General features: G+C 36.5%; 1 protein-coding gene across 1 annotated transcript; it reads right to left on the reverse strand.

Moving 5' to 3' along the window:
* Window positions 1-31,868: 31,868 nt before the first annotated feature.
* On the reverse strand, window positions 31,869-105,792 carry LOC113075936 (fibrinogen C domain-containing protein 1-like). Its single transcript, XM_026248590.1, has 7 exons — window positions 104,806-105,792; window positions 81,102-81,581; window positions 69,484-69,643; window positions 68,666-68,802; window positions 51,899-51,995; window positions 38,056-38,235; window positions 31,869-34,451 (listed from the first exon to the last, which is right to left on the reverse strand). The coding sequence occupies exons 1-7, from the start codon at window positions 104,875-104,877 to the stop codon at window positions 34,183-34,185; spliced, it is 1,395 nt and encodes a 464-aa protein (XP_026104375.1). The 5' UTR covers window positions 104,878-105,792; the 3' UTR covers window positions 31,869-34,182.
* Between the last annotated feature and the right edge of the window lie 38,387 nt (window positions 105,793-144,179).

Here is a 144,179-nt window from a genome sequence, read left to right on the forward strand (position 1 = left end):
CATCATTGTTTGTAATAAGACCAATGACTGTGGTGTCTTCTGCAAATTTTATGATGACGTTGTTAGGATGGGTAACAATGTGAAGAGAGTATCAGCATTGGGCTGAGTACACAGCCCTGGGGTGTGTTCATTATGATTGTGCTGGAGAAGTGTTTTCCAAGGAGGATATATTGAGGTCTACTGGTGAGGAAGCTCAGTATCCAGTTACACAGTGCAGAAGTAGGACCAGGTTAAGCAGCTTGTTTATGAGTTTTGAGGGGATGCTAGTTTTGAATGCTGATCTGTAATCAATGAAAAGCAGTCTGGCATAGCTGTCTTTATTTTCCAGGTGAGTTCGAATTTTGTGAAGGGCAAATGAAATGGTATCCTCTGTTGATCTATTAGTCCTGTACACAAACTGTAATGGGTCCAGGGTGGCTGGTATAACGCTGAGAATGTGTTTCTTGATGAGCCTCTCAAAACCACTTCACGAGAATCGTTGTGTGAGAGCCACTGGTCTGTAATAATTAAGGCTTGAAACTGTGGCTTTTTATTAGAACAGGGGGACTGTAGCCAAAGATTGAAGATGTCAGTGGTTCTGCTGGTCAACTCAGAAGCACATAGCCTGAGAATGCATACTGGGATGTGACCTGGACCAGCTGCCTTATGTGAACCTTTGTGGGGATAAGCGTCAGTGCCCATTCCCCGTCATCAGGAGTCACTTCCAGTGTTGTCCAGGGCTCTGTGTTCAGGGCTTTAAAACGTGCATACAAGAGGATAAGCTCATCGGGCAGAGATGTGTTTTCCATGTTTTCCTTGAGGCATGTGCAGTATAGTAAGTTTCCAGTCTCTGAAAATGCTTCTTGACCCTTTGGAGGCTTCATAGTCCCCAGATTTCAATGGCATGGAGCGAGCACTGGACTGTAACATATCTGTGCAGTAACACATGGTTTTTGATTTGGATATATGCAAATGGTCCTTTGTGCTATTATTTTGTCTATGCATGTGCTGATGTGCGCTGTAACATATGCGTTGTATAGTTGCTGTTCTGAATACATCACAGTCAGTACATGCAAAACAGTATTTCAGTGTTTATTGAGCTGTCTCAGACCACATTAGTGGTGTAGTGTGTTATTTTCTCTGTAGAATGAAAAAGAACAGATAATTGTTAATAGCAGCGACTCAATAACTGTTAATGGTCTCCTACTGACTGTCTTCACTACCTCTTAGAACATCCAGCAGGTTAGAATTTATTAGTGGCAGTCAGTGGTCCATGCTCTCACACCCTTTTGGCACTGGCCAGTGAGCTCCTTCTCACCTCTGATTTGCACTGAAAAACTGACAAGCCATTTTTCTTCTTCAAACCCAAAGGCACATACTACAAATACAACCGCAAGCCAGAATGCAATGCATGGTGATTGTAAAACCAAGAGTTTGGCTAAACTTAATGAATAATAAAATAAGAAAGTAACAGTCAGTGTTTACTAAAAGAATGTTTTTTTTTTTTCTCTCACAGAAGCTGACAAGTGCATATATTTTCTACGGCAATCCCTGAAGGAACACATACACATCTCACACATTCACAGGAAAAAAAAGCACTCCACAAACTGTGTCCTAATTCAGTCTATGACAACTGTTTTCGTTTACACAGTACTCCCGCTCTTATTTCAGTGAGCTTCAAGCTGATTTGCTGACACAATCGGGTGGTGCAATACTTGACAGGGAAATTTCAGAGGCAGTCGTTTAATTTGTCACCCTTCCTCAATGCTTAATCGGTAAGTGTGACAGACCCACAGACAGAGGAGGGAAAGATTCCAGCTGGTTTGACATTACCCTACCGTTATCAAGTCAGTCAGTGTGAAAATTTTACAATGTAATCTTAGTCACAATGTTGAATTGAATTGAGAATCTATAAAATGCATGCATAAAAACAAACTATTCAAAATAGAACTAATCCAAACACATGATGATTACAATTCTCTTACATTATCCTGTCATGTACACAATATAACTCTAATGCAATAGATGATAGATAGATAGATAGATAGATAGATAGATAGATAGATAGATAGATAGATAGATAGATAGATAGATAGATAGATAGATAGATAGATAGATAGATAGATAGATAGATAGATAGATAAGGTCACATGTCCAAAACATTCTCTATAAGTTAAGGAGCTACTTTCCTCGAGGCTATTTATCCAGAGCAAACTGATCAATAAGAGACACAAGCTAAAACAGCTGTTTGTTTGTGAAAGTGGAACAAAGCAAATACACATAAGCTGGTAAAGCTCAGCAATGGACAAACTGGACCATGACCACAACCATTTCTGGTGAGGAAGGGTAATATTGATTTTCACTTCCCCATTTTCTGCTTAATTTTTGGTTGAATTAGTTTAAGTGCCTTTTGTTTCCTTCTCTACATAGCATACATGTCCTTGTTAGCTGCTGACAGATTTTATACCTTTATTTGCATTCTAAAATCTTTATTTCAGTAGTGTTGTGAAATGCTACTTTTAAATGCAATGTGTTATATAATTGTGTTAGTGTCAATACAAAAATTATCCATTGTGTTGCATTGGTACGGTTAAGGAAAGTAATGCATTTAACAGTCCACCCCCCCCTCCCCCGCCACCCAGGATTTTAGATATTTTATTCATTTTAGGGGCCTAACAATTATGGAATATTACAGTCTTCTTTATCTATTTCTTTTTAATTTTACATTTTTCTCTGCAACTTTAAAAATCCTAAAACTTTATTTTCAGTTCTAAATAAATACATAAATACATAAATATGTGGGGTTGGTGTGAACTATTCCTTTAAAATGAAAAATTAACTTGTAAATGATTATCTCCAAATGGAAGGCTAATTTTAAACAGATGTGTGTGCCTGTTTGTAGAACAGTGTAAAGCAACATGAAAGCTGAGGAATAATAGGATCAAAACTTGACGTAGGCCAGACTGAAAAAAAAAAAAAACCTGTTATCTGTTATGAGGACATTGAGCCACACACTATTGTTCTTGTCAATCTCTATCCACTGTCTGAGTAAGTGTCCTCTCTTCTCCTCTCCCTCTGAACACTACAGTCCATTTCCAGTGGAATTTAAGTCTCTTTGCATAATTGCATAATTAGTTCAATTAACTATGTCTCCATACATCTCAGCTGCTCCTGCTCGAATACAGTTCTGAAGTTAAAAAGTAATTATGAGATGTGGGACTCAATCAAATCTCCGACTGGTATATTTAATCACTGTGGTAATGATTGTTAATGACTTTGCTGATGGATTCATTGAGAGATGTGGGAGGTTTAAGCGCAGTGTTGTTCAGGCATTCCAAACACACACTTATCTACCACCTTTTTTATTTTTGCATATATATATATATATATATATATATATATATATATATATATATATATATATATATATATATATATATATATATATATATATATATTTTTTTTTTTTTTTTTTTTTTTCTCTCTTTTGATGGATGTTGTTTTTCTTTCTCTGTACAGCTCAGTGCAATATTTCATTTCCTAGGTCTCCTTTAGTGTAAATATAAAAATGTACATCTGTGCGAGAAAATGTATATCTATGTTTACATAATATCACTGGATGCCAGTTTTATCCTCCAAAATGCTGCTTGGGGACTACAAACAAAAATGCAGAATGCTTCCCACTCTTAGTAAAGACAAGTGTGTGTGTGAGGGTGCATCCAAAATCCCATTTTCTTAATTCCAGTGGTGTATTGCCGGCTGACAAGCTTTATTAAAACCCCTCGGCAGAGGCACACAATCACCACACATACTCGTCTCGAACTAAAGTAAACCTTCTGTTATACATAAGAACACAGTGTGCATGTATTTGCATGTACAATAAAGAAGTTTTCTTTTCTTAGCACTGTGTGGTGTATTTGCTATGTCTTGTTGGTCACTGCAGGGGTCAAAGGAAGAAAAAGGTAGATGATGCTAATGACGATAAAGATAAACAACATGTACGTGTGCATGAATGTGATTGCGTGAGCTGCATCTTTAACTAGAGCACAGACATGGGAGAATTATTTAGCAACCAATGCAGCATTAAAATTAAGGATAGGCTGCTGTGTGCTCTTATCTCCATTCAGATGGCCAGACGGATGCAGGACTTCACTGAACAATGCACTACATGTGCCTAACCGTGAACTTTATTGTGTTCAGAGAAATTATTCAAAACTGTTTCAAGTTTGATTCAGGCAATTTCATCTCTGGCACAGTCTGACGCATGTCTGAAGGGCAAGTCCCTGAATTGGTAGGCCTGTTGCTTTTGTGGTTAACCCTGTGTGTACCATATTGATAGCCTTAGGGATCCTATTGGACACGGTATATTCAAATCTTATTAAGATGACTATTTTATGACTATGACTATTTTCAATTATTATGAATTTGAATGAGAAATGGAAAATCTAGAGTAGAGTTTATTAGTCATATATATATATATATATATATATATATATATATATATATATATATATATATATATATATATATTAAAATACTTGATCAAAGCCACACATTTCTTAAAAATAGTGGAAAACTAGAATATGAATGTTAGCCTAGGAAACAGCAACAACAGGTTGGGTAAGCTGTATCATTTAGATTTTTACTTTGTATGTATATATGTATATGTGTGTATGTAAATATGTATTTGATTGATTGATTAATTGAGCACAAATTAATTAAAACATAATGGAATACTGGGACATGAATATTAGTAAATAATCGAGTAAACCATCATTTTTTTGCCTGTTTAACTACAAATTAATTTGAAAAAAAGTGGCATATTTGTATGTATTCATTTATTTATGAATTGTTAATCTATTTCTAGCTGATCTACATTATTAATTGTTTAATGTTATGCATTTTAATTAAGATCTTATGGATGTTTTTCTCATGTAAAGCATGCATGTCTTTTGCGCATTAAATTTTCTTAAGGGGGGTGGATTGATGACTGTTTGACACATGTAAAATTAGTACATTTCATTCATTATTATTAATGGTTCTCTGTTATTAAAAACTAAATAAAGATAAAAAAAAAATAGCAGTAAACTGTCAGAACCATAGTCTTAGAGCTCTGACATATGGTGTGTCCAAGTCCCGGATCGGAATCTTTCATTATCCTGCTCCTGTCCCCTCTTGCATTGCTTCCTGTCCTGTTTGTCTAATACTGTCCTGCCAAAATAAAAGTATTAAATACCAAAAATATACCTTGAAAAATGACTGGCGAGTCAGGAAATCAGAACTCTTTCTGAAGTATTCCAGAAAATAAATCTGTTTGTGCTGCATTTGTTGAGCCACAAATAAACAGCCTCCAGGTCTCAAACAATTACAATTATATGTGGGGAATTTGGCCCTCTCGAATAGAACATAAACTCCCTGAAATTACAGGCTGATTTATCCAATAACAATGTCAAACGATAGACATACACGCATCACAACAGTCTATCTGTCATCTTTCAATAAGTCATTTCCACCATAGTGCCATGTCCACTATGAAGCACATCATAATTTCAAACGTTTCATAGTTCAAGACTGAAAGTCTAGGTATGGGAGAAGGCTACATAATACATGATACACATTATGAAAAGTAGCCAAAGATAAATGATATGACCTTCACATAAAAAATAACTTTTGAAATATGTTTAAATAAAAACCGACCCCTGAGACATAAGAAATAGTTTGATTGCACTGAAAATGTTCTATCACGTTTGTCATGCTTTACCATCCGGTCACATTGAAAACAGACTATTTGGGGAAAACAATGTAAGTGCTTCTGACTATCAACTGTGAAAATAACTTGACTTCACGGACCACTAGACAGGACACCTTCTAAAAATCACAGAACAACTCAATGATGGTCTTCACAAACTCACAGCATATCTATTCTAACACATTTTACTTAACATTGCTTCCAATATTATAATAATTGGTATTAGTAAAATATCAAGCCTATCTATAAAGCTTTTCTGTCACATGTCCTCTTGAACACTTTTATGTAGCCTGGTTTTAGGACAGACTCACTGTTAATATGATTAGCAGCACTATATGTGTTCCTGTGGCTCAGATGTAGAGCATTGCATTAGCAGGGCAAAAGGTCATGGGTTCATTTCCCAGGGAACACACATACTGATAAAAAACAATAAATAATGTGTAGCCTGAATGCACTGTAAGTAGCTTTGGATAAAAGTGTCTGCTAAATGCATAAATGTAAATGCTTATAAAATCTGTTTGCGACGGCAATAAATCCAGTCTCAGATGTGGTCCTCTAGCTTTCCATTTGATTATAATAGTCATATTTGGTCACAATATTATTTAAGGTGCAGAATAATCACATTAACTGGGTATGAAAAACATCAAGAAGAAGGATTTTCTGCTCATACTGTAGTAAAAACATCTCTGCTAGCCTAATGTGATTTATAAATATCAGCTATTTCCAAGGGTACACATTTAATAAATAATAAACACACAATATTATGCACACAATGGTAATTAGCAAAGAATATCCTGGAAGTATAAGACAGAAAATTGATTGACATATAAAAGGAGTGTTAAAACATAATCTGAAGAAAAATGGCTAACTAATACAAAAACAAAAGCGTTCATGGGGCTCAACGGATTTGATTATGGAACTGAACTAATGAAATTAAAGGATTAGTTCAAAAAAGAAATTCCTGATAATTTACTGATACTCATGTCATCTAAGATATTGTATATTCTATCTTCACTCGATAAGAAATTAAGATTTTTGAGGAAAACATTATTTTGTCTACTTCAATGGGAGCCAACAGGCTGAAGGTCCAAATCGCATTTGCAATGCAGCTTCAAAGGGCTCTACACAATCCCTGCCAAGGAATAATGTGAAACTAAGTGAAATGATTGCTTATTTTCTAATAATAATAATAATAATAATAATAATAATAATTTAAATACTTGTATATAAATATATCATGTTGCACTAGCTCGACTTCACACATTACACAGTCATATTGGAAAGGTCATGCGTGATGTAGGCGTGATGTAAGTGTTTACAAAGTGTTTACAAAGCGAACATGCAAAGAAAGTCAAATGCCTTTTACAAAAAAAGGTAAAACAACAATGTCTGATGATTTTGGAGGAGAAAACAAAATTGAGAACATAAACTGTATTTTGGATCTTCCACCCGTTGGCCTCCATTGAAGTTCACTATATGGAGAAAAACCCTGGAATGTTTTCAACAAAAACCTTAATATCTTTTCGACTGAAGAAAGAAAGACACAAACATCTTGGATGACATTGGGGTGAGTAAACAATCAGAACATTTTTATTGAAACTAAAAATACAGCATGAATAGAACAGATAATCACACACATAGACAAATGCACCTGTGCACAATAACTTTGAATTTGCAGAACAAAGTGTCTCAGTCTTTCAAAGCTTCTTTGCTTCTGAATTGAGGCTGAGATGTTTTGCCTGAAATTCGTTCATGCTCCGCTTCAGTTTATTAACCCCATGCAACCCCCTCTTTTTTCTTATTTTTTCCCCCCATCTAACTCTGTTTGTCATGCCTGCTTAATTCAAACCCAATCAGTTTGCATAAACTTCAGCCTGAATTCTATTTAACCTTCTGCAAAAGTGACACTGGGTAAAAGGGTAATGCAGAAAGAAAAAAAAAGAACTGTGTACAAGGCATAGTTCTGAAGGAGACCGGCAGGCAGGTGCACTCACTTGTGTAATTTTGTCACATATTCGCTACAAGAGAAATGGGTGAGGGTTAGGCTCTTGAAGGAAGAACCATGTGTTCATGAAATGCTTTTTGTGATGCTTTTGTGTGTGAAGAGCAGCATAGAAATTTCCCATCATTCTCTCTGTGTATTAGCAGTATTTTTCCATCAGCTCTGCAGAGCCACTTTGGGGGGCGGAGGGGGATACTGCCTTTCATTCATCAGCAACCATTTCAATGTGATCGCCAAAAGCCTCCCAAAAGTGTGTACTTTCAGTTTATTATTTCTGTCCAAAACAAACAAAAACTGCAAAATCTTTTGCCAGGGTTCCTCCACAGCCAGATACAAAATATTATTTGCTACAATAACTCAGCTTATCAGTTTTTACTTGATGTATTGTATTTATATAGACCATGGACTATATGGAATATTTAGTTAATGTGTTCATTGTGTATCCCTCTAAAGCTCAGACTGCCTGTGGTTATGCTGATGTTTATTACAGACTGATGTGATGGAGGAGGCACTGCTAGTCATTTGCTATTCCTCTCTCCACACCATCCTATACTCTCATTAAAACCACAACTGTTGTTCACCACATTTGCATAAGATATGAAAACAAGCTAACATAAAGAACAAACAAATAAATAAATAAATAACAAATGAATGAATGTGACCTTGGTGAGCATAACAGGCTTACACACACTTAAACGCTTGTGCACATATATTACAAGGCTAAAGGACTTCGCTTTTGTCATCTTTTCTTTTGTATCAAAGGCCAGTGTGGTTTACTGATAGTAAATCAAGCTTCGTAACAACACACACAGCAGTCCTGATTTCTAGTGCTGACTGACTCAGCATGAATAAAGAGCTTCATGAAAATGTCTCCATAATTACCCCCTCTCTCTCCAGGTGTCCTTTTCCATTCATCTGTGTGTGTGTGTGTGTGTGTGAGTGTTGTTTCCCCCCATCCATTTTAATTCTTCCTGTAGTGTAGAAACGACTCTATTTCCATGTTCATCTAAAAGCGCTGAACGCATGGGGTCCAAAAGTCAAATACAACTATGAAAAGAACTCATGCTTTGCATTTTTTTTTTCTATTTTGTTTGGTAACACTTTAGAATAAGGTTCCATTAGTTAATGTTAGTTAATGTATTAATTAACATGAACAAACAATGAATAATACATTTATTACTGTATTTATTCATCTTCGTTAATGTTAGTTAATGAAAATACAGTTATTCATTGTTAGTTAATGGTAATTCACAGTGCATTAACTAATGTGAACAAGCACAACTTTTGATTTAAATAATGCATTAGTAAATGTTGAAATTAACATGAACTAAGACTTATAAATGCTGTAGAAGGATTGTTCTTGCTTAGTTCATGTTAACGAAAGTAGTTAACTAACATTAACTAATGGAACCTTATTCTAAAGTGTTACCAATTGTTTTCTTAAACATTATGTTATCCACATAACAATTTAAGTAAAAGGAGAACTGAAATATGAACACTAACACATACAATCACATTTGGGTTGTTTCTTATTTTTGTCTCTGGTGAGGACACGCATACATTATTGTCAGAAATAAAGTATGGAAATTACCACAATAAAAGTCGTGAAGAAATACATAATGCCATAGACTAACATTTTTCAGTTGAATATCTGAGAGAGTGCTGTCTGACACACACACACACACACACACACTCAGAGAGAGAGAGAGAGAGAGAGAGGGAGGGAGGGAGATATTTGATATTTTACAAACATTTCTTACGATAAACCAGTTATCTCAAAAAAATAAAAAATAAATAAATAAATAAATAAATAAAGTAATCCAATTAAATCAACATGTTATTAAAATTGAATTAATCCTCTATAACAGAGCAAAGTGCATTTTTGTAGTATCAAATACTGGATATTTTTTCTAGATCATCCATCAAATTATAGTAATTAAATTATATTATTAAACAAGCCTTTAACATTTTAACAAAAATGAAAACTACATCATCATCTGTAGATCCCTATTTTGTCTACTCATATACACAGCAATCTTACACTAAACAAATTAAAAATATTCTCCAGCATGGAAAACAGAGGCAAGAGATGGCAACAATCCATAAAACAATGAAAAACTGTCTCACACAGAGTACAGAAATTTCAGTTATGATTAACATCAGAGTTTAAAACAGTAATAAAAGCATTAAAAGCCACAGCTGCATGTAAAACCCTCCACTGCAACCTTCTTAAACAACATAGTTTGTACAATACTCTCCATTCAGGCCCAACACTACCAACCAGACTTAAGCGAGCCCTCCAAATAGTGTCAATTTTATCATTTAATTTGTCTCTGTGTAGAACTTTAACAAATAAAGTGTACAACAATTTCTTATCAGCATCATGTACAGACACAAGGAACCAGTCTTTTCTGAAAGTAGTCCTGTACAATCCTTAAAATCAGTGAGAAACCTCATGGAAGGAAAAAGATCATTATTATTGAGTTAAACAGAACTGTTAATACAGATGCAGCAACTCTCAAGTTACTGAGTAATAATGTTATTAATGTTATAAATAATTACATGAGTGGAGTATACCTTTAAATGAGAGGCAAGGAGCATTGTCCATGTTTGCACCTGTAAACTGAATTACATGTCCCAAAGTCACAACAAAACTTCTTGAGTAGACAGGACCCAATTGACAGGTTGTCCTCAAACGAGTCCCATGTACGACTGGCTCTTGAACCAACCAGTACATTAAGTCACGATATTCCATCCTCTCCTGTTTGAACAAATTCCACACTTAGACCAATGTGTGATAAATGGCTGACAGTCCATTAGAGTTAAATTGTTTGAAGTCTATTAAGAAGAAAAGTTCCGCTCAGTCCCAGTCCACCCAACTAATTCATAATGCATCCTAACGGTCTCCACACCAGGTCTGCAGAACCACAAAGAAACCTCGGTATGAACTGGAATTGAAGAGTTGCTCCTCTATTACACTGGATCAAACATGGTCCTCCTTTCATCCCTACACTCTTACGCATCCAGTGTAATCGGTCCCAAAAAATATCAACAAAAAGCACCTGAACCTTTGACAACAATTCCAGTGGAGGATCAACACATATTAGGCTGTGCCATAAAATAGATGACATCTAAAAATCGCATTCCGGTGGGGTAAAATACACATTTATGGTGGGATGCCCCTGGTAAAATTCAGATTTTAGGGGCTAAATATCATGTTATTGGGGTCGCCTAAACCCGCGGTCATGAAAAACAACCCGCAGCAGCAGTGTTAAAGTATAGGGAAAACTGTGGAATTGGCAACACTGAGTTCTGCACTCTTTTGGGAGCAGCAAAGGGGTCAAACACAAAAAACTGTGCGTTTTGGCTCATACCATAACAGTGGCAATTACAACAAGCTATAAAAATTATAGCAACATTTGTTAGCCCAGTAATATCTTGCTGACTATCAATCCGAAAACTAAATCATAAAGCATATGCTGATAACTTTAAAAGTGTATTACACCCTGGTATGTTCAGACCTTGAAAGTAAGATCTAAGCTTATGTAATAACAGTTCAAAAGCAAAAGAGAATATAACACAGCAGACAGGGCGCAACCCTGACTGACTCCTCGTTGGACCTCTCTGAATCTCACAATACACTTACTGTATACACCAAAAAGCTTTCTGTAATTTCTAATAAGTCTCAAATAAGAAAATTATTATCAGAAATTATCCTTCCAGAGATGCAGTAAGTCTGATTAGGATGAAGAGTTTATGATCAGTGTAAGGTAAAGACATTGTTCTCCAGTTTTTTAAAGTTGTAAGTCATCTTTTTTTATTTTTATTTTTTTTTTTGCCAGTAATGTAAGAACAACCCCTATTGCTTACATGTACGTTTATGCATTTAGCAGACACTTTTATCCAAAGTGACTTGTATATATATATCATTTTTTTTCTTTACCAGTATCTATGCTTATGGCTTATGCAGTATGCTTAAAGGTAGACATTCTTTATCATAACTATCATTCAATACTGTCAAAAAATCTTCCCCAATTACAGGGCAAAAGGATTTATAAAAATCGATAGGCAGTCCATCTAGGAATTTTTCTGTTCTGCATACTCTGTAGAGCTGCATAAAATGCTATATTAAAATGGCAAAAGGCACTACTAGGCTTAAAAAAAAAAAAAAGATTACCACAAAAGAGTAGTCAGAAAAGCTTACTTGACTAATTTTTTTTTTTCTATTATTATTTTTTTAAATATATTGACATGATTTTTAAAGCAATAAAAGTCATCAAGTCTGGCCATTGACAATATATTCTTCACAATTATTCCAGGTGTACTGACTTTGATTAACATGAAAAACTGTCCACAAATCACATAAATCATGAGTCTTTATGAAATGAATCATACAAGTGTGAGAAGCAGGATGAGGCTCCATAGGATTTCTCTCAAATCTACTACTGTATCTTCTATGCAGTTCCAATCCCCACCAATAAACAAAAACTAATTATCTTTACAATCTCTAATAGCAGCCTCTAAAAAACAACAAACAAAATAAAAAAATAAAAAAAACATTCACTTTCTTCTAGCTGTTTCTTTGACCGATAAATCTCTTGATCAGTAAAAACTGATCTCTCTTGCACTTTCAGGATCTTTCTGAAAGTTATTGAACAAATAGTTGAAGATCAGGAAACACACTCTCAGTTTTTACATTCCTGGCTCATTTGGTACTTTTAAGAATGTTCTTGATGCTCAACACAGAGTAACCACTTATTATTTTTTTTTTTTCAAGGACCAGGACTGTGTGGAGGCTAAATAATCCTCATGAGAGTCCATCCCACCATGACTATGAGACTGAAAACACATCTCTACTTTTTCTTTTTTTTTATCCTTATATGGAAGAATTATTATCTATAAGCACTCACTTTCTTCATCCAAAGAACATCCAACATATTTTATTTCCATGCTGGTGCTTGCCTCTTCCTCAGTATTAGTGATTGTATGTTGACTGTTCTCATTAGAGCTATCTTTGTTTTCCTGCTTCAACATTTATTTTAGTTCAACCTCTGAGCTCTATTTTGTTGTTTCTACATTGTTCTCTGAGAATCAGTTGATTCATTCTGTTTATGACCCTGAGATTTGTTTAAATCATTTTGGTTTTGTCTCTGAGATTCATTTGATCGACTAATTGTTAATTCCGGATGCAAATATGTGAGTGTTTCCAGTGGTAGGATAAAATCACATATCCAAGAATAACAAAAACTGGTTTAATCAAGACTGCCTGGCAATTCGCAAACACCTCAGAAGTTTTTCAAACCAGAAACATAGAGATCCAAATAATACCGATAATTTCCTTCTTTACTGTGAAACAGTACAAACAAACACTCAGGACCAAAAAACAAAAACCCAAAAACCAACTGACAATGAATGAGAAGTCAATCAATGGAGACCAATTTTAGGACAACTGGAAAAACCTGAAAAAAAAAAAGAATATGAATTTTGAATATTGACTATTCAAAATGGACAAATACTGGAAGCCCATTTCCAGACAATATTTAATAAAGTAGAAACAGACACAAACTGTTAACAAAATCCAATAACTAAACAATTGTAAACACAAGAACTTGCATTTAAAGGGATCATATGATGCAATTTTCAAAGTTTCCCTTCTTTTTGGAGTGTTACAAGCTCTTGGTGCATCAAGAAGGTCTGTAACGTTTCAAAGACTAAAGTCTCAAATCCAAAGAGATATTCTTTTAAAACGGCTCATTCTAACATGCCTCTACATCACTACTTGGGAAGATTTGCATAATGCCACCCAGATGTTCATGCAAAGAAAGAAGGCATACCTTTTATTCTCATTGTAGTATTGCTGTTGCCGTGTGAAAGTGAAACTACTTTGTTTGGCCTTCCAAAAGAGGATGATATCCACTTTGTCATGCCTGGAGCTGATCCGTGCTGGTCGCTGAGGAAATACATCAACTTTGCACTGTGGTTCGCCGGATTGGCTTTCACCGTGGATGGAGCAGAGTCCAGCCCTGGGTCGGCACATATTGTTGCCGTAAGCCCAACAGACGCTCCTTTCGTAGAATCCACCTGCCTAGCTGTCTCAAGCCCGCCTGCTTTTGCTCACTCAAGGCAGCCTCTGCTCACTCTAGGCCATGGCTCAATCTAGGCCTCTGGCCTCCATTCACTCAAGGCCGCGGTGTGTGACGCTTTTTTGTTGAGAAAGCAAAACTACTTTGTTTGACCTTCCAGAAGAAAATCATATCACGTTTATAATGGGTTTATATCTCATCACTCCGGCAGGACAAAGCATCACAATATGTTAAGGGGCGTAACATTTCCTTCACACGCTTGAGATATTCAGCCAATCACAACGTACTAGATCGCTAGCCAATCAGAGTACACCTTGCTTTTCAGACCGAAAAGCTTTGTAAAAATCTAAGCGTTTCAGAAGGCAGGACATAGAGAAGAAACAATAATGTAAGGGGAAGTCGTGGCCTAATGGTTAGAGGGTCTGACTGGCAATCGAAAGGTTGTGAGTTCGAGTCTTGGGCCGGCAGGAATTGTAGGTGGGGGGAGTGCATGTACAGTTCTCTCTCCACCTTCAATACCACGACTTAGGTGCCCTTGAGCAAGGCACCGCACCCCCAACTGAAATATGGCTGCCCACTGCTCTGTGTGCGTGTTTGTGTGCATGTGCGCTTTGGATGGGTTAAATGCAGTGCACAAATTCTGAGTATGGGTCACCATATTTGGCTGAATGTCACGTCACTTTCACATGTAGCCTACAGTATGTGGAAAATAATGTGTTTTTTTAACCTTCTTTCATTACACCAAATACAGCAAATAATGTTTAACTTTTTATAACTATTCAATGTGGTTTTGAGTGCAGGTCACTTCCCTGACATCTGGAATCAAGGCTTGATAACACCCATTTTTAAAGATGGAGATGCATTTATAGATGGAGATAAATGGGAAAGTTATTCTGTGGTATAAAAGTGTTATAAACTGTGGTATAAAAGACACAGGAAAACATGGCTGATATCAGAAGAGAGGTTTTGTCCACACTAGCACCAAAACAAAATCAAGACAGAGCCACATTTTCTCACAGAATGCACTACTCCTTTTCTGCACTGTTTTGATTGTATGCATTGCTTTGGCAATAACAATTAACTAATATTTGCCATGCCAATAAAGCACTGTGACGAGTGGGGAGAGGCAGAGAGCCGTGTGAACGGAGCAAGGCCGGTGGAGTGATTGCGAAATGAGCAACACCTGCTCCACTCGTCACAAGCACCTAAACTGTGAAACTGTGACATGTGTGTGTGTGTGTGTGTGTGAGAGTGAGAGAGAGAGAGAGAGAGAGAGAGAGAGAGAGAGAGAGAATAAATAGCCGACTCTGTTATTCCGGAGGCAAAAAATATTTGCATCCAGCAAACTTCGCAACAAGGTTAGAGTCACATAGCAGGCATTCATTCTTATCATCACAGTATGTGTGTGTAGGATTGCCTTTTACTATACTGTATAACAGTTAGTTCTGCTCCTCTTATTTGATAGGCTGAAGAGACTGACATAACTGGGTCCCTGTATCAATACACTTGTCTATTTGCTGAAAACATACAGTTTGTCTGGCCATTTTAGGCCATGCTACATTGTAGCTGCTAGTTAAAACACTGAAACTGTTATTATTCTGGAAATTAGCTGTTGTTTTGTCTGTATTTTAAGTGTTTTACTTAAAAAAAAAACTGTTGAAATGCTGTAGCACTGAATGTATCTGTTAATAAATGCACAACTGTTGCTTTAATTTCTGGTAGCCTTATAAATTATGCATACAGTACATGGTTTTACAAATTGCTGGGTTGGGAAAGAATGGGCTAAACTACTTATGTTCTGCTCTGTGTCAGCTATTTTAGGTGGGTGATCCATATGGAGAAGATGTTATCTCCATCCATAGAGTTCCATGTGAACTGTCACTCAGTATTTTTATGTGCACAATGTGACCACATTGTCATGCTTAATGGCATAAATGATTAAACAGATTTAACTTTAAATCCAAAAAAAAAAAAAAAAAAATCTTTCTAAAATTACTTACAATTTGTGTTATGTTTCAAGCTCACAAAGACTCACTTAGAGTGTTTGTAGATGTTAATGAGAGTGTGTTCTCCATAGGGGATGCTTATAAATGTGTGTGTTAGGATGAGAAGACTAAAGGGAGTCTGCATAAATAATAATAATAAGAAGAAATTACATTTTCTGTAGTATTTTATAAAAAACCACACAGTGATGTGTTTCTTCTGTACCAGTTGATAGTTAATTCATCATGGGCCCTACATTAATAATGCATTATGTAATTAATGCATTATTGAAATGCAGTATCCATAGGCACAGATTTGAGAGTGGATGGCGTAAACATATTAGGGCAAAGAGAATGAATTCAACATTAGCTGCATGTAAAGTGGTTCTTGCCTGTTAAATGCTTTGTATGGCTTTGATGGTAGTGATTTTGAACTTGATCCGAGCAGGGATGGAAGCCAGTGCAGGGAGTGGAGCTCAGGTGCTACGTGTATCCATGGATTTTGAATATCTGCCAGTTAGCTGGTGTCCGGATCAGCTGCAGAGGCTTGACTGCATATGCTAAGAGTCTGTCTAGGAGTGAGTAACAGCAAAATCCCTTTAAAGCAAGTCAGCTCATCAGGCAGCCACATTTTTAATAGTAATACAGCTGCTATCTACTTGAAAGAAGAAATAATTAATCTCATAAGCCCTTCCAATACATTTTTCAATAAACAGTCACAATTTTTTTTTTGCATACAAACACATATGCATATATATGTACACACCGAGCAACCCACCCACCACAAACATACTCATGCAAGGCAAGAACAACATATATGTTTAAACTGATTGTATTGCTTCCCATTTTTGCCAGGACATTCTGGTGAAAGATATTTTTTAATCTCAGAGAGGCTATCCTGGTTAAACAAAGGTTAAATAAATAAATAAATAAATAATGTACACACACATACATGTACATATATGTACGCACACCCATATATGTATATAAATTAGAATGTCATGGAAAAATCATCAAATCATCCAAATCATCACAATTAAAAGAACCAAAGACTTAAACTACTTCAGTCTGTGTGCTTTGAATTTATTTAATATACGAGTGTAACGATAAAAACTCCATATTCATCGGGAAGAAGGAGGCGGGAACCGGCGCACAATCAAAACATAATTTTAATATTCAAAATAAATACAAAACGTCGCACCAGCCCCTCACGGCCGACTGGTGCGCATAAATAAAAAGCACACACATTAAAATAATGTCCCAGGCCTGGTCCTCTCTCGTCCTTCACGGTCGTCACTCCAGTTTTATATCCTTCCATCTCCTACGTGGGACTCGATACTAGCGGTGGGGCTCAGGTGTAGCTCATCTCAAATCACTACACCTGGCCTCACTCCTCGTTCCCACGCCTCTCGGCCCCGCCCCACTCGCCACAACGAGTTTCACAATTTAAGTTGAATTACTGAAATAAATGACCTTTGCCATGACATTCTAATTTACAGAGAAGCACCTGTATATGCACACACACACATATTTGTACATATATAGTATACAGTATGTACACACACACACACCGACCTACGTACATATGCACATACACACAAATTAATACTTTTATTCAGCAAGGAAGCATTAAACTGAAAAAAAGTGAGTAAAATAGAAAATGGTTATTTAAATTGTAATAATAGTTCACAGTGACAGTGGTTTTAAGTTATTTTTTTATTTTTATTTTTTTTATCAAATAAATGGAGCCTTGGTGAGCATAAGAGACTTCTTTCAAAAATATAATGAAATATAAATCACTAGCTATTTATAATTTGATAGTTCTAGTTATTTAGCTTGTAGTGAAACTAAGCAGTGCAACCTGTCTGATCTTTGTAGACATTACAAAGTGCAACCAATTTTTTAGCTTCATAAGTCAACATCTTGCAGTTTACAAATGCACAAGCACCTCACACATCGTCTTCATTCGAGGAACTCTGCTGATTTAACATAGAGCCTCATAAACCGAATCCCATGTGTTTTTGAGAGCCTAAAGTTCTGCAAACAACATTAACACTTAGCAAACCTATAAGAAAAATATCATCCTCTCTAACACACACTTCAGTCAATAGCTCCGGGTCTACAGAGACCAGAAACTCATTTTGCCTCGAAGTGACTCAGGCGTCAACATCAATAATCATTTTCTTAATAAATAATGAAAGCATTTTGATTCCGTTTTTGAAGACATATAATCTCAAACACATGGACTCTTTGGTCTTTCTGACGCACAAAAGCACCTTTGCTGATATGGGAAATTAAGCCTGTCCCGATAGACATTGTTGGTTTAACCCGTGTTGATGGGATACCGTTAGTTCTGAATTTCTTTATTAACTCACTTATTCAGTCTCCTGCTTCCATCTATCCTTTGACTCCTTCTTTGTTTCTTTGTTCTGACTACTAGTGCATCCATTTTAAATCCATCTTTTTTTCTTTTAGTTAATGAGGATGATGGGACACAAAAGCTGATATTTAGTTTCAGCTGTTATTGTCCGTACAAAATCAATGGGGTCAAAAAGACATTTTCTACAAACCCGATTCCAAAAAAGGTTGGGACACTGTACAAATTGTCAATAAAAACAGAATGCAATGATGTGGAAGTTTCAAATTTCAATATTTTATTCAGAATACAACAAACGTTTAAACTGAGAAAATGTATAATTAAGGGGAAAATAAGTTTGATTTTAAATTTCATGGCATCAACACATCTCAAAAAAGTTTGGATAAGGCCATGATTTTTGGGTGAATAATCGCTTTAACATTTTATGTGATCACAAGTGCCCTTATGCATCATTAGTGCATATTTTCCACAACATGCTGCTTATTTACTGAAAGGAGACGCAAATGACTGAATGAGAGTATCATGATGATATGATCAAAACCTGACAACAATAAATCAAATGTAACACATCAGCGAGGCAAAGCACCCATACTAGCATTATACACTTACAAGCACACAAAGATGGATGAATAGGCACTCTCACCTTTCCACTTTGTTATCACTCACTTTCAGTGTTTAGCTACTGCTGCTGTGCTGTTCACGTGGCAGATTCGCTTCACTCTTCAGTTCTTCCTCTACCAGCTGTGAAAAGCCTACATTGTTCCAGCACTTTAGCTCATGTCCTTCAGGACTTCAGAAACTGACATTCGTAACAGATCGGTTGAGATTTAGACCTTTAATGAGTGTGATACCGAGGGATGGAAGGCATCAAACAGGGCAGAAAGAATAAAAGAGCAATTAGCCCACTATTTAGTCATTTCGCTGATTATTATAACCATAGCAACATTTATAACCCATGGCATCTTCAGGCTTTTATTTCTGATAGGGTACAATCAATAAGCTGACTAACCCACCATAAGTGCACTAATGACACTAGTTACTTCATAGTAAGCAAAATATAAACATGGATTAAGTATTGAAAACATCAACATTGGCTAAAGGTGGTTTAAATTATCTCATAACTCATGAACAAATGTATTCCAAAAACCAGAAAGGAAATATACTGAACATTGTCAAAGACAAATCATTAAAAACACTTAATTCTTTTTTATTTATTTTATTTTATGAAATCACAGTGACTCACCAATGAAGTTCGCTTGAAAAGAAATTGCAGTTGATTGTTCATTTGTTCATCAAATGGTAAATGGTCTCACACATATTCACGGTCACACACTGGATTTGATTCTGTCACTTGGTTTATCAGTCAGTGACATAATCATAGACAATCTCCTGGTAACTGATCACAATCCTGTTTTATATACTGTCTTCCTCCATGTCAACCGAAGAAAATCTGTGCCACTAATAGACTGGTTCAGTCAAATAAAAGTGGATTTTAGCAAAACTTAATGGAATCTTTGCAGAATGTAAAAACTGACCTCTTATCAGCAGAACTTAGTATGGAGAAGACGATTCATATTTTTTATTCTGTCTGTTTGGACATTTTAGACCATATAAAGCTTAAACCAAACCTATAGAAAACAAATGAATGAAGATAATCATCTTTATGTTTTTATTTAACACTCCTACAGTTACACTGAACTCATTTCAATACTTGTTCGAAAGTTAAAAATTAGAATTTTATTCATTCTGATTCTGATTCTGCTTATTGATTTCAATTCTTATTGATTCCCATTTTAGATTCCAAAGTTGTAAAAAAAATGAAGTAAAAATTTTTGACCTGTGTGACCATTTAACCTACTTATTGATCATTTGTTTGCAAAAATATGCATTTATATGCAGTGTTTTGACAATAAAATATTGTTCAAATTGATATACTTCCTTAACCAGTTTTTAGCAGCAATTTACCAGTAGGCCTGAGTAGTAAGAATTTTTATTTATGGTAATAGCAGTCATTTTTGATGGATATATTAGCCTATCATTTGTATTGCCATAGTTTGACTACAAATATTAAACTATAGTTATTATAATTAAACTGTTAAAATGTTAAATTTGTGGTTACTGTAGTTTTACTAAATTTTACTACTTTATTAATAGCATAATTATGGTTACTATAGTGAAAGAATAGAAAATATGTGAAAACTGTGATTTTACCGCAAACTTAAGCTAGTTACTATAGTAAACACATGGTTAATTTTCCATAAAGCATTAATTAGTTAACACACACACATATATTACGAGTTCACACAGAATAAAAACTATACATTTTCTTTGTCATGTAGATCAAGGTGTAGGTAACTTTTATTTAAAAATCTTAATATACGATCTTTGATCGTAGCGCTCAGCCTACGTAAGGCCTCACATACAGTTGTCTCTTTAATAAAGTGGTGAACACACAGATCTCACCACACTATAAATATGTGCCTTTTACATCTTTTATTATTTTATTTGCCTTTTTAGAGCACACTGTGCAGTAGTGCAAATGTTTAGTTTAGCGGGGAAGGTCCCTAGGTTGCCAGATTTGTATAAAAAAATCAGCCAAACATCCATTCAAAGCCACACAGAAAACTGTAGGCTTCGAAATACTGTTGAGACTTGGCAACACTGGAAGTTCCTGGCAGATCGCAGGCTGGATTTTTGCCGAACAAAAGGTATCAGAGGTTCAAAATAATATACAGCAGTGTGCATATGTTCCCCTGAATGCACCTGAAACTTTGGTTATGCTATCTGAACTTGAGCCTCTCTCTCTCTCCGATTTTGAATTACATTGTTTTTAAGATGAAGCCTGACATTTTTTTTGCCAATGGATATTGATAATGTGATGATACTTTTGCTTTTAGATCTTATGGCAGCGTTTGATACAGCTGAATGCTATATTTTTATCTATACTTTTCAAACATGAGCCAACATCTCTGGACATGCCTTAAATTGGATTAAGCTGTACCTTTTAAGTAGATGTTTTGCTGTTTGTATGGGTGTGTGTACATCAGCTTCAGCATATTTATCATGTGGCATTCTGCAAGGTTCTGTTTTAGCACCGCTTTTCTTTTCACTTTATATGATCCACCTAGGTCTGATTTTAAATAAATACATATTCAAAAACATAACTTATTATCTTGGGTCCTTCTGAACCTGGTGTCACAGTTTAAATTAAGCTGGGTCCTCCTTTGAGCCCCTTCAGGAAACATCAGGTAAAAAATCTGGGTGTGATTTGTGATAGTGCTCTAAAATTTGATAAATAGATAAATGATATCATCAGAATGAGCTTTATCAAATTGAGGTTGATCTCTAAGGTTAAGCCTTTTTTATCCCAGAAATATTCGGAAAAGGTTATTCATGCGTTTATCTTTTTGAAACTAGATTAATGTAACTTGTTATATTATGGTGTAAAAAAAAAAAAAAAAAAAAAAAAGTAGATAGATTGCTAATAGTCCAAAATGCGGCTGCAAGAAAGCTAGGCAATTGTAAATTAGATCATATCACCCAGGAGTTAAGTTATTGCATTGGTTGCCTGTTGCTTTTAGGATTAATTTTAAAATCCTATCACTTGTTTTTAAACCTCTACATGGTATAGCTACATTGTGTATTGTGGATCTAATTCAGGAACAAAAGCCAACAAGATATTTACCATCTGTGACAGAAACTTAGTTGTCCCTCAGTTGAAAATGAAATCTAGAGTGGATCGAGTTTTAGCAGTGACCACCCCTAAACTATGGAACAGCTTGCCACTCTATATTAAAGAGGTACTGATGCTATGTGAGTTTAAAAGCCATTTGAAATCATAAACATTTGAAAACATAGATTGTTTTTTTAGATTTTGTCCTTATTTAGGAAACATTTAGATTATTTATTTTTGTAGTAGATATTTTGTTATGGGTTTTAAATGTTTAAATGTTATTGTTTGTACAGCACTATGGTCAACTTATGTTGCTTTACTCAGTGCTTGAGAAATAAATTGAATTTGTGGTTTTCCTATTGAGATCTGGCAGTTCATGCATGACTTCATTTTCATTTGAATTCATAGTGAGGGCCTTAAACCCCTCTTTTCCCGTGGTATTTTATTTCAACATTTTTTAAATAACTTTGACCATGTTTACATGTGCAGGACAATTACAATATGAAGCTGAATTTGGCCATATTTGATCAGTGTCAAGCACATATTTTAAATAAATGCATCCTTGGTGAGCAGAAGATATTTTTTCAAATACATTTTAAAAATCTTACTGATCCCCAACTTTTGAATATAGTATATACTGTATTTATAGATTGCTGATATTATTTGTTCAAACTGTTAATCATAAGCATCTGCTGTAGAAATGCCACTACTTATTATAAATTCAGTCTTTCTGAATTCATCCGGTGTTAAGTGTCCTTCTCATGGCCATGAAATGGGTTTGAACCCACAACCTTTCAATAACCAGCCCAGTTTACCAGGCTACCACAGCCCAATATTAATAATAATAATTGTGTGAGCTATTAGCAAAAATATGCTTTTCAAATGTATGTAATCCTACATTTGGTCTGTGTGTCACTCATCCGCTTATTAACAGGTCTGCATATTTTCACAGTCAAGAGTCACACAGCGAATGTTCAGCTAATGACAGAAAAGCACATCAGTGGGGCGATGAAACAAAAGGAAGAGAAAGGACTGGAATAAGTTGTGATGGACACATTCCTCTCGTTAAAAAAAAAACGAAGTGAGTGCAGGCAAGACAGAGAGATGGGATTGTGACAGAGGAGATGAAGAGGGGATGTCACCCCAGGAACATCAAACCCAGTCATGACAGCAGGAGATGGATGCTCAGATAGAAGTCATGTCACATGCACACACACAAATGTATATACAATTCTCTTTTCCTCTAAAAAGTGCCAGGAAGGTGAAGTTTCAGACATCTTTAAGTGAGCTGTTATACTCTGACAGTGGTACCTGCTGCGGCAGATGATCACACAACCACATTTGAGGCAACATGCAGGTAAATCTTTAGTGATTTCAATTACTGTAATTAATTTGTGTGAACATAATACATAATTAAACTGCTTTTGTTTTATTCAGTGTTTTTGCCAAACACATATATTTTAACGGAGTCAATGTTTTGTCATATCAATTAATATTAGCCAATTTTACTTTACAATGGCATCTGCTTTGAAAAAAAAAGTGCAAATTTAAACCAAATATTGAAACATTCAAATATATGTTACAACATCAAATGTATTAAACTGTACAATAAACTGCCTTACAAAGGTAAAACACAATAACTAAACCTCACACTATTTTTTTTTCTCTAAATCTGATAATATTTAAAGGGATAATCCATATAAAAATGACAATTCTATCATCATTTACTCACCCTCTTATTACATTCACTGACAGTCCTCCTGGAGGCAACCTGAGGTTAAGTGCTTTGTTAAGGGCACAATGTTAAATGCTCATGGACTACTCCCTGTGGATCAAATCAGAAGTCTTTTGCTTACCAGTCCTTTAACCATCAAATAACGCCATGTGTGTTGTTTTGTCACTCACTGAAATACACACATACCATAAACATCTTAGGATAACTTTTTCAATATCAGTGTCTCACTGCAGGGCTGTTGTTGGGATAGTTCTGGTCCACTGAGGCATAAAAGGGTTAAAGATGGACTAGACTGCTCACTGAAGTGGTAATGACAGCTTTGGTTCTTTGCACAAGCATCAGAGCTGCCAGGGGTTGGCAACGCTCTAAATAGCAAGAAATACATGCAGTCGTTGATGCTGAGAATAAACAGTCTAGCAATTACAATCAGCGTGATTACATATAATATAGATATATGCTCACACACACAAAAAAATAAAAAAATAAATAAATAAATTAAATTAAATTAATTAATTAAGAAACTATTAATTCATTTTAGTCTTCTTCCCAGTTTCACTGTCAATCTAGTTTCCCCCCCTTAATGACATCATCCTCCACAAAGTGACAAACAACAACAACACATACAAAGCAATTGCACCTAATCTGTATTCTCTTTTCATGTCCAAAATGTCCTGCAGGAATGGTACAGTACACCACAGCCGGGCTGGCACTAAGATGTCAGTCTTGCATAGCCAGACATTTAAACTTTAACAGCAAAGGTCTGACCACACAGCAGCTTATTCTAGCCAACAACCCCCTTTAGAGAGGAAGAAACCAGCTGACTTTAAAGAAACCAACAACAACTTATTTAAGGGTTAAATAAATGAAATGTCCACAGACTGAAGTAGTTTAAGTCTTTGGTTCTTTTAATTGTGATGATTTTGGCTCACATTTAACAAAAACCCACCAATTCACCATCTCAACAAATTAGAATACATCATAAGACCAAAAAAAAAAAAAAAACTTCTGGAAGGTATGTTCATTTACTGTACATGTACGGAATACTTGGTAGGGGCTCCTTTTTCTTTTATTAATGCCTAATTTCAGCGTGGCATGGAGGTGGTCAGTTTGTGCCACTACTGAGGTGGCCTGGAAACCCAGGTTTCTTTGACAGTGGCCTTCAGATCATCTGCATTGTTTGGTCTTTTGTTTCTCATTTTCCTTTTGAAAATACCCCATAGAGAATCTCTGGTTCAGGTATGGTGAGTTTGCTGGTCAGTCAAGCACACCAACACCATGGTCATTCAACCAACTTTTGATACTTTTGGCAGTGTGGGCAGGCACCAAATCCTGCTGGAAAATAAAATCAGCATCTTCAAAAAGCTGAGTAGCAGAAGGAAGCATGAAATGCTCCAAAATTTATTGGTAAACGGGTGCAGTGACTTTGGTTTTCAAAAAACACAATGGACCAACAACAGCAAATTACACCCCAAATCATCACACACTGTGGAAACTTAACACTGGACTTTAAGCAACTTGAGCTTTGAGTTTATCTACCCTTCCTCCAGAGTCTAGGACCTTGGTTTCCAAATTAAATACAAAACTTGCTCTCATCTGAAAAGAGGACTTTGGACCAATGGGCAACAGCCAGTTCTTCTTCTCCACTTAACCCAGGTAAGATGCCTCTGAAGTTGTCTGTGGTTCAGCAAATTCCTTGACACATCTGTGTCTCAGTGTCTCAGTGCATTCCTTGTGAAGTTCACTCAAATTCTTGAATGGATTTTGCCTGACAATCCTCATAAGGCTGCGGTTCTTTTGGTTGGTTGTGCATCTTTTTCTTCCACACTTTTTCCTTCCACTCAAATTTCTGTTAACATGCTTGGATACAGCACTCTGTGAACAGCCAGCTTCTTTGGCAATGAATATCTTCTGGACAACTGTCAGATCAGCAGTCTTCCCCATGATTGTGTAGCCTAGTGAACCAAACTGAGAGACAATTTTTAGTTCAAGGAACAATTCAGTGAAAACAGTTTTGCTGCTTACTATTTACGTGGAAACTACAAAAATTTTAAAGAAGTTTAAAGAAACTAAAGTATTCATTTGAAAAATACATTTTATGTCACTTCTGTATTAGTATTAGTATTAACATTTTGACTATTCAATCTAATTGTGATCATTTAAACATTATTCTCTGGGTAAATTTTTGTAATAACTAGATTTTAAATGGCGTACATATCTGAAATGAATAAAAACATCCAGAAGATTTATTGTTGCTGTACAGTGGTCTTAATCACACTATTAATTCTGAAATACCTGGAAACATGTCCCAAGGTTATGGATGTAACCCTAGTTCCTCGAAGGAATGAGACCCTGCGTCAAATGCTTTGGGTAATGCCTTTGGTGAGCCCGACTCTGAATATTGTGTGCAATCTGTCCAATGGAAGGGCGTTACGTCATGGACGGGGTGACATAATGGCCAGGAAGCTATAAAAGCACATGCCACTCAGCTGGCTTCAGCATCGAGTAGGCAAGAAAGCGCCGGCAGGGGTGCCAGGAGTATGGCGATACGATGCAGCCTCTCGTTCCTTCGAGGATCTAGGCTTGCATTCGTAACCTTGGGACGTTCCTCTTTAGGAACTCCAGCTGTGTTGACTTTTTGGGGAACGATGTGCCCACACTGCCAGACTTCCAAATCCCTGCCAAGTGTGTATCCGAAGAGCACAGCTAAGGTGAGAGAAAGAAGTGCCAGGAGTGGCTCGCATATCTATATCGTAAAATCTGACGAAAGTGGAGGCATGGACCGTCTCGCAGAGTTGCAGATGTCCAGTAGGGACACACCAGTACAGTTTAAAGGGTCAGATGTCTATCTGAAATATCTTGAATTGGCTCGAATGGAGCTTACACAGAGCCTCTGAATCCACAACCAAGTCCCAGGGGGGAAACGGGACTGTACTAGAGGGCTCAGCCTCAATGCACCATGGAGGAAATGTGTAACTACAGTATCGGGTGTCTACCCACTGATTGATCACCGGAAGGGACATGGTAAGCCTTTAAGGTGGAGTGGGTTAACCCTGCAGAGGGCCTGGCTTGTAGAAACTCCAGAACTGTACCAACTGGGCAGTTAACAGGGTCAAGCTGGTGTTTTCTGCATCATGAGGTGAAGAGTTTCCACCTCAGGGTGTACAGTTTCCTCAATGAGGGAGCTTTGGATTAGAGGAGGGTCTCAACAACCCTGGTTGAGAGACTGGATGGACAGACCCCCTCCCGGTGTACTCTCACCAGAACTCCCCGGAGCAGAGTGATAGAGGGAAAGGCATACAGACGAAGCCTCAGCCAGGTCTGTACCATAGTGTCCAGTCCCAGAGGAGCTGGATGAACTAGAGAGAACCAGAGGGGACATTGCGATATTTCTTGAGTCGCAAAGAGGTCCAAAAACTCTCCATATCTGCTTCACCACCTCGGGGTGAAGCCCCCCCCCCAACACATGGTGACCTCTCAGGTCTGGGAGAAAATATTTCAATGCTCAATACACAGCTAGCATCTGTAGACAACTGGTATGCCATGTCAGATGGCGACCGCTCCACAAACCGCAGGTAGGGTGGCCACTCATGACCACCCCAACCGGTGAGGGATGCATCTGTCGCTAGCATTACATTTCAACAAAGAGCTCCCAGCACCGGGCACTGATTCGAGAACCAAGGTTTCTTCCACATGTCTAAGGCATCGCCGCGTGACCTTGATAGTTCAAAGTGGGTTCCTCCTTGGGGAAAAATTCCTTGGTCTTAGCCACCACATGTACAGCAGGTCAAAAGGTCTCACGTGAATCGATCCAGATGCCCTGCATATGCAAAGGAACCAGAGATGCATCTACACATTTTGCTGGAAACCACTGCGCCCTGAAACTCTGGCAGGGTTGGCAGAACGAACTCCATAGGGCATTGAGGTAAGATGGGCACGCCCTCTTCAGTCATGCATGCGTGAGGAATTCTTGGCCGAGGACTTCCCAGCCTGTTTGTACGTGGAGGGGGTTGCTCCCGCTCAGCAGTCCCTCCAGTTCATCTAACATCTCAAAGTTAGAAAAATACCATTATATTCCTCAGAATTAAATGCAGCTAAACAACCAGACAAGTATACGCAGTCTGGCGTGGAATGATATTTTGAACTTCTCATAGTCAGATGAATGCCTCACTTAATTCATCATTATTAAATGGAGCTTAAACAACCAGACAAGTGGTCGGGTGTGGAAAGATTGATGTAATACTCGCGTTGCCTCTGCAGCGCGCGAGTAGCTTACTCACACAAACAATATGAATCTCCTTTGAGATTAAATGACTGCTGCAGCTAGTTCACAGTCAGAGGAGGAATAACCGCAGCGCAGCCTTCTGAGCCCCGAGGGTAAGCTCTAGATCTAGGGAACACGGGTGGAGATAGGAAGAACCATCTCCAACCCATCCGCCAGAAATGCGCCACACTGCTCATTAATGCTGCCCATATAATGTTTAGGCATAATATTGTTTGTTGTATACTGGTGCTTATGCAACTTTATGTTTCTGCAACTGCAAGCTCATCGACGCCCTCATTGTCAATCTCCTCGGAGAAAGAAAGGCAGAGCGTCGAGCCATATCCTGTGGGGGAAGAACCGCAGCTCGGCCTCCCAACCCAGCAATCGGGCAGATCTGATGGGTGAGGTAGGAGATAGGGACATGCCTGTTTCCATTCCCTCCAGCAGATCTATCTGCGAACCCAACGAATGCAGGCGCCACTCCACCTGGACTAAAACTGGACTGGTATCGCGAAGAACGCTGGCGAAGGCTCACATCTCAAAGAGAGCCCTCCGGGATCGAAGCGTCCGCATGTGATATCATACACAGCGCGCTTTGATCCCGGCAGACCACGCACAGACTGTGTGGGTCCCTGTCTCTGATATTTAGCTTTGAGAGCAGGGAGGAACTCACAATCTGAAACGCAGTATGGATTCACCCTCCAGATGCCTAGTCTTAGCTTTGCTCTTTGACAAACTATAGCTACTTAAAGGAGCTAATAGTGACAAACAACAATAAATAAGACTGACAAGACAGAATGGCATGCACACAAGAGCGCTTGCTGAAAGACAAGAAGCTGATGCAAATAAAACAAGACAATTAGACAGCTGCAGCTCATCCAGAAAGCTGCTGCCAGGATTCTGACTTGAACCAGAAAATTTGAGCATATCACACCAGTCCTCAGGTCCTAACACTGGCTTCCAGTTACATTTAGGATTGATTTTAAATTACTTTTACTCGTCTTTAAATCATTCAATTGCCAAGGACTGAAATATATTGCAGATTCGTTCACTGACTATAAACCTAAGAGAGCACTCAGATCATGGATTGAGTCAGTTGGAAATACCAAGGGTTCACACAAAACAAAGGGAGTCCGCATTTAGTTACTATGGAACCAGTTTCCAGAAGAGATCACATGTGCTAAAACACTATTTAAATCTAGACTCAAAATCCATTTGTTTAGCTGTGCATTTATTGAATGAGCACTGTGCGATGTCCGAACCGATTGCACTGTGTTTTACGTATTCACTGTATTTTATTTTTTATTTTTAACTTTTTAAAATTAATTTGAAATAAGTAAATTTTTAAATAATTTCCAAAGTTTTAAAATTGCTTGTTTTTATTTTTTATAATTTTCTTCATGACTATCTTACTTTTGTTTATGTTAAGCACTTTGAATTACCATTGTGTACGAAATGTGCAATATAAATAAACTTGCTTTGCCTTGCCTTGCCTGGAAGCCAGCTGTGTGGCATGAGCTTTTATAGCTTCCTGGTCATTACGTCACCCCACCCATGACGTCACGCCCTTCCATTGGACAGATTGCACACAATATTCAGAGTCGGTCTCGCTAAAGTCTCGACAAAGCTCGACGAAGTGTTTAGAGAGTAAAAGGAAAGGAAAGTAGGTTAAACTGCATTTGAATTGGGTTATTAGAAATGTAACTATGCATTTATCATGCTAATTTTTATTGAAAAAATGCAAATAAATGAATATAACTAAACTCTTTCATGAATATTCACCATTATTTCTGAGCTTTCTTCTCAAGGTTTTCAAGATTTTGGCAAATGCCACAGTTTTACAGATCTTTAGATTCACCAAATGGTTATCTAATCTAACTTTTTTTCTTCTCCCTGGAAATGAGAATCTGTCAAAGTGAGAAAAAAAGTAAGTTTGAGAGGGAGGGAAAGAGAGGTTAATACATAAAATGCGCGCGCACACACACACACACACACAAATCCTTTTCGATGTTCTTCACCATGATTGACTTAATTTACCTCTGCCACAGAGACAGCCAGCAGGTAAATTCAGAGTGAAAGAAACTGACACTCAATCTAAAATAATGTAATAATAACAAATCTGTCTCTTCCTCACTCCCTCTACACGGTAGTATTGATTGTTATGCTAATGTGGGTTCCATGCACAGGCGTTGGGTCTGCAAGACAAAAAAGGAGCTACCATGGTAATAAAATCGCTTTAATTTTCTTTTGACATTTCCCTTGCTCTCATCATCCCAACAGCAAAATCACAGATACACATGCTATAGTGAGGCAGCAATCAGACGAGAGCCTTTACACCCTCAACCTACAAAACTGGAGTTTCATTATAACAAAACTGGATTCAGTGTGAACATGAAAAGGTCATGATACTGAAACAACGAGACTCTCGATAATTATTTTAATTATTATTTTTTATTATTTTAATTATTTAATATTTTATTATAAGGACATAGAAGAGCATTAGTGTGAAATTGTTTGATATGTTCAAGTTCTCAAGTTTTTTCAGTTTTGAATGATACATCTATTCCTTTATGAAAGCAGGATCACAACAAAACTTCTGGTCTGTCAAGGAGAAAGCATGCATATCTGAAAAGAATAAAGAACACTGTTGTCTTGTTCTTGTGATTTTGACATGTGGCTCGTACAGTTAACACACCGTTCCTCACCTATCATTCCACACAAATTTCACTCACTACTTCACTGTACAACCACTTTCTCTCTCCGGTTAATAATAAAATACATTTTAAATAGTTGTTTTTAAACATTCATTAATAAATAAACACATATTTATTTCTAAATATATTAGAATTTATACACACACACACACCTACAGAAACAGGGTCGGTGGTAACAAAAGCAATTTGATTTTACAAGTATTGTGCTCAAGGTCACAAATCTATAAGGTACTTCTTTAAAAAAAGTGGATTTAATGCAAATATGAATGCAAACATTACCAACTGTTCGCTTCAAAAAACAACATCAAAATGGTAACAGCGTTGACATTTAAAATCAAGATTTATACTGAAACATAAGGTAATACAAAAGATTCTTGAAAAGTTGACATCTTAAAAGAATGTCAAAGCTGATTTGATTTTTAAAATAATTAATTCATTTAAAATGGATAACATGGTGGTAACACAGTTGAAACACAAGCTGGAGACTCAACTTCAAGTTAAATCCGTGAAATAAAAATCAAATGTTGGCATTTTCTACTATAGCAATTATGGTCAAGGTTGCAAATGTTTGTGTCGCTCTCTTTTGCACTTTTGAGCAAAGATGGCCATTAGGTGGTTACAGTTTTATTGCTCATCTCTTATCCTGGCGTCTTCACTGGGGAGTGTCCATTACTGTAGCAAAAACAGGACCAGTGCATCCAGCAGTAAACTAACGCAATCCCATGTGCTCTCTATCATTTCCACGCGCACATCCATGCAGCCATTTTTTTTCCATCTCTCACTTTTACTCCTTCAAAACGCAAACACACAAATCCAGCAACACACACACACACACATACAGAAACACACACCCTGTTAAAACTGGGAAATGGGAACAGGATATTCTTTGGCAGTTGCCAATTGCTTTAAACCACACATAAAAATTCAGCCAGAAACAAATTAGGACTTATTTATAGAGCAAAGATTTAAGGATATGTGTATATAGGGAGCAATCACAAGCCATGAGTCTGTGTGAAAAGTGTAATGTGTAGAGAGCAAATGCCCTGTAAGTATTAAAAATAACTGGAGAGGGTGATGGAAAGATTTCCTGTTGAAAATAAAGATGTGTGTGTACGGATGCAAAGAAAAGATGCACAGGAGATCGATCTTAAAATCCATGCAGTGCAATTGCAGAAATCAATTTATTAATGTTATTTATTGATTTTTTTAAATATATGCACAATATGAAGAGCAAATATCATACACAGAAATAACAATTTACTATTTTTCTTTACAAGTATATTTTCTGTTTCATTCAGTCACACACACACACACACACACACACACACACACACACACCCACACCCATTCTCACAGAGACCCTTAATTACAAATTATTTCAAATTTTATCTCTCCAATTATAATGTGCAGTCTTGGTTTCTTTTTGTCCTTTCTTGACCCGGTTTCATGACATTGTTACATCATTTAACATCTCTTTCCTTCATTCTTTGTTCAGCCTGTTAGTTATGGTCCAGGGGATCATTACCATGGCAACACGCTGGAGAAACGTTATTGACAGCTGAACAGGCAGCATGGTTAACTTTGAAGCAAATGGTGGCAGAAAAGAGGCTGATTGCGATGTAATTCCACAGAATGAAAGGAGGGGGGGAAATCAGAGTTGAGAGAACAAGAAAAATAAGTACAAGGGAAAATACACAACAAAGACAGAACGACAGAGGTAACTTTGTAGTGAAAGTGGTACAAACTTACAGGGGATTCCAGGGACAAGCATGAGCACTCATTTGTGTCCATTTAAAAGTCTTGACAGCATCCTATAGTGCTGCTTTTACAGTCCTCTTCACACATTTTCTCAAGTAATGTGCTCATTATTTGTTGGTGTACATTTAATTGATTTGAACTCCACTCCTACCAGACTTTAACATTTAAAAACAAGAGTCCATTCCAGAGACTTCAGTCCCACACAACAGATCCATTCCAGACCAGTCACGTAACAACAGGCATTATCAGGACATATTGAGGATCTTTTCTTTCATACATTGCTTCATTAGTGTGCTTTTGTCAATTTCCTGTACGGAAATATTTCACATGCGCTAGAAGTCTCTAAGACATACACACTGTACAAGAAATCTACACATATCTTAAAGCTCTTGGAACATTTATGAAGTAAAACAACTTCTACTTGCACAAGTTCATTCACAAGTCAGCATGAAAGCTGCTTGTCTTTACACATAAACAAACAAACAATTGATGGAACAAAAGTTTTGTTAGTGTGTTAATCATGTCAAATATATAAATCTCTCCTTTTTGAATTCAAAATTACAATATTTAAGCAAAGTACAAATAAATCGTCGTCATTACCATAATGGAGATTTTAAAAAAGAACATAATTAAGCTGAGAGAGAGATGAAATGAAATGAAACAGAAGTGGGAGAAAAGGAAAAAGTCAGAAAAGAGCAGAAGAGAGAACATTGAGCAGTGTAATTGTACTAAATGACATGTTGACCTTTTCCACTTCCACGGGGGACCAAAGAAAACAAGCCAAATGTGTGAAGGTAGAGTGAAGGGAGAACAAATGAGAAGAAGACAGAAGGGAAAAAATGGCAAAAGATGAAGGGAGCAGCTCGAACAAAAGGTGAAAGAAGCACAATATTCACGTTCGAGATGTATGACCTTTGGAAAATGAGCTAGAAAGAGATGGCAGTGAATGAGCTGATATACACGTTAGAGTAGGGCAGGGCGGCTCGTTGTCTGAAGCCATGCATCAACGAATGACGAGTGAATGAGCGCTAAGTAAACACACTCCAGCAAGATTTTCGGGCTGATAAAGAGATTCCTCGAGAACACTCAAACTAGTGCCGAGTCAGAAACATACGCTCGGGAAGGAGACGAGACAATATCACATTTCCCTTTTATCTCGCTCACGCACATGCATAAACAGCCTCCATCTGCGTATGTGCGAGATGAAGAGCCTGCCTGATGATCACTTGGCAATGGCGATCAGACAAAGTGGCCAATATGCTCACTAATGGCCTGTCAGACAGATGAGAGACAAACTCCCACAGAAACCTTTGCACTGCTCTCCTCCTAGAACGCCTTTCTCTATCTCTCTCTCTTGATCTCATTTCCCTCCCATTTTCCACACTTTCTTCTTTTGAAGTACCCTTCTTCTCCAAACATGAAGACTTAGAAGAGATCTGGACTTGGCATGTGTGTTTGGCGTATGAATTGTGTGTTAAACAATATGAGGGAGAAAAAAGGAGCTTTGCTGACAGAAGGAACCATTCTAACATTTCATTGTCGTATATAGTCCTCCATTAATTAATTCCCTAATTAATGGCAAGATAATAGGATTCTTGATTCAGTGTCATTTTTGTCAGAACTGAAGTATGACTGACAGTGGTCGAGTCAGTGCAGGGGTGAGCTGAGAGCCGACAGCTGGATGTTAAAAAACTTTAAGGCCTGATGATGAAGAGATTATCACATGGAGGGTAAGACTCACAGCACGGCCACACAACAGTGTGACTTTTTTTTCTCAGATCAGAAACAACCACTGTCTCGTAAGTCCCATATTTAACTTTTTTTATTTTTTTAACCTTCCCTTACATTAATTTTTTTTTTTTTGTGCAGTTACTTGCTTTCTCGCTCTTCACGTGTTGGCCGAATTTTCATTTCTGTGAATTTTAGCGAGTACTGCCACCCGGTCCAGGATGACCACTCGATCCCGTCGGCGTAAGAGGTGTGCTGTCCGCGCAAGTACTGGCCATTAAGGTTGGAGGTGTGGCAGTTTCGGTACCACCAGGCTCCGTGATAGAATGAAGCACAGTTGTTCTCCGAATGATCGTTGTCTCTGTCTTTTGTTGTGAACTTCATTCCATTGTGCTTAAGCAACGAATCTCCTGCATAAATGTGAACATAAAAAAACATAAGGGAGAAATTTGGGGTCATTAAGACGTTTTTTTTTTAAAGAAAATTTAAAGCACTTTTTTCCAACAAGAACGCTTTAATAAAAAAAACACAAAAGTGACAGTAAAAACATTAAAAATGTTATGAAAGATTTATATTTATATATATTTATATATATATATATATATATATATATATATATATATATATATATATATATATATATATATATATATATATATATACACACACACACACAGTTCTTTTCAGAACTTTCTGTTCATAAAAGAATCCTGAAAAATTATCATGATTTCCACTCAAATTTAAGCAGCAATGTTTTCAATATTGTTAATAATAATAATAATAATAATAAATAAGCAAATTCAGCTATTCCTTCAGAGGAATACATTATATTTTAAAGCACATTAAAACAAAAACTGTTACTTTAAATTGCAGTAATATTCCACAATATTAATGTTTTTATCATGAATATTAATGTATATTTAAGTTGCAAGAGCTGATTTGTGTGATTCTACAAATCATGCTGAGAAAGCCATTTCACACAAACAATTCTAGATGCCCAGGAATGCATGAGACAAGTTAGCATACACAAGCAAACCTTTCTCATCTCTGTGGCCCAGATGAAAACATTTTCAGCAGTTTATCTAATTTGGCTGTGATTTATGCATATATAGCTATAGGCTACCTCATGCTTTGTTCCTGTCTCTTTCCCTCACACTTCCATCTTTCAAGACTTCAACTATTTGAAACGCTTAAAAAAGTAGGGAAGACTCACTCTGCTTTGAATCGTTTATCAGGCTCATCATTGATAACTGATAGTTTTTGATAATCCTCTTTAATGAACTCATGCACAAACAAATATTTATAGGTGTTACTTCATAATTAGTTGAAATGTGTTAAATTATGCTGTTTGCACTTAAAGAGATTTTCCTAAAAGTGGTCTCAGCTTGGTAAAAACACATACACTGTTATTGTATAAAATACAACTATTAGCTGATGACACTGAAGAGGACACAGCACACAAGCTCTACATGAATATAAATGCAGCTACTGTAGATATTTCCATGTATAAAGACCCATTTATACCAACAACAAGCTTGACATTGTAAAGGCATACCATTCGAAAGAGGTCTGTAATACTTCATGTTTTCGTGAGCACTTAGTGAGTCCTTGCTGAATAATATAAATAATTACTTTTTTTTTTGTAAAAAATGTTTTAAATTAATTTCAGTAGTGCTTTTCACAGTTTCGAGAGAGAGCTTAAGGCAACAATGATGAGAATCTCATATTGTAGCTTATTTTTTGCATCAGCCATTCTATTAGGCAAGTATTTGAAAATCCCAAATTCTTTTAACGCTAAACCTAAAGAGTAAGAGACTGTGGGGCAAGAGTATTAAAAGGGTCTACTTGTGGGTCAACAACAAGTCTTTTTCCCTCAAGAGGTGCCTTGTATCGTCAGGTGTTGTTGGCCAACAGAAACAATCCTTCCCCATTCTGTGGCTGTAAAGGGAATTTGGAGAGTCATCCTGTCTGCTGTCCACTTCAATGGATTTTTTTTTTGGCAGGAGGGCAGGTGGTGATGTGTCTGTTGCCCTATAAACTGTTCCTGTCAGCTCAATACGAACAGAGAATATTTTCCAAACAAGAGCTGGAATAAAGTGTTCCATAGAGATGGAAAGAGACACAAAGACAAAGGTGGTGCACTATAGGATGAGTACAATAGAGGTAAATGTCTCTAACAGCCTGTGACCTTGAAGATCTCCAATCTTCTGATCCGCAGTCAGTTTTACTCAATAACGTCAAAGACAATACGCAGAGAAACGGATCCCAGACTGATGCTCAATATCCTTGCGGAAATGCGTCATTCAAGCTTGACAGATTTTGTCCGCAGCTATGGGAATAAGCCATTAGTCACACTAGGGTCGCATGGAGCCCACGAAAAATACTTGTATTGCTGCCATTGACATTTCTATATTAAGAGTGTTACTTGTCCTTGGAAACTCTCTTATTCAGTCACATGCTCTTGGGAATCACTTTTCATTTGTCAAGGGGACATTATCATCACAGAAAGCCCTCAGGGGATGTGGTAATATCACGTGTGACTCTCCAAAAAATGCTTGGTTTAAATGTGTAACCAGCATAAAACACCATATATGCACAAAAAATATGGGCTTATTTGTGCTCACATTCCAGTGTGAATAAAGAGTCACCTTGACGCTGTCTGTATTTTGAGACGTATTAGGCCCCGCCAGGCCGGCCCAGAACACAACCTCCTGTCAAAAATTCAATGCAAATGATCACAATAATACTCTCAGCACTGTGATTAGGGGAGACCTGTCAGGCAGCAAACAAGAAACCCAGCAGCTCAAGGGCAAGACGACGCTGCCCAGTAGAGACCACCTGCTCACCTGACACCAGCACTACAGACACGATCCAATTCAAGCCTGAATATACCTGCTGTACAGACAGGAGATCTCTCACCTCTCTTCTTCACGCTCTCTTCATGCTGTATTTTCATCTGCACCTGCCCTCGAGTTCAAACTCAGAATGCTCTTTCCATTTCTGTTTATCTCGCTGCTCACTTATTTCTTACAGGAAACATCTGAGGAGCTTTCTAATTCAGTTTGTGTCTGTTCCTGACATTTGTCAGTGGCAGTAATCGACTGGGAGGCATTTTGTCTTCTGGATGTGTGTGTGAATTTGTGAGACTGGGTGATAATATCAAATTTCTGAGTAATCCTGATAATGCTTGTTAAAATTCCAAGATCTTTTTCTCAGTGGCTGCATTAAAAATAATTTGAGATGTGAATGGGTTTGAATGTGATGCAATAAAAAGAAAAGGATGATAGAATGAATTATAATGGCTAGAAACATCTTACAATTGCAGGGGTTGTCAACTCTGGCCCTCGAGGTCTAAGCGTCCCACCAGTTTAGCTCCAACCCTAATGAAACAAACCTGCCAGTAGCTTTGTAGTAGTTTCTGAACCCCTTAATTAGCTTGTTCAGGTGAGTTTGATTAAGGTTGGAGCTAAACTCTGCAGGAAAGTGGACCTCGAGGGCCAGAGTTGAGAACCCCTGTACTATTCTATGGTCACTTTCAGACAGCATGCAAAAACAACATTCAGTGTTACCAGTTTGATCTGCTTCATGAACAAATGATTTTTATGAGTGTGTTTTTTTAGTGAATCTTTAACATACAGTGTGACCAGTGTAGCCTGATTCACGCACAAATTAGTTGGTTCTTTATATTGACACCCAAAAAGATACAGATACAGATACAGTCTGAAGCACTAGGAAATGACTAAATTCAGCCAGATTTGCAGAGGAAGCATGAATTAAGGTTTGTTTGCACCTAAGAAGTGACTGAAGAGTGTATCGAGTGCCATAATTATTCCATCTATGCCATCAAGCACCGAAACTGACCAATTATCTGAATGAACAAACACTTATTTTTGACAAAGATTTGATCTTGCGAAATGATTTGCATTAAGAGTGTGATTTAAATAAGGCATACTAGTTACACAATAATGAAGATTTTGACCCAGGGTCTGTAAATATGTAAATATGTGTGTGTACCTGCAGTGCCGGAGTAATCAGCAATGGTGAGGGGGTAACCGTCATCTTCAGGATCAACAGAGAATAGCCCAACTCCAAACACACCATACTGTGCAAAAGCTGTGCTGTTCTCGAAATCTTCAAGATCTATGCGCAGCTCGTAGTTTGCTTGGATAGACAGAGCATGGATTTGTTTCAACCCTGATGAAAAAAAAAGAGAATTTATTTTTAATTGGCAATTTGATTATGAGTGTAAAATATGAATTAGGGCTGTGAATCACATAAAACATTTTTTTTATATATATATATATATATATATATATATATATATATATATATATATATATATATATATATATATATATATATATATATATATATTAGTTTTAAAAAATAATATTTGTTTAATAATTTTAAGTACTATTAAGTATAATCATGGTTAAATTGCCAATTTTAATACCTTAGTTCATTTTTTTGAAACATAAAATGACTACAACCGTTTACAAATATATATTAATCATTTAGTAAGCAAACTGCAAATAATCAGAGTACTGTTCTTGTTTATCCATTACAACAATTTAATGAATATATTAAAATAATAATTTTAATACAATTACAATGATCATCACATGAACCTATTCAAATGAAAGGCTCTATTAGCTTTGCTTTATTTCTGAAAATGAACTTGATGATTCTGTTTGTCATTACTCTTTCTGCTCTCCTATTTTAATGAGATGTCTGTACATTTTGTTTCACTTCAGATCTTTTCAATGCACTCATTTGTTAAACATGTAATACAATTACTAGTCAAAACATTTAGCATCCATATTTTTATATGGATCCACTGTCCTCTCTATAAACATTACAAAAATATTGACTCTTCTATACACACTTACACCTGCGTGGCTTAATCTTGGAGATTCATTTTCATCAACAAAGAACTCAAATACATAATGCAGCATGAGCATTAAACACCACAGAAAAACCGAGTCTGCGTTCTGTGGCTTGCATATAAAGCAATGCAATAAAACATTGAAATGCTCAAACACCTTTTATTATGCAGAGCAAATGCATACTTAAAAAATTCATACATGGCTACTATGCATTAAAGCTGCATTTAAAACAACCACGTCTTAGGGGAGACTCTTTTTGCATCACATTTCCAGCACTAGTCCCACAAACACCTGATAGGAAAAGTATTGCAGCACAATATTTACATATAAACACAGAGTAAAATTATCAAAATTAATCTGACGTGTGTAGGGCACAGTGTGACTACAAACATGATTGTGTAGACAAGGAAAACCGGAGGTGGGAAACAGCAGCTTTCCATCAGTGCATACAAAACAGAGTCTGTCTTTGCTTCATTTAAGAAATAAATAAAACGATTTATTTTTGCAAAGAGGAAAAACCTGCTACTTCACATGAAATTTACATAACTCTAATTCAGCCTTAATTAAAACCCTTGAGTCTTCCCCTGAGGCTCGTTTGCAATAATTACAAATTGGGAGTATTTTAACGCTATTCTTGCTTTTCTACCAAAGAAGGGGCCAAACAGGCAAGTCTGTGCGCATAAAACTGAGGTGTGCCTGAATTATCAATTAAACATTATCGTGAAGACATTTCAAACGTAAGAGCTGAGCTGCTTTTTGACTTGAATTATACTGATTGCTCAGTTAGCAAGAGAGAGTGAATGTACACCATAACTTGCTCTTCTAAAGCACACGTTCTGTGCCTTTTGCCAGATGCCCTTTTATTGTGATATGGGCAGTCAACACCCGTGAAGCCTGGGCAGTTCCCATTTAACAGTAAACATAAATAAATAGACACTGATATATTGAGGCAGAAAGCGGATTGTGTGTTGAGCACAAATTTAAGAGAGCAGCATAATAAAAAGCCTACGGGCACCGGCAGTCACACAGCACACCTGAGATAAATACCATATTCTTGCAATTATGCTGCGAAAAATTGGGTCAGAGCAATACATAACATTTCAAAGCTTCTTTAGGTTACTATACACACACAAACACACTCTCAACGAATACAGATATCATACTAAAACAGGAAACATAAAACATTTATTCTAGATGTGCGTAATAAACACGTTGAATTGTTAGTTATTTAAATAATGGTGCTATAAATGGTGCCAGCTAAACAGACAAAAGACAACATCTGGATTCTAATTAATATGTTAATGTCTGCAATTTGCACCTGATTTGCGTGAAACGATAGTCTGGCTCATTAACAATTCATAAGACTGTGCACAGCTATACTTCTCTTTTTGCCATGGTAAAAGGTTCAAATATTAATGATTTATTTGCTTAGATTTGAAAATGTGCAAGGGGAATGGATTGAGCAGTTATAAATAACCCTCAAGCCATTTTTCCACATTCTTATAGTTTTACTCCAGGAAACAGAAACATCACTCGAATCATTTCACTCTATCTTTTTCTCTTTCTGTCCTCTTTCAGTGACATCTCTGCAAGTTAAAATATTTATAATGCTTTTCTCTCTATGTGATTCCATGCAAAAGAAAAGGAAAGAAATAAGCGGTAGGGGAAAAAGAATTCACAGGAAGCAACATGAAGTGTGCGTTTGGTGAAGAAGAATGAACTGGAGGCATAAATAGTGCGATGGAGAGATGGAGGGCAGCGTAGAGGCCAGAAAGTGGAGGGGTGTCTTTGAACACCTGTCTGTTCTCTCTTTTCCATCAAGACGAGAGAAGAACAGAAAGGATCTCCCACAGACTTCAAAGGGAGAAGCTCGGGGGGGGAACGTAATTTGTGTGAGCTCACACATATTGGCTACACACACATAACCGAATAGGACACACACACAAAAAACACCAACATTTTGACAAGATTCAAAGTTTGTGTTAAAGAACCTACAAGCACATTCACAAATCGCCAAAAAGTATCGTTCTCTCTGTTTTATTTTATTTTTTCCTGGTGACCACTGTAAAGAGCTTTTGAAAATGCAAGATAAATGTTAACCTGTTGTTATGTTTCCAGTGACAATTTTAACCTGATTTCTAAAACCAGAATAATGCAATATTCTGGTTTGTAGAATAAATAATATACAATCTAAAAATAAAATAAAATGGTGGCAAATGTCTGTATTAATTATGGGTAATGTAAAACCTTAATCAAAATAATCACCATAACTTAATTTACTTCAATTTGTAATTGTAGCATTTATAATATGTAAGTCAATTAATAAGTAACAGTTCTGAGTTGTTTAAGTTATTATTATTATTATTATTATATTTTGCTATGAGCAACACACACACACACACACACACACACACACACACACACACACACACACACACACACACACACACACACACACACACATGTATACACAAAATTATAACACAGGTTGTAACACAATCTGACATAACAACATCATTATTCACATGACACAGCTGACTGGTTCTTTTAGTTTTAGCAGACAATGAGCTTGCTGCTTAACATTCAAATAATTGAGCTTGCTTTAACAGTTGCAGCATGTATCAGAAACCCTTTACCTTCCCCAGCTCCACCTGTGTAGATCTGCTATGGGGTGATTTTTATGAATGCTATACATGGTATACATGGGGGTTATTTAATGTTATATGCACAACAGCAGTCCTTCTTACATGCTCACTGCAGCATGTCTGAGTAAGTAAGGACCAAGCGGCCAGCTGCAGACAGTGAGTTGATCATAGCCTATATTTTGATCAAATTAGCCTTGTCAAATCATCATGACTTGCTTGAAATAAAATCTACAGATATACAACAATGTAAGCATATCACAATGTTAGTTTAAACATTTGCTATTAGATGGATAACCAAGCCTTTGTGTGGAGAGTGGAAGCTGAAGCACACTCTGCAGGACATGGGGCCCTATCATACACCTAGCACAATGCAACGCAAGGCGCAGCGCAAGTGTGTTTGCTAGTTCAGTCCGGCGGTGTTCGCATTTTCCCATCCAGCGCCACGTCATTTCATTAGCAAATTCATTTGAACCCATTTGTGTCTAAAAAAGAGGTGTGTTCAGGCGCATTGCTATTTTAAGGAGCTAAAAATAGACTGCACCATAGACCAACTCAAACCTGGTCTAAAGTCTTAAGTCAATGGCGCAATATTTTAAAGAGTGGGTTGGTAGAAAATGCGCCTCTGGATGGGTCCACAGTGCGTGTTGACAGTGTGTGTGTGTGGGGGGGGGGGTCCCTCTTTTTTCGCTTTCCTTCACTTTTATGTGGCTTAAAAGTGCTGTGCGCATTTTACTTTCACATTTGAATTAGCGTCAGTTCGGCGTCAATTGCTTGAATGCAACAACAAGATACAATGTCAACCTCACTTACATAGAACTTTTATTAACAAAACAAATAAAAATACACCATGCTATAGGGCAGGCTATGCCTAATATAAAATAGCAAATAACTTTTGTGAAGTTTAAATAGGCATACAAAACTGGAAATGAGTAAACATGTATAATACATATAATAAAAAAAATAAGAAACGTTGAACATTTATTAGCAAAAATGAGTTCGAAAGCTTGGAGGCACGGCATAAAATAAATAGACACAAATTGTAAATAAAGTAAAAATCAGCAAACAATGTGGATCCAATTAAATAAGAAACCAATGTTTAAAAAAAAAAAACCCTCCAAAACAACTTTAGATAAATGAAAGATTTGTTTAGATGAGCAAAATTATTTTTATTACTACAAAAAATCTAAATCGTGGTGGGGGTTGGTGCCGTGGTGGGCAAGTGATGCAACTGGTATTGCGGCTTAACACAGTCAATACTCTCTATCGTACCTTTATTAGCCTTTTTTTTTTTTTTATCCATGTAGCAAATGCTTTAAAAATAGCTAAAAAAAATACTTTATTGCATTCCAGACGCTTTTAAAGTAGGGTACTTTTCACTATAAATTTTACAGGTAGCTTGAATGTCAGAGGTGGGTAGTAATGAGTTACATTTACTTCGTTACATTTACTTGAGTAATTTTTCGGGGTAACTAATCCTTTTCAGAGTATATTTAAAGATGGGTACTTTATACTCTTACTTGAGTACATTTTTTGGGAAAAATCTGTACTTTTACTTCGTTACTGTGGGCGACGCCCCTCTCGTTACTTTATCTTAATGCAATAAATGTTATAAATGCTTCAGTTTATTCCAAACGCGCCGACTACTTTTCTATGGGCAACATTTGATTACAGGGTACCACTGTGACATTAGTTTGTTGTACGTGTGTGTACAACAGAGGGGAGTCAAATTGAATGCAGCTTCCAAAAGACAAAAAATAGCCGTTTAAGATTTTATTAATTTTAATACAATCACACCGGTGCGAGTACGTTCAGCAAGTCATATCATCCGCTGCTAAATTCAGATCTGTGTTCTTACAGCGCTGCGCATTAACCAATCACACACGATGCTGTTGAGCTTTTGAATGCAATGGCCAATCAGAGGTGTTCCGATGAGTCATCGCTGAAATGCAGTGCTTCCTTCACTCGCTCACTGAGAGTGATTGAAATCTAGACTGTCAGTGAAAATGATCTTTAATAATGTAAATGTTATTTGCTCTCTTTCTGAACAATGAAAGATTAGTAGCAATATTTATATCACATTAACTTTCAATGTTAAATTCACATTTAATATAAAGTCAGTCGTATTAAAAATATGTTATGGCATGACACCTATATCTTTTACTTGAGTAAATATTTCTAGAATTACTTTTACTTTTACTTGAGTAAAGTTTTTGGGTACTCTACCCACCTCTGTTGAATGTAAACATTGTCATCATTTTGTTGTATTCCCATTTGTAAAATAGCCAACAAATTAATTGTTGTAGGCTAACCTGATCTCATGAAAATGTGTACAGCACGATTTTCTGCTTCTATTTAGCGTAATATTTATGTTCAGAAATTGACTTTGGCATGCAAAAGACAGATAAATTCATAATTAATGACATTGCTGGTTCAGTCGACAGAAGTACGGGACACATAGGCCTATAATAACTGCTGAAATATTTGCGGGGCAAATCTCAGGTCAGTCTGAGCACTCGTGGTATGCACAGTGCGCACAGCCATTTACCTACAGGCGCCACTGATGTACATTTCCATGATAAAAATTTCATAGAGTTGTCATGAAAGATATATAGTAAAAAAATAAAAAAATAAAAAAACATTTCAATAGCTGTGGAGCATGTAAAATCCACTGTTCTGTAATGAAGTTATGTTGTTGTTGTTGGCCTCAATCAATAATGTAGCTTCTTATGTGTCCTAAGGAGCAAAACTATATGAAAACATTGGGTTGGATACCCTGAGCTACACCAGTGAGCTTTGGATTAGTGTGGATGAGGTTTCATCACCTATTTTCACTGTGTTCTAGAATCTAGTTACAGAAGGAAAACCTAAGTTTGAAGAGCAGTTCAGAAAAAGTGACACCTGAGGGGAAAAAGCAGCTATATAGTCTCTAGCTCACTTCCTGACACATAGTACATGTCACAAGTGTGAAGATGTTCAAAAGCAGAGAGCAGAGCTAGAGAAATGACTCATCAGCAGAGCTGTACGCAAAACCAGAGTATCTAACCAGAGTCAGAGACGAGTTCCATTTGAGACACAATCTGTCTTTCCAAACATTTCCGATGTACCTTTAGTAGTCATTATTCAAAACAACTGAGGGAATTATCCTTTTTTTCTGATTAGCAATTGAACAAGATGTGCTTTTATGCAGGGCCATCCTTTGCTGATGCACCCAGTGCAGGGTAGGGAGCGATTGCTTTGAGGGGGCCCCGCGGCGAACGGACAAAGGAGGAACCACCCGGGAACGCGATTGCGTTAACCCCCCTGGTCCGTTAGCAATCAGCTGCACCAACTAAAGACATGTTTACTTTGCTTGAAAATGTGGTTTCAAGAAGTTGCCATGATGAAAACCTCAAGAGCAAATCAAAAGATGACAACAGAGAACAGACAAAACATTTTATCATAGTCTACTATACTACTAGTCTAGTTTTATGATTTTTTTTCTTTAATTATAAAAATCATAGCATGATGGCTGTTCTTCTTTCTCAGTACACACACACGCACACACACACACACACACACACACACACACACACACATATATATATATATATTATATATATATATATAATATATATATATATATATATATATATATATATATATATATATATATATATATATATATATATATATATATATATATATATATATATGCCAGCAAGTGCTAAGCATCTCTCGGGGAACTCCTTCAAGACTGTTGGAAGACCATTTCAGGTGACTACCTCTTGAAGCTCATCAAGAGAAAGCCAAGAGTGTGCAAAGCAGTAACCAAAGCAAGAGGTAGCTACTTTGAAGAACCTAGAATATGACATATTTTCAGTTGTTTCACACTTTTTTGTTATGTATATAATTCCATATATATATATATATATATATATATATATATATATATATATATATATATATATATATATATATATATATATATATATATATCAGAATGTCTTCTTTTGTTTTCCACAGAAGACAAAGTCATACAGATTTGCACCTACATGAGTGTAAGTACATTTTTGAGTGAACTGTCTCTATAAGCTGGTATAAGATGGTCTCCCAATGAGGCATAGCTGGTCTTTAGTTAGTATGGTAAGTGTCCAAAACAACTCTATAACATGCCACAAACAAACAAATAAACAAAAAAACGTAGGCCAGCTTCAGATGTATTTTGTCCATCTCTCATGTTGTTTAAATAGCATTCACACTAATATAATAATGCTTTCAGCTACTGCTAGATTGTAGTACTGTAATCTCCATCTAATATATTTTTAAATGCATTAAATAAATAAAATTATATTTATACATTTTTTTTTATATTTTCTGAAGAATTGTGCTGATTTTCTCCCAGAATCAGAGCTAAAAACATGTAAAAAATGTGCTGATTTCTACTGAGAGTGATCAAAGAGCAAAACAAAAAGATTAATAACAGAGATTATTTGTACACTAATGGAGGCTATAAAGGAAAGAGAGAGAGGAAGAGAGAGAGAGAGCGGTAGAAGGAGAAGGGTTTGGGGATGTGAGAGGAAAAAAGGGTTTAAAATGGACAGAGATTACATACAAGTAACTACAAATGAAATGTCATCTGTGCGTCCACAGAGCTTGGGTCGACTAGATTAAGATAAATCTTTTGAGAACTCTGGGGTCTCAGTGAGGTACTTACAAGCACAACACATGTATGCTTGAGCTCACATTCACCTCTTATGGCACTGGACTGATATTATAGCACTCACTCACTCACTTACTCACTCAAGACATCTATCATCTCAACATCCTCCCTCTCTTCCCTTCGTTCTCATCTTACTTTTTATGTGTATCGTATTTCTTGGCAATATTAAACTCCAACGACACCCATAGTCAGCATGAGTTGGTGTATTATGGGAAGCGCACTCGTTGTCATGCTTGGGTTTGTGTGTGTCTGTGTGAGAAAGAATTATGGAGGGGCACTCATGACTCCACACAGAAAATGGATGCTCTTTGTTAGGGAGCCATAATTCATAGTGCTGTAATTGATTGGGGAGTATGAGGATTTACAACCAGAAAGAAGGAAAGATATACAAGAGAGACTTTTGATAGAGACAGAAGGAGAACACAGAATGAAACAGAAACAAGGAAGTGAATGTGTCTAAATAGGAAACGATAATGATCTCTTATCTCATCTGTCCTATCTTCCATGTGAAGTATGGATGAGCTCCCAGTGACAACAGGTTCAGTTTAACACAGTTTTTATTATTATTATTAATAAATCAGATTTGGAGTGAATAAGACAATGTAACTAGAAAATGTTATCAATGACAGAGCCTGCCTTAACTGTGCACTAAGCAGTGTTGCAAGTTTATTCTTGTTTTGGTCTTCACAATTCTGTATATATAATATTAGTGGTTCAACAGATCACAAAACATATGGCTAGGATTATTGTGCCGTTTTTGAGTCACTGATCTGATCATTTTCAGATCAGCAAGTAAAAAAAGAAAAAGAAAAAGCATATCAATGTAACTTTGCTTTCAATTTATTACTTAAAACACACTTTAAGTACTTCAATACCACAGCAAAAACTACTAACTTAACTAAGAAACTTCAAACATGATTAAAGGTAATTGAACAGCCAGTTAAATAGAAAATAAATATAGATTAATCTTTGTTAAAGTGTTTTGTTGTTTGATTAATATTAATGACACAGGCAGCAACAGGTATTTATAGACTGTGGTCCTTTAAGACCTGATGCACGTATTAAATAAAATTTTTTTTTTTCTCAGCTGTTTATGTTCACTTAAGACATTACCTACTGCATTTACGAGAATGATTATTGGGACAGGTATTTTGACATAATTTTATGTGTTTATGTATGTTCAAACACAAGGAGATGGAAAAGAGGAGAGCATCCGTGTGTGTGCACACTTTGGGTGTGTGCAGAATTGTGCAAAGGAAAAAGCACACAAGTACTGAATTGAGTTCTCTTGTGCCTCTTCTTGCACTGGAATGGTTTGAAATTATTTGAATGTGTAAACTGGCAAGTCAAAAAACACACAAATTATAAACTGTAAGTTTGTGATGGTTACATTTTGCAATGAATCTGTGAATTAATGGCATCAAAACCTTTGAAATTCCCAGATTCAGACTGCTATAACTTTGTGTAGTTTAAACCATATTGGATTCCACATTTCTGCTGAACTGTAGTGTTTGGTAAACTATCCCTCTAAGCTGTTTTCCCAGTGGGGGCTGTTGGCTATAGTCGCCACACAAAACTAACTCACACACTCTGAACCACCTACACACTGCAGCACAAAGCTGCTGGAGCTATAGTTTAGTAGAGATTACCATAGTTTGCCATCACTGGCCCTGTCCAAAGAACATTTATAGACCATCTGACATTCAGACTTCTGGCCTGCTTAAAAGAAACAGTTCACTCAAAAATGTCAACTTCCTCATGGACTGAAACAGATTTGACTGTTCTTGCTGTGAGATGTTACTTCCTCTTCCACCAAAGCACTTGCAATTTCCCAGACATGTCTGGGGGTACACACAGTTACACATGGTTTGACACTGTGAGGATAATCAGCTGGGCTGGGCATCTTTTTTCTGGCGTTTAAAAAACATCAGTAATCCAAAATTATTTTAACTGTGAAATTAATTGTGTGTATATATATCAGGGCTGTTTAATCGATTAAATGTTTTTGTTTTTATTTTGTATCATGAAATTAAGCATAGACCATTTATCCTGTTTCAAATGTTTATTTTGTCATCATTTTCTATAACCAGGAAAGTAAACCAAAAGATTGAAGGGTGATTTAAAAAAAAAAAAAAATCCATTTTTTCTGTAAGCTTTTTTCAAGATAAATTTAGATGTCTTTCCAAAAAAGGACACTTAGAAACTCCAAAAGTACACCAAAGGAGCCCATATATATATAGCAACAGCAAAGAGCTTTTTTACATTTTAGAGAAGTTGTGACACCAAACAGGACCACATGGAGATGCAAAATAAATAAATAAATAAATAAAATAAAACCTACAAAACTATAATAACCACCTGCTGACTGCATATATCTACTACTGTAGACAGATCCATTCATTATCGTGTGGAAAAAAGTGAATGTACGGAAATGTCTGTGTCGTGTATAAATACAATACTCATACACTCATTATTATAACGGAGTCACACGTGCTTACTGTACGACTCCTGTATGCCACCGTAATCATCTTTACGTTGATTTCAGTCTTCATCCATCAAAACTTCACTAGTGAGACTGGTTATCCAGTTGAGAAATAGTAGTTTGTGTCTCATCTGACAATACAGTGGTGGGATGTTGACAACCCGTTCAGCCTGTACTTCACACAGCGCAAAATCTAAGGGTTCATGCTCTTCAGAGACAATCACAATGAAAGAGCTCTGTTCTGCTCTGCCAATCAGCTTGGCTTCCTTTATATTAAGTTTTGGACAGATTGTTTGAGACGCATTCGCTTCCTGGATCATTGGACTGAAAACTTTCCCGGAGTTTACCTGCTTAAAATGATCTGATCACCAGCAGAGAAGCAAATTTGGGTTAAAAGGTTAGAATAAAAATTGTGCTTCAGTACTTTAGCGTTGATTGCTTTAAATTATTTTAAATGTATTAAGGATTGTAAAATTAATTACAACCACATCAAACTGCAGACCTTTCACATACGTAGTCCAACTTCGCCTCAGTGCCAGGCGCTAGACAAACAAGTGGGAAAAGGTATGGGTGACGAGGGAGCTTTGGTAGAACATCAGTGAACTGCGATCAGATGAGATGTTGTCAGGCCATATATCAGTAAAAATGAATTGTCCTGTCCTGTCAGCCATAATGCTGTGCTGGTAGCACATGCTCTTCAACTGCACACACAAAAGTGGCGGTGTGTGCTGTAGCCTATCATTTAATATTAAAGTGCAAAAGAAACAACAAGTATGCAATATTGTAGTTGTGTCATCAGTTAAGTCATGAAGTTAAATCAATGAATTCAAATCAATCTTTTGCGTATAATTATTTACTTATGTGGCAAGTAGCCGTGTAATATGCAGGATAATGTATGTACATCCAGCCAGTTGTTATTTCAGAATAAACCCCTTTAGGCTGATACATATCCTGATCACCCTGTCACGGTTTATTCTGAGATAACAACCGGCTGGATGTACATTATCTTTTACTTATACGGATGTTAAAGCTATCTGACTCATAGATGGAATGTCTGCGTGAATCCTTAAGCATGTGTACATTGAGTAAGTAAGTACTTGACTCAATGTGCACTTTCTTTCTTTTTTTTTCTGTGCTCTCTGGGTCCATAAAATAAAAAAAAAATAAAGAAAAACACAAATTTTTCTTTGATTTGACGTATGACCTCTTTCATTTCATCTTTCTCTCCCACATTTCTATTGACCATATCAGATAAACTACAAAGATGAAAGAGAACTGAATGACTTCACAATCCTTGCCTCCTTTCCTTTGTTGAGTATGATGCTGCCAGGCTTTGTGCTTATCGCTCAAAAAAAAAAAAAAGTGTAAAAAAAGATTGTGTCTTTTGAAGTAATTTGAATTAATGATGGTATGAAAACATAACTCAGGTTAATGAAAGGAGGTATATGACTCCTGATTTTTTTCAGTGCATAAAATCAGTGCAATCGAGGTACTGCTATGCTACAAGCAATAGACTTTTAATTCCAATTCTAGAGTGTATGCTGCCAAAAAAACTAAAAAGCAAAAACAACAGTACATCAATATCAAAAGTCAGCTTCTAAAATATTGGTAGACCAGTACTTTTGAGCTCAAGCAGTTTTATAACTTGACAAAGATTGCAGCCCTAGACTGAAATGGGATGGGAAGCTCTATTTTTCAAAATTCAACCACTGTATATCACAACAGTAGCCCCATTTCATTCAACAAGAGCAGCCTCTGCCATCACCATAACTCTGATGAGCCTTCAGTGGAAGTGTTTGATGAAACAGAGGGTCAAGGATGAGGAAGAAAAATTATGAGCGAAAGTCATAAGGGAATTTGACTGGTTAAAACAGGTTAAAAGGAAAACTGGTTAAAAGGAACACGATGTAAGCTTTATCTAAATCTCAAGGGTAAACAATGTCCATGAGAATGAGAAGCTATACACAGCCACTATGGACACTATAATAACACCTACTCTTGTCCCTCTCTCAGCCTGTGCGCGTAAGCAGAACAGGACACTATAAAAACAGCAATGACTGCCAGCCTTCTGCAATGCAGCTAACAGAGTTTGTGCAGAGAAACAGGGTAAGTTCTATGTAAGTTCACACTTGAATAAAGCAAACTGTATGTCTCTTTGATGATAATCTGCTTAACATTGAAAAGACAATGAGAATCTATTTCCATGTATAAGTATGCCCTGGAGCGCAAGTGGCCACATCAGCAGACGTGGGGTGGCAGCATTCGAAACAACTGTATTTTCAAGACGCCCCCATGGGTCTGACTGATGCCACATCCATCTGTCATCCTGCATCCGTTGCGCCAATTTATGACCTCACACATTGTGTGTGTGAGTGTGTGTTTGAGTTATGTCCTTTAAATTCCCTGTACATCCTCTCTCTCTCTTTATCTTAGCAGAGAACAACAAGCCAGTAGCCACTGCTCATCTCATTAAGCGAACACAGGAACAAAAACACTCACGCAGACCAACACACACAATAATGATTCTAGTTTAAACCTCTCTGCAGGTTAAGAGCATGATTATAGCGCTTTGGCTGTCAAAAACCATTTTGGCTCGCAAAAACGGTAAACATGGCAATTTGGGCTTACTTGTTGATTTGATTCCCGCTTGCTACATGGAGTGGAAGAAAAGCAGAGGGAGAGAGTTGCTGCTGCACATCCACAGATCATGTGGAGATAGATGATTAGCGCTCTAATTCAGTGAATTTCAGTTTCTAGGTTGGACCAACAAATAAATATGTTTAAGGGATGATACACAATCAGGCTGCCATTATAGCACAATCAACCTTTTACAGATCTGTGACGTACGGTTGACTGTCTGACTCTCTGCAGGTCTGAAAGGTCTATAGGGTGCACCATTCAGAAATTACTTCTTGAATTTGAAATGAGGTAGCAAACACAACAGATCATTGCAATTTGAATTATAATGACAGATGGGTGGACTGACATGTGACTGCACAGATGTCTGGAAACACCTAGGAATGGGAGTAATTGTCTAGGTGTCTATGGTCGAGAGGTGTTGGCAGCTTTTTACACTGATAATTTAAAAAAATCTGTTTACGCTCAAATTCTTTCTCTAGGACACAAACACAAATACACAACTTACCAAGCCAGTACTCTCCGGTGATTTTGCCAAATCCTTCCCTGTAGGAGTCCCACTCCCTGAAGAAGTTCACAGACCCATCCTCCCTCCGCTGGATTACCTGACAAAAAAGCAGAAACAAAATAATAATTAACAACAAATTTGTGTCAAAACTTTAATAGTGGGTTGCATGATATTAAGCTTTTTAACATCTGAAGATCAGGAAAATGTCCTTTTGTGTTCTAGCGTATGATGTATGTGTGTGAGCTTGTGCTTTTGAATAAAAGTAGGCCTACTGTGTGATTTTAGCGCTCTTCCTCAGAGTACATCCACAATAAGAGTGAAAGATTAAACTCTCTCTGATATGAGGCCTGAACAAACATAATGATGGAACAGCTCCATATTGTGATCTTAAGGATAATAGCATTTAATAGAGTATGAAATCTTGATCTAGTCAAGACTGACTCAGAAGAGTAGGACTTAGAGCTCATAATCCATTTGCGTATAGACACAATCACATACTGTACAGTGCCATCCAAAAGTTTGAGTGCACTTCCATCATGCACTTCTATCAAACTATATGACTAGTTTGAGTCACTTTGAATTACAAAAAAAAAAAAAAAAATTGAAAAAATTGAAAAAAAGAACCTGATTATCACAATGTCTCAATATTTGAGCTGTCCCCCTTTTGCATTAAATTGCTGCTAAAAACGTTTTAAACAACTGAAAACCAGTGTTAACCCAAACATAAAATCTGAATGATTGGATAAAAGGATGTTGAAAGATAAAAAAAAATAAAAATAAAAATGTTTACAGTGAAGTTCAAAAGCATTTTGCCAGTGTACAACAAGCAGAAGAGGAGGAAAGTTGAATTAGAGTTCAGAGTTAAGCAAGAAGGACATTAAAGACGATGGGTCTTAAGAAAGTGCAATACTGGACATGCACAGAATAAAAGAGATCAAATGTGCCAGCATAATGAGTCTGTCAAAATCGCTGACTCTAGTTTTATCTGTGTCTGCGTGAGAATTTTTATTTATTTATTTATTTATTTTTTATGGCACAGAAGGGATGTCAGTGCAATATTGTAATCAAAAACAACACTCAGGGGTCTGTGTTTGTTCTTCTGCATTATCTGTAATACCTCTGGGTAAATGGCATGTTTGCAAAACTGATAATTACTTTAATTTGATTTATGTATTGAAAAACATGTTTGAAGCCTTTTACCAACTAATTTGCAGTGTACTCTGCATTAATTACTCTGTAAAAGTCTAGAAAACCACAATGCGCTTAACTCGTTTCATTTCTCCTATCAAACTATAATGTCTGGTCAGCTGAAGTCATAATCAGGTGGACTTTGTTTTCTTTTGAAATTCAGTAGAGATGAGAGATGGGGAGGGAAAGGGGTTGATCCAGTACGGGATGACAGTTGTCAGTCATCTTAAAGGTTTCGCTTTTTCCCATATCACTCCCACCCTGTAGCTGCCCTGAAGGCTCCTGGGAGATCAACAATGCCTCCACAGAACTGAGGAAGACACCACTGTCAATGTTGAAATCACACATGCATCCGCACAAGCACACACACACACATACTTGCAATCATGCCTGTGTGTTATCTTCCCTTTTCTCAACAGATTGAAGGCAGGCAAGTAATGAAAGTCAAAGGGGCATTGACCATCACTGTCTAACAACAGTGTCAGCTGAGGCAGAGAAACAGACAGTGAGAGAGAGATAGAGGTAATATTAAAGGTGAAATCAGAATCGGTTGACCTCTTTCTCACCGTCCCTGTCACCAACAGCTTTCAGGAATGCAGCTATCCCTCTTCAACAGATACAAAAAAAAGAAGAATGGGTTTAATTTGAAATGTGAAACTTTTACCTAAAATGTTTGTGGTTAGTTTCCCCATATATTTAAAGGGATAATTTAAAACACACAAACACACACACACACACACACACACACACACACACACTATTCTTATAGGTTCACTATCCTTGTGGAGACTCTCCATAGACATTATTGTTTTTATACTGTAAGCTAGGCTCCCCTTAATAATACAAGGGCTCCCCTGAAAACGTGATTTGAGAAATTTCACGGGGGTCTAAAAAAAATATTGACAATGTGTTATTTTGACATGCAATTTCAGTTTGGTGTAATGTGGTCATAGTGGATTATTATATTTAAAATTACAAAAATATAATTCATTCATGCATGACAGAAATTCACTTCAATAAAGATACATGCTATACATGCTATTCTTGTCATGAGCATCAATGTGTGGGGGTGTTGTGGTGCAAATTCCACTCGTTTTTAGTACGTTAACTCAAATATTCTTTTGAAAAAATATAAATGTTGGAGGCTGTTGATCTGCACGCGAAGTCCTTGAAATCCATTCTGCAGTTTACATCATATAGCCACCATGGCAAAAAGAACACAAGAGAGTTTAATACATTTTTTACAGGTTTGAGAAGCACTGTACTAAGAGATTGTGTAGTTATGTTGATAATAGCATGACCGATTCACCTGCTGGAAGCCCTGTTAGCACAGACCCCGCTGGCGTGACAAGGCAACGGCCTAATTGGACAGAGGAAATATGGTATTCTTCTGTAGCCTAACGAGTAACCTTAACCGTTGTTCATGTGAACTCAAAGACAGCCTGATGCTTTGTTTGTAGACTATTTGTGGGTGGCTCTGGCTGGGTTGGTGGGGGTTGTCCCGGAGCTAATTTTACAAAATGATTAAAAAAAAATGTCTAAAAAGGTTTTTATATTAAAAAAAATACGTTCATGAGTTCATGACTGAACTTTGCCAAAACGCAGTTTGAAGATTCTGAGGCAGATGAGACTAAAGTTGAACTATTTGGCCTCAACACCAAGCAATATGTCTGGTGGAAATTTAATACAGCTCACCTTCCAAATTACAGAATTCCCACAGTAAAGCATGGAGGTGGTGATGTCCTGTTATGGAGCGCTTGTATGAAAATGTATGGGGCAAAACAAACATCAAATTCTTGAGGAAAATCTACCCTCCCCCATTTGTCAATGGGAAAGAAGGTTTACCTTCCGACATGACAATGACCCCACGCATACAACAAAACTGATTTAGTTTCTTTCACTTGGATATATAAGTTGCACAGAGTAAATACAGCTAGATATAACAAAAATTGTGTCCGTCCTCATTTCAGGCAGCAAAGAAAAAAAAAGTATATATTTATATTGACTATCTTTAAAGGGGGTGATAAATTGACTATTTCTAAAGGTGGGTGATTCTTTTCTATACCCACTGTGTTATTATCCTCTTCACACCCTGATGTTTACAGTAATTGATCTGAAACCCTAACAGTGCAGTGATCTGTGAATCTCAGCCTGTGGTCTTCGTGTCATGACTGTGCCATTTCACTGCAAATGACAAACTGCACCCAAAATGTCAGTCGCTGCCAACTACACTAATTAAAGATTCTCTTTTAATTAAAGTTACCACCGAAGGGTTATGGCAGCTGAGGGCATCACTGTGGTGGCGCCTGTTCTGTGTGGTTCTTCAGTACAGAGCCTTTTTGAAATCAATACCTTTTTTTCTTGCATGTGAAAAACAGTGAAAACGATTAGTCCTTGCTCAAGAAGGGCTTGGGTTATTCCTTTTATATCCCTCAGAAAATAAAACTGAAAAATGAAGTCTGCGCTTTTAAAGTTCTGAGTTGATTCCATTCATTAAAAATTCAGAAGTCATGACTTCATGGTTAAAATTATAATTTGTGTAAGGTGAATTATTATTTATTAATTATACTTTCATTAATAGCTGTGACCAATAAAATAGATAGAATTTAGAGAACCTTTCATTTTTCATTTCATTTTTCATTTCATTTTTCATTTCATTTAGGGAAGTCGTGGCCTAATGGTTATGGAGTCGGACTCCCAATCGAAGGGTTGTGAGTTCTAGTCTCGGGCTGGACGGAATTGTGGGTGGGGGGAGTGCATGTACAGTTCTCTCTCCACCTTCAATACCAAGACTTAGGTGTCCTTGAGCAAGGCACTGAACCCCCAACTGCTCCCCGGGCGCCGCAGCATAAATGGCTGCCCACTGCTCCGGGTGTGTGCTCACAGTGTGTGTGTGTGTTCACTGCTCTGTGTGTGTGCATTTCGGATGGGTTAAATGCAGAGCACAAATTCTGAGTATGGGTCACAATACTTGGCTGAATGTCACTTCACTTTTATCATAAGGGTTTACCTGTCTTTAATAAAAAAATAAATAATAATAATAATAATAATAATAAATAAAATGAATTGAATTTAAAATGAATTCCTTACACTACCATCTGTCTATGTTACTTATCTTCACAGTTAATTCTAGACCAGAAATCAGTCTCACTTGAATTGTGTGAATCCAGGTTGCATATTGCATTCACTTGTAAAGCCATGATTTAAAAACTAAAACTATAAATATTATAGTTATATATTTATTTTTTATTAGTAAGACTTGGGATTTCAAATGATTACATTTGGTTTAAATAATTATTCTCTTGGTTTTTTTTTCTTTCTTTCTTCCATTTCACACAGCTACAGAGTGAATGATGTTCATCGAGGGATAGTTCACCCCAAAATAAAAATTCTGTCTGTCCTTAATTACTCACCCTCATGTCGTTCCAAACCCATAAGACTATCATTCATCTTTGAAATTCAAATTAAGATATTTTTTAAGAAATCTGAGACCATTCAGACCCTGCAACAATGAAACTTACACGTTTAAAGCCCTGAAAGTTAGTAAAGACATCGTTAAAGAGCAGGGCATATGTTTTGTGTCTTAATACTGTGTTAGAGTCCCCTACAACAGATTTAGGTCTATGGTCAGAAAACATTGTAATTTTCCCAGAATATTTATTTATGAATAGAGTCATTTGTCCATAATTTCAAAATGGTTTGTTTGATTCAGTTCTGAGCGAAATGTCTGCAAACCCCTCCATTCCATAAGCCTACTCTACTCTTGGTCAGCTGGCCAAGCCTGTTGTAACTGGCACAAAAAGGAGTTTGTGAGCAAGCTAGCAAGCGCTAGCATTTGTGTTGCCAAGTCCGCAGTCGTGTTGATGTCCACGGGTTGAAGCGACCTCAATAACGTCATATTTAGCTTCTGGTATGTGAATTCATGAGGGGAACCCTAACATAAAAACATGTCATTTATACCACAGAATGTGCTCTAATCCATTCCTAAAGTCAGCATGAAACGGAAGTACCAATTGTCTTTTTTTCTCTACAATGACTTCTATTTGAGTGAAGCAGCATCTGAAATGAGAGTATGGGACTTGATTCCGTCCTTCGAGAATTGATTGGATCATGAGAAGTTGGGGCGTTGCTAACAAAATGGAGGCAGATCTGAATGCCAGTTGTAGGGGGTGGTGTGCTCCCCCATGGCTTGCGTCAGCACTGGTCATGTTGAGTCGTTTTGAGGTTAACGTTCTTGATTAACTTATAATGAAATACAGGGGTCAATTATTTATAATAAACACTACAGTATTCAATTAAAAAATGAGAATTTTCAATTTTGATTTCATGCAAACTTTTAAAATAATAACATAGAAACTTTTTTTAACACTTATAAAAGTGAATCATGCCCACAGGTAAAGATGCTTAACTGTAAACATTTAACAAAAAAGTGCAAACGTGACTAACTGATGGAACTATATAGTTTGTAAATCAAAATATGACTACTGTAATATCTGGAGAACAACAAACAAAAGATGCTCCTTGTTAGGGGTGTCGCGACATATTAGTATTGACGATAACCATGATATTCAAAGCAACAATTATCGATCTCGTGTTAATTTAGTATGTGAGGATATACCGGTATTAGCGATAACTGCAATATTTAAAATTAACCAGTACCTTGTTGAGCTCCCAGGTGGCAGTATTTTGCCTTAATGCTGACACCTGTCACACAAGAAGAAGACACAGCACTCACAGATACTCCGAGGAGAGCCATGTTCATCAGTGTAAGTTGCCATTATTTTACTAGATTACTAGAATGGGAAACGTTATATTAACCTGTTAACAGTTGTTTTCTGTGTTCATATATTTACGAAAAGGGTGATTATTTTAATAAGTACCCTGTTTTCTTTACTCGTCCTATTTTTTGTCCTACAGTCAATATGGCCTGTGTGTAGTAACACTTTATTTCTTTGTTCACATCTATTAACAGTTACGCGATTAAAACTGATCTTGAAAAACTGAGAGACCACATTTCTACATTAAACTCAGTAAAATGTTAAGTTGGTTGCAGTGCCATGCACTTGATGCCTCATCTGCGGTCATTCTTCAGTAATGTTCAGTATTAACATAGTTAACATATATAAATAACATAAATAATAATAGACAATATTTCCACAGCATTTGTTAATCTTAGTTCATTTACTAATTACTTAGTGCATTTACTAATGCATTATTAAAATCACAAGTTGTGTTTATTAACATTAATGCACTATGTACTAACATGAACAATGAACAACTAACATGAACAATGAACAACAATTTTTATTAACATTAAAAAAGATGAATAAATTGTGTAATAAATGTATTGCTCATTGTTCATTCATGTTAGTTAATGCGTTAAGGTTAACAACATCTTATTGTTACCATTAATATTTATTAATCATACTGTTGAACTATTTCCTCTCTTGTTATTTCATAGGAGCTGCAAAGAAGACGGAGAAAGCCAGAGTCTTGTGCTCTGCATTTATTAGTAGCCTTATGTTCATTGGGTGAAAAAGAAAAACTCACTAAAACAAAGAAAATTTTTTTTTGACTGATATATTTTTCCCCCAAGGTTTCTATAGATATCATGACATATCGATATCGTAAATTAGTATGGCCACAATAACAGTTCTAATCTAATCTAATATCGTGACAGACTTACTTTGTGTCTTAACTTTTAATTAAAACGCAAGAACAGCTGCATCATAGGGGCACCAGTCTAACTCGCTAGACGATGCAGCAAAATAAATAGCAATTTCATAATGATTATAAAGTCTGTGTGCTACACTCCATTCTTTATTATTACAGTAATTAGAACGACAGTCTACCGACACATTCTTAGGAAATAGTGGGTTTACAGATAATTATCAAAACTATTTCAGTAATATTGCGGTTTACCTAGAAAGCTAAAGCTGCACAAGGTATACATCACATATTAGCACAAATAAACTAGATATTTTGAGCACTCAATTGAGAATGTACACATAACGTATCAATCGTACTTACAGATTGTGGTTCGGAGACACTTGTTAGTCCAAATAAAGAAGATTGGAAGCCACCGAAGATAAAAGCCAAGGTTAGAGAAGCAGTCCTCGGTAAAATGAGGAACACACAACAAAAGGTTCAAATTGTATTGCTGTGATATCGCGGAACACAACATATTCTCGACATGATGTAAACTAGCAGGCAGAAGTGTTTGTTGAGTGTTCACATTTCGCAAGCAGGTGGGGATTATGCAAATGTGTTGACCAGTGACGTTAGGGCTGTGCAAATAATCAAATGCGATTGTCATGTACTGTACATCTCATCAGTAAAGCCCGTCCCGTGATTATTAGTAAATCTCCACTTGCTTTCAGACTGAGTGGCATTCACTACACAGAGCCATGGTTCACTGACAAGCTAGACAATAACACATTCATAATCGCAGATGATTCGCATTCGATTTCGCCTAGCTTGTCAGTGAACTACGAAGAATTAAACTATGAAAATACTTTCCTAATTGAAAGGAAACCTCAGCGCATGCTATGTCAGGATGCCAACTCCTGCGTCAGCATTATTACACATATGCGTCGGGGTAGTCTCATGAATGGTGGCAGAGACAGAAGTGGAAGAGAAGAATAGCAGAATAAAAACACTGTAGTTCTGTAGCTGTCTGTGGAGGGTCAGAAAGCTCTCGGATTCCATCAAAAATATCTTAATCTGTGTTCTAAAGATGAAAAGAGGTCTTGCGGGTTTGGAACAACATGAGGGTAATTAATGACAGAAATGTTATGTTTTGGTAAACTATCCCTTTAAGGTTAAATTATTAAACAAGATGATACATTGTTCAAATTTAATACAAAATATGGCCACTTTCTCATTGACAAATGTAAATAGATCATCCTCAATGTAATGAACTATAGATTACCTATCTTTTCTCTGCTAGAAGACCTGTGTGAACTTGAGGGAAACTTCATGCACACACTAAAAAGTGTGTATAGATTTTAACCACAAGATCAAGAGCAAACGGCTGATGTAAAGACAGCACAAGACATTTTGATTAATCAATGTCTCTAACACTGGATTACAAACTGATTTCTACAGACTCTAGCCTTCATCAGCCTACCACCAGCAGGATTACAGATAAAAGATATTCAGCACTGTTGCTTCTCTCCCTTGGAACTGGAGTCTTACAAAGCTTCACTGCAGAGAACTTAAGGGACAAAGAACCCTTGGGTGACAGCGGAGAAACACAAGACATCGCTATTGCCATTTATAGGACAAACACTAGCTCTATGCACAAGAAGCATGTAAGTGATAGAGGTTTAATAGTATACTCCTGGATGGCTAGTGGTCATTAAGAGACCAATGTGTCTGTTAATCTGTCAATGAGACAGTCAATGCATCTGTCTCCGAACATCTGCATGTGTATTTATCTGCCAGGACAGTGTCAGCTGAAGAAATGGAACAGACAGCTGTTTAAGATCTCCCCCCAAATTTGACTGGTTTAATCCTACAATGACTACAACAGAAGCCCAGGGGTGGATTAAAGTGGTTAGGGGCCCCTAGGCAGCTCATTGTGTGATGCCTCTCCTTAATCATTATTCTTTACTGGAGAAATGTATTTAGTAAGGTGAACTGGCACACACACATCCAATCTTTCAGTGTTTTCCCTACATTCCCAGTGTCCCCACAGGATTTTGTGAGACTGTGATGGGTGGACATTGGTTCCTCTAGTCTAGGGGTCATGCAGGTAAAAGGAAATTTTGTTCATTTTAAACTGAAATGCATACTTCTGGTGCATTTTGAGAGCAGAATCAAGTGATTAGATCAATGAATAAATATCTACTCTTTCTAAGTAGTAATTTATTTATTGGTTGCATAGATGCCAATCAGAGGCCCCTGCACATGTGGGGCCCCTAGGCTGCAGCTCAGGCAAGCCTGTGTGTAAAACTGCGCCTGCAGAAATAGCCATGAAAATGACCTACAATGGCCCCAAAAAGCATTTGGACACTTAAGCTACAATTATTTAATTGCATTCGATATAAATATCATATTTAAAAAAAAAAAAAAAAAAAGGATGCTAAATTATTTGCTTTTAACATGTGATAACCAGAATTTGCACAAACACCTCTGTGAAATTGCTTATATAAAATGCATGCTTGTTGCAAAAAAGTTATACCAATTAAAAAAAAAAAAATGATAATGCAACTTTGTCAAATTCGCGGCCACAATTAGAGTTAAGGCAACAAATATGATGCAAAATGCAATTTAAATTTGAACGTGAAAAGGCAGAATTAAAATGAAAAGACAGATAGGTTTGAAATACAACAAAGTGAGCCAGGACTAAAAACAACAGAGCATGATGCCCCTGTCTTGTAATTAGTTGGCCATTATTGCAATATAATCCCCCTGATCCCCCTGCCAGGCTTTATTTTGAGATGATGACACCTGACTGTACATTATCCCCTATAACATACCATTACTGTGTGGAGACCTCAATACAAGAAAACATGAGCAGATAACCTTAAATCAACTTTCAGGTTTTCTACACTATGCAACAATCAGTATTTAATCTGTGATTGACAGTGAGGCTGATTACATCATGAGGGCAGGATCCCTTGTCTACAAGACACTCAAAACAGATGTCTGGCTATAGTCAGGATCGCAATAGTCATCGTCACTAACGACTCATGCTATGAAGGCGAGAGACAGAGAAATCCAGACGGATACAGAAGGAGAATAAATGAATGCGGCAAGGAAATGATACAGCTTAATGTTTCTCTGACATGATCACATTCGCAAGGAGGTGTAAGAACTCAGCCAGCAGGGATGGGAACATATGCAGTTTCAGCACACTTATGATGCTGGGTCTTAAAAGCCACTCTTTTGTTCTCAGCTTGCTCACCCCTCTTTCATTGTTCCCATTCTCCTCCTTTATTTGACTGTTCCTCTTTTTCCTCTCTCACTGATTCTTACAATTTATCACTCTTTCTCTCTCCTTCTGTTCTCCTTAACCATCTTTCTTTTCCTGCTCTGGACAGGGGAATTACTGGATTCGTATGGAGTGATCAATTGGGAGAGGCAGAATCATGTTTGATGTTTAATCTGAAGATTTAGAGACTGTCACTGCCCATCATTACTACACATATCTCACAGAAAGACACAAAAATGTGTGTGTGTGTGTGTGTGTGTGTGTGTGTGTGTCAGAGAGAGAGAGAGAGAGAGATAGAGAGAGAGAGAGAGTAAGGGTGTAACCTGATTCAGTAACATTTTACCATAAGGTTGCATACATTAACATTGTAATAAAAAAGTGACCTTGATTAATGGTCATTTCTACATATACAAATACATTTTTAAATGTAAACAGTAAAAATTGTAGAAGGTAACCTTAACTGATGCTTCATGAACTAACTAGACTATGAATAAAAATAGTAGGTTATATTTTTAAATTGAAATTAAACAAGACACAAAAAATAGTGAAAATTATTCAGAATATTTTTTTTAAATAAACAGGAATGAACATGAAACAACAAATTAAAATTTTTAAATGAATCCTTATGTTAATTTCTACATATATTCAGATTAATGAATGCCGTAAATTATTATTATTATTATTAATAATAATAATAATAATAATAATAATAATAATAATAATAATAATAATAATAATAATAGTTAACAAACAAAAGTTCATATTGACCTGTTAACTGTCACTCACGTTTTTGAAGATAGACTTGAATGTGCATGATACAAACCTAATTTTTTATAATTCATGACTGAAAACATTTTGTAACATGATTTTGATGTGCCATTTACATGGTAATGCAATGTCTGATTTCAAAATGGCTTTATAAGAAAAAAGGTAGGCTATATTATATATTTAACAAGATTTAAAATGGCTGTAAATTATTAATAAACCTAATTAAAAGTAAAGTGAAAAAATAAAAAGCATAACAGGAACTACTGTTTGTAGTTTTTTCATAGTGCCTAATACATTCACTAATATTAACGTAGAACATTTCATTGTAAAATACATTGCTTGATTCCATTTCTTGGAGGGGAATCTCTATGGGTGTACTCCCAAACATGAAAAAATAAACAGTTTACACTACACATACAAACATATCTACCATTAAAGTTGATCATTTCCAAAAGGTCAATTCTGCAACTAATCTTTTCCAGACAAAAATAGAGGCTTACTTTATCTTATTGCAGCTACAAACCTATGGCACAGCCTTCGCTCTGTGCAATTATTTAACAGGCATTTTTAAATATACAATTGTGCAATGAAACATGAATGAGCAATACAATATTTTTTTCAAAGAGGGAAGAAAAACAAGTTGCATTCCAAGTGCATCCCCACCTTACCCCATTGAGTCCACAAATTGAGTTTCAATCTAAAACTTTTACATTTCAGGTCTTAGTGCTATTTTAATATTTCAGAGAGGAGTTGTGGGTACTTTTGATAAAAGCACCATTTGATAATGCCAGATCACGTAGCACTCTAATAGATCTGCTCCCATAAATGATTTATATAGTGCTCATTTTTAGTATCCTTTTAGCAGATAAAATAATAATAGTGGAATACATTATCCTGTGGCAGAGCGTGGGTCAGGAATGGAATACAGAATATTGCCATCACAGGTGATAATGCATGTGAGTTTGTTTGTTTTTTTGTTTTTTTTTTGCAAGCATGAATGCATAGATGTGTGTGCTTATGCAATATGTGTGTATGAGAGAAACAGAGGGATAAAGAACGTGATAGAAAGAATGAGCCTGTAATGTATGACCAAGTCAAAAGAGAAGATATTAAACATATTTCTTGACTGACACCTCTATTCTTACATCTGTCAATGCCTTAGGTGTGTGTGTGCATGGCCATGTTATGCTTGGTTCTACCCAAAAAAGAATATCAGTGTTGCAGAAACTTTTTTTTTTTTTTACCTGCATGCCCTCCCTGCATCTCTGCTCCTTTCCTCTCTCTCCGTTTAGCATTAATGCTGAGGAAAAAAGTCTCATTCCTATTTATAGGAGCTCACAGTGTCTGGCAGAAAGAAGTGTTCTCTCTTTTCCCTGTCATGCTCCCTGCTGAAATGAAAACAAGAGGCAACCAAGGGACGAGGGAAATACATAGTAAAGAACAAAAGGACTGAGAGGACTAATTCTGATATTAAGCAAAGCTGTAGGTCACTGCACAGGCTCAAAGTGGCTCAGGCTAAAAATTATTCCATTTCAGTTTCCATTTGTTGTAGCGGTGGCAAACTTCACTGTAAGCTTACATCATCTTGGACAGACTTTCGGAATACATGCAATCAATTACTAGATGTCCAAAAAAATGGTATAGAGTGGGTGGGATTCGTCCTAAATTCCCAGTGTGTAGTGACTGTGGATGTGCAGTCTGTAATAGGAAGGTGGTGTGTGTTTTGGATGGCTGTTTAAGCTTAAAGCGGTGAAAAAGGATGACCCATTTTTGTACTGAAAATCACAAATGATAGTGCTGGAACAAAAGCAGAAGATCAAGCCCGCAATTACGGCTTATTTCTGTATACACACAGTTAACTAAACAAAAGATGTATTCAGAGTTACAGTAAATGAAAGCCGAGAACGAAAAAAAAAAGGTCATTATGAGTTCAGAGAAAAAAAGAAAAAAGAAAAAGAAAAGAAGAAGCCATTTTAGATCATACGTGATCTATTTTAATCTCAATTTCTAGGTTTTTATAAGAGCACTTTAGGAAAATGTTTCAGTTGCCACATTATTGCATACACATTTTTCTGTTGTTGACAATTTGAAGAAATTAATGTCTTTAGACCGATATTTTTAAGCCAACTTCCATGTCAGAAACTAATGCCTTACTTTCTTGAGCATTATATATATATATATATATATATATATATATATATATATATATATATATATATATATATATATATATATATTAGGGGTGACCCCGAATAGTCAACGAATCGATACTTTGATTCGAGGAGCCGATTTGACTACCAATGTAACAGTCGAATATTCACAGGGTGTTATTGATCATGCCATTTTGACTATATGGGAGAGCTCAAATGTCCGATTTCACATAGAAATTACCGGTTTTCTCCCAATAAGTTAATAAACAGCCTATTATGATAAAGCTGTAAGAATCTGAAAAGAAAGAAGCTTCAAATTAATATTTTAAAGTGCGTCAATAAATCCGACCACCCCTTCAGATTTATGTTTCACTTTCCATAATCTTTGACTGACCGAGGAGCATCTTGGTGGCAGGAATTTAAAACCTTACCAAGATTGTATAAGTAAATATATATATATATATTATATATATTAGTGATGGGCATAATACAAATTTTTAAATCTAGATTAATCCCACTGTAGATTAATCTAGATTAAAATGGCTCATTTGAATTCTCCCAAATGCATTCAGAATATATGTGCTACCCAAATAGAATAATGACTACAAGTAAGTCTTTTAGAACGGGTTTCTCAAGCCAGGTGGTGCATTAGACCAGGGGCTGTTTCCTGTTTCCAAAATGCATCACAAACTGCTTCGTATTATTTTACGCACCCATGTTAACGACTTCCAGCGTTCACGCGGTTGCGGTCCGTCAGTGCGTTCCAGGAGCAGTGCGTCTGCAGCAGTGCAGCGATCATTTACGTATCGAGTAGCGGACTTCGGAGATCATTTTCCTTTAATATATTTTGTACATTTCCTACTGCAAATATGTAAAAAAATATATTTTTTGATTAGTAATATGCATTCCTAAGAATTTGTTTTGACAACTTCAAAGGCGAATTCCTCAGTATTAGATTTTTTAGAACATATAATAGTTGTATCTTGGCCAAATATTGTCTAATCCTAATAAAACATACTTCCGTGGATAGCTTACTTACACATCTTTCAGATGATGTATAAGTCTAAATTTTGAAAAACTGACACTTAAGACCACATATACGTAAATTGGCTATAAACTCTGATGTCCAAAAGTCTGATACAACGACTGTAAATTATTTTATTCTGAATTATCCAGAGGTCTCCAAACTCTGTCCTGGATGGCTGGTGTCCTGCAAAGTTTAGCTCCAAATTAAACACATCTGAACCAGCTAATCATGGTCTAGGTATACTATAAACTTCCAGGCAGGAGTGTTGAGGCAAGTTGGAGCTGAACTCTACCAGGACACTGGCCCTCCAGGACTGAGTTTGGAGACCACTGGTTAACATAAAAAAAAGAAAAAAGTTTAGGTTCTGTAAGATTTTTTTAATGTGTTTGAAAGAAGCCTCTTATTAAAGGGTTAGTTCAACCAAAAAGCAAAATTATGTCATTAATAACTTACCCTCGTGTTGTTCCAAACCCGTAAGACCTCCATTTATCTTTGGAACACAGTTTAAGATATTTTAGATTTGTTCCGAGAGCTCTCAGTCCCTCCATTGGAGCTGTGTGTACGGTATACTGTCCATGTCCAGAAAGGTAAGAAAGACATCATCAGAGTAGTCCATGTAACATCTTAGGGTCAGTTAGAATTTTTTGAAGCATCGAAAATACATTTTGGTCCAGAAATAGCAAAAACTACGACTTTATTCAGAATTGTCTTCTGTTCTGTGTCTGTTGTGAGAGAGAGTTCAAAACAAAGCAGTTTGTGATATCCGGTTTGCGAACGAATCATTCGATGTAACTAGATCTTTTTGAACCAGTTCACCAAATCGAACTGAATCATTTTAAACGGTTCATGTCCCTAATACGCATTAATCCACAAATGACTAAACTGTTAACTTTTTTAATGTGTTCACTGTTGCTCCAATTTAATGTCTCCTAGGTTAATATAAGTATTAATTTATTTTACCCAAAAAAGGGTAGTGTATCTGAATCTCTTCATTCACTCTTCTTGTTCTTCACCTCTTTTGCTCATTTCATTTCATTGTCTCTCCTCAATATACACCAACACCAGTACAACCCCCACCCCACCCACACTATGAATGTGGGTGTATTCTTTTCTAGTTGCAACAGTCTCTTGAGCAAAAGAAAGTAGGACAGTTGTGAAGAACTAATAGCCTGACAGACTGCATACACCCTCTTTCGCCTCAAGCCATTTCCTCTCAATAACTTTCTATCTCTTTCATTGTATCTACAGCCTCTATGATGTCACTGATACAGTACGCTTAAATATGCCCATGCACACTTAATGATTGCTGGAATGGGGCACAGAGAAACCATCTGTGCTGTTGTCACAACTGAAGAAACTGTCTTTCCTATTGTTTCTCTCTCACATTCGCACGTCCTTAAAAAACATAATATTCTGCCGTTCTGTGAGTTCATAGTTAAATATAGACAATTAACTTCAGAATGTGCTACTGCATGCATGCAGATGTTATTGATCTCTGAGGAAAAGTTCAGGAAAGGACAGCCTCCGTATTCAGCAGGATTCAATCCTACGCTGGGAGACCGAGAGTAATCATAATAATGACCCTCAGCATCATCATATCGTTATCATCATATCAATCTCACTAAGAGCTTTCACAACGCTTTTCATCATTTTAAGCAGCTAAATATGACAATAACTTTGAGACTCTTGTTGTTAAGAACCTCAATAAAGACAGCAGTATATCTACATGTCATTACTAAACAAGACAGTGGATTAGTGCCACAGTACATGGTTGGAGAGATTAGATGCATACAATTTTATATGATATCAAAAGTCACATTTGACTTTGATACCAATCTGGGTTTTAAAATTTAATTTAAAATCGAGAGAAGTAAAGCAGACAGCTTGAAATTTGATGGATAAAAAAAATAAAATAATGATCTGTTTTGGTTTGGGAAATCTGGGTATGCATTGCCCCTTGTTAAATGGATAGTTCACACCAAAAAAATAAACTCCTGTAATTTACTCGCATATGTCGTTCCATACCTGATTTTATTTCTTTTGCAATCTTTCAAAGGGATAGTGACAATTTTCATAATTTTCATGCCTTCATGTTGTTCAAAATCTATATGTATGTCATTCTCCTGCAGAACACGAATGAAGATATTCTGACTGATGAAGAACACGGGGGTCCAAACAACACTGGCCCCCATTGACTTTCAATGTATAGAGAAAAAAAAAGGTCATATAGGTTTAGAACAACATCAAATGATGACAGCATTTATATTTTGGGGTAAATCTCTTTAGGTTTGTGTTGGCAAGTATATATGAGGTAATGGTTATTTGTGCTTTTTTTGGGAGGATCTGCTGCTCCTTCAAATCACTGAATTGCCAACTCAGTACAATGACCACCAAGTCCTAACCACCTTAAAAAATTAAGAACATGCCTACCTCAATATTCAGGTTACTTGTCAATCAACATGACAATCCAACATCACATCTTTTCATTGTGGAGACCGTTCTTCCCCATGTGTGTAAATTAGTGAACCACACTAATCTTCTCTTCTTTTCCCCCATTTCAAGCACGTTTAAATTAAAATGAAACCCTTACATTGGTGCGATACCAACAATACCAATAAATCACTCTTTAGAAGGTGCATAGTACCACAAACTCACACAAACTAACGTGCATGTGTTAATGTGTTAATGTGACTCACCGTCCAGCCACCTCCGTCTGTGCTCATATCACAGTAGACCTGAAAGCCGGCAGGGTAATGAGTGGGAAAAACAGAGTAGATGCCATCTTCTCTCTGACCGCTAGCATATATATCACTACAGTCCCGTGGACGAGAGCCTTGAAAGAGAGTGAGGGAGAGAAAAAGAGAGTCAAACACAAACCTCAAAGACTAGATCAACAGATATTTACAAGATATCAAATAGCTAAGTAGCTAAACTATTCCAAGGCTAATTTAATGACCAAAGGCATATCACTATAAGTTAGACAGGTTTTTCCAAGGCAGCTGGTGCTTCACAGTTTACTGGTCTCTGTTCCCAAAAGAGTGATCCTTTCCCCTGATTACAGAACATACTCTCCCTTTCACTGGCACACACTTGCATACAAGTATCCGCTCCACACAGAGGTTCATTACCAGCCACACCTGTGGCTCCAGCGAAGACATCAGGGCCTTAAAAGTAAAAGCTTTCAGACACATTAGGCCTCCCAAGAGCAAAATTTAAGCACAGACATTTTCCTTCAGCTTCCAGCGTCTTGTCTAATGAGAATTCATATCAGTGGGGCACAAAAAGAAGACAATAGTTATGTGCGTCTGATGTTCTTTGGATTGAGAATTAATGAGTTAACAATGAGAGGAAGATCAGAGCACCTCTGCTTGGGGGACCAAAGTGCTTGTGATTCTGAGGTGATGTCAAAAAAATCTTATCAACCCCAAACTTTTAAAAACTGTATAGTAGATCAAATGGACAATGGACACAGAAGTAAGACCCCAAACATAAACGAAGGAGATATATCCCCTACCATTAGCACAGCCTTTAAGGCGAACTCCTCTGACTGGCGCTCTCTGCAGGTCAGCCTTCACCCTGGCCTTCAGACCTCCAGTTTCCTTCTCCATGGCATTTAGAGCATCACTCACAGAGTTGACAACCTTCACCATGTTAATCTGGCTCTCGGAGAGCAGCTGCAACACATACAAAAAACAAGAACTATTACACAGACAGAAGAAGATAAAAAGGCAACTGGCCAGAAAAAAAACTGCAGGCAACAAATGTGTTGTGAGTCAGATCCATGTGGTTGATCTACAACTTATTATATACTTACTGACTTTAATTAAAGACAGGTCTGGAATGACAGTGATCACTTTTTGTTCCCCATCTATACCTTTATTTTTGTACTTAGTATCTTAAGATTAAATTGCATTAGGCTCCATTGCCTAAAAATATATGAGCCATTGTCTATATTGCATAAGACTTTCTTCCCTCAAGAAGAAAGACCCTCAAGAAGAAATACCAATGGGAGCTAAACATTCCAGACTAGTACACATCTGGACTCTTATGAATGAGCATAGCCAGCTCCCTCAAGAGCTGACTTTGCATGCTCCGCTCACAAACAATCCACACATAAATCATGTGTGAGAGCCCCGATGTGGTGAGAGCAGAAATAAACATGCTATCTAAATACAGTCTGCTCATATGCAAGAGATTGAGGTGACGAGTCCTCAATCTTTTCTTTATCAATGCTATTAATCTCTTCTTTACCAATGCTATCAACCCAAAGAGACGGCACTAAATCCAGGGGTGAAGGCAGAGTAAGGGCAAGGGCAAGGGTAGATCCATATGTGATCACCACAATCTCAATCACTGCCATGCCTCCGCTACAGCTGGTCTAGATCCACAAGGACCACAAACATGGGCATACTCTTCAAGTGCACCCGGCAGTAGAAGAGTTTTTTTTGCAGCAGGAGCACAATGTACACAGTCAGCCCCCTTGAGAGTTGACTGTGCATGCTCCCCAGGGCTCCATACGGCAACTAAAATGGTCGCATTTGCAACCATAAAAATGTAAATGCAAGTGAAGTTTTTGCTGAGGTTGCCACTGTCAACCAAGCCTATGTATTTACATGTTATCACTTAAAAATGTGCATGTAATGCCATTTTTCCTGATTGTTTTGGATTCACATATTTTGTTATGTTCGCGAATTGAGACTATGCGCATCAAAGTTGTATATATATATATATATATATATATATATATATATATATATATATATATATATATATATATATATATATATATATATATATATATATGCTTGAGTAATGATGCTAAAAATTCAGCTTTGAAAGTCAGCTTTGATTGTTCCTAATAAACTGTTTAGCTGCACTTGCAAGTGAATCTCAAATTATTTTGTGGGTTAATTAAATATATTCAAAATAAACTACAAGCATAAACATATATATATTTTTTTTATTTTGTCCTCACATTCTTTCTTGTAATTCCTGCCTCTCAGTCACACAGCTGACTGAAAGGCTCATTATGCATCTCATTATGCAGGCCTTTGTCTTCTCAGGTGTAAATCACAATGATATTCATGATAGTTGATGCCTTCTCGCATATGCCCTTTACAAACAAAAAGTGTCTTAGAAAATGTTAATCAATCTATTGTTTTCTGTGAGTGAATAAACAAGATGATTTTCACATCATTTTGAAGCATAAATTCTAGGCTACAAGTTCCAGGCTCAACAATCATGTGAACAAATATTCTGTATGTGTTTTATGACCTTATTTCAGTGACTTCAGTGAAAATGTTACTTCTCAAAAACAAAATCATGTACATACATGCTATTTGCATATTACTGTAGCACAGTTTGTACTGAATAGTGTTTTCAGACTTAAGCCATGTATATGTTTAGAAGCAACTGAAAAAAGCAAAAAAGTCAGGGCATGTCAAAACTTCAGGCCCCCAAAACCCCCTAGGCCTCAGAGGGTTAACCTGTTGTCTACATGATTCAACTCCTCCTATAAAATTGCATTTTACTAATTAAGAAAAACAGACTGAAAGTGTTAAAGACATACACTCTTAAAAAAGAAAGGTGCTTAAAAGGTTCTTCACAGAACCATTTTTGGTTCCACGAAGAACCATTCAATCAAAGGCTCTTTAAAGAACCATCTCTTTCTGACCTTTTTATAATCTGTTATTGTCTTCAAATGTTAAAGGTTCTTTATGAAACCATTTAGACAAAAATAAAAAAAAATCTTCTATGGCATAGTGAGGCACCTTACTATTTTTAAGAGTGCATGACAACATTTACAGGATGCATTGACGAGGACCCTAAACTATACTCAGGGGCCAAGTGATGCTTATGGTCCATGATATTGGTACAGATTCTGTGTAATAAACAATGTGTATTTCATGTTGGAAAAGACATTTAGTGCCCACTTTAAGTGAACCTTCATTCCCAGGTCATCTACGAGATGAATTAAAATGCTGATAGTCAAGAAAACATGAGATATAAACACGCCAGTATGATTGAAAAGTTAAAATTAAAGAAATAAATACATAAAAAACATAAAACACATTTATTCTGTGGCATTCATTTGGCACCTAAGATTTTTTTCTAATAGGAGCCAATTGCTCTTTACTCAATTTTTTTTGTTTGGAGCCCTGCTATTCTCCCAAACAAACAATACAACGGTCATGTGTATTCACAGATATAATGTTTAGAACACACCGACTGAATTGCTGCATGCTTGCATGCTGCATGCAAACAACAGATATTTCAGACGCCCCTTTCACACTGCACGTTGGACGCGGAAAATTGCCGGAACATTGCCGGTTCGCCTTCAGTGTGAACACAAACATGTCCCGGGTTTGATCCCGGGTAGGGGACCTAGTAACATAACCAGGTTCAGTTCAGGAATGAGCTCTCTGTGTGAACAAAAGCCAGAACTAATGCTGTAATAGGTGTATCGTAGAGATGACTCACGTTATCGTGCAACTCTTTTACCAGGTGTTTTGAAGGCAGATCAGCGTTCGCGAAAAATATAAATAAAAATTGTGCAAACTGTAATGAAGCAGAGATCAGTTAGTCAGTCCCTCCAGAAAAAAAGCGGATTTTTTTTGTAATTGTTGCGGGCAAAAATCCTTGATTTTGCGGCAGGTTTTCTTAAAAAATGCGATGGAATATGCAGAATATTTTTTGCAATCTTATGCGATGAAATTGCGGGAACTTGCAAAAACTGCGGTTTGATGAAAAAGAGAAAAAATTGTGAACCCCCCCCCCCAAACACCCTGTTCTCACTAGGCTACTACCTTTAATGAGTTATTTATTATGACTTCCTATGATAAGCAAGCATACTAAATCAGAGAATATTTAAGTTCTCATTCTGTTTTATTTCAGACCTCAATTAACACATGGCTCAAACTTACAAAACATTGAGTCAAACAAGTTCTCTAGCTTTACAAAAGGAATATTCAACTACTTATGTAAAAATTAATACAAATAAAATATACACACAAATATACAAATGCTGTTTTACAGGAATTGCAAAGTGCAATCTCTTATTGCAACGTAAATTATTTTACATGCTACTAATATACTTACAACTGTAAGGTTTTGGTACTATTCTGTAACAAAAAAGTACAATCTTACAACTGTAGAGGTGCATCAACTTCTGAATGAAACTACAACAGTCCACTGTGAAAATGAAAGCTATTGCGTAGCCTTTAAAGGGGGGGTGAAATGCTATTTCATGCATACTGAGTTTTTTACACTGTTAAAGAGTTGGATTCCCATGCTAAACATGGACAAAGTTTCAAAAATTAAGTTGTACGTTTGAAGGAGTATTTTTGTTCCCAAAAAAACTTTTCCGGTTTGTCACAAGTTTCGGAAAGTTTTTTTCGAGTATGGCTCTGTGTGACGTTAGATGGAGCGGAATTTCCTTATATGGGTCCTAAGACACTTCTGCCGGAAGAACGCGCGCTCCGGTATAGCAGAGCACTGAGAGGCTGAGCACAGCCTGATCAGAGCGAGAGCGTCGCGAAAAGTCACAAAAGAAGTGTTTTTGGTTGACAGAGCAAGACAACCCTGCACAGATTACCAAAAGAGAAACAGCATTAAGGGACCAGTGGATGGAGTTTATTTTTACAGAGCATCAACGGAGTTGTGCAAGTGTTTTTGTTTGTTCCCTGCATTTCGGATTGCACATCGTTTATTTCTTAAGGATAATGCAGTCCCATCGAAAAAGGGTCACGATCGTGTGTTGGAACCACATGCGGTGAGTAAAACTGCTTCAAATATCTCTGTGTTGTTAACTTAGCTATCGGCGTGTAAGCACATCAAGTAAACAACATGCGATGTTGTCATCAAACTGCACTTTCCACATGTACAGCTTAAAAAAAAAAAAAAAAAAGACGACATAAAGTGGAACTTAGTCATTTTCCAAAACCGCTAAGCAAATATATACAGTTTCAGTACATACCACATAGAGACGCCTTTGCTGATGATGTTAAATTTCAGCCTCTGGATCTGTGTCACAGCTTCCAAACGCTCTCAACGCAAAAGCCTACTGGCGCTCGTGATTCTTTAGCTCCGCCCACACGTCACGCCTCTAGGCGCTCGTGTTTTTCCGGGAAAAATCGGTACAGACTATCTTTCTCTTATAAATATAATAAAAATAAAGACTTTTTGGAGTTATGAAGGATGCAGTACTACTCTATAGGTACTCAAGATTAACAGGATATTGAGTGAAAACGAGCATTTCACCCCCCCCTTTAACACTGGCCTATCATTCGCCATCCTCATCCCTCTCTCAAAATAATTTGCCCCCACTGTCATGTAACACACCGGGTAACTGCTTCACGCGGTCTTTTGCACTTATTTTTGTTGGCAGATAAGAATGTATTGCATCTTTCACCCTGGTTTCACTGCGGGCTTCACAGATGATGTTCACATCGCGCAATTACGTCACTTCATAAGGTTCCCATTGGGAAATAATGGTGATTTACTTGTGTGAAGTAAACGCAACATTTTTAAACTTTCTGCTAAGATATATGTGACTTTTTTGCAACGAAAATTATTATTATTATGAAATCATGCTACCTCCGCATATTTTGCTTCCTGAAATCGGGATTTTATGTGGCGAAAGTGCGGCATATTTGAAAAAATGCGACCCCCGCATAAATATGTGGCCCTTGGCTGATTATGCATTAAATCACGCGATCGCATAATCGCGTTTTTCTGGAGGGACTGGTTACTTGCTCACTTTCCTTGCTAAAGCTGAAATCGTTTGCCAGTTTAAGTGAAAGTTAACGTGCCTAGCGTTTTGGACTCGTACATTACACGTAACATCCTGATATCACGTGTCTTTTCTGGACCTTTACGGGTTGTGTGTGAACACACGCACATGTTCCATGTAATCACTGGAAGTGTAAAAGTTGGCAAAGATGAACTTGTAATCTTTCTGGTCTCTATGTCACCCCACCCGTGGCCATGACATCTAGCCATTCCATTGGTCTGATTTCACACATGCTTCAGGACACGGTCACACAAAGGCATTTCCAAAGCTTTTCTGAAGAATCACGAGTTCCCTGAAGGGGAACAATTCTTGTACCAAGTATAGATCTGTGTTTGATGGCTTTAACCTATGTGAACTCTATAAGTTTATTTCCTGGACATATAGTGTAGAAAGCTTTGAACCATTGATTGTCCAGTGAAAATAAAAAAATCCCTTGTAGCCTATGAGAAGGCAAAATCAGTCTGGGAGACAGGTTCCATAAGGCTGGCTGTCATTTAAACTCAAATGCTTGACATGCAATAGAGCTGTAAAGGTCTTTGTGCCAGATTTACGGTGTTATTTTCTGCTTGAGGAATAGAGCTGAATCTGCTATTGCTTGTCTAGATAGAAATAAGACTGTTGAAATAAACACACTCTGACACATGCATATATGCCTTTCGCACATAAACTTAAGGGATCTGACCCATTTTAGATAGAAAACCCTATGTTTTTCTGTGAGCATATGAGCTTGTGCTTGTTTTATTGTTTGTGAGGCACATTCAACATAATGAGTGTCCTGTCCTCACCTGCAGCTCAACAATTTATCTTTAAAGAAAATGTACACATTTGAACAGGACACACACTGTCTATACATACTGTTACTGATGAGCTATGAACTTAAACTATGAAACTATACTTCATTTCACACAAAGTTTTCCCTCTCTCCATATATTTTAGGCAGATTTTTTTAAGGAATGTGACCAGGTTAAATCAACCTGATTACTGTTTTAAATAAATGCTGTTCTTTTGAACTTTCTATTCCTGAGAAGAAAAAATAAAAAAATATATATATTTTTTTTTTCAAAAGTTTAAAAATAAAATAAAATATGAAATTAGCATAATTACAAACTAAACAAAATTTTGAATTGAATTCAATGTTATCACTGAGTGTGGGATAGGTATGGTTTTTATTTTTTTATTTTTGAAAGAGGTCTCTTTTACTTGCCAAGGCTGCATTCATATAATTTAAATATTTTAAAACAACTGTTTTTTATTACAGGTGCCATATATTTTAAAATGTAATTTATCCCTGTGATGGCAAAGCTGAATTTTGTATCAATGTTGAAAACAGCTTAATATTTCAGTGAAAACCATGATATTCTTCAAATAATTCTGAAAATAAAAATTAAATAAATACAAGGCATTTATTTTCAAATGACTAGCATATTAGCTGTTTATTAGTATGTGAGGGGCCGTACAAGCCATAATATTTGTATGATGAGGTCAGTTCATATCATGGGATAGGTAAACAAAACAAGGCCATTACTAATACACAGTACCACACTGAATGATGTTCTTTAGGACCGTTGACTATTAGCACACTGAACTGTTTAGATCATGGTTGGTTTGACACCACAGACACTTGCACATAACACACACACACAAAATAAAACTAAGAGTGAACTAAGAGTGTCTGCTCATAGTAGGTAACCTTTAGCTTAAGCTTTTCTGGGATTCTATCAATGAGTGGACTATAATACTGAGATGATTGACTGTTCAGGATTTCTTTATTTACTGGCAGAGTGTAAACAGAATAGTCACTGAAGCTACTAGAGTTAAAATAGATTTACACAAAGTTCAATCCATTCGTTCCTCCACAATATTTTTTCACTTTCATGGGTGATTCCATTCACTCTATGAAATTTGTGGGGGAGGGAGAGATCTATCCTTTCTGTGTGTGCATATCCTGCTGCTTCATGGAGCATATGTGCTAAAATGCTATCATGTTTAACCTGTAGATTTACCTCAGTTAATATCAGAGCTGCTTTCACCACAAACTAACAATTAAACTGGCATTCCAATTAAATATAGCACTGGGTTTAATCTGTGACCAGGGAACAGTGCGTTTCATTTTTAATGCGAAGGGAGAAAATAATAGGTAGGCCCTTAATTAATAAATGTAGGGATGACATATTTTTACATGGTTTATACGGTAACAACACACACCCTCTTCTGCCTCTTTTTCTTCCCTATTCAGTGGTGGTTCAAGCCTGTGCTGATTGTTGCTTTCTATGCTCCTTTCCAGATTTCACAAATCCAACTATTCATTTAAACTGTATCAAAGCTCAACCAAAATAAAAAATGAAACCGAAGACACAGAAAAACACAGGTCACCACTGCTGTCTAAAAGTCATCAGAAAATGGAGGATTATTTTCTATTCAGGGGGGATTTTGTTAACGCCTTTCTCTGTCACACAGGTGTTTGGTTGTGATAAACCACTCTCTTTCACTCCTGCCCGCCGCGTGTTTGTCTATGTGTGTGTATGTGTTTTTGTTTGACAGATTTGGTAAGTAGAAGCTTGTCAGTAACTAGTGGTTTGAGAGAGATGGTGTTAATCCTAAACCTGAAGTCTTCATAATTCAGATTAAAGTCAGGCTTTAATCTAGTAATTCACTTAACACTGGAAAACAGTCCACATCTGCTGTTCCCCAGCTCTGAAACTGTAGTCTATAGAGAAAGAAGTGACAGAGCAGTTGACATCTAGTGTATCAATGTCCTCATATCAGCTTTCTCTGTCCTCAGCTGGCAATAACACACTGTATGTGACAATATATATACCACTAGAACCGTGCATAATGCAGCATAAGTACAATATGTTACAGGATGCTAGTGTGAAAGCCAACATATTCATAAAATGCCCCGGAGCATTAAAGAACCACGCAGATAATAATTAAATTGCAAATAATCAATCAGTGGCACTCTGTCACATGGTGGACATTAAAACCAAATAAAGGAGTCTTACACATTCAAACACTCTGAGTTTAAATTAATTAATTAAATAAATAAAAGTGAAAACCTCAAATATAATAAGCAGCTTTGCCCCTAGAAGCTTTGGTTCTGTGTAAATAAAATGCATCAGAGCAGCCTCAGAATGTGGAGTTGTCGTGATGGAGTATATTTATTCACTCAATATGTAAACTTCCCCCCCCCATGTTTCTGTTCTTGGTTATACTGTATTAAACTGTTAATTTAAATAAACTTTAAAATAAATACATTTCATGTATTCCTCATAAATCTTGTAAGCATCAGCAATGTAATTTATTGATACTTTTACCATTTACTTTACCAATGCACTATAGATAAAATAAATTAAATCAAAGAAATTTATGAAAAAATGTATTTGCTATCATTGGAATAAATTTGAACATTGTAATAAAATTTAAATATTTTTAAAGTTATAATAATATGTCACAATATTGTGTTTTTAAGGGGTTTCACTGTATTTATTTTTTTGTTAAATAAATGCAACTTTTGTGAGCGCATGCTTGTAATCCTGTGGATACAAGAACCAATGTTCTGACATAACATTCGCTGCGGCTTGTTTTCAAGCAGACAAATGCACATGCATTTATCACATGCATACATCATGGTACTCTCATGGTGCTATCATGAATGGTGGCAGAGGATATGTGGAGGAGTTCCTGAGCGTTTATCATCTGTCGAGCTGGAGCGATCATATGCTTAATGCTTACTTTTCAGATGGGACTGGACAATGATAATTTTTTTTTAGATTTCTGTCTCATGTCGATTGTTATAGACCTGTATCAGACTTTTTAAATTACATCCTTGATTTGAATGACTCTGATTTCTTTTTTGACGTGGAATATAATCGTCCTGATCCTGTCCGGAAGCATGTGGGCGCTCCAGTTCACCACAAGCCAGCTCCCTCCACATACCGCTCCAATGAGCCTGCTCCCATCGTTCCAGCCATGCCTTCCAGATCCCTTCCAGCCCTCAGCCCAGAAAATGAGGCACCAGCGCTCCTGGATTTGGCGCTTCCTCAGGAGTTCTCGACTATTATCCTCTCGTCTAAGTCCGCTCCAGAAAACTCTCTTTCGGCTCCTGAGTCTCCTTCATCTCTATTGATCCCTTCCAGCCCTCCTTAGTCTCCTGAGCCTCCTTTGTTGGCGAATTCTGCTCCTTCAGAGTATAATCTAGAGCCCGTTGCTTGAAAGCATCCTCAAGTCACCGCCCTCCAAAGCGACACCCTCCCTCCAGGATTCCCCAGAAATTTTTTGGGGGGGTTCCCATGGCTGTGGTGGCCGAGCCGGATAAGGCCACAGAGGATCCGCCATGACAACCTGAGTCCACTGATCTGCCATTGCCCCCTGAACTACCTACTCTGCTATGGCCCCCTGAACTCCCTGATCAACCCTTGTGGTTCTCCTTGTCTCCATCCTATTCCTGTCCTGCACCAGCCTTCGGGGCGCTCACCCCCATCCCCGATGTTATTATATAATTCCTTAGTTTCTTTGTCCTGTTTGTATTTCGTTTAAAGTGCTTGTATTTTCCTTATTCTACTAAGTGGATTTATCAAAAAAAAAAAATTAATACCTGCCTTCTTCGTACTCCCCTTAATCTCCTGGCAACCCGTGACTATTTTAACATTATGCTTTCTACCTTTCTGGGCTTTAAAATATGTTAGTTTAATTGCTGTCAATGCAGGGTCAGAGAGCAAATATCTTATTATGGGTTTGGAATGTCACAAGGGTAAGTAAGAGTTCATTTTTAAATGTAAATGCAACTTTCAATGGTATACATAACCATGCAGCTTCTGTGGCTTGAAACTTTGACTGAAACATCTAATACACAAGGACTACTTCAATGAAGATTAATCTCCATTACTCCATTACTGGTAATGGTAGTAAATAACTTCCAATGGGTCTCACATTGATGACAAAAGCATTTTGCAAATGAGCCATTGTTTGAAACAGCATAAAGTATTAGAGCAGACCAGCAGGGTGGCAATTGAACTGAGGTTCAGACTCAGGGAAACATAAGTGTTAACACAGCATTATTCTTCCTGAAACGTCATTTATTATGGATTCTGTCCATTTCCCAGATGTTCAGTGGTTTGACAAAAGCTACTGCTGAGCTGAAATCACACCTGCTCAGTTCTGCTCATGTAGAGTCTGTATTGTAACCATGATTTCGGTCTTATAATGCACCATTGCTTCTACCTAAGTTACTGCACCTATAATATATTTGAAAAAGAGCTATTCAGAAATAACTAATTTAAAATATATATTACTATATCTAAAGTTTCCAGACAAAGCAAATGGGTAGTTACTTTTGGAAAGTGTTGTGACAAACTACAGTGGTTGTAGAAAAAAATCCCCCCCTTTAAAATAACCACATTGCGTTGGTTTGCAGCATGAAATGAAGAAGGACACAGTTTTTGTTTTACCTTGTTTAAGTCTGGGATCTGACGGGAATGCAAGGAAATTCACAAATATGTGTTCAAAAAGTAAACCTTCTTCCCATTGACAACTATCGGGCAGAGGGCAGCAGCGATTCCTCTAGTCCCTGCTGCAGAGAAACAACCCCGTAACAGGAAATCACCACCTCCATGCTTTACTGTAGGAATGTTACTGTTATTTGGAAGGTGAGCAGGATTGGATTTCCACCAGACATATTATTTGGTGTTGAGGTCAGATAATTAAGTTTTAGAACCTTCAAACTGCATTTTGTCAAAGCTCAGCCGTGACTGCATGTGGCCTTTCTTTAGGAGTGGCTTTTTTTTTCTTGCAGCCCTCCCATACAAGCCACATTTGTAGAAAATGTTTGATAATGTTGCACATGCACACAATGACCGCTCTTTGTCAGAAATTCCTGCAACTGCTTCAGAGTTGCTGATAGCTTCTTGGTTGCCTCTCTGACTAGATTCCTCCTGTTTTTTTTTTTTTGATCCAGTTTGGAGCAACAAAATAGGGGTTTTAATCTGATTAATCGAAAAAATAATCGGCCAACTAAATGATTATTAAAATGTCCGTTAGTTGCAGCCCTAGAAATTACAGTGAAATATACTATATATTATTATTATGCATGCAGCTTTTATGGCCACATATTAATTGATTAAATTATTTGATAAAAGTTAATTTACCACACTGCATTTAAAAGTAGCTAGTAAATACATAAGGGTGATTAAAAAAGGTGAAAAGTTCCTGTAATAGTATATATATATATATATATATATATATATATATATATATATATTGACATGCCATCTCAACAACCCAAATGCATGTTATATTTAACTGAATATACAGCTGCTGTGCATATGTGTGCCATATGCCATTACCTGTATAAGTCTGCTCTGTTCAGTCTGCAGTGAATTCAGGTCCTGTCCCAAGTTGCTTTGTCCTCTTCTGAGAGACTCATAGTCCATCTTCAGCTGTCCTGCATGAGCAGACAGCTTAGCAACTTCCTCTGCCAAGTTGACCAATAGTGCTCTATCCTGACCTTTGACAGACTTGAGATCTGTATCGTGGTCTGTGAGTGAGTGCAGCAAAGATGTCTGCACACCTTCCAGCCGCAGGAAGTTACTGTTATAATCAGGGCAGTTGGGGTCGATGAAGATATTGATGCGTGATCCATCACCCCTCTCAACTGTCACTAAAGCATTGGCTTCATCTTGATTGGTGCTAATATGAGGCGGGCCATCCGACATGGGGGGAGCCTGGTAGTGGTTCATAAGAAGAATGGTTCCCGTCACGGTGACTGCGAGCAGAACGGCCACGAAGAGAAGGATGGTACATAGCAGATAACTACAACTTATCCTCTGCAGAAAAAGACACAGAGAGACAAATAAGGTTAAATACATCATGATTATCATTTCTGCAGAACAGAAAGTGCTTTTAAAGCCCTCTCAGCTCTTCTCTGTATATATGAATCAGATTATATGCTAAAGAATGTCTAAATCAATTTAAGTCTGAGAAAAGGGCTATGGAAAAACATAAGGATGTATATATATATATATATATATATATATATATATATATATATATATATATATATATATATATATATATATATATATATATATATATATATATATATATATTATAATAAAATAAACATATGGCATTACAAAAATGGTTGTAATATGACGATACACTCTGCTGTGTAAAAATTCCAATATAATACAGCAGAAAGTAAAATTATGCAATCTATTCCACTTAATGGTTCTCCTGCAGATTTATATATATATATATATATATATATATATATATATATATATATATATATATATATATATATATATATATATACATATATATACATATATATACATATATATACATATATACATATACATATACATACATATATATTCAGCTGAAAGGTAACACAGTGATAAAGCAGTGTTTTATTGGCCACGAGTCTCCATGTGATATGAATTTGCAAAGCAAAAGTTCACCAAACTTGAACTTTGAAACACATCTAAATGCGCATGATCTTGCATTTCCTACCTCCCAAAATCACATTGTTATTCGTAAGTCAATGGATTAAAAATGTTGTGTAACCGCACCATAAGAATGAAGCTTTATTTCGGAATCATTGGTCCTACAGCAGAGAAATGCCTCAAAAATCTGAAATCTCAGAACCAGACATATATATATATATATATATATATATATATATATATATATATATATATATATATATATATATATTATTATTATTATTTTATTTTATTTTATTTTTTTTTTTATGGTTATAAAGATAGATGGATATATTTTACACAGTGAAGACTAATTAATTTACCCAATGTATATGTCAGTATATATGAGTATATATCCATATGTCAGATATATAAGAAATGTATTAGCCAAGGGTTGGAATTCAACCACTAGAGTTTACCATCCAAACAAACAGGTGTGTGTAAAGTCTGGATATGCGTGTGTGCGTGCATGGATAAAATATGTAATTCCCTGACTAAGGAACTTTTTTCCCCAAGCCTTGCTGTTCACAAATATGCTAAACAGCCATGCTGGCAGTGGCCCATACTATTGGATGGTTAATGGCTTGCTTTATGATTTGGCTTTAACGATCAACTCTGGGAAAATAAAACGATTTCGGGGAAGCACTTCAGTGAAGAGTTTACTCAGAGAGACCACAGATCTTCCCTCTTCGATCTCTGGGGGCTGGTGGAACATGTCAAGTCACTAGATGCAAGAAGTTTCTGGTATGATTTAAATAGGATCAAACCACACTGTTATTTTTCTAATAGATTACTTCTGGCACTGGCATATGATTTTTCTGTCCTTGGATGAGCTCTCCAAGCACAGAGTTTAGAATGTACACTTATACATTAATAAGTTACTGCTTTATAGAATTAACAATGATGTTAAATTATGTTCGTTTAAAATATTATAAAATCATTGTCACATAAAAAGATGGTTCAATAGTTGATGGTTCAATACAGTTCAATAGTTTGTAGATTTATTGCAGTAAGCACAGTGAACAGAAGCAGTTGAGTGAATGTTGTTAATAAAGATGGAAGAGATGGAATGGTAATGATATAACCAGTGATAATTTTGACAGCAAATTTTGATTTAGTTATAGTCATAGTCTTTTAATGTCTATAATATAGTCTATAATGCCATTTAGATTTAGTCGTATTTTATTCATCTGAATTGTTTTTAGTTTTAGTCTAGTTTTAGTTCACTAAATCTACAGTCAATTTAGACGGTTAAAATCAAATGGGTTTAGTTACAGTATATACATTATATACAAACTCGATTCCAAAAAAAGTTGGGGCACTTTACAAATTGTGGGTAAAAAAGGAATGGAATAATTTACAAATATCATAAACTTATTTTTTATTCACAATAGAATATAGATAGCATATCAAATGTTGAAAGTGAGACATTTTGAAATGTCATGGCAAATATTGGCTCATTTTGGATTTCATGAAAGCTACACATTCCAAAAATTGTTGGGACAGGTAGCAATAAAAGGCTGGAAAAGTTAAATGCACATATAAGTAATAGCTGGAGGACCAATTTACAACTTATTAGATCAATTGGCAACATGATTGGGTTTAAAAAGAGCCTCTCAGAGTGGCAGTGTCTCTCAGAAGTCAAGATGGGCAGAGGATCACCAATTCCCCCAATGCTGCAGCGAAAAACAGTTGAACAATATCTGAAAGGAGTTTCTCAGAGAACAATTGCAAAGAGATTGAAGTTATCATCATTTACAGTGCATAATATCATCCAAAGATTCAGAGAATCTGGAACAACCTCTGTGTGTAAGGGTCAAGGCCAGAAAACCATACTGGATGCCCATGATCTTCAGGCCCTGACTATGGCAAAGTAGAAAACTCTTCTGTGGTCAGACGAATCAAAATTTGAAGTTCTTTTTGGAAAACTGGGACGCCATGTCATTCGGACTAAAGAGGACAAGGACAACCCAAGTTGTTATCAGCGCTCAGTTCAGAAGCCTGCATCTCTGATGGTATGGGGTTGCATGGGTGCGTGTGGCATGGGCAGTTTTCACATCTTGTTATGCTCTGTATATCCAAGTTCTAGAAGAATATATACTCCCATCCTGACATCGCCTCTTTCAGGGAAGACCTTGCATTTTCCAACATGACAATGCCAGACCACATACTGCATCAGTTTCAACATCATGGCTGTGTAGAAGAAGGATCCGGGTACTGAAATGGCCAGCCTCCAGTCCAGATCTTTCACCAATAGAAAATATTTGCCACATCATAAAGAGGAAGATGTGACAAAGAAAACCTAAGACAGTTGAGCAACTAGAAGCCTGTATTAGACAAGAATGGGACAACATTCCTATTCCTAAACTTGAGCAACTTGTCTCCTTAGTCCCCAGACGTTTGCAGACTGTTATAAAAAGAAGAGGGGATGCCACACAGTGGTAAACATGGCCTAGTCCCAACTTTTTTGAAATACCTTGAAATTTAAAATCAACTTATTTTTCCCTTAAAATTGATACATTTTCTCAGTTTAAATATTTGATATGTCATCTATGTTTTATTCTGAATAAAATATTGAAATTGGAAACGTCCACATCATTGCATTCCGATTTTAATTAGCAATTTGTACAGTGTCCCAACTTTTTTGGAATCGGGTTTGTAGTTTTGATATTAATGTTTTATCATGATAGACACACTGCTGTGAAACACAACATGACTTTATGTGAAAAGAACATGGTCTTTGTTTTAATGAAATACCAATGATAGGCTAATTATGCACTCTTTACAGCAAACTGTTTACCACATTCTTCATTCTTTCAAGCAAGGTTCAGAAAACTGGACTGAACAGAGTTCTCTCTTACATCGTAAGAATGATCTATATGTCTGCCCTGTTTTTACTCCCACATATTGACATTTTTTATGTGACGTGCAACACGTGTATGTTAGCTTATGTCCCGCCGGTTCATATGTACGCATCTAACCTCCTAACTATACAGCAGATTTGTTCGGAAATTGCATGAATCTCCACCCAAATTGTCCCTCCCTAACTATTTTATCTCATTTTTATTTGTTGACGAAAATGTCAATATATTTTTGTCATAGTTTTTGCCATTCAAAAAGAGTTTTCATCCGTTATAGTCTCTTTATCGTCAGTGAAAAAAAAAGTAATTGACTAACATTATGATGAAAATTATTTGTCAACAAAATTAAGACTGGATATTTTGGTCTTTGCAGGTGTGTCAGAGATCATGGACTTCAGGAGCGGTGAGAGAACAAACACCTCAAGTTGATGCTGGAGAGTGGAGAGTTGGGGACACATGCAATATAAACATACAACAAAGACAGAAAGAAGAGGAAAACATCATTGGACCGTAGAGCACAGGTAAGCAGTCCTTACTCAATACGAGACCATAAAGTAAAGTGGCTGATAAAGAGCTGGATTGGTGTCAGGTGTGGGTTATTGCATAGGGAGGGCAGGTGAGTAGCAGGAGGGATGATGGGAAGTGTAGTGCAAAAGTGACTGAGCTGGTGACTGTGAAAAGTCATATATCTCTAATTTATATTACTATATATATTAATACATTTATTTTTATTTTAGCTTTAAATGTATTTATTTTTAATAATAATGTTATATTTATATTAGTATTCATTAATAGTTTTACATTTTTCTGATGTGTGTGCATGGATTCACAATTTTTTTTGTTATTATATATATGTATAATGTTATTTTATTTAACAGGTATGACTGACGCTCTTAAATTCTGCATGTAAACCAAATGAATTAAATCCAGTAATGATATTTGGACAGTTTCCTTTTGAACAGCTGTTTCATCAAGATGAAAAACTGCTGAAACTGATTTATACAGCAGACTCTCAAAAGTTTGAAAGAAGTATTGATAGCTGGACTATAGAGTAGAAGTCATTTTCCCTGCAGATCAGTCGTCATTGTGACTGCTTTCTTTTTCATGTTCTATTGCTGATTCTCTCCAGCTGAGCCTCAGTAGATTGATAGCTATTTTTGCTTGTTGTATTTTATTGAGTGACGATTGTTGTCCCTTTTCCAAAACTCACATACACAGACACCAACCATACACACGATATTATAAACACAAACAACACCATAAATAGGCTACACTGAGCATTTCTATAATCTGTTTTCTCCCACATACTGGTGCATTCACTTGAATTTTAATTTTAACGACCAGACAGATGAAGGGTGTTTCTGCAAAAAAAAAAAAAAAAAACAGTGTTTTGCATAAAATATTCTGAAAGCAAGACACTTCAGTGTATATGAGTTAGATGAATCTATAAGAGGGCTGACGCACAGGAAAGCATATGATGAAATGCTGAATATAAGCTGTGTGTGTGTGTGTGTGTGTGTGTGTGTGTGTGTGCTCGTTTAATCTAAATGGCATACGAAAAATCCTTTTGCTTTAATAATGCCCTTAGTAATATAGCTACTAACACATAAGGTCACATATACACTTTCATAAGCATATCATCTGATTTTCTTTTTAATGTCGCAGGCATTAAGTGGACACTATTACATTAGTATTTTTTATTTATTTATTTATTTTGCTATATGGTAACAGAATCAGACAACTGAAACATTAGGAAGGCCTATCAGTGCTCTCTGTAAGACTGCTTTCAAAAGTAGAATATGTTTTTTTCTTATTTTTCAACCCCTTCCATCTGACCACCTATGGATATTTCTTTTTTTTATCAAATCAATTCATTCCTGTCAATCTAATTCAATTAAACTTGTTTTGTGGCCAATTCAACTCAAATTCACAATCACAAATTGAAAGAAAGAACCGTCTAACCCTGCTGTTATCACAGTCTTAACAAATGTAACATTACAAATAAATGAACACATTTGGTTCTAGAAATAAAACTGACAGCATTTATTTTACTTTGTAATGGCCCTTTATAGATTAGCTATTGAGCTCCATACAACCAACAACATCTCCATACCTCTCCGATATCCATCTTTTGCTATGTCACATACACGTAAAAATAAACCCTCAATAATATTATATACTAATTCATCTCACTACTTCAATATCCTTGTTATTTTATTGTCACAGACGCACCTTGAGGTTTCCAACAGTTCTCAACTAGGGCCATGACAAAGAAACAAAACTGCACATTTCACAGATATCCCACAGTGAGGAAGACGAATGGATTTTTCAACCAGTGCTCTTCTTGTATATATCTCCACTCATACATAGAAGAGTTTCCTGTGAATAATGCATGCAATAACATAAGAATCAATAGCATCTGACCACAAATATGAACTCACTATCACTCGTTTTCTCTTTCTGTATCTTTTCTCAATTTCATTTGCTCCGGTTCACCCTTCCTTCCTCTATCCTCTCTGTACCTGCATATTCTAAGTAAAAGTCTGGAAAGGTTTTGCCAACATGGACTCCAAAGGGATGTGATGTTTCAATAATATTTGTCACGCAAACTCTCAGTTGACTTTTTCCATGTCTTCTGTTTGAATGCTTTAAACTTTTTTAAATGTTTAAAAAGGCCATATTTTCACCATCAATCAAAGCCTCCACCCCCACATGCCGCTTTACTAAAGGTGTACACCTCGCCTATTTTTGAAGGTGAGAGTGTGCGCTCGAATATGCTCTAGAACCCCTCTCGCGATACTTTGTTGTCATACACCGATCAGTCTGTGCAGCGCTGCTTCAAGTCAAACACACATATTGGGTTCGTGGTGGTGCTGTTGTTGTGCGCGCAATGAATAATATATCCAACATACATCATTGCATCGCTATAGCATTGTGAGGGTTAGGTTTAAGGTTAGGGAACAAAAAATATCATTAGCTTAGTATAAAAACAACAGAAGTCAATGGAAAGTTTTCACCAAGATAGAAAAACAAATGTGTGTATGTGTATGGCTGACTGCTCCTTCAACTCCAATTCACCCCAAAAGCTATCGGGTGTGAAGTGATGCCCATTTCAAAAACGAGATAAAAGGGCGAGCCAAGGACAGCATACACAAACACACATAAGAAGATCCACCAGTGAGACACTGGGGTGCAATCGAGGCCAGAGGCACATGGGAACTGATGCAATCTGAGGGGTAGAACTAGGGGTGTCTTGATGCATGAATGGGAAACTGGATTGTCCTGGTTTTCTTTTGCACTCAATACGATTTATTTACTTTTGAAAAAAAAAAAAAAAAAGACAGCCTCCAACTCCATTACAGGGACATATTCAGTTGGACTCTATTCAAAAGCCTGTGGATTCTGGATCAATACAAGGCATAGTTCTGTCCATACAAGAAAAAATTTAAATTATTGGCAAACTGTAAGCATTAAGAACACAGTGGGAAAAAAAGGAATAACAATTGTTTGTGAGATGTATTTTCTGTCTAAATGATCACTTGATGTGGTTTCAAAAGTGTGGTAAGCTTTGTGATCTTTACCTGCAATAGCCTGAGATTTCGGTGGCAATCACTGGCCCCGAGATAAACTGTGAGACCCAGACTTCACAAAGTACTCTCTATACCGCAGCGGCGCATTCCAGCCCACTGAGATACCAACGAGTTCATGCTCGTCATCTAAATCACATCTAAAGGTTATAAAGCAGACAGTTAACACTAATGATAGTTTCACAAGGTTAGACAAATTTTTCTTGAGATTGATAAAGTAAACCCATTTGGACTGCAGCTCACAACAGAATATTGACTCAAAATTCCCCCTCATAGACATAATAATCTAATAGAAAAAAAAGAAAAAACTAAATCAGAAATGGTTTCGATAAAACTGCTTGATTTAAATATTTTCTTTCAAAAAGCATGGAGTTAAGTTAAGAGTAATCATCTAAATCAATTTAACATATAGCAATCATGTTTGAATGAAAAGCCTGATACAAAGGTATTAAATCCAAATGAATTCTATAAAATAAAGTGAACAGCATCGATCACCTTTTTTTTTTTTTTTTTTTTTTTTGAGTGTGGGACAGTTTTCAGCTTTCATATTTTATAATTTTATTTTTATTTTATTTATATCTCATGACATTTGTGTGTGTGTTTGTGTGTGTCTTTGCAGCTTTAAACTGGTGATTTTAAAGGGACAGAACATGTAGCTCAATTTCATGTTAGGATTTGCATCAGTTATTGTAAATATTTAATGTTTTTAAAAAATGGCGTCCGCTTGAAGCAAGTTGATTATGTCATTATTATATTCTCTTACCACACATATATGTGGAGAGCTCCTATAATAAATAAATAAATTGACTTAGAAATCTCCAGATTTTTTTAGAAGATAAGTGATGATGATAATAATGATACGAAATAATATACTTTACTAACTTTCTTAAAAAATAAATAAATAAATAAAAAACTCTTCTTTTATGCTCTGCAAAAGAAAAGAACCACATTCAGTTTTCATATAGAACAACATAGAGGTGAGAAAATTAATTCTTAGACTAGCAGAGATGGCAAAATTATATTGGATATGTTTGGCAAAAACGAGTTCCAAACATATGACTGGACAAACATTTTTTGCAGTTCAAACAGGGTTTCTTTTGTCGTAGACATGACCTGGTAACAGTATCTGACATGACTATGTGACCTTGATCATTTCTCTGTGCTGTCTTAGTCTTTTTCTCCTTACTGCTTACTGCTGCATCATATGATGCTTTTTCAAAGATCATTATTTTGTGTATTTGGTGTAACAAGATATGTTGACATCCTTTATTGTTCAAAAAACACATTATTTTTCAAATACTGTACATTATTGTAGGTCCTCTATGCCCCACCTCTGTAGTAGCCATTTCCATATAAACTGCAATAAATACAAAACTAGAGCCGGACTAAAACTGAAATGAGACATTAATAATAAATAGCATTCTGAGTAAATGAAATAATCATACTTCTTGAGACTTGCATGCATAACAAAAAAATAAATAAATAAAGCACACTTTGTTACATTTGTATTTTTTTATTCTATTGTATCCTTTGCATTTTTATTACTGCCAGTTTAACTGTTTTAAATAATTTTGAGGACTTTTTGTTTGTTTGTTTGAAATTCTGCTGGTCCTTACAACATAGATGTCATGGCAACCTTATTTACAGGAAATAAATAAATTGAAATTTATCACTAGCATTAAATAAATCACTCATATAAAGTTTTGGTCATATGGCCCCCTAATAATCTTGTTAAATAATCGTGATTACAATACTTACCAAAATAATCGTGATTATGATTTTTGCCATAATTGAGCAGCCCCAGTTAAGACAGCTGACTCCACTGTTTGACCTTCTCTCTCTCTCTTACACTCATGCGACGTGCAAAACTCTGCATTTGAACATTCAAAAGCAAATACTTAAACTATTAACAAAACTTACTTACAGTAGCTGATTCAGAAGCGCCAGTATGTCGAAGCAAAATCAGAATTACCTCCTCTCCTAGGATCATGAAACGGATTTGAGACTTTAGTCTTTGCAAATTTACAGATCTTCTTTATGCACCAAGAGCTTGTAAAACTCCAAAGAGAAAGGAAAAACTGAAATAGCATCATATGTCCCTTTTAAATAAAACCCAAATAAGCCCCAGAAACTAAAACGGATTGAAAAAGATTTTCAATGAATGTTCTGGTTTTGTATTAAGTAGGTTTTAGGTTCAATATCAATTTTAAGAGAAATATAAAAAAAATAATGGTGATAAAACTGCAGTTATGGTGTCATAAGTGCCAGAAAGACTAATGCAAATGACTGCAGAGTTCAAAAGTCTCTGTGTAATCCACACAAAACACTTAGGATGCAATTACTCCAGCAATAAGCTCAAAAAGCCCTCAAATGTTTCAGAGGAGACAATTACTTGACTAAAATGGCTCAAAAGCCTTGAAACAAATACATAATCCCCAACTTCCAGCATAAAAACACATAGTCTTCGGTACAGAAAATACAGTCAAGGGAAAACACACAAAGCCATGCACTCTGAATACAAGGGAGTGATTGTAGCTTTCACATATGTTAGTTTCTCACTCATCTGTCATTCTTATCTCTCTCTACCACTCACCCATCAATCCCAGGTTACTTTTGCTCTCTCTCTCCAACACTGAGCATCAGAGAGGATGCCTACCTAACGGTGGGTGGATAAGAGAGCTCTCAAAGCCTCTGTGTGTGTCTGTGTGTGTGTGTGTTTTAGAGTAGCTACCTTCCAATGCTGTGCGTTGATTTACATGTCATCAGAAACCCTTTTCAGGGCAATGCGGGTGGCAAGGCCTCTTCAGAGCCAACTGGAAGGCAGCGATTTTGGATTATAATATGGTATCACATCACTAAAAATAAAATAACCTCATTGCATCATCCATTAAATGTAGGTCTCTTGAAGAAAAATAGCTGGACCAGGACTGTTTTTTTCTCAGCAGCTGCAAGGTAGTGATTATGGATATTGTAGTGAAAGCTTCTAAATAATCTAAATATTCTCTCTCTCAAGAGAATGTCATGTTTGGGCAATGGTGAGTAATTCACCCTCTCAGTTGTTCAACAACACAACTGACAATTTGTGGCATAACAAAAACTGTAATTGAATGCATGCACACTTTGTTTTCAAACACCCCTGTAACAGAATCTTGGCCCGTGACATATCAGTTTTTTATCAATTCAATACGAAACATACTGCAAAGAAATATATATATATATATTTCCTGTTTGAAACAAAAAAGAAAAGAAAAAAGAAAATACATTTCTCAAAGCTAAATTGAACATACCACATTGCTCGAAAGTAACTACAATTCCAGTGAGAATACAACAAGAGTGATTATTTTGCTGAAAATGAACAGTTGTACAGCGGTAATTGTGTCTGTGAAAATGTGATTATTCAACTAGAAAATCTATTGCTTTCAAGTGTCATCACTTTAGCAACAGGTGACACTCGGTTGCACAATGCTGTAATCAGATGAGTGTTTTAACAGGTTTAGAAAAGGCAAGAGATATACACAGCACACATCCTATGATGTTAGAGCCGTATTTGAGCTTAATTAGGATCTTTGCTGTCATTTCTGCCTCTGTCACCTCCCAGGCCATTCCAAACCAAGGTATGCAGAATTCCATCACACATCGAACCCTGAAGCAGATGGGCTACAGCAGCAGAAGACCACAACAGGTGCCTCTCCTGTCAGCTTAGAACAGGAAACAGAGGCTACAGTTCACACAGGCTCACAAAAAATGGACAATAGAAGATTGGAAAAAGTTGCCTGGTCTGATGAGTCTCTGGTAGGGTCGGAATTTGTCATAAAGAACATAAAAGCATGAATCCATCCTGCCTTGTCTCAATGGTTCATGCTGGTGGTGGTGATGTAATGGGTTGGGGGATATTTTCTCAGTACCAACTGATCATTGTTTAAATGCACCACACTACCTGAGTATTTCTTAATATAGACAATCTTTATTATTTAAATGCTCTTTTTTGCCTTCATGCAATTAGTGGTTGCTTCACATCTAAAATTACAATTTGATGACAAATAACTAGTAAAATAGCAAATCCTACATTCATTAGCCTGTTTGCACTCTGAACATATGAGTCTTTTACCGAACAGTGTTGTGAATAATTTAGAATCAAACGGAGAAATTTTCAGTTAAATTCCTGAATTTGAATAGAGTTTTAATGGTGGTAGGAAACATGATGCAACATGTGAATACGCAAAATGTAAATGTTTCCTCTTCAGGAACTCGAGCTGCGTCGAGAACATTTGGGGAACGCGTCCAGCGTGACGTCTCTGAATAACATGCATAATCAGCCCAAAGGAAGGGCGAGACGTCATAGGCGGGTGACGTCAGAGACCAGGAAGCATAAAAGCATGAGCGGCGAAGCCGGATATCAGCCTTGTGTCTTCAGCAAGCGCTCTGTGTGTGTGTCAGTCGCTATCTGTTTGTGATTCTTATTTAGTGTCGTTTGTCCACTGATAAACTCCATTGTCAAAGCTTCAATCAAGTCTTGGTTCTTGTCCCAGGGCCCGGTGCTGGGAGCTCCTTGTCACCGTGGTATGTTAACGACGGACGCGTCCCTCACCGGCTGAGGTGCAGTCATGAGTGGCCACCCTGCCCGTGGTCTGTGGAGTGGTCGCCATCTGACATGGCACATCAACTGCCTGGAGATGCTGGCCGTGCTTTGTGCACTTTGTTATTTTCTCCCAGACCTAAGAGGTCACCATGTGTTGTTGCGCACCGACAACACAGCGGTGGTCTCTTACATCAACCATCAAGGAGGTCTGCACTCACGCCGTTTACACAACTAGCGTACCAGATCCTTGTGTGGGCCCAGGACGAATTCCTCTCGCTCAGAGCAGTTCACATTCCTGGGCATCTTAATATGGGAGCAGACATCCTGTTGAGGCAGGGGCCGAGGCCCGGGGGATGGCGGCTTCACACTGAGGTGATGAAGCAGATTTGGAGATGTTGGCCAGACTCGGGTGGATCTGTTTGCGACTCGAGAGACATCGCACTGTCCCCTCTGGCTTTCTCTGACTCATCCAGCTCCACTGGGGCTGGACGCCATGGTACAGACATGGCCGAGGCTTCATCTGTAAATTTTTCCCCCGATTGCTCTGCTCTCAGGAGTTCTGGAGAGAGTGCGCGGGGACGGAGTCCAGCTGCTGTTAGTAGCCCCGTTCTGTCCGGACCGGGAATGGTTCCTGGGCCTGATTTCTCTTTTTGACGGCACTCCATGGGAGGTTCCCGTCAGGAGAGATCTCCTCTCGCAGGTGGAGGGTGCGCCCCTTCATGGAGCTTAAAGGCTGTCGGTGTTGTCTCTGAGGAGGCACAACTCTTTGCTTCCGGTCTCTCAAACGAGGTCGTAAGACCGTTCTCCAATCCAGAGCTCCCTCAATGAGGAAACTGTATGCCTTGAAGTGGAAGCTTTTCACTTCTTGGTGCGGAGACCGCCAGCTCAACCCAGTTAACTGCCTGGATGTTACAGTGTTGGAGTTCCTGCAGGCTTTCCGCAGGGTTGACCCACTCCACCCTGAAGGTCTACGTGGCGGCCATGGTGGCCTACCACGCCCCTCTTGGTGGCCAGTCAGTGAGCAGAAACCCTCTGGTTACATGTTTCCTCTATGGTGCGCTGAGGCTGAGGCCTCTGGCCAGAAGAAGCTTATGCTAAGCGGTGATCAGGATGCTGTCCTAAGCCTCCAGTCCTCTGATCTCCCCTGTCCTGGGGGTCAAGACTCACTTCCTTCTAAAGTTTGGCATTGGACGGGTTGTCCCCGATTTCTGTCAGGCTCCTCTCCTTCTCTTGCTTTAGCTGTGCTCTTCCACACTAGGCAGAGATTGGAAAGTCTGGCGGCATGGATATTCTCGTTTCCCAAACGTTCTCGACGCAGCTCGAGTTCCTGAAGAGGAACGTCTAAGGTTACGTATGTAACCCTGGTTCCTCGAAGGAACGAGACACTGCGTCGCAGTGCCACACTTCCGGCATCTCTGGCTGGCGCTCGCTTCATCCTTTGAGGCTGATATCCGGCTTCGCCACTCATGCTTTTATGCTTCCTGGTCTCTGACGTCACCCGCCTATGATGTCTCGCCCTTCCTTTGGACTGATTATACATGTTATTCAGAGACGTCACGCTGGACGCGTTCCCCAAACGTTCTCAACGCAGCGTCTCGTTCCTTCGAGGAACCAGGGTTACATACGTAACCTTAGACGGTTTTTATTACCAATTAGTTTTCAATTTAAATAAATAAATAAAAAAATACACTGTAAAAGCGAAGTCAAGACAACGAATTTAAATGTTTCATGTATAAAAGATAATTTATTTTTAAACTTAAACTGATAACATTTTGAAAGTTTTAAAAAACCAAGTTTGAAAGCCATGATGTTTGACGATTTATAGGCAGATAGACAGACACAGACCGATAAATAGATAGATAGATTGACACTACTGTCTATTCATCCAGAATACAGAGTAATCCATTTGCACACTGAAATATTTTACACACTGAAATATGCACTTTACTGTCCATTGCACTAGTGTAAATTATGTTCATATGTTCATAGTTTCTGCTTATAGTGTACATACACTTCGACATAATCCATCTATATAGTATGTTCATAGTACACTTATCTGTATATCATGCTGATAGTATTTAAAATCTGTAAATTATGTCCATAATACTGCCTTATCTGTATATATATTGTACATATTGTAGACCTTGTATATTCTGTACTTACTGTTTATTGCACTTCTGGTTAGATGCTAACTGCATTTCGTTGCCTTGTACCTTACATATGTAATGACAATAAAGTTGAATCGAATTTAATCTTATCTAATTACTTAGTTTGTCCAGCTGAGCAATCCAGCAGTGATCCAGGTAGTGTAGTGTAGTGTAGAGATGCGCGACTGAGATCAAACTTTACCTGAAACCGCTGCTTCAAATTATCCGTCCATCACCCTCCTGCACTTATATTTGATCATCAAATCCAGTGATTCTAATTCTTAGTTTTCATGATGATATGATGAATGGATTGCAAATTGTTAACAGCAGATTCCGTGATGTTAGAAACTAGAGCTGATTTGCATATCACGGCACAGGTTTGCGCGCATTAAAGCCTGTGTTACGGCCAACCGGATCTGATCTCGGTCTCTCAGTCAATGCTGGTGTTTGTACCAGCCACACCGTGGCCCAGAACTCATGTTTAACACATCATTCTGTTGTAAACTGATGCCTCATTCTATTTAAGACATGCTGACACAAAGTTCAAATGATTTTAATGGTCGTTTTGTCACGTTCCTGTTGCGGCACAGACACGGTGACAGCATAGTTTGTCAGTAAAGTCAGTAATATAGCAGACTGAAAAGATCTTTCTGAAGTCCAACAGATTGCAGTACAGTGGTGGCTTGAGTCTGTTGAATGGTGATTTAATGCTACATCGTCACCTAGTTGGAGCGACTCATTGCTCAATAAATAAACAACAATGTTCTTGTCTTTTACTCTCACAATGAGCTTTTCATATTTGTTTGCTACATTAGTAGGGCCCTATGATTTCCGCTATGCAGAAAACATGGACGAAATCACAGAAATCAGAGAAAGAGAGAGAGAGAGAGAGACTGTGTGTGTGAAAATTAAACTGCAAAAAGACGACAAATATCCTGCATGTTCATTTGATTAATAGAAAACACAAAACACAGAGTTTGTGAAAAAAAAATACTATTATTTATTAATTTTAGATGTTTACATTTGGAAAAGCTGTGCTTCCTGCATAAACCTTGCCTCTGTTGGTTTGGCAGCAGCTTGCTTGTCCTACACAGTTATCTTGTTTAATATCTTAAGTCAAGTTACATATATTTTGTTCTATTTAAGTTATTTATAATAAGTGAAGTGAATTTTACTGTTAAGTGCACTGATGTCAGAGTCGTTCTGTATAATAAAGTTTATTGTTAAATATTTAAATACCCTGACTCTACTATATAGGCCTATGTTTGTCACCTCATTATGTGTTTTATCACCACATTTGATTTATTATTGCAAAACATGTTTATGTGTGTGTGTTTGTATATATCAAATTTATATGGGTTTGTGTATGAGGTAAATGTAAAAAGCCTATCAGTAAACGTCAAATATGTAAGTTTAAGCTAGACTTTAGTGGATTCAGCAGTTCACGTGTCAGAAAATAATGATCGAATCCTAAAGTATGTATTTTGTTTTTAAATATCATTGTTTTCTGTTGTTGGTGGAGTGTTATTTTGGTTTCTAATCACTGAAGAGACTAGGCTATGCAAGGTCCTAAAGATGGAGGCAGTGACAAAAAAAGTCAAGTGACTGAAACATGAATATCGTTATCTGCCTTTTTTACTCCCAAATATCGATATCAGCCCCCGAAAACCCTTATCAGTCAGGCTCTAATCAGGATACAGTATTTGCTCATTTTAGGTCTGTGTATATAGTGACTCTGTAACCTTTTTGCACCTTCAGTTCAGTTACTCATAGGTCCAGTGTGAACAAGACATGCAGGGGAAAGGATATCTTCCCACTTAGTGACTCAAGTGAAGAGATAAAAGCTCTACAATGTGCTAATGGAATTGACTGACAAAGTGGTACAAATTTGCTAAAAGATTATTTGTATCTAGGGAAAGTTTGTTTTGCATTCAGTACGTGCCTGACGCAAAGATACTGTTGGTAATTAATACTCTATGTGGTTCTGGGAATTGACCCAGTTTGTATTTGTTTAGACAACATGACTGGATTGAAATTGCTGCTGACACTTAAACAAGCCCCAATATACTTTTTGGCTAAAGCTAAATTTAAGCCCACAAATATGGTATAAGTAGGCAGTGTGACATTCCTCTCACAATGTCAGTATTGGTTAAAATCATACTTCCAAGCAGTGTGCTTGCCATATTAAACTATGACCATGTCATGCTGCCTGCTCAGACAAGAAAAAAAAACAACCATCAAAATAAATGAATAGGGAATTTCCTTCAGGAGTTGACCAGCCCAAAATAGTAGTAAAAAAAACTTCCTTATTTTAAGACCTCATTCCTAAACCCTATCCAAAATAAAATAAAATAAAAGCACAATATATTAACCTAACTCCCTAACCCAAAAAATCACCTGTTCTTCAGTGGTCTTTTGTGCTTCACATAAGAAAGAAAGTCATACAGGTTTAGAACAACATGAGGGTTAGTAAATGATGAAGTATTTTCATTTTTGGCTGAACTTTTGACCTTGAGAATAAATCGGTTTATAATGCAAGAATAATGATGAGCTATTAATCTTATAGAAACACAACAGCATTTTCAGTTGCTGTTATTGCATAGTTTATTTCACTAATGAGCTTAAACCTCTTTGCAAAAATCAAACAAATGCTAAAATGTCTTACAAATCTAACAATGATAATCTACAATTTATGCAAACCTCATTTTGAGCCTGTTTAAAGTGAGTTAGCCTAAAAACTCATTATTACCTTGTGGCAATTATCGCCATCTATTCAGAATGTTTCAAAATTAAACTTTAACAAGAGCTGCTCTAATTTAGTGAATTACTCAGAAGAGCTAATGATAAAATTGCCATTCTGCTTTCATTGCCTCTAATTGGGCTCATTTTAAAGCCTGACAGTATCTCCACAGTGGCTTTAAAGTACACTTCATTTGCTGCTATTGCAGAGGCCTTGTGCATTTACATTTGCCTTACATATCCATTATCACAGCACTTTAAAACACAAAACATCATTATATAAGACTAATGCAGTAAGTATTTAAAATCATCACTTTGATGACAGTTTTTGACAGGTAGGCTACAATCCAAATCAACTCCTAGTTTTGTCTGTTTGTGTATTTCTCTATGAGTCTTATAAAAGCTGAGTGACAGATCTCCAAACCTATCAATCAACGTAGCATTCAGCCATAACTGAGGCACATAGACTCATTATAAAGTACACCTGTGGCCCAAAGTCATTCAGATGGAGAAAGTCATTATTTCCCTCAAATACTTCTTCAAGTCTTCACTGACTTTTGCTCAGTCAGCGCGAGAATACTGCAGACGAATGGATTTGTGCTCACTATTTAAAATATGATTCCCATTGTATCATATGACATTGGTTTTATTATGCATTGTGAAAGCCAGAAGGGGAACAGTGATGGCTATTCTACCAGAATGCAGAGAAAAGTTTTCTTGTGCTATAAAACTGTAAAAATGTCATATAGAAGCCATTTATGTTGGTTCTCTATCTCTCTGTTTTCAAAGAACTTTCTGTAGGCATCAGTATTACAATTCCTTATCATAGAAATAAACAATTAATTACATTATTTATTTATTTTAAAAGAAAAGAAAATACTTCTAATACATATTAATTAAATTAAAAGAAGTTTCCAAGTGAAAAAAAAAAAAAATCACTGTATCACAGGAGTCAATCACAGGAGTTTGTCTAAACAGCTAACATTTAGGTTATAATAGAAATAACAACTAACAAAACATGACTGAACTGTCATGAAAAAAAAACAATGAAAAATAAAGGTTGCCTATTAGATAACACACATACACAAGCGGGAATGACTTTAGAGTATAAATGGACCTGCATCTCTACAGCACACTTCCAGTAACACTTAAACTGATCTCACTTGCCCTTAGTAGTTTCAACACCACTAATGTTGGGCCTGCTTTCATTGATTTATACAAGCTGTGGAACAAGAGGGAATGTATATAAAATGGTCTTTTACAAAGTAGATTATTTTTTAGGGATTAGTTCTAGGTTTAACGTGTCAAAAAAAACACAGTACTGCATGGTTTCTGGTAGATTTACCTTCCTTAATTCTTAGAATATAAGCAGTTATTGGTAGTAAATTAAATTTTGTATATTTTTTTATCTAATCATTTGGCCTCTCTCTAATGCCTTTTATCGAGTTCTCTCACTCCATTCCATGCCCTCTGCACTGCCTTAAAATGAGGCAATCTTGCACCTATCCATTCTCAGCTCTACTGATTGATTTGACATGTAAATTATTTAGCATTTGAATAACCTCTTAAATTCATTTCATTAATCTGCTCACTCTCCCTCCTTCTTTCTTTCCTTCCATCCCTTCTTTTTCCTCCCCCGTGTGTTGTGCAGAGGAATTGATTTGTGTACACTAGATTGAGTTTAGATGCAGTGTAAATAATTAATGCTCTGGATTACTGTTACCGTGGGCTTTGATCTTTAGTGTGGCACCTGTAATATGTGTCTCTTTCTCCCTCCTTCGCCTTTTAAATCTTTCACAAAATCTATCAGTTAATTGGTCTTCTTTTAGAAACAAGGGTTTGAAACTATTGCCATTAGCGACCCTAATAGCTCCCACCCTCATGCAGTCATCATCTAACAGACTGATTGTGTGTGTCTGTGTGCTGTCCTCAAGATGTGAGATACTGTATGGTTACAGACTTCTAAATCTTGAGAAGGTGAACTGTCTCTTGCTCTTTTCCCCCTCCTTTAATCTCTATCTCTTGACTGTAATTAGTTCAGTGATTAACCTTGACATTCTTGATCACATCATTCTGTCTTAATGATGCTATTAGCACTCAGTGTTAAATCAACTCACACATCCACATCCCAATACACCACACACATAAGCATAAACATAGACAAAATATACAATCACAGAGCAGAAGGGAAAAATTATGCTAAATTATATCATTAATCAACAACCTTATGCACAATAGCCATTTTATTGTATTTTTTTATCTAAAATTACTTTAAATAATTCATAAGTCTGTATTCCTCAAAACTGAAATATATATATTATTTTTATTTTTACTTTTTGAACCAAGTTAAAAAGAAAAATCAAGGCAACATGATGCAATGCACTGCGAGTTCTCTCAACAACCTGAGTCTTAATAATATTTCGTCACAAGCAACTTTCTTTAGACAATCTGAATTAGTTCATTCGCTAAATCAAAATTTCTTGTTCAGTCAATAAAATAGATATATAAATAATAAATGTCAAGGCAACTGAGTATTTGTTTTTCAATATGAAGTGAATTGTGCAATCTTTGGCTCAGAAGAGTGAACAGGAGTTAACAAAGCCAGACACAAAAATAATTCAATAGTTTTACAAAGCTGTACACACACACACACACACACACACACATTGATATAACAGTGGCAATCTACATCAATATGTAACCTAGCACTCCTAGCACTGCCAAAAAAATAAAAATAAACAAGAAACTAACAGTGAAGAGAAAAAATCCATATAAAATCAATAGACAGAACAACAATAATAGTATTACTGTCACGCGATTGTCATAACAAAATACCATGTGCATGTTGGACTCATGGAAAATAATCATGAGTAAACCAAAACTGAATATATATATTGGAAAATGCCACTACATAATTACAAGCTTGTCAATTCCACACTTGAGCTACAGAGTACGATTGTTACGTATGGAAAGCAAAACATATGGAGCTGGTTAAGCGATGCAAAGTCCAAAACTGTGTATGAAAATGATTAGAAGTGCTTAATGTCTTACTGCCTCTGTTGTTCATTTCTGTTGGAAACTGCAGTGATATGTACTTATTGGTACATGTTTTGCATCTTTCAAAAGAATTCCCCAAGGTACGTTTTGTCATTAGACTGGGTTGCAAAAAAACATAAGCAAATTCATCAAAGTACATATTTCAAATCTTAGATGAAATCTATAAGGAAGGACCATCTTAAAACAAATTAATTAGATGCATGTGTATATATTGAAAAGCAACTTTTACATTTTACTTTTACACTGTACGGAGTCCTCTAAAAGTTTGGAAATGTATCAGCATATTTTATTTTTTATTACACAATGATGAAAGTTAGTCAAACTTGCCACTTTTGCAGCTGTGGTGCCTGATTTCAGTATTCAATTTGGTCCCAAGCTTATTTTTGTTTTATTATTGAGTAAACATGTCTATTCTGACTGATTTCCAATTCAATTTGGACACAACATTTCCATCAGAACTGTTTGGAGATACTCCAAGTACAGCTCTAGTATTTTTCTTTGTTCTAATGTTTGCACGGTTTCTGTTGTATCTAGTCAATGTATATTCATCACAAAATGATGAAGAATTTATGCTGACATTCTTCAAAACCCTACTTATCTTGGGATTTTTCCAAACTTTGAAGGACATTGTAAATGGTTGTGAAGAATGTACAGATATCTTGAACTTGATCTACAATATATATATATATATATATATATATATATATATATATATATATATATATATATATATATATATATATATATATATATATATATATGTGGCTTGAGGCTATTGTCAGATGTGGCACTGAATGCATAGCAGGAAGTGTATGGGATGGACAAGAGAATCCAGGTACCAATGCAGCACTCACTGAGTTCCATCAGGGTGCAAAGCCACAATCCTCTGCACAACTTGGCCAAGTCAAATCTCTATTCTTCATTGAAGTAGTCTTGGGTGATGTGTGCCTAGCTTACGATCCCTTGTGTATATATATATAGAGTGGGAGAGCATGCAACAACATGGGGAAGGATAGATGAGAAAGTGAGAAGAGGTCTGAGGGAGAAATGCTGGGCAGGAAAAAGAAAAAGAAAATGATCATGGCCCCCGTTAGGCTTCTATTGACAAAAATGTCAGTGTTTGACCTGATGGAGGGAAAAGAAGTAAGAAACTGACTGACAGGGTAAGGGTAAGAGGCAGGGTAAGAGACAGATGGTGAAAGAGAGGGAGAAAGAGAGCAGAGGAGAAAATGATAGACAAGAGGAGAATAAGAAAATGAGAAAGGCAAGGGAAGAAAAAAAACCCAAAAATATTCACAAGGACACATACAGAGAAAATATTCCGCAACACACATACACAGATAAAAGATGTTAAGCAAATTCAAGAGATGTTACTGTTTCATTGTACGCATTAACAGGGAATTTGTTTCAACAGCAACATATGCTGTAGAATGCTAATTTCAATGTAAAAACAAAACACAAACAAATGTATCTATGTGTGTGTGTGTGTTTGCCTTACAGCTTATTCTAAAGCTAACAGTAATACCCAGAACTCCATTCCGGTCCAACCTGACTTCCTTCTCAACTTTTCTCTTTTATAGGATGTCTCTTCCCTTTTTCCCATAAAAGGAGAAAGCTTTAGTCATTCATAACTCAGTCCATGAATGGGTGGTGTAATAAGTCACTACTCTTCATTTTTTTAGCTGTATTTCTAGCTTACTATTGTAAACTACCCTCTTCATTACAGTTGTACTGTACGTCTTATAATGTTTGTAAATCTGCACATGCTTTTTATGGCCACCGCATTGTTAATTTGAGGTTTACTATTGGTCTGTCTAGTCTTCATGGTGCAGTTGTATTGCACAGTTGCTGATCATTAGTTCATGGGTTTTCAAACCGTTCCTGGAGTTTCCCCAGCATTCCTCATTTTTAAATAAGAGACATATCCAAATTGTGCTCTTGCTATAGTTTATTTCAGGATCATTATCTTTTGAGTAAGGTGTTTCAGTTAGAAAATCCAGAACACAACAATATATATATATATATATATATATATATATATATATATATATATATATATATATATATATATATATATATATATATATATATATATATATATATATATATGATTAGCAGTAATTTTCTTGTGGTTATGTTGGTTTTAAACACGAAATGTTAGTTTATAAATTAGATAGTTTTCATAAATCAGATTGAATAACATTTTTGAGCTCATAAATTAGATTATATCCTTCAAATAGAGACTCAAAAACCAAACTGGCTCTGTCCATGGTTCTGAATGTGATGCATGACCTGTGGTTGTTGCTGTCCATGGTCCTGATTTTTAAATAGACAGGCATGTGTATATACTATAAGTGTATGTTTCATAGACTGTTTAGAGATTTTCATTTATTTTAATTTTATTTCAAAATTACTACATTGGAAAATTACATTAAAATACATTAAAAACTATATTTGCCTTATTCAAATGTCAAAAGCTTAAAAACAGATCCCCATTTTGTTGCCACTAAAACTGGTGTAAATTTGTAGATATATTATGTTACTTCTGCACAACATCTAAGCCTAACCAACCTACAGGATAAAAAAAAAACAACTGCCATGAATCAGAATGCCATGAACTGACCTAGAGCCATTTCATATGCTACTAATGATGGCACCATTACATAGTAGCAAACTAAAAGCCATACCTGAATCCAAAGACCTCAGACAAGATCAGAGTAGAAAATCAACACGTTTAGGTCTCTCTCTCTCTCTCTCTCTATCTCTCTCTCTCTACACTATTTAATCCAAATACAGAGAAACACAGAATAACCATCAACCATCTTGGTCTTATCATCAAAATCACAAATATACACAAATTATGAATAAATATGCAGATGAATGGAGACAGAGATGGGGGGGGGGGAGCTGAACACTTATAACACTATCTACTTTCTCACCCCCTACAGTCTGTGTATAGTTGATTGTGTGATGGTGTGGGTGTGTACTCAAGTCTTTAGTATTTATCGAGCTATGTGTTGGGTTTGACATTGCTTTTGATGTTTTGTTTTTCACTGTAATTTAATGTTTGACCGTTTTAAGGGTTCTCTACTCACATCATTGACAAATGCATAGACAAAACTGAAGCCAGATTATACACCACTAATGTCCATTAAAACATGCAGTCACCATAAACCAGTTTTACACACTTTTAACACGTAAATGCGTTTGCGTCATTCCTCTTTAAACTTCACTGTGATTTTGAAGCCTATGTGGTGTGTATGGTATGGTCATTCCCATCACATTAATTAATTCATTAAATAAATGAACAATTCCACCACAGCACTTAGCTCCAAATTCATAGGACAGCTGCATTTGGCATGACTAGCGCCCTTTTCTTCGGCTAAAATGCGAAACAAAATAGCCACTTTCCGCCGCGCGCATGATCTACGGGCACGCTTATACGGAGTGACAGGAACAAGCCGCACTCAACTCATTGTGCTATTCGCTGCTCTCTCTGTACCCCCAAGCACACACATGAGTAGCTATTGTGTTTCATCCCAAAACTAGATTCAGTATATTTTAAGAAGTGTACGCGAGTGGGGGACGCACCTGATTCTTGCCCCGCTGTCCGTCTTCGAGTTCCGGTGAGCTGTTCATGATTCCCCATCGATCATTGAGCATTCTCCGGAGAAGAACCAACCTTAAACCAACTGTCAGTTACAGGCGGTGATAAAAAAAAGAGAGAGAGAGAAAAAAAAGAAAACACCAACAACAAGACACCTTGTAGTTCAGTCGTTTTCCTGATCAGTTATTCCATGGAAATAGACAAATAACCTTTGGGGTGAAAGAAAAAAGGACAGCGAGGAGAGTGCGCTAGATCGAGAAGATCCAGATCTAGCCTCTATTCCTGGACTCCACTAATTCTGGTCTAAAAGAGGCGGCGAAGACTCTCGCACCACACGCATCCTAACAGCTATCATACGTACTTGATAAGGAAAATAATCATAAATAAATAAACTCCTCAAAATTTCCTAAGCAGTTCTTCAGATTTTTTTTTTCTCTCCTCCTGGAGCGTTCAATAAAGTCCTCAGATATTCCACACGAGGGAAAATGAAGGGAAAAAACGGTGCAAAATAAGTGACGCGCGCGTGTATATCCAAGCCAACGCCACTCAAAACGTACACATAAAAAAAAAAATAATAATAATAATAATAAAAAAACTATTCTGATGTTTCTGTCAAAAACGAGTAACATGCGTCCAGTCCCGAAGAGTCGTTTAAGAGTGATATAACTTTGTATTCCTAAACCGTCAGCGGGATGGACAGAGTGTGACTGTAAAGATGTCCCTTCAAGCACGGCGCGTGCGGGTGGTTCGAACTGCAACCATTTGGCTGTAATTTGAAGAAGGACTTCAATCCGTTTCCCAGGGTGTCCTAGTTTACCGGACAGAGGGCGTTTTGACAACGTTTACGCGCAGGGCAGATTAACGGGGCACCTACTCGTGAGCAAATCTCCTCGAGCGACACATAAGTCCGGTAAGCGCGCTCCCGGTGCGCGCTCAGTTTCGCTCCCAGACACCGTCGGCACTGATGCGTCTTTTCCACACCTCTCGTCTAGTTTAAGAAACTCCCACTTCGCCTTTGAGCAGCTCAACATGCAATAAAATGAGCCTTCACGAAAGATTGCTTGAGCGTTGGAAGACAAATTGAATTCGAGAACGCAACACAATAACTGAAGTTGTTTTTAATGAGTAGTTTTTAAACGAGTAGTTCATTTAATTGTATAAGCCTCATCAAAATGATATTTGAAGCACATAGTTTAAGCCAACCGAAACCGTTACAATCGGCGCACAGATGTTTTTGTCATGTTTTCCATTAGATATTCTACCCTTGCCAGTTGCTAGTGATTACATCTGACAGCACAGAGATTAATCAGGCGATCACCTGATTGTCAGTTAGTTTAGCAACAATTAGCTACATTTCCCCCATAATTACTGGAAACGCACAGGAGCAATCTACGCATAAAGGGTCACTTGCACACAATGCAACAACAATACGCTTAGGCGAAAGTGCCCCGTATGGAAACATTTTGGTCAAGGCCTATAGCGGGGAGACAGGGCATTAGACAGAAGGGGCCAGGGATTTCAACTGAGGCCCCACATAACGTAATTACTGCCCTGACTGTGGTGCCTCCACCCCGACCAAATTTTATGGGACATCAACTACATAAGGTTTCATAAGAAAAAAAACTGTATTATTACAACACATACAGTATTACTATTTAAACTAATTGCAACTTCACTGAAGGCCAGTAATCAACAAAATATAACACAAATACAGGGGTGAGCGCTGCATCTGTAACTGAATATTTACTGGTTGATGGTCTTGGATGGATGCTGCCTGGATCACCATTGGACACACATTTTATGAGACTAGCTTAAGTTCTGTTCACACTAAGTATGATAACTATAACAATAAAGTTTAATTATCATTCTAATTATATGAGAATAGTGAGGTCCACACCAACTATAATCATAATGACACAGATCACCTACAGTATATAATTTGAATCACTTTCAAAACGATTCTTTCCAGCTAAATTATATACAGACAAACTTTCATTTCCATCAAGGCTCATGTATTATGTGTCATTAAAATCTATACCAGTTTTAAAATACAATTTTTTTTTTTTACTTATCTCATAGAGAAGTACACGTAGCAATTTACATAGCAGTATGGATAGAGTGTGCAGACTTTTGATGTAACAGGATAGAAGAGGTGTGGTGTCCAAAGGGCCTCGGGAAACAGCCACCCCATGCTGAAAATACTTGATAGTGGACAGAGTGGAGCTTTTGGATGCAGGTGTAGGTGTGTATGTGTGTGTGTGTGTAGTTGGAGCGTTCAGTAAGAATTCTCAGCCAGAAGCCTTAGGCTAGCAATGCTGGAAAGACTTAAACTGAAAAGGTTCCTGTGATAAATGTGGACACCAGCTGTATTTACATCTTATTCTTTACATGTTTCTGAGTTGTCTTGGCTCTGTATACAGTTTGTTCTGCTTTAAACATAAAAAAATGGTTCTTTGTATGTGTGCTTGCAGAAGTGTGTGTTTTCACAGATGGTGGAGCATGAAGACAAAGGCAGAGATCTGTGAAGAGGCAGTGGCCTGCATGCTCTCCCTCAAATGCCAGAGTCAAACTTTGTAAAGCATTTAGGGAGAAATAGAGGTACAACTGATTTTGAAATCAAAAAAAAAAAAAAAAGAAAGAAAGAAAGGGAAGCATAAGGGACTTGACTAATAAGAGTGTCTACTTTTTTTTTTTTTTTTTTTTTTTTTTTGAAATCTAGTTTAAAACACGTACCCAGTTGTGTAAATGCAGTCTTTTTATTCATGTTGGTTTCATACAGGTTTCAAACTTTAATACCATTTTCTGGTAAATTATTATTGACATTTTTTTTACATGAAGTTTACAACGTTCGAGAGGGGCACGTTCAGGTAATCCAAACAATCAGCACAAGAGGAGGCTGGTATATATAGCCATGTCTCACCTCTGTCCTGTGACAGCTTCCTGCATGCTGATTGCACATGTGAATTTTAAAATACACACTTTGTTTATAAATATCAATAATTATTTCATAAACATAATCTATAAGTAGTATTTGATGTTTTATAATGTACTAAACATTTCAGAGAATATCATCACATTATATTTAACAACTACTCACACTACACACACAAGTTTTCCAAATATTTACAAACTTTTAATTAAAAACTAAGTTCTTCTTTTCAATTTTTTTTTTTTTTATGAGGCAATTAAAATGCTTTTGCCACCCCAAGAATATCTACATTAATTTTAATTCAGAAAGTAAAACCATGCCATTGAAGAAGAGCTGTAAAGATCTGTGACTTCCAAAGAAAAGTGAGCATCATGTCACTGATCCATAAATGTCTGCAAAAACTCATGATTAATAAAAAGAAGTCATTGAAACAGTTTTTGATCATTGTGGTAATTAAAAAAAAATATATATCAGAATGTGTTTCTCAAATAGGTGGAAGTAACCCTGGCATCCTGGCTAAATTTGCCCATTGGCTACTATCAGTCATGGCCTATTAATTATCCCCATGACTGCCAACACCACATCTCCTTTCCCTGATAGCTGGTGTGATGGGCCTTCTGATGCATTTAGGTGGATGATACAATGCTGACAAAGCAGATTCTCCTACTCTGTGAAAAAAAAAAAAAAAATACAATTATTATTCTCGTCTCACATGTTATCCAATTTAGAAAGAGACAGTTGACTAAAGCTTCAAATGATGGTATGTGTTGTGTATTATCAGACACTAAATAAGTCATGCACACAAACAAAGAGATAAATGTAAAGAAACTGAAGATGTAATTAAACCAGACTATGCCGCACTCGCCTTCAAACAATGTCGTCCAAAAATCAATAAAAGGTCCAGGTGCACAAAGGAAGCAGTCCTATTAATAGGCTATATAATGATAGTGTGAGGGATAAACTGAGAGAGAGAGAGAGAGAGAGAGAGAGAGAGAGAGAGAGAGAGAGAGAGGCAAAAAAGGGTAAGGAGAGCTTTGTATATTGCAAGCCTTGATTTTTGATGAAAACAATATATTATGGAACTGAGGAGAGTGGAGCAGAGAAAGACTAGCAGTCATTTCCCCCACTGTTTCCCAAGATTGGCTGGGAATGAAGCTACAGTGTATCTGCAACAGTAAAGAGAGAAAGCAGCAAAGTGAAGAGTGAAGGAAGGAATCCTTTTATTGATTTGCTCTCACATCACATGCTCTCCCCTTCTCTGCAATTCAGCATTTCTCTCTCTCTCTCTCTCTCTCTCTCTCTCTCTCTCTTTCATCACATGCACAGACACACACACACACAGGCAGGAGAGCTTGGCACATAAAAGGTGACATTCACTGATGGAGTAATTAGTAGCAATAGCGAATCACATGCGATCAGTGATGCTGATGATGTAGTTATGATAATGCTCATTCTAATGAAGATGATGTGAAAATGGTTGAACCATTATTAATCCCACTGATTATTTTTCAAATAACAGAATAAACCAATAGGTCCATTGAACATCAAATAGTAGAGTAAGGTTTTGATTTTCAAAGCCCTACATGTCTGTCTCTCCTAATAAACAAGTGATGAATAAGGGGGATATACTGTAGAGGTATGGGATATAATTAATTAACTATTAAATGAATTGATGAACAGTTATTGTTCACATGAACGCTGTTTTATTTAACTTTCTATTAATCAAAGAATCCTGTAAAATGTAGCAAGAATTTTAACATTGATAATAATGAGATTGATAATGAAATTTTTTTTTGAGCATCAACATATTTCTGAAGGATAATGAGACACTGAAGTCTGAAGTAATGACTGCTGATTATTCTGCTTTGCAATCTCGTGAACAAATAATAAGTCAAATCATTTGTAACAAATCAGCATTGCAGATCGAGTGGCCCATGGTGGCGGTGGGTTTATGGTATGGGCAGGTGTATGTTATGGACAACGAACACAGGTGCATTTTACTGATGGCATTTTGAATGCACAGAGAAATGATGACGAGATCATGATGCCCATTGTTGTGTCATTCATCCAAGACCATCACCTCATGTTGCAGCATGAAAATGCACTGCCCCATGTTGCAAGGATCTGTACAGAATTCCTGGAAGCTTAAAATATCCCAGTTCTTGCATGGCCAGCATACTCAACGGACATGTCACCCAGCATGTTTGGGATCCTCTGGATCTGCATATACAACAGCGTGTTCTAGTTCCTGCCAATATTCAGCAACTTCACACAGCCATTGAAGAGGAGTGGAGCAACATTCCACAGACCACAATCAACAACCTGATTAACTCTATGCAAAGGAGATGTGTTGCACTGCGTGAGGCAAATGATGGTCACATCAGATACTGACTGGTTTTTGGATTAGAAATGCATTTCATGAGTTGTCCTTGGAATAAAGATGTGAGTTTGACCTGAAACAACTTTGTTTTCTGTCTCAAGTTGCTCTGTTCGAAAAGAAAAACTTCTTTAAAAATTAAATGTTATCAGAAGGAAGGTCAGAACAGGCTGAAATAAGCTTATGTCAGGCTGATTCTGTTCTTTACCATTCCAACTACTCACACAGGTCTTTCAGCTCAATGGTTTCTGCCTCTGTGATTCTGCCATTCTTGTCTGTCTGTCAGTGCGGGACACCAATGAGATTTGTAATTATTTGAGATGCACCCTTGAGCTCTGCTCTGGAACTTCCCGGTGTTCCGGTTCTCCATGTCTGGCATTCACAAAAGGCCAGAGGGAGCAGGGGAATAGAGCCACACTGGAAGCCACTGTAAATAACAGCCAAGCGTGTCCCCACAGGCTGAATCAGGATAAGTTACTGAGCTTCAAACCTTATGGGAGAGAAAATGACCTTCTGCTGGTATCTAAAATGGCTTTTTATGTGTTTTCATACTTGTGTTTTTACTGTTATGTCCACCATTAATCTTCATTATTCTATTTTCCTACTCCATTTTTCCTCATAAAATTTGCTCACTCAAGCAGTGCCACATAGTTGCATGAGGATGAAGAGTTCAGACAGTCAAAACATCATCAGTTTGGAGGGACATATTTGGCCATAATGAATCGTAACATTTGAATCCTCATGACAGCCTTTCACCAACTCAGCCGCTTTTTTCATCATTCAACTCAGCCGTCCCTGGTTGTAACTCAAACGCATAACAAGCTGACCTTTTGAAAGCATAACAACTATATTTTAAATTCCTGTCATTTCTCTCATTTCACAACCCCATCGTTTGAAATCCGTAGAGGAACAGGAAAAAAATATATATATTTAGTGTGGAAAAAGAGATTCACACAGAGATGTTTGTATTACTTTTTAAAATTACATTAATCCCAACCCTTCTTTGAAATGACTAATTACCTTTACTCTTTCTTACATCAGTATTTGTTACGAGACCTCGTTCTCCTCTACACAGATCATCATAGCATCAGAAGTGACCTTAAGTTGTCATTCTCAACAACAATCTTGTTTAAATGGCACACAATGGCAAAAGCATTTAAGTTTGATATTTTAAAGAGCGGATGCAGTCTGAACATCTTCATATCCTCATGTCCACTCAAGTGTGAATGAAGACAACTGAATCCCCAACACATCTGATAGCAGGATAATTATCTTGGATTTTATCAACTACTCCTTCAGTCTTACTAGAATGGAAGGTCATGCACCCTGAAACACAACGATAAAATGCTGTCCTCAGATGACTCTTAACAGAACAAGCTATTACTCGTCCAGAGACTTTAATCACAAAATTTTCAATCTTTTACACATATGATTATTTGTACTTGTTCAACTTTTTAGATTTGTATAGAACATTATAAATATACTATTTTTATTTTATAATACCATTACTTAGATGGCTGATAACTATTTTAAATCAATAAAGATAAACGTTATATTTTGTAAATACACATTATTTTATGAGAAGCATTATGGCCAGTATTGCCTTGGTCCAAAAACAACAACAAATGGTACAACCATATGAACCAAAGGAGAAACATTGCAGAAATGGAGGTGAGGAATAGTTAATCGAGGGGAGGAGGTGTTCAGAAGCATAAGATGCATGGCAATGAGCAAAAGAGAATGTTATAAAATACCAAAGGCAAAACAAGGAGATGGCAGTCTTTAAAATGTTGAGGAAGAATGAATTTGTCTATTGATTTTTAATACTTTTCTATTCATTGCCTTCTGTCTGCGTTTCACAAAGGGCAGTACATGAAAAATTAAAGGTATTATTTAATTTTATACATTCAGATGTCACTGTGTAGGATAAATTTGTTTTAGATACATTTAGATGCTTTAGATACTAAAAGAAGGAAAGCTTTTCAAACAATTACTTTTTAGATAAATGAAAACAGGGCAGGTTGTGAAGACATAAGACAAACAAACAAAAACATGTATCTGTGTGTCTCTGGTTCTGAACTAGCACAAGTTGGTTTACCCAAAAATGTAAATTCTTTCATAATTTACCTAATTTTGTTCCAAACACACAACTTTTTTCTTCTTTATTGGAACACAAAAGAAGATATTTGTCAATAAATAAATAATTGATAGATGCACGACCACAAAGTGAAGGCTTGCAGAGCCGACAGACAACAGAAGCATACTTTTTGTGTTGACTGGATCTCTGAAAGAATATGACTACAAAGTTCCATTTAAAATAATTTAACAAACATTTGTTAAAAAAGTTTTGTATTGTTTCTGTTTCATTCCCTGCTGAAAATTTGCATGTGCAGACACATTCACTCCTTTAAATTTGAGAACTTCCACTGGCAAAAACAGCTGCCCTTTATTAGAGAAAAGAACAATATTTTGTGCTCTTTCTAACCTTTTTCTGAGTTTCTATCGTTCTTAATGTACAAATAAAAGTATAAAGGTTCTTTGTTTCTGTTCAACAAGCACTACGATTCTCTCTCCTTCCAGTTTGGAACGACTAGTGTGTGTCTTATAAGTGATAGATGTTCCCTCACTACATTTTTCGTCAGCTCCAGTGTTTTGGGCTCTTTAAATCACAACTGACATTGTTTGCAGAGATTAATAGTTCATAGTCAAAGTCTGCATGAGTGATTGTTATTGTAACCGAGCAGTTAACGTTCCAAACCAGCAAACTGTCAAGATTTGATGTGCATCATCTATACAAAATATACAATGAAATCCATAAATTATTCTAGCATTAGGGAATGGATGAAGTCTGACAATTGTTTGTTGTTTTCTTTATTGAAAAGAATAAGTTGAAAACATATCAACCACATTAAGCTGTGCATGCATGGTTATGATGGTGGAGTGATATGAAAGGATTTTTCAGAGGGTTGGTAGCCATTGTGCTGAGGACCTTGACCTTGAGTAAGTTTTGAAATGGTTGTGTTACTTAATTTATGAACTCTATCTGTGAAATCTGACCACTTGTGAAAAACAACAACAACAAAAACACTCCTTTCTTAATTAACAACTATTACTTGTAATGTTTCTCTGTTGTTTCTGAGAGCATTCATGGACCCCATGGTGAATTCTTGATTATGTACCCAATCATTATTCACCCTGATTTGGTGAAAGCCTCAGACATCTGGTGAATAAACAAATGTAACTATGATAAAGGCGTGACTCATGAAAATGAATTAGGCCTAAGTGTCTGGATACTCCAGTTTATGAAGCATCTCATAATTTTACTGAGCTAAACCTTTACCATTGTAAAGGTAAAGGTAAACTTTACCACCTGTAAAGTGAATTGGTACCACTGTAGAAAATTGGAATTGGATAACAAAATTAATTTTCTTCTTTGGCTCTTAACGGAGGCAGATGCATTTCTCTCCCTCTCCTCCCCTTGTCTTCCCTGCTTGCTCTCTAGTCTTGTCGATTCTAAGAGACTCTTGCTGTACTGCTCTCCAAAACTGGAAAACATGGATTTTCGACGGGAAGCTTGGGTTTGGGGGAACCTGACTGCCCTGCCGGAACGTTCGCAGCTGGCTACATGATGAACGCGTGGGAGAGATGGCGGGTCGTGTGTCTGGCGGCTCTTTCCGTGGAGGACATTGAAGACATCTACCTATTTGGAACTATGATAACAGGTCTTCTGCTGATTGGACTAGGCTTTGTCCTGGGTTATTGAAAAATTTTGAAAACGGGAACAGCCGTCCAAAGTCTCACAGTGCTGCCCGTCATAAGCTTCCAATATACTGCAGTTGGCCAGCTGAACCAACTATTTTCAGCTGCATAACATTAAATATAAGGGCATACTTAGATGTACCTAGATGCCACGTGTCTCCAAAAATTAATGCTATTTAAAACTTCTTCAGACTGAAGCTGTTACACCTTACTTATTTTCCACCAAATATTTTCAGATATTGTACAGTTCAGAACTTTAATGTTATGTAAATCTGCAAATCCTGTTGTAAAAATGCTGCTCCTTAATATTCAGTCATTGTTGAACAGGTCCTTTCTGCACAGCTTGGTGTTGTGATAGCGATTACACTATACTTAACAGAACTGCTCCCCCAGGACATCAGCACTTTGAAAAAATGCCCTGGTCATGTGTACATTTATGCATTTAGTAGAAGCGACTTATAGTGCACTCAGGCTATACATTTTTTTTATCGGTATGTGTGTTCCCTGGGAATTGAATCCACGACCTTTTGTGCTGCTAATGCAATGCCCTGCCACTGAGCCACAGGAACAATTTAGTGTGCATTTATATTGTTTGGTGTGTTTCAGGGATGCTGTCAATCCATGCATTTTTCTGAGCCTTTCCCCCGTCATGCCTTGCCACTTGCCTTTGCAAGAACCTAATTTTGTTTATAGCAAAGGAAAACCACATGAAGAAGTGAATTGTTTTAGCTATAATTTACATTTTATTAGACAATTATATGTCCAAATATATATGGACATTTTTCTTACATAAATGCATCACTTTCAAAAGGCCTTTAGTTATGGAGTCAATTCAATGTCAAATATATTTTCAAAATAAAATAAAGTTTATCTTAAGCAAAACAAATTTGCTTTTTGCAAACAAAAATAAACAATCGCAAAATATAAAATAAACATCAAAAGCAATGATTTCACATTACATATTTTCCATGGCAATAGCTACACATTTTTTTGCAGTTCTCCTTTTATTTTAGGTTTCAGTCAAGTGTGAGCTTATGATATTGTTTTTTCCCTTTGCACTTCATGTTTCTGAAAATTTCACATTATGGCATTGTTTTGACATGGGGGTGGAGTCAAGGTAGCCTGGTAATACCAGACTCCGCTACTTCACTTTGCTTCGTAGACAGAGTCTGGAATGGCATAATAGAGAAGTGTTTTCTCTCTCGCTAGGGGGCGCTTGTCTGAAGTTTAAAATTATTGGTTACCCGCAAGCCAATCAGATACGTTTAGTTATCACGTATGTTATGCGCCTGTACAACCGCATCGAAGCACAGACATCATGCATCGAAACATGTAACAAAAGACAACAAATGACAGTGTTCAACTGAGTTGGTATCTAAATAGATTAACTTGAAGTTAATTACCAAACTCACCATTTGAATGCGACGTGTGCCTCGTCGACAACCATGGCGATAAGGTTGTCTTGATAAAGCGTTGATGCTAGCATAGCTCGCCATTTGGGATTCAGAATCCAAGATTCGGGGCTACCAAAAATAAGGCTGTAATACCCCGCCATTATATCTTGATCATTGTGCACGCCAAGCTGTGCAGCACACAGACCAAGTTTTTCTGCCTCCTTGACCTGATCCTCCATGAGTGCAACCAAGGGGGACACAATTACAACTATAGCCTTGCCGGCCTTTGGCCTCCCCAGTTTCTCGCTAACTAATGGTAACAATTGATAAATTAAACTTTTCCCAAAACCAGTCGGGAGTAGGGCCACAACATCACCTCCATTTAAAATGTTTATCAAACACTCTTCTTGTTCTGGCTTCAGTTTGAAAAAAGAGTTGAATGTTCTCCATAACAGAGTGAATTGCATCCCGTGTCTCGTTTCCCATTTCCGCGGTCATTTCGGTTTTCGATTTCTCTAACCTACAATGTAAAACTCGGCGCTTAGCATCTACGTCACGGCTCTCAGCCCACCCTCTGTTCGTTGATTGGCCCGGCTGTTTCCAGACCGGTGGCAAACAGAAAGCTCTGACGCTGTATCAGACTGAGTACAGAAGCTAAATGAAATTGAGCGGAAGTAGGAAGTCTGACGTAGTCAGGCTAGAGTCAAGGGACTGGGTCCTGCACAAGAGGCTCGGGCATGCTTCCCTGGAAGCCACATCATTGGCCTGAGATGCAGATCACAACTTATCAAGGCACCATTGTTGAGCAGAGGCATGCAGGTAGATCATTTTATTTTATTCATTAGCATTAAAGCATGCATGGTTTCGTTTCATACGTGTATTAACAGTGTTTGCGCAAGTTAAAGTTGGTTTTATTTGGCGTAGACTACTTGCTAACATGAACTGTCAGAAATGTGTAGAGTTTGAATCCCTTTTTCCGCTTGCTTGCTGGAGCAGGAGACCAGACATCAACAATATGATGGACATCACTGATGCTTACTTTAGGCAGATCTTGGAGACATCTAGTAAATACTTTTAGTTTATGTGAAAGTAAACCGGAAGATGATATCCCGACTTTTGACGACAGCTATGTTTGTGCACAGAACGCATACTGTTCTGTGTACTCGCAGTGCAGAAATGTGACTGCAGTTTTTAAGTGCGCTACTTTTGAAACTGTTTAATCACCATATATGACTCTAACTTGTGGACTTTCTGTGTGAGGGCACCCTCCGGGATCTAGAATGACTGAAACAGACATTACAGGACGTAATGTAATGAGTGTTTAACGCTCCATTGGTAAAAAATGAATAGGCTAAATATTACTCTTCTTTATACTCTTCTTTATAGACCTTTAAAGTGAACATATGAGAATCCATAAAACATTTCTTCAAATGTGCACACTTTTGGACTGAAAGCCCTGGGGGAGGTTTTTTAGTCAAGCGCTTTCATGACGACTCTACAGGAGTTTTTCTTAATGGATGTGACTGTGACTCATTTTTCACATTGAAGGTATCGAATTCATTTTTCATTTACATAACTCTTGACAGAAATGAAGAAATTACTTTCAACGTAAGATAAGACCATTTTAATTATGTCTAGTTTGTCAGTTTAATTACATTATTTTACATTAAAACTTTGAACTAACGTAAACAAAGAATGCTTCTGTGTACTGGTGTCTTCCCACAGGTTAACAGATTTTAAGAAAATGCCATCAATACACATTTTGATACTATAACAGTGTGCACACTGAGAGAAATAAACAGTTGCTGCTATTTCAAACAGTTCACATTAGCAATAAGCCTATGGCTAATAAAACACCACATTAAATGATCTCTAACTTTAACTTGACAAAAGCTGTTGATGCACATATAGTTCATGAAACAAAACCATGCATGTTTTACTGCTAGTGAGTAAAAGGAAATGATCCACCTTCATGCCTCTGCTCAGTGATGGTGCCTTCACCAGTTGTGATCTGCATCTCAGGCCGATGACATAACTTCCAGGGAAGCATGCCCAGGCTTTTTGTACATGGCTCAGTCCCTTGACTCCACCCCCATGTGAAAACAATCCCACAAATATAAAGAAACGTGAAGTAAATTAGTAAATATGTTAAATCATTGCTTTTGCTCTGTTTTGTTAATATTTTGCAGTTCTTCAATTTTGTTTGCAAAAAGCACATCTTTTGCTCAAAAATTGTCAAAAATGCTTTTCAAATCTTTTGCAAAACATTAATTTATTTTGCAAATATTTGTAACATTGAATTGATTCCCTACGTATTAACACCCAGAGGCATGTGGAGTACTTTTATGAGGGATGAATGGATGCACTTTTTTTGAACTTGTCCCCCTTTTACTGCCTTCATAAAGTTTGAAGAGCCAGAACATTTTTTTTTTTTTTACATAACTGATTGTTTTTGTTTGAAATAAGAAAGACATATACACCTAGGATGGCTTGAGGGTAAGTCAATCTTGGGGTAATTTTCATTTCATTTTCATTTTAAGTCTCAAATTCTGTCCAGCACTGCTGCTACTCATGGTTCTCCTTTGGTGTTGTCAACTTACAAACAAATCATAACTTTCTATTGTAAAGCCTAGAGCTGATAGTCAAAGCATCTCTCAATGCTGCAGATCTACTAATTGGAACAGTGTATTGTCAATGCCTAAAACAACTGAATTCAATTTACTATAATGCAGTTCTGATACAACCTTTTTATTTTTTTAAGAAAAGCCCTACAATCCTGTTATTAGTATGTATATCATTCTTATTCCATTGCAGTCTTCCCTCTTTCAATCTTGCAATCACCTCTCTCTTCAGAGATAAATAATGGTTTGAAAGACAGTTTCAACAATTCTGAAAAATGTATTCATGATGCTTGTGTCTTTCTGCCTTATCCACGCCAAAGCTACTGTATCCTTGGAAGGATGCCTAAAAGCTCCCTAGAAAGCTTAAAGGCAGATACTTCGCCAGAACAGGCTCACTTCCACAGTCCTGGCAAATTTACATTCGCTGCCCTTAAAATCTGTGGAGTAAAGTCCAGCTCTGGGACTGTTAATCTGATAAATTCTGAGGGGCCTACTATTGAAACATTGCATATGTTCAAAGTAATTGAAAAATGAGACTGGTGTCTAACCAAGTATGAAAACTTGAAATGCAGTTAAATTATTTAATTCTGAGATAATCCATAATTGATTTACATTTAAGTTATGAAACTACTTGAAAATCATTAACATACAAGCTTAAAAGAGGAAAGATTGGATGCACCGTTTGCAATGGGATTCTATATAGGAAGCTTGTTTGAATAATAAGAAGAATTTCTTGGCTCATGATGATTTGGATTCCTGAAGGTTCTTGGAATCGTGTTCAGAATTGCAGAAATCACATTCTGAGAAGAAAGAAAACATTTTCACTTGAATACAAATCAATCTGTGGCATGCACTTGACTCTGAGTAATGTGCGAGATGGCCTGACAAGATAAATAGTATAATGTGGGAGACTGTAGTATAGGTCTTTAGCAGTTTGGAGAGCAAATAGCACAGAGCTGTACAGCCCCATGAGGAAGTGCAATGGTGGCATCTGCACTGCATAACATAGTGCAGAAAAACGTGGTGACTGTCCTACTTAACCCTGACCCTGTCTGAAATTAGAAAATATATTATATACTACTACCGCTCCATAACTAGCAAGATTAATGCCAACTTTTTATCAAGAATTCACTCATTAAACCATTAGCTAGCTCAATGGTTTTCAGTGCTGGTCCCGTGGACCACTTATCTGACACACTTCAGCTGAGTTCATGGAGCTCTCACCTAATGAGCTGGTGATCTGAATCAGGTGTTTTAAATAAGGAAGAAATAAAAAATGTGCAGAGTGGTTTGAAAGGATGGAAAACCACTGAGGTTGACAGATATGTGGATCATTTCAGAAAGAAGCTGAAGGTTGTAATAATGGCGTTTGACAAGTGCGGAGAGATTTATCTCAAGGATATTTGTTTGTAACATGTGAATACTGATTATTTATTGGGCATATTCACACTTTAAACTGTTTCACTAGTTCATTCTTACATATAATTAGCTGAGGTATGGTATGCGTATTTGGCGTGCGGTCCGGGGAAGGGCTCCGAGCTCGGGAATGGCCTGAACCTAGAGTACCCCCCCCCCCCCTTCCCCGTCTATTTATAAAGTGAACTCAAAGTGAGGAGATGGGGTGGAGGAGGGATACTGATAAACCGTCAATGGATAGAGGTAAATCAGCGATATTTATACTATGGGATTGATTACTTGATTATGGTCCACCTGTGTTGGTTAGGCTAAGTATCTGACGCGCTCCTCTCGAATCTTATTAATAAAATGTCATTTATTGTACAGGTAGTTAACCTCTGCTTTAAACTAATGCGCTGCTACACTGCTGCACACCTACAACACACTAGCTCACATATAATGTACAGATCATGCGCACATAGAAACATTCAGAAGTGCAGAAAATTATTACCAACACTGATTCCTTTGTAATTGTTTGTGAAATTTACTTGCAATTAAATATTGTTTCAAAGCATATTTTCACCGTAGGCTTAAAGGGACACTGAGTAGGAATTACTCCCATCTAGTGGTGAAATTGTATTTTGCATTCAAAATAATTTTGCTCTCCAGCGCCTCGCTTTTTCAAATGCGCGTTGCATCTACGGTAGGCGATATGTACCAAAAAGCTTTGACAGGATGTCTTCTAATAGCACTTCGTCGAGTTTTCCTTCAGGTGAACAGGTGTGTTATTTCAAACAAACTGCAACATGACAACTAACAAATGAATGTTACAGTATGAATTACTGACTGTGGAAAACATGAAATATTGTAATTAGTAGTTATGTCTAATTTATTCGTTATATTTTCTGAATTATATGCATTGTTAGATATAAAAAAATATTATAATATAGATTGTAACACTGACTTACCTGTCGAGAAGAAAACTGGCCACTTCAGCGTCTCTTTTGAAATCTTTATCAAGCATTAGCTCTTTCCACCTAGAAAAAGCTTCCCTGACATTAACTCTTGTTTTCTGTAATCTACGGTCACGTTTCCTTTTACGTTCTATTTTTGACTGTTTTGGCGACTATGTTTTCTTCTCCTGTGGCGCGGCATATGTATGGTCCATAATAAGAATGCAATCCAGACTTTTAAACTTGCCGGTGCAGTTTCAAGAGCCTCTCACTGCTCTGCACCTGCGTTTCTGGCTCTGACCGAAAACGCGCTGTGAAAACGCGTTGGCTTAGTACTTTTTGTCCCTCTCTGCTATTATAGTTTTGCAAGATGGCGGAACTACATGGAAGCCTCCGTCGACCTACCCGTCCCATGTATATAAAGATAATAAATTCTTCATTTACAAGGATTAGTTTAAACATAGGCATAGGTATTTGTACACCATTGAGGGCATATTTATGAATAAAAATATTGATTTTAGATAATAAAATACCTAAAAAGTTACTTATTGTCCCTTTAACTGTAGCTATCCATTATTTTTATATTGCAGTAAAACATTTTTATATTATAGTAAAACATATTCTGAGATCGCTTGTAAAATGATTTAAAATTACATAAAAACTCAGTACTAGACATTTTATCTTAAATTTAAGTTAACTAAGTTCATAGAACTGTTATTACATGCATGAACAGACAGATGGTCCAAATATCAGCTTATGAGTAGGCTGTCATAGAGCTTTGAACCTTCGATAGAAAAAGGAAAACTTTACGGCTATACACCGCAGCCAAATAATTTACTTTATGTGATATTAGGAACAGACATCTGGGTTCAATAAATTAATTTTTTTGTGATGTAACATTCGGTACACAGGGCATATACACTTACTATTCTTCCTCGTTAATGGTCTTGGAGACCATTGCATACTGTACAATAAAGTTACTCATACTTGCAGGTGTCTACATCTACACAAACATATGGTTAAAGTAGCACACACAGTCAATGTGAGTACTGACATGTGAGAAATATTGAGGGGCCGCTTATGTCACATGTTAGGGTCATCCTCTTATTGACCAGGTCGTGTGGTTCATTATGGACGTGAGGATTTCGAGTGTTCTCGTCTTCTCTTCTGGCTTTCTGGTAGGATGCTGGCAGTTTAACAGAGCGCTGGCAGCAGTCAGCCACTTAATGAGCAGAACTCTGACAGCACCATCACACACTCACCAGCCAAGTGATGATCAGTGGGTGCATTAGTGAGTGGAGGGTTACATGGCTCTGCTGTTATCAGAAGCAAACAGCTGATGTCTTAGCCTCCTTCCTTCTGCAATCCCGGCTAATCGATTATCTTCATCCTTCTCTCCACACATTCACCAACTCTATTTTTTCCCTCGCTTTATCCTTGCCAGTTATAGGATTATTTAATTATTTTTTTTTTTCAGTTATATGTCCTCAGTGACTTAAAAGATGGGGATAGTAGTGTAGGAGGCTGTTTCCTCCAGTTGTCCCCCCTTTTAAAGTCATAGCTAAAAATATAAATATTATATGAAATACAAAAGTTAAAATTATAAATATTTCCTTAGAAACTAACTGAAGAAAAAAAAAAGTTTATGCACTACAATGACTTAAACTAAAACAAACAAACAAACAAACAAAAAAACCTAAAGGACATAACAAAATTAATGAACCTTGACCTATAAATAACACTACAATTTTGTTTTGTTTATTAAAACAAAAGGTGATTCAATATATTGTTAAATACTGTATTAGTATATAAATAACTCTAAATTAACATGCAGGCTAGTGTTGGTTCCAACTGAATTTTAGTGGGGGGATGTTTATTAATGTATTGTTAACTTAATCTTTTTTTATTATTATTATTATTTTTTTTTTAAAAAAAAATTTTATGTTGCATACAGTATGGCATGGAGTTCAAAATGTTCGAGTCCACTTAATTTTTGAGTACAGTTCCACCTGAGTTTATTCATAATCACAGCCCGAGTCCAAGTCCAAGTATCCCAAATCAAGCACAGTGTTAGTTCAGTCAGGCCACGGAGGCATAGGCTACGACCAGCTGATGCGGTCATCTGTCATCGTTCCAATCACTACCACTCTCCTATTAGAGACGGGGGATATTAACGTGGCACCACAGCAAGGTAACCATGCTCAAACGGCTCGCAACCCTCCCTCCCTCCCCTTATAAGCATGAGCAAAATACTGTGCACCTTCTGGCTGTCGTCTAATTTGTTTCAGATAACTAAGGCTTTCAAGTCTTAGCAGGCATGGACCTCACTGCTGAGAGACGCTCATCTTCATAACCAGGCTATAGTATAGACGTCCCACTGCCACATCTACATGATTATCACTGTTTGCTTTAAAGACATTATTAAGAGTCTTAATTGTAATGTAGTTCCGGGGGTTAATATTTAAAGCTATTGTATATTCAATTATTCTGGGAGCAAGAACCCCCATAAGGAACCATACCACCAAAGATAAATTGTGTTCAATAAACTCAAGTAAACTTGCCAAAGTGGTTCATGTCTGAACTCTAGTTCAGACTACTTCAGGGGTGAAAATGCTGCGAGAAATCTCAAATGGACTCAACAAGGAGGTGTACATAATTCAAAAGGCAAAGCACATCTTTAGTGTTCTCTGTTTTTCCAGTTTAATAGCATATTTGTTTAAAATATACTTGCAATGCTCAGTCTGATCTATGTAAAGGAATGAACAATAATGAATTCTATGTCCTGCATTATAATTCCATTTAGATTTCATCAAAACACTGATGGGTTCATCCACTTCAAAATATCAGCAGAACACAACATAGAAAACTTCATCTATAAAATTACTCAGGTGTAATTTGATTCACAGACTCATTTGAAGACACAATGACAGTTTCTTTTTCTCTCTAATATTCATTTTAATTTTCAGAGCACACACACTTTGTTGGCATCCTTGCTATACCTATATCCTTCCCTGACCAATCACCCCCTCTCCCATCAGACAACAATTTGAAAGAATTCACCCGGTTTTTCTCTTCCCTGCACCTTTTCTATTTGTTTGTTCTATTTTTGCTAGCAGCCTCAGGCCACTATTAGTTTCATATAAAGAGCCAAGCCTAGCTCTGCTCACAAACAGTGTTTATTGTAATGCTGATGTTGCGTGTGCATCTCTCTCTCGTTTGTAGAGGGGTAGGAGGGTAACTGAGGGCAGAACATGTTTGCATCATCTTGGAAGTGCGAAGTAAACATAAAATTCTTCAGTCCCTTCTAAATATCTTTTGCAAGTTGTTTATCTAGCCTTATCCAACAAGATATGATGATATTCCGGATTCTGGCTCATTAGCCCATGACATGAGGACAGTTTGCATGTTTTCCCACTGCTTTCAGGGTGGATTTGAGATCAGCATTTTTTTAACCCTCTGCCTCACTTTTGATCTCATAATCTTTTGACTTTGTGGGGTCATCCAAACATCTGTAAGTCTGTAAGCACCATCTGTATCATCATGTTGGCTAATACACGTAAACAAGTAAACTCTTTAAAATCCACTGGACTTTCTAGTCAAATACAGGATGAATGCTAATGAATAAAATATTTGTCAGTATTAGTCATAGATAGTGATTCATTTGCTGTGACACTTTGTGAGGGAGGCTAGAAATTTGTGTAACCTACAATAAAATGTTTGAAGATAAATACTGAAAAATGTGTGAAATGTTACTGTCAGTATCACCAGTCATTTGCCTGTCACTTCTGGTCACTACGTTTCCTAGAATCCCTCCTGATTCATACCTGCTCACGTTCCACAATCATCAGACCTGTCTGCCATTAGCCTCATCAGTTGTACTTTAGGAGCCAGCACCAAACACACACACACACATTGTCTGGTCTCGTCTTTCTGCTGCTTTCTCTTCTCTCTGAAAAATAGAGAATAATTAGTAACGTTTTTAAATGTTTTAAGTTTACATCAAATTAAAAATTAGTAATTCACTCATTCAAAATTGTCTCTATTTTTCAACTCATATAATGTGGGAAATACACTCAAATTTAGTATTTTGTTGTCCATACTCAACCTAACCACAGACTCTACTCTTCACCACAATGGTAAATCTACAAAACCAACATAACAGAAACATTTTATTTATTTTTTTAACATTTGTTATAAAGATTTATGTCAAGTAAATGCTGTTCTTTTTAACTTTCTATTCATCAAATAATTCTGAATATACTATAAATGTAAATTGTTGATTTATTTATAAGTCATTTATATAAATGTACTGAATTCATTATCATAGGCCTGAAACATAAAAATTATTTACGAGATGAATGTAAATGTTATATTTGGCCTTTGTGTGCAGTGTGTAACTGAAAGAAGGACATACTGAAATCCAGGCCCTGAGGAACATAAGTGCAGTATTTATCTTCTAAAGAGCACATAATTACCACCAATCACATTGTTATGCTTACAAGTACACCACAAATTCACACACCATTCACACACTGGTTCATTCACATACCAGTATATCAATATTTTCTTTCTTCTTCCCTTTCAGACTGAGAAAATGAGAAAACCTTTCATCCATTTGGTTATTGTTAGTGTTTGCTGCTGAATTCTAGAGTTTTTGACCCCTTCCTCTCAATGGCTACTTTAAATCAATGTCTAAAACAAATATCTCTGCCCTATGTACCCATGTGTATATGTATTCCATCAATTCCACTAGCTGGTAATGTTTTTTCTCTCTCAGATAAATACTCTCTGTGTCCTAGTGGTGAAATAATCTCCATCACTGAGGGGAATATAATGAAATACATATAAATCGTATTGGATGTACTGTCCCATGCTGTACCATTGACCAGGCATGCAAGTCTCGTAAACGAACGGCCCTATCATAATAAGAAAAAGAAAATTCTCTAATTATTTGTTCACCCTCATTTTATTCACAACCTGTAACCTATAAATTTACAATCTTTTGCAGAACATAAAAGACCAAACAGACAGTGCTCTCACTTTAAAAGGTACTGTACTTTTTCCAACAAATAAAATGAATGCCATCACCTGGGCACAGACCATCTACAACTCTATTACCATCCATCGTCAAGTGAGCAATTAATACTTCTTACATTCATTACCCACTTACAGGGATGAAAGGGTCTGCATACTCTCTATCCTTATATGCCTGCTTTACCCCTAGATAAGACTAGTCTTCACTCTACTTAAGCTTGGCAGAGGACAAAGAAAGATGGTTTAAATGACTGAATTGCCTTAAGGTTTAACCATCATTTTGCTGAACTGGAACTGGAACTGGAACAATGGGTGTTTTTTTTTTTTTTTTTTTGTCAATGCAGCTTAGTTTTCTATGAGTCTCCATTTTAAAAGCATACTGGAAATAACCAAACATTGTATACATCCAACATACATACATACATACATACTGTAGATACGTAAATACATACAGTATCTACAATTTTCATAGTCATGAAAATAAAGAAAACTCTTTGAATGAGAAGGTGTGTCCAAACTTTTGGTCTGTACTATACATATACCTGTCAAGGGCTGTCCATAAATTACAATTTTAATCGGATACAATTTTAAGCAATTTTAAGTCCCTATAATTTGAATATAATTGGGGGGAGGGGTGCAACCGGGGGAAAAAAATAGTATGTGTACAGTACAAAAGCAAAGAACTTGTTTATATTTTAGACACGGTAAGTTGTGATACCGAGCAAGACCATACGGAGATGCCAACCACCTTGAATATCTATTACAGTACACGAATCCATTCAGAATAACTAAACACAGCAACATACATATAACAAATCAAAACATTATCCTGAGTGTGAGTAGAAACCACATGAATGTAATGAAAAGTGCCTGTGCATAAACACAACATGAATTCAGTGCATCACAAGAGCTCATACACACATCAAAAGCCCATATACCAGACTCATGCATACTAATTGTGCGACTCCTGTACACCACCACAATCTTCTTTACCTTGATTGCAATCTTTATCCATCAAAACTTTACTTTACTCAGCTAAGTGTGCCATGCAGTGGTGGGATGTGTTGACATTCCGTTCACTCTGTATTTCACACAGCGAGTAGGCCTACATCATCCAGCAGTAACATGAGCATCCGCGTGCATATTCTCATTTATCTCATGACAAGAGCCATTGGGCACAACACTGGCCCAAGGCATAAGCGAACTAAGCGGGCCATGGGCCCCCCCAAGAGTACATGAAATGACAGCTTGATTTGTGAATGTGAATGTCTGTGAAATGTAAAAAGAGTTGTATATAATCATACATAAAAAAACAAAAATTAAGTTCACAGAAAAGAAAAAAAAATCACAAATTTCAGATGAAACCTATCCCAACACATTACAACATGATTAACACACACTTGCTAACAGAAATGGAGCAGAATCATAAATATATTACAAAAATATTTAAACACTTGAAAATCCTAAGTTTGTTTATTTGCAGGTTTAAATTAGACTTTGACTAACAGATTTCCAATATTACCATACTATATTTTCCTTAACAAAGTAGCTTGCATGTCAAATTCATTGCGATCTATGTCCGATATGTTAAGAATACTTAGATGAAAACAATTTCTCTTTGTAACTTTTTTTTTCTTCTTTGAAAGCAAAGAGCAACACATCATACTGTAAACTGTCATTTGTGTATATTTTGTATATAAATGGTATATACAAACCTATACTGTTTGTACGCTGTATAAGTTAGAGTACCACCTTCCTTACTCTGGAGATCATAAGATAAAACATGAAATAAGTCAACAATATAATGTTGTTCTGGCACAGCAGAATAATGGCAAACATTTTGAACATTGCCAATTACAGCTCTTTATAACACTGGTTATGAGGAGCACAAACTAGGTCACACCAAAGGTTCATGATAGTCATTATGATTTATCTGACTCTTTTAGCTAGTTAATGCTATATTTTATTTACCCTGCAGACTGCAGAGTTGACAAAGTAGCAAGTGGAATTTACAGCTTGTTTCACGGCTCCTTAACATCTACACTAAATAAGGAAGCACATATCGGTTTATTATTGTAGGGCTGTAAATGCTAATCAAAACTTCTTAAATCACTTGCTAAAGGCTAATGATGCTACAACAGAGATTTAGGTATGACGAGGAATAGAGACAGAATAAATGTAAGTTGAGGAAGCCAACAAGTGTTCATAAAGCACTTGCTGTCTAAGAAATTTAATCAGGTAAAATAATAGTCAAGATTTCTAACTTTCAAAATCATTCTCTACTCATAAACGTTTAATGTTTAATAAACATGAGTGGGAATGAGTTTTGCTCCAATGAGTTTTCAGTGTGGGTGGGGCTAATCTGTGTAGAAACCAGTCAACTGACAACAAAGTGCTAAGAACAGGGTGTTGGGGCCGTTTACACAGAATGTGTTTTTGCATCCCACTCTTTTTCTATGTAAACATGCACTAGATAGACGTCTTTGACCATTTTACTTGTTTACTTGTCTTTTGGAACTTTTTGCACATAATACAGCTTTCTGAAAATGTGGCACTCAGGTTATTGAAGATTTTAACATGTGTCTCTAGACCACTGCACTGCATCTCAGGTTTTCAACTCAAGAACACATAATGTGAATGGTCCCTTACCATGCCAAAGCATAGTGAAGGTTAGAGTTTTTAGAGTTTCACACCACAAAACATTGTTCACTCACTGACCACACACTTCCAGGGGGAACAACCAGTCCTTTTCTATCTTCAGGCCTTAGTTTCTTGAACTTGATGTGGGAAGAAACTGGCAGCAAATGGAGCAAGACAAAGAGAGGTGCAATGTGGGCTTTTTTGGCTCCACTGGAGACCAGTCACTCCACCACCTTCTTGTGAATGAAGGCCTAAAACCATTTCCTTGTATCAGCTATTTATATAGAAATGTTAGAATGTGCTGACATCCTGCCACCAATGCCAAAAATGTTAGATCAGATCTCCATGTCAGAAATATTGGATCTACTCTCTTTACCATATCCAAGGATGCCAACTCTCACGCATTCAGTGTTAGACTCACGCAATTGACCCAATTATCACGCTCTCACGCCACACCCCCATATTCTCACGCAGACTCATGCAGCAGTGAGGAAAAAAAATGTGTCGTAAAAATAATAGTTATTTTTATTATTATTATTTTAATTTATAGGCTTAATAAATGAGTGCATTTAAGACAGTAATTTTTTTGTCATAAAATAATTCATGAATGCTTTATTTTTAAATAACCTTTTACAAGTTTTGAAAATGTTTGTGCACTATTCCTTCTTAACATTAAGACTTATTTTGGTGATTTTATTACACTAAGCTCCCCCCAGAGTTAGATGCATGCTTCACATTTAATGTTATTATTAAATAATTAGGCCTATTATAACATTACATTCAGTTAGAAAAGGAATGACATCATAACCGGCACATTATTTGTTTTGTATTGCCTTTTACCTTTTTTTCTCCTTCTTTTTATCGTTTATTTTAGGCTAGAAAACAGAGGTGGCGGTGTCTTATTCTATTGGTGATTAATGTATTTGAATGACAAAAATTAACATATTGAGTGCTTCCCGGAGACGTGTAGAAAAGTTGTAGTCTCTTTTAACTTTAATATGCATATACACTAGTCCATATTGATATTTGATTCATTTTACAGCCTTACTGTAGATGTATTCATTCAAAAATAGGCAAATTCCGTGACGTTCTGCTTTATATAGCAAGTTCCATTTGTGACTGAATTCCGCAATTCTATCCGTGACTGTTTGCGAACACAGACGGGGTGAATTTATGAAAAGTATGAAATTTTAAAAGTTCAGACACAAAACCAAGTTGTTATGTATCCTCACACTTTTTTAAGTGGGTATACGGAAATACTTGCCGTTTTCTAGTGGGTATACGGCGTATCACGTAGACTACACCTCTTAGCAGACGCGTTTTCATGCGAGTTTTGGTTCGACACTAGGCTACATAGTTTTGCTTCAGGAAGAATGATAAGGCTAATTATATATGCATGCCACTTTCTGAAACAACCCTACACAGTTGATAACGTTAATAATGAACACAATGTTAACTTAGCCTGCCTGTGATGAAATGCCGACTGCACACATGCACACGCTTAGTCTTGGGATTCCACAACTTCCCTTGATCATCCTCACAATTTATTGCTTATAGCCATTTTGTCCTCCTTTCCGGTTCTGTATGTTTTTTAGGAAGGGTGTAAAACTTCAAATCATAATTTGTAACTTTATTGGAGGTACAGAAAATGACACAACAACTCTTTGGCATGATTGTCCCTTGTATTTCAATCGGCGCCAAGGCATTAAGGCATTATGGAATTAAGTTAGCATTAGCAGAGTTGTTTGTTTTGCAGCACTGAGCAGTTACTTTACATTACTTTATCATAAAAACAGTACAAAAGCATTTCCAGATGACAAATATCTGGACATGCCTAGTAGTTTATGTCATATATTGTTTTCTAAGAACAGAATCAAGTCAACGACATCCCATATTAAAAAGATTTTATTTATATCTATCACAACTCATCAGTCATGTCCAGATATTTGACTGGTGGTGGTGTCAATATGGATACATTTTAATTTTCTGTTATAGGATGTTATATAAAGTATGAGGGACAGGCAAGAAAAGAACGCTTGAAAAGAACGCTTGAAAAGAACGCTTGAAAAGAACGCTTGAAAAGAACGCCATGCCCCCCGTAAGCCCCTCCACCATAACAAAGCCCAGCCCCAAAAAAAAAATCTCACTCTAAGCTGAATTCAAAATTTGTCAGCCCTGCCATATCCTATCAGAAGACATCCATCAGGTACCTAAAACTGTCAGCAGAGTTTTGTCTGGTAACCCAAACCAATTAACAAGTTTTGTCTGACATCCAAATTCAGTTAACAAAACTGCATGTTGCCTGGTACCCAAAACAGTATTAACTAAAAGCCTGAGAGGAGAAAATGTGATGATTATGAAATTATGAGCATTAACCAATCACTGAATCCTAATGGCATATTTCAATGCTTAGGCTTTGTCTGACCTTCCTCCCCACTTTATCTGGCCAGTACATATCCAACACGTTTAGTAACCAAAAACAATGGTAAATTATTGCTTCATAACATTGACAACATCAACATTAAAGATTGAAATTGGGACCCGTGAAGACAAATATCTCTTGAAACCACACAATTAAACACTAGAAACTTCACATTATGTATATATATATATATATATATATATATATATATATATATATATATATATATATATATATATATATATATATATATATATATATATATATATGATTAAATTTTTATTTGATTAAATAGCATAGTTAAATAATGAAATGGTGCATGATTATGATTAAATTATAAATGAATAAATACAACACAGATAAATGTGTTCTCTTGGATCAACACAAACACGTGGAAATCCTTATCTTCAACAAAAAGTTCCTACTTCAGGAAGTGTTTTGTCAAAATAAATTAATAAATAAAATAAAATTTGTGATTATCTGAAAAATGTATTTCTGCCAAAGTAGAATTGTTTTCTCTTTATACACCTTCATATACACTACATTGTCAGAAAAAAAAAAGAAGAAGAAAAATGAAAGTGAATTGTTTACAACTGATTGGCAGATCCAGAGCCAACTGAGAATAAAGCATTTGCAGGTTAGGGAGTGCAGAGAAGTGCAGAGACTTTAATTGTTTTGCCTTATAGCCAACTCACATACAAATATTACACCTGAGGGCAAGTTATTCTTCATAAATTGGGAGTGAAACTACCAGCAAGTCTAATTATGCAAACAAAAGTTTGAAAACAAGCACCTTTTTATTATTTCAGCAAAAGTATCAGACAAAATATCTACAAAGGAGTAAAGTATTTTCTTAGACAACAGGGGGCTGTGGAATCTAAAAAGCTAAGAATGACTATTCAAAATAACTTACAATGGATTGTAATTGTACTGAATGACAACACTTTGGTTAACTGCAGAACAAGCATTTAGATTATGTGCAAGATGAAGGTACTGTAGCTTCACTGAATGATTCTGCTTTTTTTAATTTTTAATTTGTATTTAGATTATTGTAATTTGTTTTGATGGTATAAACACAGACTAAGACTTACTGCATTATTGGTAGATATGATGTATATCTGCAAATGTTGGCTTTTGTACAAAAAACAACACAGCAGGTATCTGTGAATCTATACTTCTCAGAATGACTAATCTGGTTGATTCTGCCTGGAGCTAACGGTAGGTGTAATGTGCTGAATGATTGTTTCACTCTCTTGGAAAGCTCTCAAAGTTAACAAATCTCAAAACTCAAAGCTCAAGTTTCAATAATTCAGTATATTGTATTGAGAATAATTTGCAGGGCTGGAGAGACCAGCGAAACTAGGCCCATTATCACCCAGTTATCTTGTTTTCTTCAGATCTCAGGATATGTTTGAAACACTAATGAATGAAAGTGTCTCAGAATAGGTCTGCTTTTCACCACATAACTGCTGTAAACTGGAACCACCTTGGGGCAACTTCATATATTTTGCTGTCATGCTCCAGCTAAGTGATCCAGTTATGTTTCACACAACTGTTTCATGTTCACATGTAGTCTTGATTCTTGAAGAAAGAAAATAAGAAACAGTGAGCATCAACTAAGACACATTTGTCACTTTAGCCTAAAACAATATCACTGCATATATATAAAGTATATATATATATATATATATATATATATATAGAGAGAGAGAGAGAGAGAGAGAGAGAGAGAGAGAGAGAGAGAGAGATTTTTATGTATTTATTTATTATCATTGTAATTGTACAATTTACACGTTGCTAATCGACAAGAAAGGTATCCACTTCAAATCCAAATAAGCATATTTTTGTGATCTGCTCTGCGCAGTGATATTATCTTCCCTCTCATATTTTTGGATTTTAGCAAGTAAAGAGTAGACAGTTTCTCATTTGTGTTGCAAACTGATAGCATGGTTACAATTCACTTTCAATGAGTAGAGAAATCCTGTGAAACTTCAGTAACAGCATAGATCTATTACACGTTTTATATTCTGTTATATGTCTGATGTACTGCATGGGCTAATGGCCAAACATACAGGAGACACATTGATTCCTTGAGAAAGTGGAAGAGAGTTGGAGAGAGAATGAGAGAGATAGAGAGCAGTGATGTATTGTCTGAGTGAAGGACTGGACCAGAAGAACTCTAGGCAGGATTAAAACAGTTTGAAAGGAAATTAGTTTTCTCTCTTCCCTCTCTCTCCACCCCTCACTGTTTCTTAGCCAAATCAGAAATGGTTTAGTGCTTAATTAGGCTGTTAAACTAAATCTGCCATCTCTTTACAGCAGTCTTCACAGACACTCACACATACGCAAACACTCGAGCACACACTAATACTCTCTCATTTGCATTCACAATTTTCCAACTCTGAGAGCCCAGAGCTCTGATTAGTCGACTCTAGGGAGGAAGCCTTCAAGAGATTCCTGCTAGTCAAGCCACAACACCAAAGTGTGCATATTGTGTGTGTGTGTGTGTTTCTGACAGTTTTCAGACAGATCATATTTTCTTCACAGGAATTACTGAAAACATCTTACTGACTGAAATCATTTTTTTTTAAAAATTTCACTGCTATAAAGAAACAAATCTTTTTCAATCTTTTCTTGTTACTGACATTCCTAGAAGCATACAGTAAATTCATAGCACATTCATATCTAAATGAAATTTTCAAACCAATTGTTCTATATTAGTATTGTGTATTGTTATTTCTTTCATGTAATTTATTCGTGATTATGTGATGGCAAAGCTGAAACATTTTATTTCTTCTTATTACTTAACAGGTGTGCTGTGCAAATAAGTAAAAACAGTTTATTTATACATTTTAACATATTAAAATGTGCTTACTGTTACTTTTGCTGAATGAAAATATACATTTATTTTTTTACGCCAAGCATTTGAATCATGCTTTTTATGCAAAATATATGGCATTAATATACAGTATTCTGCCTCATTCAAAAAAAGCCCACCACAATTAATGATGCTGTCAGAACTATGGACTTGTCTACGTGTGTTTTTTCCTCTGTGATCCATTTTCTGTCTTCCATGGTTTGTTCATTTGATTCCAGGTGTGTCTAATTTCTTCCCCATGTGATCCATGTCCTCGTTGATTTAGTCATTCCATACCCCTGTATATCCCCTATTATACTGAGTTTAAAGCCCCAGCCTTTTGAGTTCATGTTGGTCAGAGATTATGTGTGTCATGTGCTCCTGTTTACCCCTTTGAATTATTGAAATTAAAAGAAGATTTTTATGTGTTCTGTGTTTACTTGCTCCTTGCAACACACATATTGTGACAGAATTTGTGACCTAAAATGGTTACCTCTGTTTGTCTATTTGGGAAATTAATACAAACACAATAATTCTACAACCGTATGGAACAGACTGTTTACAGCCACCATCTTCCTGCATATCACTTTCTCTTCTGTTCATTTCATTCCCTCCATCTTGCTATTAGCCTCCCTCTGTGACCGCGGTCTCCAATCATCATTACCTTCAACCTCTGTGCGACCTGTTTTCCTCCCTCTCTTTTTGGTGGTTTACCGGTCCTCATCACTCTTTCCATCACTGAATGTGTACACATGTCCCTCTCTGCTGTTCCCCTGTTGCCCTTCTTTACCTCCTTCAATCTCCTCACTCATATTTATTAATCACTCCATTTCCCTCCTCTTCGATCCCTCTCTACAAGACGGAGCAGATGCACAGCTTCCTTCCAAATCTGGCTGTATTACAGAAACTAACAGCTGCTGCTAATATTACCACCATCTGACAGTGTGCTACAGAGAGAGACAGTTAGGAAAGGAGAAGCAAGGGATGATGGTGCAGAGACAGAAAAGAAGCAATAGAGGACAGAAATTAATAAGTCAGCAAGGAAAGGAGAGATGAGGAGAGCTATAGATGGAAATGAACACAGGGAAACACTAGACGGTAGACAGATGCTCTGTTCCAGACTTCAATGAGCTGCCTACAGAGGCAGCATTTAAGTCATCATAGGTGTGCTTCCAATACGAAGGAAACTTCATTATGCAACAGCTCGTTTGTGCCAAATTTGAAGGCAGCGTCATGTATTCTTCATAGTCGATGCAATCCCAGAAGGCACTGTGCCAAGACCACTGAAAGATGTAATCCTAGATGGCAGATGAAGTGAAAAATTTAATTAAAATCAAAACAAAATTTTAAATAACAATGAATTTTAAACTTCTGAGTAATTAAATTAATTGATTCCAAAATTATTCAAATTAATTTATAAAGAAAAAAAAAAAAAAAAAAAAATATATATATATATATATATATATATATATATATATATATAGTTAATATATTATGACTAATGGTATTATTTTGTATTAATAATAATAATGAAAATACTAAAATTATTTTAGTATTATTTTGTTGCCACATGTAAGCAAAGATTTTAATGAATAGAACATTTATATGATGGTTTGGGGGGAGGGGGCAAGATGAACACAATAGTGTTTTGTGTATTCATAGTTGTTCACAGTGTTCACAGAGATGGATTCTCTTGCTAAACATGGCCAAAGTTTAAAAAAATTATTTAGAAAAATGACTGAGAATTTCTGTGCCGAAAATCTTACTTCCGGGTTGGTACAAGTTTCGGCAGTTTTTTTTTTTTTCGATCGTGGATCAAATGACATATATGAGAACGGAAGTCCTTATATGACCATTTCTCCCCGAAAAGCGCGCCCGCACATCAATACACTTCAAAAGTGTCGGCAGCGCTGCATAGGATTTGTTCGAGAATGCATCCAAATAAGTGTTTTTGGATGTGAGGGAAAGATTACCGTGTTCCGCTTCCCCAAGAACCCAGCGTTACATGAACAGTGGATGCAGTTTGTTTTTCTGGGGCAGGAGTGTATCGAGTGCGTTAGTTTGTTCTGGTCATTTGAGTGACGAATGTTTTATAAACAAGGCCACATCATTTGATATTAAAACATGGAGCCATCCCTGTGATAAAAGACCACATTTATGTAAGTACAATTGCATCTGATTTCTGTATTTTGTTTGGAAATCAGCCCATAAGTGAATATTTGTTAATGGATACAACACAAAACATCAGTATTATACAATAGCTCCACTCACGGCACGCCTCCAGGAGCTCTGCTTTTTCCGGAAAGAATCGTAAATCTGTATTTTTCTTTTATAAATATGATAAAACTAAAGACTATTTGGATATTTGAAGGATTCAGTACTACTCTATAGGTGCTCAAGATTACCATGAGATTAGATGAAACTGTGTATGTTATGTACCCTTTAAGGTTTTGCCCCAGAAATGCTGTGAGAGCTAGGCTGGAGAGCGTTGCAGAGTTAAATGTGTTGCAGAGTTAAATGAGTTGAATTTGGGGTCAAAGAAATAAGGATGAGACCACACTCTGTAGTTTCAAAGCTTTTATTAAGAATATGTTTTATCAAGAAAAAGACCAGACACTGTTTGTTGTTCATACTTTTTATTGGCAATATGGTTTATTAAGATAATAGAGTAGAGAGGAAGACACATGTATTAGAAAGTGCAAGAGGGCAGAGTGCTTACCAGGAGGTGATGGACCATGCGAGATGAGACACAGAGGGCTGCAACACAGTCCATGGAAGAAGAAAGAAGAGATAATGAATGAGGCTATTTAAAGAAGACGTTGAGGGCATGTCCAGTCTGGATGACCTCATCTGTGGAAGTTACAAATAAATATCTAAATATATACATGTAATTTAAAATGTTTCTTCTAGTATACTTTGCTTACTGATATTTGTGTTGAAACATTGATAAATGGGAAGATTAAGACCTAATGCTATGCTTTGTTATGTTAGAGTACAGTGATTTGTAGCTTAGCAACATGCTAATATGCCAAATTAGTGAATTTCTTACTAGATTCCATGACCATTAGGGTGCTGCTTGTGAAGTTGTCTGTAGGCAGTGACGCAGTTTTGAAACAGACCTAAAAAGAAGAGAAAACTCACGCAGACACAAACACAGCTGTGGTGGTCATTAAAGTGAGCACCCTGAGACTCAGTGAAGATGCTACAAGCTGTGTCTCCTGCAGTATTCCCCAGTCTTTGAAACATGACACGTTTTGGACCACATTCCTTTATGAAACACTGCAGGTACATAGTTTTAATAGGACTAGACTTGACTTGTAATGAGCACTTTGCCTGAAAATTACCTTTCATATCTGAGGATGCAGTGAAAATGGTTGACCATTATGGAGGACATTATGCTTAACTGTATTGAGAAGCAACCTGCATGAGAAGCTTTTCCATTAGACAAGCAGTGGAATAATCCTGAACTACATAGTTAAACACATGCACTTTTCGTTGTACATAATCTACTAATCCACATTATATCTTCAGATGGGCCCATGATTACACATTAGTCAATGAACAGAAATCTGTAATGTGAGACACCTGCTGCCGCACCATATCATGACACCTGGATGATGCACGCATGAGGCTTTCTAGCACAAACTTAAACGCACACTAATTGCTTGAAACATACACCATATTAATATCTTTTGCCTATTGGTACCATTAAGTAATCGAACTCATTTCGAGCTCCTACAGTATAAACAGTTTCCTAAAACATAAATTATTTACCTTCTCTAACAGTCCCAATGTAAAAGAAGTAAGGTAGCAACAGATATGGTCTCTGTTATTGTGCCATACTTCGGAGAGAAAGGAAATACAGTAAATTCTAAAATGTATTATTATCAATAAATAAATAAAAAGTACAGCAGGGCTTAATTTCATCCATTGGTTGCTGACTGGATGATTTGAATGAGAGTTTGTAGTTGATTGAAATGGAGGGGGTTTTAGCAAAGTAAATAATTTGAGAAGTCTGAGATATGTCACCAGAGCTGCCTATAATGAAATTTTGACTGGTTTTGGCTAAAGATACTCACAGAAGAGAGACTACCAGGAAAAAGCACAATATAATAAACTTCAACATGACAAACAATTACACTCTCCAGATTCAGAAAGAGGATGGATGGAAAATGAATCCTGTACGTTAATGTCAATGTTTACTCTGCTGCCTATGTGCTTGATGGATATTGATGTGTTTGTTCAGCAATTATTTTGGTCCAAAAAATTGTGAGTATATTGGTGGCCATAGGTCATAACTCAGCAGTTGCTCCTCCTAAGCTCAGGAGACTTAAATTAGATCTTTCATTTTAGTATAAACTGCATTCATTTCAGATGTTTCTCCCAAAATTTCTTAGACATATATCCTTAGAAATATTATAAGACACAAATGAAACTTGAGATATATATATAAAAAAAAAAAAAAAAAAAAAAAAAACTGATAATGTGGTGGAAGAAACAGAATATCTCTTTGTCTTGCTGCAATCTCTATCAAGACTCCATTATTGCTCAGAGTTTGCTTTTTCTAAACTCATGAGACTAAGTTGTGATTTTAATTTTAGTTTCAACAGAGTGTCAGTGTCTCAGATGCTTATTTGGATAAAAGTAGACGTAAGTGATAATTAACTGTGAGAAACAAGGGATATCTCTTAATTGTCTTGCAATAATCTATTTCAAGGCCCCATTGTAAGATGTTTTACTGCTCAAAGGTTGCTCTTTTTCTCTTGCATTAGGGTTTTTTCACCTTTAATGGTCAGGACAGTAGGAGGAGAACAGGAAACAATGGAACAGGTGAGAAGGGAACAGAAGCAGGAAAGTATCTTTAGCTGAGATTCGAACCTATGTAGTCTGAGGTTTAGTTGTTCTTATGTGTCAATGTGCTCTGACAGTATTTACTCTATGCTATACTCTACACTAAGGCCTGATTCTCTTATATGGCTCAATGAGATAATCAGCTTTGTCTTAAGATGCAGCACAAATGATAACAAATGGTATAGAAACATTTCTGCCTCAGAGTTTTACAAGCAGGATATCATAACATTTATATTGTCTTATCTGATTGCAGATATGATAAAACATATTTCTACAATCTGTAGATACAAAGCTGCAAGTATCTACATCTCACAGATGGGCCGTGAGGGTTTATTTCTGTCTATGAATACAGAACATAATGTTACAATGTGCTGAATTGAAAGAAGTCTTATACAAGCATACATGCACATACACACAAAGACCTTCTCTAACATTAGCCTAACCTAGCTGCACTCACACATATTCAACCATCCATTCAACTTTCTCAGCTGCAATAATAGAAACATCTGTCCGTGTTTTGAGAGAAACTGACCTTGTTTATCTCTTTTGCAGCAATTATGCATGACAAACACATCTGAATCTCGGAGAATATGAGAGAACACACTCAATTCAAGCTGCTGTCTCGGATAAGAGGCTACTGTCAGCTCGTGTACATCTTGTGAATGTTTCTGTGAGTGAGTGTTTAAGTGTTAGCGTGTGTGTGTTGGGGGGCTGCTTAATTGCTTAAGCTCAATTCAGTCTTGTTTGTTAGCAATATTTATTTTTTGCAGAAGAAGAAGAATTGAAGTTTAATTATAGAGAGCACTGAGTGAATTGGTTTCAATTTTGCATCCAACGTTTGCCCGGATCCTGAAAATCCCAAATAATGTAGTTTTCAGTAAATTTTCATTGGCTTTCTAAGAAAATATCAATATGGAGACATTTAAAGAACCGAATTAAGACCACCCCCACCCCTTTCTGTATCTTGTGTTTAATGATTTAAAGGGGTCAAATGTTACTATACCATTATTTGGTGTATTTGGTTTTATGCAATCTGTTTATATGGTTCCCTTTGAGTAACACGTAGATTTTTAAAAATCTCATTATTCTGAAAAGCAAGGTGTGCTCTGGTTGGCCAGCTATACAGTGCATTGTGATTGCCCGAATACCTCAAGCACATGAGGGAAATGTTATGCCCCTTACCATATTGTGACGCCGTATCCCGGCGTGATGCGACAAAACCAATAAAACCCCTTACAAATTAGACTTTTGTTGCATCCAGTGGGGACATAATTACTGAATATTATGACTTATACTGTCTATATTGGCAAATATTTTGCATATAAAAAAATACTTAATGGCTATTAGTCAGACTGTCATTGCAAAGTTAGAACTGCCCCAGTTTATTGAAAAAGCCTTGTAGGCTACTCTCCCATAAAATTGTCCTCCATAAAATACGCTGCACATACTTGAATATTTGTGTTGCACTGTTCTGGAACAGTCTTGCAAATACAACTTAACCTCTGATTTCTGGTTGTGTCTTCTTTTGGAAGGCCAAACAACGAAACACACAGCTTCTCCACGACATGGAGGAGCAAGAACATACAGCAAGAATCAAAGTTCCCTCTTTCTTTGCATTAACATTTGGGTGGTGTTATGAAAATCTTCCCACACAGTGACCTAGACTTAAGACACTTAGGCATGGACGAGCCTTAACTTTTATAAAGAATATCTATTTGGGTTTGAGACTTTAGTCTTTTCAATTTTCTATTTTAGGGATATTATCTATGCATGCACAGCTTTTAACACTCCAAAGAGAAAAGTATACTTGAAATCGCATCATATGACCCATTTAATACAAAACCTAGTTAAAGTTATCATAAACATTGTGAAATTAATTAAACTTTAAGAATTTATTCAATCTATGATTAAAAAAATATTATCAAACAAAAATATAACAATTTAGTAGCAACACAGCTTTTTGTGTCAAATAAGATGCTGCACAACAAAACTGAAGGCCTATGTATTAAAAATACCTTGTTTGTATAATATTAATTAAAAACAATATTATTGTTACTTTGAGAAGTTGTATATCATTGTAATACATTTCCATCATAATTTCTTCAAGTTAAACCAAACTTTATTTTCGGTAGTTTATTGTGAACTAAGAATTTTGGTATGTATTTGATGTTAGTTTTTAGCATGAAATGCTGAATTGCTGAGGAAGTGACTCTCAAAGCAGCTCTGGAAATGAAGTGCATGCATTCACGTTTTCATTTAGTGAGACGGCAGATGTTGGAAACAGCATGAGTGTCAAGTGTGTTTGAGTTTTTTTTAGCAGACAAAGCTATACCTCTTTTTCTGACAGGTTCTCACAGACTTATTAGTGGCGCGCACTGACTGGCTGTTATTGCATTTAAGAAAAAAATATCAAGTGAAAAAAATTGGATTCAGAGCTTATTATTGTTACTGACATGTTAGTAAATGTGAATTTAGATATTTTTTGTAACATGTTATTCATCTAGATTAATGGAACTTATAAATTGTACAGGAGAAGAGTTTGTGAGATCTGTGAGTTCAGATTTATAGTCTTATGGAGAATGATTGCCTCAAGGCTCTAGATAACAAGGAATGTGTTTGAAAAGTGTTTAATCAAGGCTCTGCTAAAGGAATGATTTATTATGGACACTGATAAAAACGGTTAATGACTGTGTTGTTTCTCAGCAATAATTTTTTCTATACATCCTTATGAAACTTGTATTGGTACAATTTATTTATTTAGTTATTGATTCATTTTTGATCTGAGATTCCTGCAATCAGACAGTATGAAACAATAAAACTGAAACGACCGAGGGTCTCATTTATAAAACTCTCCATATATTTCATCCTAAAAGTGTATGTAGGCATAAAGGCTAGATTTTGCCTATGCAGAAAAGTTTTCATATTTATAAAACCATGCATAGGCACCAGAACCTGTGCAAAAAATCTCTTTATAAATTCCAGTCTGGTGAAGACACACGACTCAGTGTGCATACATGGATATATATATAAACCACCCATTCCACAATTAAACAATATATTTTCTTTCTGATCAGTCAGATTAAAATGGAGCACTGGTCCAAGAAACCTGACATAGTTAAAAAAATAATATAGTTTTAAAGATAATATAAATGTTGTGTTAAATTTAGTAACTGAATGTGGTAAAACATTGAAATATTTTTTAAATCTCCTAAAAAAAAAATTACTGTGAAAAAAATATATATATAAAATGTGCATTAACATGCCAATTGTAACTTTCAGCACAAGGAAGAGGGAACTGCTCCCTCCGCTGCCATTTGTATAGTAATTCGATTTGGGTCAAGCATATTCTTCATGTAACAGCACAGAAAAAAGCAATTCACAATTTCTTCAGGTTTCTGCAGGTGTCTTGGAGATGTTGTCGCGGTTCTTCTGGATTCCGTGTGTCTCAGTTGTTTCTGCTTCTTCATGGAATTCCAGACAGACTGGATGATGGTGAGATCAGATGATGAGACTTATATATATATATATATATATATATATATATATATATATATATATATATATATATATATACATCAAATATCAAGAAGTAACCAACAATCACATCTGCCACTTCTGCAACCTCAGACTTTCCCTTACATTTACACAGAATTTAACTGGATTTATCTGGGATTTTATTGCTCACTATGTGTATGTGTGTGTCCCTGTTCTTACAGCAGAACTTATTTATATGATAATGGAGATTGGCTTAACACTTGGCAGCTGAATCATAATGGCAAATGCATTCATAAAAACAACACATAAACACGCATAAAATGAGAGCAAGAGAGTGGGAGTTGATTTTTGATGCTCTCTGGGGCTATGAAAATGTATAGGATTACAGGACTGGAGTGAAGCTGCAGGCTTTCCCTGTAGTGTGCAAATCAAGTGTATGTGTGCATGAGAAAGAGACAAATTGTAAGAATTTGAACAATCTGCTGAGTACTAACAGATGCTGAACCCATCAATAAGGATGGCCCGTGGGACAGGATGAGAGAGTTTCAGACAGTTGATGGAACTGTCTTGCCAAAATGTAAAACATTTGGGCTTTTGGGATAAACTGAACATTGCTGTTATATTGTGCTGACCTAAATATTTAATCAAGGTAATGTAATTTAATTGGTTATTATATTAACTAATTAAAAGGTTCCGCTGAAAATGTAAGAATGTCTATTATCAATCTTGGATACATCTTTTTCTTTTCTTTTTTTTTTTTTTTTAATTAGGCCAATGTATTTAAAAAGTAATGTTCTGTACTGTTCCACTGTTTTGAAACAAATAATACTATAAAGCTATAAGTCATAGCTTTTGAAAAGAAAAAACAGTGTTTAAATGAAAAATACAAACACACAGCAACATTTTCACAGGCCCCACAAAAACCAAGGCATAATTAAAAATTTTGGTCATGCAACTTTAAAACAAAGTGACAAATATAGAAATAAAATAAAATAAATTAATTATGAATAAAAATATAATAAGATATAAATTTAGCATAATATGAAAAAAATGTTATGAAATGTTATACAATGCAGAAATTAAAAAAAGCTCAGATGAGGCTTCTTGTGCTCCCTGACCCGTTACAGCAGACACTTACAGTGTGACTGAAATAATGGATGAAACATTCTAAAGTCAATATAAAAGTATCGACGTGTTCAGTTTGTTCTCTGAGAACAACTGAATTTAGATCAAATGCTTTCTGCAGTACGTGATAGGTTATCCATCGTAAGCTCTATTTTTTTCACATTTTGTTGTTTGTTTGTCAAAAAAAAGAGAGTAAAAAATACTATCCAACGCTTTCATTTCACGGAAATCCCCCACATATACTGTACATCCAATCATTTACCCACCTTCATGTGTGGGAAGGGAGTATAAACATTCCTCAACACATCACTATATGTAATTTGTGTCATGTGACTTAAGTATTGATGTTTCCTCCATATTTAATGTGTCCTGTGTGCCATGTGATAGGGTGGAAATGAAAAAGGTCAGTTCTTATTGATTGATTACCATGGCTTGTTTACTGCCTAATGGGCAATAAAAAAGAAATGGTGAGATGCACACATAGAGGGTCTATTGATAAACTGGTAAGAGCAGTAAAATCAACAACCCGATCCACTACAGCAGACAAAGAGTCAGTTGTACCCAGCCTTCAACCACCTTCAAACAACCTCACATTAACTTTAGCATACACAATATGCAGAGGGGATGACAGCGAATAATTTTTTATTTGGCCTATTTTCCTAATGACATTCAAAATTTTGCGCTCAAAATGGGATTTTCAAATCATTTATCAAAGAAAATAATACAACATCTGTGATGGAGCACCTATCAGAGCAGCAGAGATGTGAAAATATATGGGTAGAGTTCATTGCCGCCCCGTCTCTTGATTTAATCCTACTAATGAATGCTCAGCATGAGAATCATCCAACCTTTTAATTCAAGCATCCCCAGAGTACCTGTGACGTGAACACCGGAAGGGAGGGGTGGAGATCTGAGCTGTCACATGGATCCAACATTCAGCTGCAAGCTTTTCAGCAGTTTTTAGGCAGGCTGTTTATGACAATACCCTGAGGGTTCAGCCAAAAGTTTCATCATAAAATTAAATATAAATGAAGTTAAAATATAAAATGGCATCTTAATTGAATCCAAAATAGTTGAAAATAGAAATATTACACATATTGTACACGTAATTAATAAAAGGAATGATCAATTTACTTTTCTAAACTTGTCAAAGGAGTAAAGCATGCAAGGTTAGAACTGTATGCAAGATGCAAAAAGACAAGCAAAAGGTTTTTGAAAAATAATCATGCTTTATGATGTTCCAATCCACATAAAATATCAAAAGGAAATGGCCAAAGACATCTGCCTCAACTTCAGACTTTTTCCTCTAACATAGAATTTAACTCCATATTGTTAAGTTTACACAGTTTTTGTCTATAAAAATAACCTTTAATCACCATTTAATCATAATGTTTATTGGTTGAATTGTAATTCATCAAAATATTCAAATGGTTCATTGGTTAGTTCTTTTTTTATTTCTTTATTTATATACAGTTGATGCCGTAGTAAACGGAAAGCTTACTTTCA

Source organism: Carassius auratus, chromosome 5 (genome assembly GCF_003368295.1).
Source record: "Carassius auratus strain Wakin chromosome 5, ASM336829v1, whole genome shotgun sequence".
NCBI classification, from domain to species: domain Eukaryota; kingdom Metazoa; phylum Chordata; class Actinopteri; order Cypriniformes; family Cyprinidae; genus Carassius; species Carassius auratus.

Excerpts from the sequence above, each read along its gene's own strand:
- LOC113075936 (XM_026248590.1), bottom strand. The coding sequence starts at position 104,877 with ATGCTCAATGATCGATGGGGAATCATGAACAGCTCACCGGAACTCGAA. Across the intron at positions 81,582-104,805 it reads GACAGCGGGGCAAGAATCAG|AGGATAAGTTGTAGTTATCT; the intron begins GTGCGTCCCCCA and ends CTTTTTCTGCAG. Across the intron at positions 68,803-69,483 it reads CCTTAAAGGCTGTGCTAATG|GCTCTCGTCCACGGGACTGT; the intron begins GTAGGGGATATA and ends CTCTCTTTCAAG.